This window comes from Arvicanthis niloticus, chromosome 2 (genome assembly GCF_011762505.2).
Source record: "Arvicanthis niloticus isolate mArvNil1 chromosome 2, mArvNil1.pat.X, whole genome shotgun sequence".
In the NCBI taxonomy this organism is placed as follows: Eukaryota; Metazoa; Chordata; class Mammalia; order Rodentia; family Muridae; genus Arvicanthis; species Arvicanthis niloticus.
Window position 1 is genome coordinate 127341470 of NC_047659.1, and position 135330 is coordinate 127476799.

General features: G+C 44.7%; 2 protein-coding genes across 4 annotated transcripts; one reads left to right on the top strand and one right to left on the bottom strand.

Annotated features, from left to right (window-relative positions):
* Nucleotides 1-5048: 5048 nt before the first annotated feature.
* Nucleotides 5049-50683, bottom strand: Tti1 (TELO2 interacting protein 1). The gene is made up of 8 exons (XM_034494101.2): nucleotides 50570-50683; nucleotides 31150-33489; nucleotides 25544-25732; nucleotides 22422-22570; nucleotides 18775-18915; nucleotides 16572-16776; nucleotides 16199-16286; nucleotides 5049-5703 (listed from the first exon to the last, which is right to left on the bottom strand). The coding sequence occupies exons 2-8, from the start codon at nucleotides 33446-33448 to the stop codon at nucleotides 5517-5519; spliced, it is 3258 nt and encodes a 1085-aa protein (XP_034349992.1). The 5' UTR covers nucleotides 33449-33489; nucleotides 50570-50683; the 3' UTR covers nucleotides 5049-5516.
* Nucleotides 50684-50738: 55 nt separating this feature from the next.
* On the top strand, nucleotides 50739-99630 carry Rprd1b (regulation of nuclear pre-mRNA domain containing 1B). 3 transcript variants are annotated; one of them, XM_034494105.2, is made up of 8 exons: nucleotides 50739-51248; nucleotides 57798-57927; nucleotides 65108-65241; nucleotides 69693-69805; nucleotides 71643-71769; nucleotides 76881-77056; nucleotides 92499-92594; nucleotides 97026-97166. In XM_034494105.2, exons 1-7 carry the CDS (start codon nucleotides 51098-51100, stop codon nucleotides 92550-92552), a joined length of 885 nt encoding a protein of 294 aa, XP_034349996.1. In that variant the 5' UTR covers nucleotides 50739-51097; the 3' UTR covers nucleotides 92553-92594; nucleotides 97026-97166. The 3 variants fall into 3 exon arrangements, with proteins under 3 accessions (XP_034349996.1, XP_034349993.1, XP_034349995.1); XM_034494102.2 differs by lacking the exon at nucleotides 92499-92594 and having other exon boundaries at nucleotides 97026-99630; XM_034494104.2 differs by lacking the exon at nucleotides 92499-92594 and having other exon boundaries at nucleotides 69696-69805; nucleotides 97026-99630.
* The last annotated feature ends 35700 nt before the right edge of the window (nucleotides 99631-135330 follow it).

The window sequence follows — 135330 nt, forward strand, 5'->3', positions numbered from 1 at the left end:
AGCTGTGCTTCCTAGGTGAGCTCCAGGCCAAGAGAGAGCTTGTTTGAGTGGTTGAGTGGCTCCTGAGGAAGAACACCATGGTTGACCTTCGGCCTCCCCACCACACACATGTATTTACATGTACACCTGCATGCATGTGCCTTCCTCTCACACATATGCACCCACACATGTGCACACAATTGACACACACACACACACACACACACACACACACACACACACACACACTTTTTTTTTTTTTTTAAATTGGGAGTGGTTAGAGACAGGGTTTCTCTATGTAGTAGTCCTGGCTGTCCTGGAACTCACTTTGTAGAGTAGGCTGGTCTCAAACTCAAGAGATTCACCTGCCTCTGCCTCCACTGCCCAGCACAAATTAACATTATAAAAGGCATTTTTTTTTTTTTTTTTTAAATCAGGCCTCCCAGGGATTGGGAGGTAGAGGCAGGCAGAGCTCTGTGAGATTGAAGCCAGCCTGCTCTACAGAGTGAGTTCCAGGACAGTCAAGGCTGTTACACAGAAACTGTGTGTGTGTGTGTGTGTGTGTGTGTGTGTGTGTGTGTCTGGGCAGTGGTGGCACACACCTTTAATCCCAGCACTCAGAACACTGATGGCTACTTTTGGGTATGACAGTGGACTAAACTGAACATCAGGAAACCTGGACTTCATCTGGCACTGTCTGAAGATGGATCTCCAAGAGTGTGAAAGACAAAGAATGTCCAACTAGAAAGGCTGCAGGAGAAAAAAAAGGCCACACCAAGGAAACTGGAGCCAAAGGCTGGAGGAGGCATGTGGAGTATTCTGGCCTCTGGGGGCTCATGCTAGCTTGAGGCTCTTAGCACTCTCACAGCAGGTAGCATGCATGTGTGTAGACACAGGTAGGAAGGCCTCTGCCTGCGAGCACAGCCTTCATCCCCCTTTTGAGAAGACACCCTATTTTCCCAGCCTTCCTGGATCTCTTCTCTGCAGAATGGAAAACAGCCGTCAGCAGCCTTCCCAGGCAAGCCCTTTCCCAGTTTAATGCACCCAAGATATTGTATGTCTCCTTCCTCCAGTTGAAGTCCTGGTGTTTACATTTTGTTTGTTTGTTTTGTTTTTTCAATACAGGCTTTCTCTGTATAGCCCGGTTATCCTGGAACTCACTCTGTAGACCAGGCTGACCTCGAACTCGGAAATTCGCCTGTCTCTGCCTCTCAAGTGCAGGGATTAAAGGCCTGCGCCACCACTGCCAGGGGTGTTTGCATTCTTTAGTCTTTGTCTAGCCCAACCTGCAGTCCCCTTCAGCTCAAAGGTTGGTCATGCTGAGGGCTAACCAGGGTCTGTCTCAGGCGGCACTATCCTGGAGGACTATGCAGTAGTCATGGGCAGCAGGTTAGAAAGCAGGAGCCCCTGGTGGAGGCCCAGTCACTGGGATTGATACTATTACAGAATGGATTCCTCCTCACACAGCTATTGGAAGAGGCTGAGGCAGAAGCTTCACGAGTGATGGGAAATGAGGCTCAGAAGTATAAGACAACCAGCCCAGAGCATAGTCACTCAAGAGGTAGGGGCAGGATCAGAGCTGGGGCAGCTCTGATGTTCTCTCCACAAGATGGCACCGCCAGCCACCTTCAGAGGATGCTCTAGATCAAGATGGATGTTCCCCTGCTTGACAATCTTCTACTGCCTACAGTAGCTCAGATACACTCAAAATGGTTTTGTTTCATTTTTCTTCATGTATGTTGGTGCACATGTAGAGGCCAGAGCTCAACTGCCAGTGTTTTGTTTTTCTTCAGGAGTCACCCACCATTATTTATTTATTTATTTATTTATTTATTTATTTGGCATTGCTATTTTGTCTGCATATGCCTGTTTTAAGGTGTCAGATCCCCTGGAACTGGAGTTATACACAGTTGTGAGCTGCCACATAGGTGCTAGGAATTAAACCCAGATCCTCCAGAAAAACAGCTAGTATTCTTAATCACTGAGCCATCTTTAGCTCTGGTTTTTAAATCTGCTATTCGCCTTTTCATAAAAATAATTTAGAAATTATGTGTATGAGTGTTTTGCTTACATGTATGTATGTGCACTATGTGAACCCTTTGGGGGTCAAAAGACGTGGGGTGCCCTGGAATTAGAGTTAGTGATGATTTTGAGCTACCACTTGGGTCTTCTGCAAGAGACTGGTGAGCCACCACTCTAGTCTCTACCTTGAGACAGACCTGGTGGAACTTACCAAGTAGGCAAAACTAGTTGGCCTGTCTCCAACTACACAGTGCCATCGTTCCCGGCTTTTCTATGTGGGTTCTGGGAATTGGACTTGGTTCCTTATGCTTAGAAGGCAAGCATTTTATTAACTCAACTGTCTACCCAATCCTTCATTTTCTTTCTTTTTTGAGACAGGGTTTCTCTGGGTAGCTCTGGCTGTCCTAGAACCCCATCTGTAGACCAGCTAGCGTCCAACTCAGCAGTCTGCCTGTTCTGCCCCTGAGTGCTGGAATTGAAGGTGTGCACCACCACTGCCTGGCATCGATTCCTCTTTCTTATCCTTTGGTTTATGTTGTGCGAGTGTATGAGTACGTGCCTATGCCTGTGTGTTGTTTTCTCCTTCTACCCTTACATGGGATCTGGGACAGAATTTAAATTGCCAGGCTTGTGTGGCAAGAGCCTCTAACAGCTGGGCCACATCACCAGTCCTTTTCCTGTTTTGAAGATGGGGTCTTACATTTCTCAGGCTGGCCTCAAATCTGAGCACAGCCAAGGATGACCTCGCTCTCCTGATCCTGCCTTTCTGCAGGCCTGGCATCACTCTGTCTGCCCACAGTGTATTGGTGCTATTGCATACTGAAAGAAAGGAGAAGCTCTTCTCGCATCAGCAAGCTGGAAGTGGGGGAAGGCCCACTGTGCGACTCCCATGCTAACAAGGGCTATCGGCGGTTAAAAATTAAACTTGTCTGAATATAATGACAGAGGCACACTAATTAGTTTTTTTTTTTTTTTTGTTTTTTTTTTTTTTTTAAATCAAGTATAACATTCTGCCTGCTGGACTCTGAAAGCAGCTTGGACTATTTTAACTATTTGTGGAGCAAGAGCAGGTTTAGAGCACAGTGACAATCCCTCCTGTACTCCCTGTCACCTGCCCCCACATCAAGTCACCCTGGGAACATAAGCCACACATCACACATCACAACAGGCTATGTGATGCTCCATAAGGTGTGCCACTTTGCTGACCTGTTTTCTCACTTGTCAGAGGCTAGAGGGTGAATTAGCCTATCACTTTGTCCTGGTCAACTCTAAGTTGGGAACAAAGCTATCCCAGAACTCAACCAGCAGAGAGCCAATGACAGCACGTGCTGCCATAGGCTCACAGTTTGGGGGCCCAGGTGAAGTCTTGGGAGTTGTCCAGAGTTCTGTAACATCAGCTAAAGGCGGCGTGTGAGAGAGGCAGTACTCTCCATGGAGGTAGAGGAGGGGCATATCTCTGGGGAGCCAGAACTCAGACTTAAAGAGCCTTCCTCTCTGGCCTGACCCCTGTCCTCTGACCCTTCCAGCCTTGTGATGGGCTGTTGAGGTCAGAGAGGGAGCCCAGGAGGACTCATCTGTGGAGTGGTGGCCACCAAGACCTGAGGGGGCCTGACGTCTCACTGCCCTAGCAGGTCAGACAGCAATCAGCTGAACTAGTCCAGTGTTCCCTCATGTCAATGAGGTGCTGAAGCTTGGGGGCCATCAACATCTGTCTTGTGACAGATCCTTCAGATGGGATTTTTTTTTTCCTGCCTCTCCTACATAAATGGTAGCTGCAAGCTTCACATGCTCAAGGAAAGGAAGATTTCTGGTACTCAGGTACCCAGGCAAAAGCAAGCCTGAATGGGGGACTTGGCAAAGCAGTATTTGGCAACCTAATGAGTGAGTGGTGGCAGCTGGGCACACCAATGGCTACTGATACAAGGAAAGCCACGGCTCCTGATGGAAGTGAACAACACACCTACCGGGGATGGTGCAAAGCCAGGGACAGCCCCACACACTCAAAAAAAGGGTCATGCCTGACTCAGCACTCTTGCTATTCCTCAGTTTACAAAGTCCTGGAAGGGTCTGAGCTGATGCAATTAGTAAATCCATTCAGCAGAAATAGGGGGGCACGGGGGAGACAGCAAACCCTCCAAGGAAAGAGAGGTGCAGAGGGAAACTGCAAAGTAAGAAGTATTTGGGGGCACAATAGTACCCCAGTGTATATGGCTTACCTTAATTTGATTGCTGGAGAAATGAAGACACTGAACATCTGATGTCACTAAAGGATTCCCCACTGGGCTTTTTAGATGCAGCCATAGTAGGCATTTAAAAGCTTGTGGAAGACATCAGGATCTGAGAATCATCCCCAGGTCAGTGAGCTCGGCAAGTGAGTAGGGCTGTGTGTGAAGCAAGACTGTGTGTGAGGACCCTGGCTCATGCAGGCGAGTACATTTTGTATGTGGTGCTAGAATCAAACCCAAGGCCTTGGGCACATTTTATTACTTAGCCACAGCCATCCCAGCCCTTAGTATGGGCTAGTCTGCTAGTACCAAGAGTAAAAAACAAAACAAAACAAAACAAAGCACCAAAACGCCTCACTGACAGGAGTAGAGAGACTGTGCAGCGGTTAAGAGCACTTGGCTGCTATTCCAGTGGAGCCACGTTTGGGTCTTAGTACCTACATGGTGGCTCGCAACCATCCATGCCTCTAGTTCCAGGGAGAGCTGACCTCTTCCAGCACCCAGTACACACATGGTATCCATACATACATCATACATGTAGGTAAAATGTTCACACCTGTTGTGAGTTCCAGAAGAGCCAAGGCTATAGAGTAACACTGCCTTAAAAAAGTGGGGTGTGAGGGAGCTGGAAAGATGGCTCAACAGGTAAAGGTGCTTCTGCCAAGCTTGCTGATCTGAGTTCAATTCCTGGGAACCACATGATGGAAGGAGAGGTGATTCCTGCAAGTTCATATAAGCAACATAGCATATCCCATACCCACAAAGCAAAGAATGCTAAGAAAAAAGCTTTCTCCTCCAAAAATGAAGAAATCAATCTCTCAAGACATTTTTGAAAAGATTTATTTATCTTAAATGTGTTTGGCTCATGGGTGTGTCTGTGCACCATGTGCAAGTCTAATGCTTGAGGTCAGAAGAGGGGGTTGGATCCCTTGAAACTGGAGTCATGGATGGTCATGAGCTACTAATGGGTGCTGAGAATCAAACTTGGACATGGAGCACAAGGGGTGTGTGTGTGTGTGGGGGGAGACTTGTGAGGCACAGGAACTTGTACTGACAGTAGGCTAAAGAGTTAAGTTCTTAGAGCCACCAGACAATGTCATCTGAAAACACAGAGTGAAATATAAATAACAGCAAGTTACTTTTCCTTCAGTCCAATGTCTAAGCAGTCATGTGATTGATCAATTTATACATTGATCGCTGTCTAATCCACCTTCACTGATTCTCTGTTGCCGCAACTGTATCCAGCAGGGGTGGCTCAGCTCAACTTCCGGCTGGCAGGGTCTGGCAGGATCACTGCAGTTGAAGAAGCAGGTGGCACACATTGGTGGCATAGGGGTTCTGTGCCTTGGTGGCCCCCTGCAGCTGCACTGGGTGAAGGCTGGGGTGTGGGGCTGTGAATGGCTGTGCAGGGCAGTACAGCTCATGCAGGAGGAGCCAGGTGGAGTCAGGGTCTACTTTTATCAGGTGGAGGAAGACACTGTGGAGAGAGGATTTCATGAGTAAGGGAGGCAGGAGGGGAAAGGTAGGAGGGTTACTGCTCATCCCAGGGCTGTTTACTGGGCTCTCTGAGAAGGAATGGATCAGTAAGATCAAGTCACTTCAAACAGCAGAGGGACCACACTTTAGATCCTAAGACAGGGCCATTAGAATGGTTCCAAAGCCTAAAAAACCAGGCAAACCAGCTTCTGCTCCACTGACCTGGAGTAAAACAGTAATTAGTCCAAAGAGAGTAGTATTGACACAAAGAAGCTCCTAACTGTAAAGCTGGAGTCTGAAGGAATGACAGGCCTAGCCCTGCATCAGCAGCTCTTAACTTTTCTTTAAGGTCCTCATGTGCCTCCGGGTAAACCCGTTCTGGTCACTCAGAGCCATGACTTTTTAGAGGTCTGGATACAGGGCCAACAGAATCTGTGCTCATCAGAGGCTGTCCAAGGCCTCTTGAGGCAGTACTGATGTTCTGTACAAACATAACTCAGAGCTCAAGGCCAGGGCCATGGTATGTTGCCAGAAATGAAATCCTTCATCCTGACCTGAACTTTTGGCTAATGTCTGTTCAACTCCTATTTCTGAACCAGGGCCACCAGAGTAGACAGCCTCCTGTAAACCCTACCCACCTGGCCGTTCACTCCCAGGATGAATGAAGCCCTCCTTATGCTGGCCCCATCAACTCACACATGGAATCACCTGCTGGAGGAGCTGCTTTCCCACCCTGTCCAGGTGATGCCCCATCCTTCACTCTCAGGTCTCTGTTTCTTAGTATCATGGATGTGGCTGCAGTGTTTCCCCTGGCTCAGCACTGCAAGCAGTCAGTGAATACCCACTGACTAACAGGCTCTCACTTGCCTGAGGACTGAGTGATTCATCTGGAGGCTGGCTAATGACATGAGGGATACTCCTTCCAGGAATCTTTACAGTCCGTGAAAGGTCCTGAAGTCACCAAGGAAGAACAGGCACAGACTTTGTTATCCTACGTCAAGCTATGTAGCCTTGGAGCATGTACACATGGTCCTGCCTCAGTTTCCCCATTGCTTTCCTTTTCCCAGACTGGCTTCAAATTTGCTAAGTAGCCAGTATTGACTGTGAACTTCTGATGTTCCTGCCTTCATATCCCAAGTGCTGGTGAGTAGTACAACCAGTCACATCCAGTTTTCAGTTTTCTCATTTTTGAGGTTTTGCTAAAGTTTAAAATACATTATCAGTCTCTACTAACTCCGTTTAAACATTATTTTTACACACTTCTATATTTTTTGTGTGTGCTTGAACATGTGCCTGCCATGACATCTGTGCGGACATCAGGGAACCTTGCAGGAATGGGTTCTCTTTCTACCACAGAGGTCCTGGGATGGAACTCAGGACATTGGCTCCACGACAAGTGCCTTTACAAGTTCTCTGCCCTCCAAGCATGTTTTAAATTAATTTTTGAAATCAGTATACACAGTAATGGGTTTTGTTATAAAGTTTTTACACATATATACCATTATGTTTGTTGTTTATGTCCATCTCCACGTGATCCCAATTTATCAGCTAAAAATATCATCAGCCCTCTGTATTAGTGACTCTGCCCCAGATTTAACTAGTGAATTAAAATACTAGAAAAACAAATTCTATTTGTACTGAACACACACAAGCTTTGTCCTTGTCCCCACTCCCTGAACACAATATACCAAGCATTTAGTGTTTACATTTTTCAGGTGATCACCACACGCTCAGGCTTTGCAGACATGCTGCCACTTCACAAAGGACTTGGTTCCCATGGGCCCTGGAGCTGATTCCTCCTGGGTACTGAGGAGAAACAACACAGCACCTATCTGACGAATCAGATCTCATTCCTGTACTGAGGAGAAACAACACAGCACCTATCTGACGAATCAGATCTCATTCCTGACAGTTATTTTCAGGACCATTAGTGCACTTTTGAGTGTCAAATGGGAATGAAATGATTGCTAAATAAAACTTAATTTTTGGTTTTTAATTTTATTAATCTGAAAAACCAGTGCTCTTGGAAGAGCTGGGCCTTATTCTTTGAAGGCAGTTTTGCTTTCTTCTTTGTGTGTGATGGACTTATGCTGGGGAGGGAGACACGTAGGGGGGTGTGCACGTGTGTGTGTGTGTGTGTGTGTGCGTGTGTGTGTGTGCGTGTAGGCAGGCTTTGAAAATGTCCTGGGCCTGAGCTGCTGTGCCTAAACTTTTTTAAGTTTCTTAGCTTGAATAATCTTGTGTTTATAACCTATGCAGTGGTTGCTGAAGAAGTGATTAGAATATTCTAATTCATCGTTTCCACTTCACTGCAGAAAAGCGATGGGGCCTGCGTGGGAGACAATTTTTGTTTAAAAACAAAAATATCTTTGATAATTAGAGTGGTGAGGGAAATGGTAAACCACCAAACCCAGGAAGCACACTTCTGTTTGCATGTGACACTGTTGACAGTTTTTCCTTGGTGCCAAAGACTGTTAGAATGCAAATGATTTCATTTGATTTTTTTTTCTCTACATCAAGAACTGGAACAATTTCTCCAGCTGCAGCTGTTCTTCCTTCAAGGAATACTTGTATCTGGGCAGCAGTCAGCAGAAGGTACCATGGCCCAGAGCTCTGCTTTGCCTACAGGCCAAGCATAGCAGGCTGAATAGGATTCTGTGTTCACCCCTGGAGATCTCCAAGTAAAATGTTAATGGAAGAAAGCAAGCCATGTGCACACAAGCCATGTGCACACAAGCCATGTGCACACAAGCCATGTGCACAGTTCACCGCTTTTATTAAGCAGAGTGAAACTCTCAGCAATTATTTTAGGTGTCTGTCAGTGCTTCACTCCTAAAAAGGTAGATACCCCAGCAAGGCAAACAGCAAGCAAGTTCCTTCTGTCTCAGCCGCTGGAAGTAAATCATCCTCCTGCCTCCTGAACCTGCTTCCACTTTCTCCCAAAGATGATCACAGGCAGCACAGCCTCCATACTGAGATTGTTCTGCGGTGGGGAGGGAATGGCAGGGAAGCATTCTCCCTGAGTGTTTAATGACAACCTTGTTCCAGAGACTGAGTGATATAGACAGAGAGGACACACACACACACACACACACACACAGAGAGAGAGAGAGAGAGAGAGAGAGAGAGAGAGAGAGAGAGAGAGAGAGAGAGCGCACCTGAGGAATAATTACTACCAACTCTAGCAGCATGATCCACTATGGACACGCTCAGTCTGAGAAGAACAAGACATTTGTCTTTTGTCTCACTCCACTCCACAGTGCCTCGATGGGGCCCAGTTCTCAGCCACAGGGTTCTATTTTTGGCTGTTTTATCAGGGACAAAATGCAGTGTATCTTACCTTCTGCATGCCTGCAGTGGGAAATGAACCCAGTGCCATGTAAACAGATGGCTGGCAGGCGCAGCTGCAGTCTTGCTGCGTGGGAGGCACGCGGTCTGCTGAACCCTAAACACTGACAAATTCTTAACCTGAGCCCTGTTGGCTTTGCCACCAGGAGCTGAGCCTGAGGCCTGGTAGGCTGTGTCTAAGGGCTCCAGAGACCTGGGCTTTGATCCCCAGCTCTGGAGCGCCTTGTGTGGAGCCACTTCCTACCCAGGCTTTCTACAAAATCAAGCCAGAAGACAAAGGCAAGCCTCTGCTTTGAGTGACCAAGGCAACTGTCTGGAACATGTTCCCAGTCTATCTTCAGATATGGCAGGGATGGTTGTTGAACACGCCAAATGGCCAGTTTCATCTTTTTTTCAAACCCAAAGAGAAACAATTTCTGAAAAATATACATACACTATATAACTCCTAAATGAAACTCCTTTCTCCTTCCCCTAGGCCCAAATTGGTGGCTCCAGGGAGCACAGTTATCAAGAGATTACCTGGTCCTCAGAGCGCAGGAGGCACTCAGCTGTGCCTCATGCCTCCACATGTCCCGAGGCAGGTGATTATCTCTCAATAACCTGTAGGGCTGTGTAGCTTAAATGATAACTTGACTTTAAAAAATTTAGAACTCGCCGTTAGGCAGTATCTAAGCAACCTCTGTTTCCATGGCAAAGAAGCCTGGTGTTTATACTGATTTTTCACTTAAAATGCGGTTTTATTGAATTTTACTTCATGCAGGCAGCCATTTCCCTGCACTTCAGCCCTATCTACAGTTGACGGTATCAGTAAGTACCTAATAAACTCCAGAGGCCAAACCAACAGAAGAAAAGCATCCTCAGGATCAGCACTGTGGGACTCCAGTGAGCCACCCGGGGTGTGGTGGCCCGGGGAGGCAGGAGGTGTGTGATTGGAATCTAGCTAGCTGAATCAGGGCCTTATCTTTGCGGTGAGACATTTACAAGTATCCCAGCAGCCCAGACACTGTGCTAGGTCTCTGGGATGCTGCAAAGGTGGTAGAGGAAGGCTGTAGTTTCAGGGTCTCATCTGCTGGGCTAGGTGGACTCTTTAAGGCGTACTCTAGTATGGCGAGGCCATCCTAGGGGCCCTCTGTGGATGCAGGCAGGGAAGGGTTCCTAAGGAGAGCACATGTCCAGTGGCGACTCCAGGGGCAGACAGACAGTTGTCATGTGCTGTCTGGCTTCCACAGGCCACCAGGGATCTGCAGCATGAGCATGGATTATCTACCCCCACCCCAGGAGCAAAAACTAAAAGAAATACCTGTGTCACAGCAACAGAGCATGTCTTCAGCATCTCTGTCTAGACAACATCTGCTCAAAGTAGACTCCAGAAAACCGTCAGCCAATCAGGGTCTGGCATAGCTAAATAAACTGTAGCTGAAGTGCAGGGCTCCCAGCTCTCCTAGTGACAAGCTAGTCTTTCTCTTGTCAATCATTTGCTTGAAGGACCTGATGTTCCTTTTCTCTTTCTGGGCTATAAAATGCTCTCAGGAGTTGTCAGAGGTAAAGAACTTGTGGCTTTGCGACCTGTCTGTTTATTTGGGACGTCTAAGGAAGTAGCTTTGAGATATCTCCTTAGTAGTATGTTACATACTCTTTTCACATGGGCCTGCACAAAGGTTACCAAAAAGCAAGCCTACTTTCTGGGAAGCAGGCCTGCTGTTGCCCCTCTGACAGAACAGGCTCCATACTCCTCTTTCTCTGGCCATCTCTTCTTCCATTACTCCGAGCATGCCAATACTGCAAATGAGGCTGTGTGCTGCCTCCTTTTAAACAAATGGATGCCAGCGTGTTGAATTGTCCCAGTCAGCAAGCAGTGGGGCTATGTTCCCATACTCAGTAATTTACTCTAATGGGTCTCGGTTCATTGGTTAACCAGTATTTCAAGCCTGTCCTTTCCTGCTATTCAATTCTGCTATCTTCCTCTGCACCGAGGCTGTTTTTTGTTTCTAAATGCTGGGAATGGGGGATTATGACTGGAAGCAACAATTTACTCTCCAAATACATGCTACCAATTACCTTTGCAGCTACACTTACTTGTTAGACCTAACTATATTTACCTGTTCAAAACTACTCATCCATCGATCGACCTCCAACACACACACTCAGAGACTCCTATTAAAAATATTTAAATGCAGCGAGAGAGGATTTAAAACCATAAACACTAGTAGCAGCGTTTGATGCTAATCATGCCCCCAACGTACCACAGGACAGAGTGTCATAAATGCAGTAGGATGCTTCCACTGCTTCATGCATATTTAAAAGGACCTGACATGGAGAGGCCCAATCTGTTAGAGACAATTCAAAAGGAAGCCAGAACCTAGCAGGGCTTAAGTCCTACAGGGTGGGTTTTAAATGCAGCCTTTCCATCTGGCTCCCTCTTCCACCTTCAGGCTAAGGTCCCATGACAGTGCTGCTGGCCACTGGCTTCAAAGCTGATCTGAGCCCTTGCCGGCATACTCAGAGGCCATGTGCAGTATTTCCTGCTCCCACCAGAAAGATGATATTTTTGTGACAATCTATGTGACTTGCCCTCTCCTAGTCACAAATTTTTCTATGACCCATGCTTTGGCACTAGGCCAGCAGCTCCCATTGATGGGCAACGTAAGAAATGACTCTTAGAAATGTGTTTCTGGTGGGGTATGATGGTACATGCCTGTGATCTTGGCACTTGGCCTCTGCATGCATACATACAGGCAAGCATCACACACAATGACAAACTAGCAGGTTAGCATCTCATGACATACTGCGGCGTCGGCGTCAGGGAAGTACAGGCAACACATGTTTCAGTAGTGCAGTATCTCTGCCTTCATTTCAGAAACCCAGAAACCTGCTTTGTAATCTGCATGGCAGATGTCTCTTATCTCTGACACCATAAAATCACACCTCTGTGTGCACAATGAACAGCTTCAGATCTGAATGTATTTTTAGAACAATGGGCCTTGAAAAGAAAAGCAGCAGTGGCTGTCAAAGATGGATAATAGGAAAGCTAACTACTTGGGTCTGGATTTGTCAACTATTAATCAAATGTCAAAAGGAAAAATATGAGAAGTGCCCTCATTTCCATGTCTGTGCAATCCAGGGGAAACAGCTTTGTAGGCAGGCCTCAAATGAGCTGCCCCTCATCCTCATTCAGGGGACCAGATATTCATTTTGAGCTAGCCTAACTAGTGGATCACCCCTGGCTCCTAATCCGTTCAGACAGACAGGCCTGTGTGTGGCATAGAGAGGAGTCGGGCTCTGGCAGGGATGAAATGAAGGAACCTGTGTTAGTCTGCATTGTCCAGGGTCTGAAGGCACCGGCTGGTTCTTTGATGGGCTGGGATCCTACTGCTAGAAAGAGAGCAGGGAAGTCAGTTGATAAATGAACCTTCAAACCTGCTCCTGACTTCCTTCACAAATGGAGGTGGGGAGGGGTGCCCCAATTAACATAAAAAAGACTCTTTTGAGAAGAAAGTCCTGTTCCAACATCAGTGACAAGTAGATTTAGAAGGAAGGATGCATCCAGGTGTATACATGTGACACGCACAGCACACATTTGGTCAGTGTATACACACATGCATCATGAGGGAAGAGGCCTCCTGTCTTCTCTCCTCCATTTTCAGTACCCAGACAGTTCTTGGCACACAGAGTTCACTGCATAATTTTCAGAGTTGACTTTCTGACTATATAAAAATAACTCATCTGTACAAAGATCCTGTGAGGAGGGTATCACCATCAACTGGTGCTACTGTACTCTCACACAGTGGCCAGGTGAAGGAGGGAATGAACACCGTGCTGCCCTCCCACCTCCCACCCCAGGACTAGGGAATAACAGCATCAACACTTGCATGGCCGGAAGGTATGCCAGCATCCCTAGCTAGGGGCTGGGGTTGGCAGAAGGGGGCAGGAGCTGATAGAGACCAAGCAGCCTGGGAGCTTTGTCTATCACGAAACTTATTGGGCATGGACTTCATGTTTTTACCAGTAGATGTTACCTAGTGTTATTTGCTTTTGGTCCAGAGTGAAGGTGCATATGATATAAGACTTCACTGCAGGACAGAGAGCCTCAGAGGCTAGGAGGAGACTGGCCCTCTGAGTATACAGACTGACTCAAGGGAAAACTGAAATTGGGATGGGGTGGTGAGCGGTGGGCAGGGGGTTGCTCTCCTCTGGAATTCTTTTCAGTATGAAATTGCAAAGTGGTCAAAAGGGCACAGAACTGCATGCTGGGAGATATCCTGGTGGCTTCTGGGCTACCTGGGAATTTAAATCAGTTAAGTTTGCCTCTGCTTTCTGCTTAGGTGGGGCCTGGCTGATCTAGGGCTTACTCTTGCTGACACTGTCTTCTTTACTGGTTTGTTGGCCACTTTTCCCCACACCCTTAAATATGATTTACTTATCTGTCATCTATTAAAGTTTCTTAACTGCATGGGATCTGAAGGAACTCCCCACCCCCATCACCAGTTAAGAGTGACACCTGGTGGTAATAAGCAGCAAGGTTATCTCCTGCCCCCACCCCTCCCCCAAGTCCTAAGATTTATGCCCCTCCTTACAAGGCACATTTGCCAGATAAAAGCATTAAACTGGAATGGCATCTCCACTCTTAGCATTTACAGCCTTGGTTATATCAACCATCCCCTGATCAATTTCCATTTCCAGAGTTTACAACCTAGATGTAAAAGCCTGCCACGAAGGCTATATTTAATATGACAAATTAAAATAGCAAACAGAGGCTTGGTCATTCTTTGAATGCAGGGAAAGCAAACAAGAGGAAGGAAGGAAGGAAAACCCAGCTGTGATGTGGATGAAGGAAATCTTCACCAGTTGCCAACTTGGTATTCCACATCACGATGGCTCTCAGGCCCACAGAAACACCTACTCCCGGCCAGCTGCTTACCATCTTGTAGAAGGCAGGGAGGGCCCGCAAAGCTTGCCTCACTAGCTCTCTGGCAGACAGGAGCAGGGTGGGAAGCTCACCTGTTCTGAAGGGAGCCAGGCCAACTGTGGACCCTTCTGACTTACTCTGTTCCTTCTAGAGTCTACACCGAGGTTTGTCTTTTTATAAAACCTGCTACAAGCTCCCTCAACACAACAGCTTCTCCTTCTCCCATGAGTGTGTGCTGTGTTGCTCTGATGCTATGGAGTGACTACTGAGGGCAGAGGTAGAGGCTTCTATGATGCCCTGACTACATTGGTACTTGGAGTAGAAGAGAAACAGTGAGTTTTCCAAGTGAGCAGATAGGCGTTCTCTTAGTAAGGGACACAGGGATTAAGGAACGAGAACAAGGACAAACCGGCTGGGGACCCCATCTTACTCTCTCCTCAGGCCCACCAGGACTGCTTCAGTAGTCAGCCCCACCAGGCCACTCACTCCACATGGTGTGTGGCTCAGGACACCAGGCCTGTCTATTGCCTTGGGTGACTCCTCCTATTTAGAAAGCTTATTAATTTCTGAATCAAGATGCCAAATCAGCCCCCGATGAAGCACAGCACTAATTCCCACTTCCCTCAATCCCTTCAAACTGAGTCTGCAGATGAACTGTGGGTGGGCAATCAGCCTTGTACTTCCTCTCCCTCCTGCGAGGCAGAGACAAGCCATCTGACTCAACCCAACCCCAGTGGAGAGAAGGTGCTGAAGCAAACAGGGAGTTACAGTGGTCTAGGGCATCCCCTCCTCCAGCCACTCTGAGCACCAGCTTAAGATTCAGCAAGGTCTGATTCTGGGTTTAATTGCTTTCAGTGGCAAAAAATGAGAAATGAAAAGATAAATGTATTATGAATATTAGCTTATTTGATGGCTCTAAACTTGAAGGATGGGATACAGTGAATGTAGCAGACTGGGATGGGAAGTGTGAAAATCAGATTTTTATAAGTCAAAAGAATTTATGCCAAGATAAAGCCATCATGTGCTAAGGTTACACCTTACATCACAGTGCAACCAGCTATGGCTCGGCCCAGGGAGAAGCACTCTCACCTCACGCTGGCTCCTTAAGAAAAAGGGGTGCCCGAGGATAAGAAGCTCCTTGGGATGCACCCCTATGCTCCAGAAGCTATGATTGATTCTGGGTCTAAGAGATTTGACGGGAAAGGGATAGAATGAAATAAAGCTACCAAGGAAATCAAAAGCAAAGAATTGCAAAGACAATAAATCAATTCCAAAAGGTATTCCCCTCATGTGTAGGGAGTGCAAGGTATATAACGGAGCAGGCTACTCTCCTACTCCACAGTCAGAGCGGCATCCCAGCTCCTTGGGTGGAATGGAGGAGTCATCTGATTCCCACCCCAGCAAGGATCACCAGACCTAACTACAGATACCTGGGGAGGCGGGGCTCTGCCCAGATGAAGTTGGCAGGCCAGGCAGTCCTGGCAGCAGATGTCCAGGGGCAGGTAGCTGCAGAGCACAGCCTGCTCCCAGTAGGCAGGAGTGCTGGGCAGAGGCGGCCAGGGTGCACTCTGGGTCTCAAGGTAAGGACACTGCTGTGCTTAGTTTCAACTTATAAGAAAAATCACTTAGGCTTCGAGGAACCAAAATAGCTTGCATTAGAGGCACTGTTATTCTCTATCAGGCATGGCCAAAACTCAGGGCAGTTAAGTTCATGTAATTTTGGAATCCAAAGGTCTTCCAAGTTGTTCTCTGGGTCAGCTTATTGCTAGAAGCAGTTGAGTGGTATGGGCTCTAGACAAAGGCATGCATCTGCCTGCACTACGCCCAGTTTTGCACATATAAGCCCTTCTCTAGTTAGCTACAGCACACCTAATGCTTTCCTTTGGCTTTGCTATGTAGAAAGCAGAGGCATAGTAAGGTGTTAGGTCACTGATCCCAAGGAACAGAGTAGAGAGCTGGAAGCTCTCCAGCCAGGAGGGTCTGTGTTCCCTCCAGCACCCAGCCTTTCAGCTTTGTGCCCCTCTAGAATTGTTGCTGACACTGCAGCACAGGAAAAGGTCTCCTGCAAAGAGAAAGCATCTAGTCAAAATACCATCTTTGGAGTTGGCACAGCTAAAGAAATCATCTTAACCTGGCAAGGAGAGAGAAAAGGAGCAGAGAATGCCTCAACTCTGCCCACCATTAGCAAATTATCATAATTTAGAACAGACGTAAAGAGATGCAGGTGATGAAGCAGACGTACCTCCTGGCAGCCTCTTGTAATTTCACGGGCTGTTTGGTGCTGAGGTAAATCAGGCAGGCATCAGCCACTTTATTCAGGTCACCCTCACCTGGAGGGTAGAAAAACAAAACAAGCCTCAGGCTCTCAGACTGCATTTGGAACAAGCAATAACCAATCACTGTCTAGGGACTTAAGATTAGGCATGCAAGGCCCTTTAGAACTCTTTACACTTCCCAGAAAACCAGGAATACCCTAAAGTAAAAGGCCAGGTTGGGGGCCAGGGTAGAATGAAGGCAATATCCAAGAAAGGACACAAGCTCTAGTTGTCAGAGGATGCAAAGAAGGGGCATCGAATCACATGCAGATTCTGTGGCTAGGAGACCATGGTACCTACCTAAGTCCAGACTTTCACACAGGGGGCCCAGACCCTGTAAAACAGCCAGCTGTAGCTTGAAGGCCAGTGTGTGAGAATAAACTGGTCCAGCCCTGGCACTGATGGGGGCCTGGGTGATTAAGGAGCTGGCCAATTTTGGCAGGACATCTTTGCAGAACCGGCTTCGGAGAAAATCGCCACATCTGCTTCCAAGTATCTGTAAAACCTGCAAAAACAGTTCCCAACCTGGTGATTACACACTGTTAAAGCAGCAAGAGGGCTGGAACATACTTGGTAATTCAATTCTATACAGGTCTCTACCTAGAAAAAAAAAATAGAACTACTGCTGTTAATTTCTTGCTCATGGTTTGTGATTCTGACAGTTATGAATTCGGAGGTCTCTGCTTCCAAGGCATAGATGCTCCTATCCATAAATACAGATTACACGGAGAGTAATTCCGAGGGAGCTTTGGTTGGATGAATAATATGATTAATACCTTGATTTCCTTTCCTTTTGGGGGGGAAGAGAGAGGAAAGAGGGAGGGAGAGGGAGAGGGAGAGGGGGAGGGGGAGGGGGAGGGGGAGGGGGAGGGGGAGGGGGAGGGGGAGAGAGGGAGAGAGGGAGAGAGGGAGAGAGGGAGAGAGGGAGAGAGGGGAGGGGGAGGGGGAGGGGGAGGGGGAGGGGGAGGGGGAGGGGGAGGGGGAGGGGGAGGGGGAGAGGGAGAGGGAGAGGGAGAGAGAGAGAGAGAGAGAGAGAGAGAGAGAGGATGTTGGGCTTTTTTCTAACTCTTGCTAGCTGTGCAAACACACTCAAGGCTCAGCATCTGCCTCGTGAAGGCATCAGGAGGATGGCTAAGCCAAGGCTGGTCCTTGTGGCTGGAGCCATGACTGTGTTCGGTGTGTCGACTGCATAATCTCTCATGTACATCAGCCTTTTTCTATCTTTCACAACAGGCAGTCTCTTTGCATGTGTCGTTTAAACTTTCTGTAGCAGAACATATTGAAATGTTTTGCCCCGCTGCACAAGACTGCGCAAACAGGAGGATAGGAATTTCTTTAAGAATCAGTAAGCAAGGCATAATAGGCACACAGCGCCCGTCCAGTCTGCAGAGTAAGGCCCTCTTCTCAGGGCCTTAGCTGTATCACATGACCTCAGGTAAAGCACTATTAATGTGTCTGCAGTGGGAAAAGCAACCTTGCTCACAGTGCACACAGCTTCCTATGCTTTCATTTTTCTACACTGCCTGTCATTTTAAATAACCTATTAATTTTCATAAAGGGAAACAGTACATCTGAATAAGATTTAGTAATACCTCCTTCCCGCTCTGCCTCCCCCAGGTTCTCTTCTCTCTCTCCTCCTTTCCTCTTAGCACACAGACAGAGATAGAGACAGACATATATACACACACCATTTCATGCATTTTGCTTTGGAATTAACATTATCAATTATGTCCTCCAACTGTAAGCTGGTATTCTGGCTGCTGGATGCCCGGCATATTGACTGTGTTCCAGCTCCTACCTGCCACCCCTCCACATCTCTTCCCTCTGCCTCATCTTGCTCATCCAAATTCCAATTTATGCTGTCTTGCATGGTGAACGTATCTCTGTAGGATGTCGTTTAGTGCTTTTTAGAACAAGGAAGGATATAAATAAGTGAAAATTCATGTGCTAATATAAGCCTAACTAACCAGGGAGAACGACATCTCTACAGGCTGTAGCTTTTCAAAGGCCTTCCCCAGAGTTCTAGTTCATCCTTGATAGAACTGTACCTAAGCCCCACCTGAAAATGGGTGACTATGAGCCTGGGCTGGGCAGATGGGCCCATCACCTTGACTCTCATGCAGTTCACAAAGCATGAGCCTAAGCTGGGTTCTATCCATTACTAGCTATACAGTCCCAAGGTATGTTACTGTCTCTGAACTTGGCCAAAACTAGAGGTAACAAGCACCTTACAGGCTACTATGAAGTAAGTGTCCATGAGGGTAATGCCAACCTTACTGCCTGGCACACAGAGATGTTCAGTGAACACTCGTGGCCTTCCCTTTATCAGTTCACTCATCTTTAAAGTCTAAAGACTTTTGTCGTGTAGTCTATCCTCTTCTTATTTTTCTGCACTTTCTTCAAGTTCTGTGTCCAGAGGTCAGAGAAATTAAAGTGATGCAGAAGATGGGGGCAGCCTCTGTGCTTCAGACCTGCATCCTGTGATAGACAGGGGTGTCAGTACCTTGAAGGCTCTGAGCACTGCCAGGGGGTCATCACTTGTGAGTCGGTGCACGAGTGAAGGCCAGGCACGATGAGCCAGGGGAAGGAGCTGATTCTTGTGGGTCTGTAGAACCTGTACACACAAACCCAGCACGTCCAAGACCTGAAAGAAAAGACAGGATTTTAACAGTCAGTAGAGCTTGAAACCAGATGCCTGGGACCAAGTCACAGTTCAACATAGTGAGCCTGAGAAATACATTAAGATAGTAATAGAAACTTGATACACCTTTTGGTCCCAAAATGAACCTAATTTCCCAGTTTTGGCTACTCCTGTTTACCTAAGTCCAGGCCAGGTATTAGGGGACACCCAGCATACAAGGACAAAATATATACACTTCCTTGCCTTCATAGAATTTAGGGTCACCTGGGAAAGACCTTAGATATCATTCCATAGAGAAAAAGCTGGCTGCTGTGCCAGGAAAGACTGTAAAAGGTGCAATGTAAAGAAACAAACAGAAACCTTTAAAGCACAAACTTGGGAAGGTGTCTCTAAGGAATGGCTTCTAAAAGGAGACACAAATGGTGATCGGGCAGGCACTAGTTCAGCTGAATCAAAACAAAGAAAACCCTGAGGCTGGGATGAACCTTAGGGATAAAGTGCTTACTGAGCATGTGCAGTGCTTTGGGTTCCATACATAGCACCAACCAAACAGCAACCCCAAAAAGACCCAGAGTGGGTCCTGCTTAATAAAGAGGGCAACCACAATAGGAGAAGAATGAGATGGAGTTGGACCATAAAGGGCATGTTAAGAATCTTTCATTTTGCTGGGCGGTGGTGGCGCATGCCTTTAATCCCAGCACTTGGGAGGCAGAGGGAGGCAGATTTCTGAGTTCGAGGCCAGCCTGGTCTACAGAGTGAGTTCCAGGACAGCCAGGACTACACAGAGAAACCCTGTCTCGAAAAACAAAACAAAACAAAACAAAACAAAACAACACAACCCCCCCCCCCCCAAAATAAAAGAATCTTTCATTTTGTGCTAAGTATACTGGGGCATTTCCAAGTGTCTTAGCAGAGAAATAACCCAACACAGCCATGTTTCTGAAGATCATCCTAGCTGCTGAATGAAGAAGGCATTTGAAGGGTGTTAGGGAGAAGTGATGAGGCCCTGAGGAGACCACAGCAAAGATGTGTGGTCACATGATCTTGGCAGAACCATGAAAAGACTTGAACCTGTTCTGGAAAAGATTTGAGCCATTTGACTTCAACAGTACTGTGAGACATGGACAGAGCTGCTCAGAGCCACTGAAGGAGACAGGAAGCAGGGAGGTAGAGCAGGCTGAGAAGCTGGTGGGGTTGAGTCTTGTTGCTGCTATCAGAAGTAGGCGGGAAGCTGAGGGCCAGCCAATCTTACTAGAGAGGTTTGGGTTAGCCTAAATGTACACTGACCTTTTAGTCTACTACTGAATACTGACAGCCAGCATCAACTGTAGGTAGTGGTCAGGACAGCAACAAACACAGGCTTTGCAAGGACAGGTGCCTTCAGACAGTGTAAGGCTGTGTGCCCTCGAGTCAGAAAGACAGAGTGAAGGTGGCCAATGGAGTCTTACGAGGAGCCTCCTACAACCAGCTGACTCCACAGCAAAGTCACAGAATAAGAGAGGCCATGCCCCTGGAGGAGACAGAGTTGGCAGGTTAAAGAGAAAGCTTAGCAGGACAGAAGAGAGCAAGAGTGTAGCACAAAAGGCTTTGGTTGAACTGGCTGCCTTTGTCACTGTCTGGACAAACTTCACATCTTTTTTCGTGGACTCAAAAATGTCCATTTTCTACCTCTGCCAGGAATGTTCTCCTTGCCTTTGTCCCTTTGCAGATAGCTCTTCAACCTTTAGAAATGTTTCTGCCTCAGAGGCCTGCTTGGCTGGGTAGCTGGACTCAGTAAGTAAGTTCTGTCTTATGGATAGATTACCTTCTCTACCACAGTGCCTGTTTATTACCTCCATAGCACCACCTACATTTGGATATGTATATGTATTGGCCCCTCCCCACAATAGGTACAGAAGTCTGTGTAAACAGGGCTCATATCTGTACCACTGTCTTCTGCATGCCCTCTGTATGACCTGCATAAGGGCTCAATAAGGGAGGGAATGAATGAATATACATGCCACACTCCAGGCTCTCGTATCTCCTATTAGATGAACAATCTTGGAAGAGTGACACCCTTGTCCTCATTTTCCCCATGCAGATGTGAAGGCTCACTCAAGGCCCTGCTGGTAAAGGGCAGAAGCATCATGTTAACTCAGCTATGTGAGTCTAACTCCCACACTCACAGGCTTTTAAAAGAATTTTCTTTTCTTTTCTTTTCTTTTCTTTTCTTTTCTTTTCTTTCCTTTCCTTTCCTTTCCTTTCCTTTCCTTTCCCTTTCTTTCTTTCTTTCTTTCTTTCTTTCTTTCTTTCTTTCTTTCTTTCTTTCTTTCTTTCTTTCTTTCTTTCTTTCTTTCTTTCTTTCTTTCTTTCTGGTGTGTATGTGTGTGTTGTCTATGTACCACAGTATGTGTGCCACATTATTGTAGAGGTCTTGGGAATTGGTTCTAATGTGTGGCTAGCCCAACTGATATTCATTCACTCATCTTTGAGACAGGGTTTCTCTGTGTAGTCTTAGTGGTCCCAGAAGTTGCTTTGTAAATGGTAGATAAGGTTGGCCTTGAACTTATGTAGATCTACCTGCTTCTGCCTCCCAAGTGCTGACACTAAAGGCATGTGCTACCACACCTGGCACCAACTAATACTGTTAATAAGTGTCCATATAGCTGTCTCAAAGATGAAGATTATTCAGAAGGCTCCAAAATAGTGCCTAGACACTAAAATTGAATCCTTGAAAGTCACAAGTACCCAGCTCCAAATGCTTGTGGAATGTGGAATGGGCAGATGTCTCATGAAGACTGAAAAGGCTCCGTAACACAGACTCCGACACTGGCCATAACATGCAGATCACGGTTCCCTGCCTGTACCCCATCATTTATCAAGGCCACTGATGCAGAACAATAAGATGGTTGTTTTCCCTCCTGTTTGAGGTCAGAAGAGGCCATGCTTTTCTTTGGCTTCAGAACTTTTCTGGAGTGATTATGCAGTTCCCCCTCCCCTTTGTCCTTTTACTGAGTCCCCGTGTGGCTCAGTCCTTGTGATGGGGGATTGCCTGGGAACTTCTGACACATGAGGAAGTCAAATTGCAGGAAGTGTTAGATTTTTTTTCCTATGATGAAAATAGAAATAGAAATAAGGGCCAGGCTTAGAACAACCACTTTAAGTTACTAGAAGCTGCATCCTGCATTAAGTTAGCACAGAGATGATAGCCTTTCGAAGCACATGCTATTCTTTGCCTTGGGGACTCAGTGAACCCACCAGGCTCCACAGTTTTCAAGGTAGGGGACTCAGCTCCCTCTTGGCATTTGAGCTGATAGACAAAGATGTTAAAACTGTCATCCCACAAAAAAAACAAAACAAAACAAAACAAAACAAAACAAAACAAAACAAAACACCTTCTCTTGATGCTTCTTAGAAACATCAAACATGGACCAGGAAATGAGGAAATCTGCTTGCTTGTCCAGTCACCACTGACCATAGCACATCTCAGACAGATATGCTCTACAGGAAGAGAAGGGCCACACACTGACCTTTAGGCGGATTTTCAGATTTGCATCTGATGACAAGTGTATGCAGCGCTCCATCACGTCCTTGGCTATCTGGATGTGCACTGGCAGTGGTGGCTCCACATCTGGAAGGGCGTCATTCTCATCCACTTTGGGAGGGGCTGACAGCTCCTCTGAAAGAACCGAATTGGTGAGAATGCTTTACAGAAAGGTGTTCCACACAGCATGATTGCCAGCTTCAGACTCCAGAATAGGACTTAAAAGGAAAAATGTCTGTAAGGAATTTAGGCTAAGTTACACAAGTCAAGAAGTTTGCCAGGTGTGGTGGCACACACCTACAATCCCAAGAGGCTAAGGGGCAGGTGGATATCAGAATCTAAGGTCAGCCAAGGCTGCTTGGTAAGTGGCACCTATCTCCCTGCCTGCCAGATACAACACAGGCTGTATGATATGAATTTCTGCATGGGAGGAAGAATAACAAAGTATTGGGAGGGACAGGAAACAGGATAATAGACTACTTAAAACTCTTTTTGGGGCACAGTTCTAATTTGAAGCGCCAGGCTGGGCAGTGTCTGGTGTGGCCTTTTCTCCGTTTTCTTCTTTCTTTTGATTCATCCTTTGACCATAGAGGGCCAAAGCTTATCATTTCTACTAGGATCTTTGGGTGGCCAACAGCAACACTTCCTTATCTTTATTTGAGAGCTGACATTACACGGCAGCCTGGTGCAATATTCAGATATGGGGCTTGGACCGGGGAGACTCTACAACCTGTTAACACCTCCGTCCACTGTGCATCACCCCACCTGCACCAAAGGGAAAAGGCAGATATCCACTTGCTGACAAAGACTGACTGAGGAAGATGTCTCATCATCTCTCTGCCTGAAACCCAGGCCCCATTTCCACCCTACAGGACTGTCCTGTCTACTTAAAGGCCCCACCCTGTTCCACTATCCCATCAGCAGCTGTAAGCATTCCCACTGGGCTGGGCACTGCTTCCGTAACTTTTTCTGGGTTCAGATTCCTCTACTGGAAAATTTGAAACTTATAATATAGCCTGTACTAGGCTCCATAGAAGCTGAGAAGATGAATGGAACTGTATCTCAGAGAAAGAGACTTTGGATGTATAAGGTGCCTTTATGTGGTTAAACAGAACATTCTTGTCAAACTTTTATCAAGACCAACAATCTTATGAAGTCAAGGAAATCAAATACCCATGAAGACTGGGAATTGCAAGAGTGACAGGGCTAGCCTGCTTTTCCTCAGGGGGTTGGTTGGATGGGAGGAGAGCTGCTGTTTGAAATTTACCTGTTGTGGAGTGCTGTGTCAGGGATGTGAGCTTCTCTTTTTGGAGGAAGGTTTGATTTATTCCAACTGATCACAGCAACTATCCACTAAAACCAGATCTTTGTGTGATCATGTGTATGTGTGTATGTGTGTGTGTATTCATATAAAGGCTGGAAGTCAAACTTGGACATTGTTCCTCAAGTTATCAACCTTGTTTTTGGAAACAGGATTTCTCATTTGGTCTGGAGCTCACTGACTAGACTAGGCCAAGTGGCCAGAGAGCTCAGGGACCTACCTATCTACACATCCTAAGTACTGGGATTACAAGCCCATGCCAGGCTTTTAATGTGAATTCTGAGGATCAAACCTTGGTCCTCATGCTTGCACAGCAAGCATTTTACTGACTGAATTATCTTACCAGCCCAAGAACCAGAGATCTTAGTCACAGAAGAACAGATTTATTGACAGATTTGAATTTTGGATCAAAATGACAACTTTGATCATGATAGACCCAGTCACTCCCCCTTCAGAGCTGTAGGTTTGGGTAAGGTTGGAGTGTGGTTCACAGAAAATTTTGGGCTGGCTCAGCAAAGAAACAGAAGACAAAGCCTGGCAGGCTACAGAGCGAGCGCTCTGTCCATGGGAGTCACACCAGCTCTACTCTAGATGAGACTCATTGGACCATCCCACTGCTCAGAAGGGAATCTGCTGCATTCACTGTGGCGAGCTCTGCTCTCCTGTTATCCTGAACAGCACACTTTCATGTTATCCTGGATGGATGTGTTGGCTCCAACTTACTAGAATCAGAGCACAGATGGGAAAATGAAAAAGAAAAAAAAGAAATCTGCTCACTTCCAACCTAACAAACTAATTTAGGACTCAGTTCGATTTAGGGTAGTCCTGGGACTACCAAGCTCATTATGACTTGGCATTTTATATTTGCAGAGGTGATTCTAATAATTTATTAATCCTTCCGTGACCTGAAGTTCCAGATTGAGTTTGTGAATAAAACAAGAGGCCAGAGCCGATACTGGCTTGAACTCTCTTTTTCCCTCCTCTCATATAAATAGGTAAGAAAAACACTGCAATCTTTCTCTACCAATATAGATGAAGCTTATGAATAGACAATGGACCTGTGGGAATAACAGGAAGAAGCATAAAGAAATATATCCAACTTGGGCAGTAATCAAAGGCATGCAAAGTGCAATAAGAAGCCATTTTTAACTTGTCAACATAGAAAAAAGTGAAACAAGTAATTTCTGCATCCTTGCCATTGTTGGGAAGATGTGGATTGCTCTGGCTGTCTGCAAGGCAATCTGGTCAGCATCAGATGATGTTCTTATCGTGGACTGAGAAACCCCATCATAGGACTTTATAGAGATGTATGCAGGTGGAAAACTCACACAGAAGCATCCCTTGTCACACTGTTGATCACAGCAAGGCTAGAGGCAACTTCAACTTCACATGGGAGATGGACGCTTGGTAGCTGCCACTCCAACACTGAGTATAAAAACCTGGAGTGTCCTTTTAATGAGACCCAGAAAGGATGTGGTCCATTTAGACTCTGGTGCAGTGGGCACATGGCAGAACCTGGTAGTAGTAAGTCCTAGGTTCAGTCCGAATTAGCACAAAACAAAAACTATTCACAACCATGTAAAAGAAAAGCAACTATGTAAAAAACTTCGTTTAAAAAAAAAGAAGGTAAACTGGAAACAGTTTAGTTTACACACACCTATGTATGCACAGCATGGGTTTTGGGGCAACTTTTCTTCTCTTCCACTTTCTGCAATGATTTTGTTGTTTCCACAATGATCTGTTTCACGAAAAAAAAAAACACTGAAAGCAAAACAAATAGCAATTACCTTCTTCAGCTTCAAGGTCAGAAACATTCCCCTCTGCCACATCCTTCTCTTGGAGGTAGCTCAGCACAAACTGCTCGATGTCCCCAGCCGTGGTGCTAGCCTCACTAGTTGCTGGTCTTTGCCTCCCTTCCTCTTCTAAACTGTGCTGTTGGAGGTGCCCAGCAGAATCCGAGTCTGGGAACCAAAGTGCTGAAAGAAAACATTATCATGATGACCCTGGTCATTGGTGACAGGCACTCCCACTTTATAAGGAGATTAAGCTCTTTGGCAAGACTGGCATGGCTCTGAATGATCCAGAAACTGACTACTTCCTGGAACCTGGCCCCACCACTCCAGACAGGTGCCTGACAACTTGCTGTTTTTCAATGGCTTTAGTAGGTGAGGCATTTTCCTGCCTCAGAACTCTTACATACATCGATACACATAGCTCTCGAATGGCCAGAACATGTTCTTTACATCTGGCTAATTCCAAATCACTTCACAATTTAGAACAACCACAGAATGTTCCCAGTAAAGCCATCCCTTGCACAGCACAATGCTCTTCCCCATGTATTTTGCACTGTATTTATTTTGTGTGTACTGTTTGGTATGTAAATCTTCACCATGGAACTCTTGACCCTAATATGTCCATAGCATAGGGTGGGACCTCAAACACTGCAGAATGAAAATCCATAAAACTGGAGAAGAAACACAAATGATGTAACTCTGAGGACAAGATATAATCCTTATTAGAAGACTTCTCTCTTCTCACTTGGGACTGTAACAGAAAATGCTCCAGTGCCTCTGACATGTCACCACAGAATAAACTTTAAGCCATTCCAGTGGTTTTCAGTTGTGCCCTGAGGGGCTGTAGGCCTCTGTAGAGATCATGATGGGAAAACCAGGAGGCAGCAGGTCAGGGTCAATGTGCAGTGTCCACGAGGGGCTACATTCCTTTATTTGACTATGGCAGTTCTAATCTCAACCATTCTTGGATACTGAGGCCCTTCAAAGTCTTTAATTAAACAAGATTCTGAATACTTGACCACACCTCCAATCTTACAGCTGCTGGTCAAGGCCCTCCCTTCTGCAGAGGACAGGACAAAGACCTGCCACTTTTAGCACCTGCTAATCTCCTTTTCATTAAGGAGCCATTGCCTAGAACCAGAATAGCAAAAGGGAGGTGACAGGTTCAGGCACTGGAGAGTCTCATGGAGCAGATGCTTGAGAGGCCAGTGTCCTGGCCACTAAGTGGAAGTTCTTACACAGAGTAAAGCATCCTTTTAAAATTTAATTTAATTTAATTTTGAAGACAAGGCAGAGACCATCGACCTTTACCTCCTGAGTGTGGGGTGTAGAACTGTGCTAAGTGTGCCATTTCTTCAGTGTCCCACTCCCAGGAATAAATTACACTGTCAGGTGCTGGTCCCAATAGCTGGAGTCCAGCACAGCACTTCTGCTGCTGCGGGTCCCCTCTGCAGACTACATCCAAAGCTGGTGGCAGACTGGAAAATGTCTTTGCTCACAAATAGGTTTTAAGCATATGAAAAGAAGCTCAACCTCATTCTTCATGCAAATTACAACTATAATAAGGTGCTATTTTTCTCCTATTGGATTAGCCGAGATCAAAAGCTCAGTAATAAGAAAGTATGGGTGAAGGTGTGGCAAAATTGGCACTTTTACATTGCTGAAGGAGCTCAAATTGGTACAACCTCTTAGGAGAACAATTTGATACTCTCAATCAAAAATTTAAATGTAAAACTCTTGAACAAGTATTTCTTTTAGGAATTTATACTACTGATATACTGAAGGCAAAAGACAGTGCAGCAAATGTAATTTGTGGCAAGGGCTGAGAAAGGACTGAAATGCCACCTGAGAAAGGGCTGGTCAGACTTAGTGCTGTGACACAGTGGGGTGTGATGCAGCCCTGTGTGCATGGGGTAACCCCGACCCCCAGTGCAGACTGTGACAGGAAGACTTCCTGGTTCACCCCTGCTGGGAGTGGTTCTGCTCTCACTGGGGCGCCTGATGCTTTTTAGTCAGTGCATAGAAAGCGTGCATGTTCAGAAACTCAATGCCCTAAAACATGTACCTGGTTCTTTCATGACTTTTCAGAAGTTCTTTTGAAAGCAACTTCCATTCTTATCTTACAAGAAAGGCCATCTGTTAGGCAATTTGATGACAAGCTGAAATGCTAGCTGCTGTAATCTGTGAGTGAGCATTAATTTTATGCCTTATTATTCAAAATGCAATTACATATTGAGTTGTTTCAAAACTTGTGGAAAACCCATCTTCAATTTTGTTTTACACCTCCACCCCAATACACAATGTCCCAGACACTTCAAATGTCTGTATTTTCTTTTCTGTAATGCGGATGCTACCCTTCTACTTCAATTTTAGAAAGTGTTATATAGGATGTTTCAACATTCCTCCTTCAGATTACTAAAAACATCAGAAATCTAAGAAAATTAAATTCCAAAATCCAAATGTGCTACCTTCTGAAAAAGACACATTTCCTATGCTTTAATTTTTTTTATATTACTTTATGTATATGAGTGTTTTGCTTGTGTGTATGTCTGTGCACCATCTGTGTTCTGGGTGCCTGCATGAGTAAGAGGAAGGCATCAGATAACTTGGGACTAGAGTTACAGATGTTTGTGACTCACCGTGTGAATGCTGGGAGTTGAACTTGGTCTTCTGCAAGAGTAAAAGTGCTCTTAGCCACTGAAAAACCCCTCCAGCTTCCTAAGCCTTTTTGTAAAATGTTTAAAATTTAAGGTGAAATATAATCTAGCTCCCCAATGTAGCAGAGACGGGACATCTGGGCCACAGAAGCTGGTCCCAGTCTGTAATGTCTAAGTAGTTAACTGCCTTAGTTGGAGGTCCAAGCCAGTCTAGACTTGTGTGGGTTTTGTTCATAGCTGCTTCGCTAGTGACTATTAGTGCAGATAGGAGTTATGGTTAGGATCTGAAATGCCCCCCAAAGGCCATGTCCCTTAGCTAGTGGTGCTGTTACTGTAAGATCTGGGACCTGGGTGGAAGAAGTAATGACTGTAGGTCTATCCAGAAGTCCCCAGTGCCATGACATGAACAGTTTTTCTCCACCATGGCCCTTGATCAAAATGCATCTACCTTACCACAGCTCTAAAAAGCAACAGAAAAGGCTGACTCTGGACTAAACTTCTGAAACCACAAGCCAGATAAACCTGCTCTCCTTTAGGGTATTTTAGCCTCAGCTACTTTGTCATGGTCTTTGAGTGACTATAGTCCAGATCAAACTTCTTCTCTTGGCCCATGTGCCCAGTAGGACCATCCTATTTCCTGTTGAACCCTGTATTAAACTCTCTACATTTTCTCCAAACACTTCATCCCACATGCAAATAGTATTCACACCACTCTGTGGAAAGTATTCTTAGAATCATAGAAAAAGTGCCACAGCCATGTCCAGCCTGGCAGCCTCCTCTGCCTTCAGGACACAACCTTAATGGTACTTCCCAGAGAGGCTCTCCCTGACCGTGCAACTTAGAGTAGCCTATCCCTGTTTCTCCCTTACATAACGTTTTCATTTCCTTCAAAGTGCTTATCAGTGGCTTCCTGAGTTTGCGTAATGCTTTCATTACTTGTTTATCATCTCTCTCAGTAGCAGGAAAGCACCATGTTTGTTTATCTTGTTCACTGCTGTATTCTCACTACTTAGTGTAGCATCTGACATATAGCAGGCATTCTTTATGAGTGAAGCAAGCATTCACGCTGCCTGTGAATGTTCATGAATGAACAAGCGAACACTGCAAAATGTCACCTCAGAGCAAAGCATAGTCCTTGTCCCAAATGCTTCTCTTGAGAAAGTTTCTCACATGATCTTGTCCTTTTAACCTGATAGAATGAGGTCAAGGATCTTTCTTCTGCCTCAGGGGCTATTAACAGCACTGGAGATAAGTTCTTTGGATAAAGGCACCAGAATATAGCTCAATGTTTTTCATTCAATGATTAACTGTCCAGCTGAGGGATTTATTTATTGATTAGACATGGTCTTGCTATATAGCTCAGGCTCGCCTTGAATTCATGATCCTCCTGCTTGAGTTTTCCTGGCAGCTGGGATTATAGGTATGATCCCTACCAACTTTGGCTTTTTTTTATGGTACAAATTGTGCCATGTTAATGGTGACACAACAGGATCAAAATAGAGAAGAGACAATTAAATCAACTTGTACAATTAAAAGGTTAAAAGGAAGGGCTGGAGAGATGGCTTAGTAGGTAAGAACACTGCCTACTCTTCCAAAGGACATGGGTTAGCACAACATGGTAGCTTACAGACACCTGTAACTCCAGTTCCAGGGGATCTGATGCCCTCTTCTGGACTCTGAGGACACTGCATGTATGTGATGCATATTCCCACTCCCACAAACAAACACCCCAAACAAATCTTTAAAAAAAAAAAAAAAAAAAAAAAAGTTAAGAATGGTCATAGTCACATTCAATCCCAGCACTTGGGAGGCAGAGATAGCACAGCAGTTAAGAACACTGGCTGTTCCTCTAGAAGGCCCGGGTCTAATTCTAGGCACTCATATGATGTCTCACAAGCTAACTTCAGTGCTAGGAGATATAGCGCCCTCTCCTGGCCTCTTCAGTTACCAAGTACACACGAGTAGGCATAAATACACATGCAGGCAGAACACTCACATATATAAAATAAAAATAAATGTTTTTTAAAGTTTTTAGATTACTGATGTCCAGCATGGTCCACATGGCTATAAAAACCAAACAGAATTAAAATTTCAATTCCCTACTGGATATAATGGTTCACACCTGTAATTTCAGCACTAGGGAGGCTGAGGAGGAGGAGGAGGAGGAATGCTGCAAGTTCCAAGTTTAGGCTATATACCGAGTTCCAGGGCAGCCTGAGTTGCAGAGTGAAACTCTGTCTTTAAAAAGGCACCAAACCAAAATATTCAATTCCCCAGTAGTTTTAGCCACACACGGCTACTGGCTATTTTGTACTGGGCAGAAGAGACAGAACAATACCAACACCAGAAAATTCTATTAGCGGGTTAGGGATAGAGCTCAGAGGTAGAATACCTGCTTAGCACACATAGGTCCTGAGTTCAATTCCCAAAGCCAACCACTACCCAAAGAAAAAAAGAGAAAAGAAAAAAAGAAAAGACAGGAAAGGAAAGGAAAGGAAAGGTTCTGCGTGCTGCCACGGCTCTGTGGTGGAGCACTTTCTGCAGCTCCTGGTCTCCACTAGCACAGACGCTGGCAGCTCTAAGCAGCACCAGTAGCAGCACAGTATAGTGAAAAGAATAAACTTGCCACAAATCCAACTTTATCCCCTATTAATAATGTGACCCTGGCTAAGCAGGTTCTCATTGAGCCTTGGTTTTTATTTGTAAAATAAAAAATGCTAGCCTATATGGTTTATATCCCTGCTATAGAGCAGGGCTCAATAAACGGTAGAGATATTCAAAGTATAAAAAAATAAACAATGGAGCCCAACAATCCCCTGTGGGGTTGGAGAGACAACCTTTCCAATGTGCTCCATGGTACATTCATGAACATGGAATGAAACAAGAATGGGAAACCAGGATCCTGGCTATCTCAATTGGCATCAAAAAGGGCTTTCAACGTACCTAATGCTGCCAGCAGAGCATACAGCACACCGACAAAGGAAGCAGCTCTCTTATCATGAAATTGGTCTAGGGTGGCCAAGACATCTTGAACCACATCTGCTACCAAAGGAAGTAGGCTAGCATCTGAGTTCCGAAGCATGACTTCTAGGACTTTTGGGGTATGAGGATGCAGAGTGAGGTGACGCAAATTTAAAGAGATTCCATTCACCAAATAGTCTGAATTTTGATTGATCAGGTGCTGTACAGAGTTGTAGCCACAAGCGTGGCAAATATCTACCATGGTGCTAGTAGCTACTTGACTAATGAGCAAGGTTTGGTCTCCAGCCTTCTCCAGTACTGGATAGAGAGCGGACATCAAAAGCAAACGAAAGTCTTTTCCTAATGCATAAGCAAACTGGCCAATCCCTTCCAACTGAATGCACATCTGCCAGATGTTACTGTTCATGGAGCAGATAGTGGGACTCGGCTTTGACAGGGCTGGAAAAGATACAACTTGGCAGGTGTGGATGCCAGATGTGACAGCCTGGAGGCCTTGCTGCTTCATCATCACCTCCTCCCCCTCCTCAGCTTCAATACAGGTAATCAAGTACCAGTTTTCTTGGCTTGTGTATTCCTCTAGTATAGATTTCACAATCTCTCTCAATTCTTCTGGGCCTGTGCTTGTACATTTGTTATGAATATCTTCTACATCCAGTCCAGCAGCCCCTATAACCAGTTCATTAAGGATCATGGCAGCTTGCTTCCGATAAACTACAGATGTATGGTACAGTTCCATAAAGTGATCCACAAGCAAATACAGGTCTCCATAATAACCCAGGAGCTGACAGATCTTCCGAAGGAGCAGGAAGACCCTCTCGTCTGTGAAGCATCGGAAGTATCGCCTCTGGACTCTGCTCCATGGCCGTGCAGCTGAGGCCTCTGCAGAAGTACTCAGGTTGTCAGAGTTCCAGCGCCGCTCTTCCACCATCTTGACATCAGCCACCTCTAGCTCCAGTACTTGGATGAGGGCCCTGGAAAGGCGCTGCACATGGGCCACAGAATTGAGAATCACATGTACTTTGGGGCCCAACAGTTTCAGATACCCGAGTAACAGGGAAAGGGTAGAGAATTTGCCCTGATCATCTTGTGTGTTCATCAGGCGGGGAAGAGACGTGGCCAGTGAATGCAGGCTTTCTGACAAGATGTCAGCCAAAGCTCTGCTGCCCACTACTACTTTCTGATCCGCAAGACACCTCAGCACTGTATTGCACTGGGCCTGAACTTCAGGACTTTCATCATTCACTAGGCCAACTAACACCTTCAAGAGGGGACCCGTGGATTCAACCAGGGACTGAGTGCACTTCAAAAGCAGGACCTCCACAAACTCTACCAGTTCCAGCCTCACCTTCCAGTGTGGGTGAACAGAGACACAGTCAATTATCTTTTTAATAAGGATGGTTAACTTGTCACCAGTGCTTTTTACCCAGTCTGCTTCTCTGTGAATCATCAGGGCTGCTACTCTGTGCTCAACTGCAGGCTTTGCTTGGGCCTTTGGGATCCTTGTGAGCTGTTCATCAGCCATGATGAAGCCCACTGTTTTGTAAAAGACCTTTAGGGAAGACACGACAATGCTGTGACCCTGTTTAAAGTCTCCTGTGATGATTCTGGTCAGTGTAGTTGAGATTCCAGGTAAGAAAGATGCCAACAAATCCCCCAGCTGCTGCTGCTCCAGTTCATCCAAGGGCCTTGGATGGTCCTGACAATCACACTGAAGGAGGAGAACCTGTAGACACTGTAAGGCAGCAATTTTAATCTGTTTTGACTTCTCCTGCTCTGCCAAGCCCAACAGTAAAGACACAGCAAATCCTAAACGAGGCAGAATGGAGGGCTCATAAAAAGTCAGAATGATGTCCCTGTAAGCTGAGTGCATTAAGGTGCTAAGTCCCTGGATCACAGCCAATTTCAATTCCTCTGACAAAGCTGCAGGTTTCTGGGAGTTGGGAGAGTACAGACAGGCTGAAAGTTCCGAGAAGAGCTCCTGGAGAAGCTCCTGCTCTCTCACACATGTTGAAGAGAGGACAAAGGTGAGGCATTCCACCACACTCTGCACCAGGCGTTCTCTTTTGGGCCCTGGGGTCTTCAGGGCAAATCGCAAGGGGAAGAGAATGTACTGCTGTAGTTCCTGAAGGGCAGTGTCACTTATGGCTTGTAACTGTGTCTGCAGATGCTCCACATTCTCCACTGTCTGGGTCTTTGTGAGCTGAACACAGACTGGACGTAAGACGCCAAAAGCCTCCTCAGGAGTGTCAAACACCGCCATTGTACAACTGCCTTCCCCTCACCGAGGAAACATCCTGCAGGCTAGAGGAGAGAAGCTTCTCAGTAAAAAGGGTCAAGCTCAAAGCAAATACAAAGTAAAGGTCCATCCATCCAACATTTATGGGGCCCGAGTGCTAGGCACTGCAACAGGAACAAGGAAACTGCAAAGAGCTGGCTCCTATTATTGGAGTAGCCCCAGCTTAGTGAGGGATGTAAGCATTTGCTACAGTCTCTCCGGCTTAGGAAAGACCTAAATTTAGGTTCTAAGTGAGCAGGGAGGAGTCATCTCCCAGGGAAAGCCAGAATTGAGTTTCACAATAGCGTGTCTGACCAATGACCTGGGTTCTAATTCCTGGGCTGCTGACAGAGGCATATACAGAGTAAAACAAGCTGTCTTAGTAAGTCAGTGTAAGTTTTCATGCGTGTACAGACCTACAGACAATGTTTCTATCACCTGAGAAGGCTTTCTCACGTCCTTTACAATAGATTCCTCTTTCCTCTCCCTCTCTGTCTGTCTGTCTGTCTCTCTCCCTCTCTCTCTGTCTCTGTCTCTCTCTGGAGATTCCTTTTGCCTGGTCTTGTCACTGAGAGATTTTAAGTGAGGTTGGGAGACTACAATCATCTTTATGTGGATGGATGGTCATATGGAGGAAGGATCAGAACTAGGTGAGGCTGACAGCAACACAAAAGGAAGAAGAGCATGTCCAGAGAGAAGGAAATCAGGAGTGTATACTGCCACAGACATCGTAGGGAAAGAGATTTCAGCGGCACAGAAAGCCAGATGCAATTCAGGAATGCGAAGGAGACGGGTTTAGAGGTAATGAAGAGGCTGAACAGCTTGACACCTGAAAGCTTTTCTTTGCTGTGAGGAGAGATTCAAATTCAGAGACTAATGGTGAACAAAAAAGAGTATAAACAAAGCTTGAAGAAGAAATAAAAGTCTCAAACATTCCCTTTGGGAAAACAGAGCAGTATGCTGGGAGGACACAAACCTGTGGCCCAAGGGTACAAAGGATTGAACCGAGGCTGGAGACTGTAAATGTATAACACTGTAAATTGCTGGCACTGATGAAGTGGTCACCTCTCACTGGATTAGGATCATCCAGTCTGGTAGGTGGGCTTGCACTTTTCTCCTTGGCTGTTCATCTCTATCTGCATGAGTGAGTGCTTCTAAATCCAGTGGCTACAGGGCTAGCAGGATAGAGGAGCATGGTGTGTGTATGGGCCAAGACTCAGCCATTTCAGAGCTGTGCTGGATGGCACTTGAGAACCAGGTAGGTCTCCCGAATACAATCAGACAGATACCTGGAGTGCTCAGAATGGCACCTGGAGTTCCACAGACCCTGTGAGGAAGGGTATTTCTAGCATCTGTGGCTCTCATGAAGCCAAAGAAAGGATTCTAAGCTTCATCTAGATCAGGAAAATGCCAAATGTGGATGCCACAAGCTTGGCTGAAGACCAATGACACTCCCCTGGGTACTGGCTTACCCACTATCTGTGGCATCTCCTGCCTGAGATACTCAACACTGGATTAATGAGTAGGAAAGGAAGCTGACTGCAGTCAGAGACAGGGAACACATTTCAGACTCTTGAAGGTGGTGAAGCTTACCTATAGAACTACTACCAAAGGCGGATGAGGATTTAAGTAAAGGACCAGTTAAAAAGCTCAAGTACACAAGAAAAGATTTCTTACCATTAAAACTATGATTTTCCATACCCTAAAAGTCCACTTGATGAATAATGACTAGAAAATGACTAATTCCTGAGACCCAGTAAGTGGCCTGGAAGATCAAGCAGAACTAGCTTAAACCTGAGCAAGTGGCTCTGCAGGTAAGGCGATTGCTGTGCAATACACCAACCTCAGCTCAACCTTCTCCGAGAACGACATGAGGAAAGCCAGGTGTGATGGCATGCATCTGGGGTAGAGAAAGAATTGGGACTGGCTGACCAGTCAGTCTAGCCTAATTGGCAAGCTCTAGGTCCTCATGAGAGCTTCTGTCTAAACAAACCAAACTTGTGCACCCACATGCATTAGCACCTCTCCCCTCATATAGAGAACCATAGACACAGACATACAAAAACAAACAATCACAATAGAGACCCGAGGAAAAGGGATGAAAAAATAAAACAATGGCATTTTTTGCTTTTAGTGCTGAAATTTTTCTTCAAATAAAATGCTCAAGTGGATATCTAGCATATAACACATGAAACTCAGAAAAGGCTGAGGTTAGGGCAATGGCCTAGGGGCTCTGTATCTCTTTAAATTCACCTTAGGAATTTCAGAAAAATAACTAGGGGGGTGGGAATCCCTCAGGGTAGCAGATCCAAGCTCAGACTGTGTATGGACACAGGCCTAATGAAACAGAAGGAATGGCATGCTCAGAATGGCTTCCTGTGTCATTTATGACCCTCACTCAAGCTAGAAGCCTTGAGATCTGCTTGCTTTTCATTTACCTTTTAATCCTACCATTCCTTCAATTTTACTACTTCTACTCTATCAATGCTTTCCCAAAGCAACTTCATGTTGGGTCAACTATAACAGCCCCACCTCACCCTTGCACCCCTGTCCTGTGTGCTGGCCCTTCTTGAATTCAACTGACAACTTCTCCCTTTTCCTACCACCTCTAGCCTATACCTCTAGATAGTACTGAGAGGCTACAGTTGAGCATGTGTGTCTTTCTACTCTAGACCAGGGCTCTGGGAGGATAAGGACAATCCTATAATCCCATACCTAGAAGTAATTAAAGGCTTTGGCAGACATTCAACATCTCTACAGATCCTTATAAATCCTGCTCTCAAGTAGGGTAGAGTAGGGTATGACAGACCAACAGTCATACTGATGGCTGAAAGTCAAATTACAAATTAAGTGTGTGTGTGTGTGTGTGTGTGTCCGTCTGCCCTCAAATTCATGGCAAACCTTCTGTCTCAGCCTCTGAGGTATTTGGATTAGAGGAGTCATTTCATCCACCCAAAAGTCATTTCTTAAAGCATTCAACACCTGAGGGAACAAAGAAGACAAGTGGATTAACAGTGCAGAGGAGGAGATACTCAAAGTGAGTGGGTGGATCTACAGCTCCCGGCCTGCACAGGTTAGAGCTGTCACTGGAGAGAAGAGAAAACACAATGGTCTAGAGACAAATCTAATCTAGAGAAACATCAAAATACAAGATCCTGGAAAGGCTGTTGCTGAGACAGAAACCAAAAGATATTTTTATGTTCTTTAAAGCTAGAGTAACAAAACTGGAGGTTTGCTCTCAAACTTTAGCTACGTGATTGGTAACTCAGTCCAGTCCCTCTTTGAGTTCAGTCTTGGCTCCTGTGTGCGATGAGTCTCTGAGAAGACAATACTATATGGAACCACTAATAGACTTCTTATATACTCTCTCATGTGTAAGACACCCCAGAACACGTGAAGAAGAAAGACCATAGAACTGACACTCCACAGGAAAGACAAGAAAAGCAGACCCACAGATAACCGAAACAGCCGAGGCTTTAAAAAAAAAATGAGATTAGCCAGGCAGTGGTGGCACACACCTTTAGTCCCAGCACTGGGGAGGCAGAGGCAGATTAGCCTGGTTTACATTGTGAGCTCCAGGCCATCAGGGCTACTCAGAGAAACTCTGTCTTGAAAAAAACCCCAAAATAAAAAATAATAGAATAAAAAAGATTGACAGTAAAGAAGCAAAAGAACGCTCCTTTTCGTTATCCCATTTTTAATTAAAAAAGATAGGTAGGTAGGTAGGTAGGTAAATGGATGGACAGACTATGAGTAGGAGAACCTGGGAGAGCTGTCTCTCTCCTACCTCTCAGGCAAGCACCTTTACCCACTAAGCTACCTTGCTATATCTATTTTTCTTGAGGTACTCTCTGTTTATCTGAAGATATTACTTACTTATTGCTGCCTTCTTTTTAATAAGTGATTTAAAAATATTAAAGCTAAAATTAGAATTAAGAATGGTCTATGAATTCAATAAAAGCTAAACTGAACTCATTTAATTATACTTAAAAGTTGATTGAACAGTTATAATAATCCCACAGTTATTATACTTTTCTTTATTTTAGGTAGCCTTGGGGGGGTGGGGAGAGGGCAAGGTTTCTCTATACAGCCTTGGCTGTCCTGAAACTCACTTTTAGACTAGGCTGGCCTCGAACTCAGAGATCCACCTGCCCTTGCTTCCCTAATGCTGAGATTAAAGGCCACCACCACCTGGCTAGGTAGACTTTTAAAATTTTTTTTTCTTTTTGTTTTTCATGATAGGGTTTCTCTGTATAGCCCTGGCTGTCTTGGAACTCACTCTGCAGATCAGGCTGGCCTCGAACTCAGAAATCTGCCTGCCTCTGCCTCCTAAGTGCTGGGATTAAAGGCGTGCACCATTATGCCTGGCTAAAATACTAATGTTTTCACCAAAAATAATTAACTGCTGGTAAATCCTTATAGAACTATAATCCTAGCACTTGGAACAATAAAGTAGGAACAATTATGAGTTAAGCCTGGGCTACACAGTGAGACCTTATAACCAACTTTACCTTAACCATATGAAATAGAACCAAAACTTGAAAATCTTTCTTTTTTGAGAAAATGTCCCCCTTCCCTTCAAATAGACACATAGAGCTAAGAAATACAGTATCTATCATTAAGAACACACTATAAGGTTTAGCAGCAAATGAATTTAGCAGCAGGTAGGATTGATGTGGAAGACAAATCAATAAAAACTGCCCAAACTCAAGCCAAAAAAGAATGGTAAGTCAGGTGACAAAGGAACCTGGGAGATACTGAAAGCTCTCATGTGCGAGTAAGGCCCAGAAGGAAGAACACTAAACAAAGCACAACAGAAAGGTTAGAAACAAAGCAGGCAACGCACAGATCAAGAAAATAGCACATCCCAAGTTTACTAGGGCAAGAACTTATAAAACGGAATATAGTTGTTCTGCTGCAAACCAAAGGGAAAGAAACAGAAACTTTTGCTTGCAGTGGCGTGGAGCTTCTTCTGGCTTCTTATCTTCCTCTTGCTTCTGCCTTAGTGCTAGAGTTATGTTGGGAGCTGACTTTTAGCAGAAAGCGGCTATCAGCTTTGCAGCCATCTTGAGCCATATACCTTGACATGAGACTTGGATTACAATAGCCAACAACAGCTGAGCACACTCTGATAACATCTTGCTTTAGATACCCAGGACTTTCCTTGGGTGTGTGAGATTAAAGGTGTGTGACTTAAAGGTGTGACTTAGAGATCAGATTTAGAGACAAGACCTAAGGGCATGATTAAAGGTGTGACTTAGAGGCATGGCTTAGAAGTGAGACATATAAAAGGCAGAGACAGACAGAACAATTGGAAGATCAGAGAATCAGACACTTTAGAGAGTACAATTTAGAGAGAACAATTTGGAGTAACAGAGATTCAGACACTAGGAGTAGGAGTAGACATTAGACACTTGGAAGAGAACAGGAGGAGTATAACTAGGAACTAGGAGGAGTACAACTAGGAACTAGGAACTAGGAACTAGGAACTCAAGACTTGGGACTTGGACTAGGAAGAGAGACTGAAGAATAAACGGGATTGAATCACACTCTGTCTGGTCTCCATTCTTCGAGTCCGTCCTCACTCTCTCTCTTGCTGAACCTTGACCCTCGGACCGGAGTGGCAGCTTGGGACGGGATACAGTGGCCCCCAAGCGTGGAGTGGAGAGGGCTGCAACATTTTTGGTGCCCGAACAGGGACTAGTGCAGTTCTCAACAGAGTTACAGGTGTGTACCACCATGCCTAGCCAACATGGAAAATCTTAAAAGCAGTAGAATAAGACTGGCAGATAGCTTCTCAACAGCATGACCCAAACCAGAAGTGATTAGGGCAATCTCTTTAATGGGCCAGCTAACAACTAACAAATGAAGACATGCCTTAGGGTATATCTCCATAGCAGAGTGTCTGCCTATTAGGCTGAAGGCCCTGGGTTTTAGACTAAAATCTGAGGGTTTATTGCTGTCAGGATGCACTATGGGAAAAAGCAGAGTGGGAAAATAAACCTAGACAAACGCATGGAAAGTAGGGAGAATGAAGGGATGGGAGCTGGTCAACGTAAACAATGTTAAATGGCACCAGTCATCATCTTGCAGTTTACATGGTATGAAACTAAACGGGAGTTCAGTGTTCTGGGAGTCTACAAGTGCCAGAAGTGGCAGATAATTTGTGTCAGATACATTGTATTGAGATATCAAACACATGTCAAAATCTAGAAGATGTGCTCTTAAAGGAATTGTAAACAAATACCCTCCTTACAAGGGCAGTAGAAATAGGGTAATATTTCTGATTAATCTGAAAGAAGGTGAAAATGGTCATGCGGTGGTGGCGCACGCCTATAATCCCAGCACGTAGGAGGCAGAGGCAGGCAGGTTTCTGTGAGTTTGAGGACAGCCTGGTCTACAAAGTGAGTTCCAGGACAGCCAGGGCTACACAGTAAAATCCTGTCTTGGAATAAGAAAAATGGGGGTTCGGGGTGAAAATGAAAAAATAAAACCAACAATGAGCCACATAGAAAACAAATAGTAAGATGGCAGACATGGCCCGACTAAAGCACATTAATTCAGAGCTTCTTACAGCAATGCTACTGACATTTTAGCTGGGTGATAATTTGCTAATGGAGGGCTGCCCTGAGAATTGCTGGATACTTAGCAGTTTTCTTGGCCTTTTGATTTTAGATGCTATTAACATTCTCACTGCTTTGACAACTAAAAATGTCTCCAGGTACTGCCAACTGTCCTACGGAGGCCAAAAATCACTCTGAGATAAGAACCACTGAGAAAGTCCACATGATCCCAATTAAAACCCCAGCAGGACTTTTCTGGAAAGTTAAGTCAGTCATGGTGGTATATGCCTAAACCTCAGTACTAGGGAGGCCGAGACAAAGTATTCTGAGTTTGAGACTACCTTTGATTATACTCTAAGACTCTGCCTCAAAACAAGTAAACAAGCACACACCAACAAACAAGAAAGGAATGTGCTTCTAAATGATTATGGGATAGTAAAAGACATAGACTATTAAAGACAACTCAGAAGAATGAAACTGAAGAACTCACCTTATCTGATTTTGAGAAAAATGTACCTGAAATAGTATACTCACTGCATACTGTCATAAAGAAAGACATATGTACTTCTGGAAATGAATAAGGTCTAGAGTTAGTATCTTATATAGAACACAGACCAATGCTGTACATACTTGGCAAAGGTGATAGTGAAATGTAGTGGAAAAGACCAGGTTTCTCCATGTAGCCCTGGCTGTCATGAACTTGCTTTGTAGACTAGACTAGCCTCAAACTCAAGAGACTGGCCTGTCTCTGCCTCCCTAGTACTTAAGAGTGTTGAGGTGCCATCACACCTGCTCAGGAATGACCTTTTCTACTAAAGATACCACATCACTTGGCACTCCATATGAAAAAAAATATAGTCATTCCTACTTATCCAAGGGAATGTCCTTTAAGATCCCAATAGGTTCCTAAGACCAAGAATATATTAAACTCCAGATATACTCTTCTTTTTCCTACAAATATTTACTCTGAAAAGGTTTAATTAATAAAGCAGGCCAAAACCAAAAAAACCCAGATTAACAACAGCAATAATAAAAATGTGTGAATGTAGTCTATAATAAGTGGATAAGTCTATGAATGTGCCCTCTATTAAGGACCACATTTGTGATCGCCAACTTAACACAACCTAGAATCAGCTGGGAAGAAAGTCTCAGTGAGGGATGTTTAGATGAACTTGGCCTGTAGTAATGTCTGTGGAGGACTGTCTTGGTTGTCCTAAGTGATGTGGGAAGCCAGCCTACAGGTGGGTAGGTAGCATTAGTCCCTGGTTTGGAGCCCTAGACGTTTTAAGAGCAAAGAGAGCTAGTTGAGCACTAAGCACGCAGGCATTCATTTCTACTTGTTCTTTGTAGCCTGGCTGTCCTGGAACTCACTCTGTAGACCAGGCTGTCCTCAGAAATCCGCCTGCCTCTGCCTCCCAAGCGCTGGGATTAAAGGCGTGCGCCACCACTGCCCGGCTCTACTTGTTCTTAACAAGGATGTGATGTGACTAGTTGCTTCAAGTTCCTGCCACTGTGACTTCTCTGCAGGGCTGTAACCTGCAACTGTGAGCGAAAATATACTCTTTCTTCCCTAAAGTGCTTTTTTTCCTCAGGGTATTTTATCATAGCAATGGAAATGAAACTAAGAATATTTTTGAACCATGAAAGTCTGAACTGTAGATTATGGGGGATTTCTTTCTGTCATAGAATATTTAAATGTAGAATACAAAGCAAAGAAAAATCCCTAAAGAAAACAAAGAACAATACTTCTGTGACTTTGAAGTGGGCAAACATTCCTCGGGGTCTTATGATGTAGCCTGAAGGGCCTTAGCCTTCCTGCTTTAGCTTTTAGGGCACTAGAATTCTAGGGGTAACACCCAGTCGGCAAACATCTCTTAAACAGTACCTGAAAGTCTAGCATAGTGCCTCACATTTATAATCCCAGTAGCTGGGAGACTGAGGCAGATCTGTCCCAAGCTCAATGCCACCATGGACCCTACAGTGAGTTAAAGGCTAGCCTGGGCTACAGAGTTAAGACTATCATAAAACAAAATGATTCCCCAAACACCAGAATATTTAAACAGGATCATAAACAAACAAACAAACAAACAAACAAACAACCCACCCTGATGTGTTAACTATTACAAATAAGAAATATTCATTAAGATATACTACTAAAAGCTGGGAGGATGGAGACATGGCATAGCAGTTGAGTAGTTATTGCTTTTACAAAGGACCTGGGTTTGGGTTCCCATATGTTGGTTCACACGTACCTGTAACTCCAGTTCTAGGGAACCCCATTCCTTCTTCTGGCCTCTTGGGCACCAGGCACATGTGTGGTGCACATATATACATGCATATATTTATGCACTTAGACACATAAAATAAAAAATAATAAAAACGGGGTAGAGTGGTGTACATCTTTAATCCCAGTAGTCAGGAGACAGAGGAAGATTCTCTAAGTTTGGAGGCCAGCCTGGTCTACAAAGCAAGTTCCAAAGTAGCTGGAACTATGTAGTGAGACACTGTCTTAAATAACCACAACCACCACCATTACTGTGTATACACCAGGGGAAAAAAAGGAAAGGAAAATAGTAGATGCTGTCAAGGATATGAAGCAACACAATCACTCAGGAAAGCTCTTTGGCACTAGCTAATTCTGCAGGGAAGCAGGTGTGCTCCATGTTCTAGCCACCCCACACTGATAACACACCCAGCAGAAACACCTATCAAAAGATGTGTTCAGGATGATACCACCCGCTGTCAACCTGGAATGGAAGCCACCAAATGTACACCTATGGATAAATGGTGTTATCATCTCTCAATGGACTGCCATCCAGATAAAGGTTTACCACAGCTAGACATCTAAAGAATGGGCTAAGGATCAGAAATATAAAGTTTTTTTTTTTTTAAAGGAAGATAGTATAACACATTGCTACTTTGATATGACTATAAAAGGCAATCATATAGCTTTATGGGGTGGCCATGAAATCGTGCTTGTGTGACAATATGTCAATTACAGAAGAAACTGTTTAGAGATTTAGAACCTTAGAGTCCTGGATTCTACTCCTTTAAACTACAGCTCTGATTATTTAACATGGGGCTACTGCAGTTTACAGTTTACTTAACAGAATAGGGGTATCTGGCCCAAAGTGACACTGGGATGGACAGACAAGCAGAACAAGCAAACAACTGGGAGTTCAGACAGTAGCGGAGTGAACAGAAGCAGGAGTGGACAGCCATGTCTGCTAGCCATCTAAAGCCTTCTTAGTTTAATGTGCCCTTTGTGGTCTTAGAAGTGCTACTGCAGAGGTAGCAGATGAGACCTGCCAGTGGAGAGCATGAATCATGTCCTCCCTCTGCAAGCTTTCCTGCCTCATCTCAGAGACGTGCCAAACCAAAGGCGCACTTTGTACAGGAAGCACAGTTGTCTTTTACAGACACTTTCTGTTCTTTTTTTTTTTTTTTTTGAGACAGTGTCTCTCTACATAGCCTTGGTTGCCCTGGAGCTCACTCTGTAGACAAGGCTGATCTTGAACTCAGAGATCCACTTGCCTCTGCCTCTCAGTGCTGGGATTAAAGGTGTGCCACCATGTCCAGCTTCTTTACTGACACACGAAAGAGAAGAAGGCAGATCTCACAAGGCACTCACCATATTATACAAGCAAACAATGAAAAGAAAGAAAGGCTGCTAACGGAGCTTGGAAGTCGAATGCCAACAGAGCCATGATCACAGAGGAGAGGACTCATGCTGAGGAGGAAGACCACACCTAAAATCCTGTCACAAGAACAGGCCAGATGGAAGAGGAGACACAGTGGTGTGTGCCAGGCTTCACCCTGTGGTGTCACTGATGAGATCACATGTCAGGCTTTCCACTTACTGTCTCTGAATAAGTCCATAGCATACTCCTTCCTGGCCTCTTCCAGATGCGACTTCAGAGTGAGACCTTCTCAACAACACACCTATAGGTGAGACTACAACTCACCTTATAGGATCACAGGTCATACCACTGTTCCTGGATTTTCATGTGGGTGATGGGGATTGGAACTCAGATCCTTCTTACTTACTTAGCTATTCCCCAGCCCCCATGATAGGTCTGTTTGAAACAGGGTCTAACTATGTAGTCATAGCAGGCCTAGAACTCACTAAGTAGATCAGGCTGGCTTCAAACTCACAGAAACCCAGCTGCCTCTGGAAGGGGCACAAATACTGGGATAAATGTATGCCCTTTGTATGTGGTCATGCTAGATATTTTATGCCCATAAATTCCTCATCCACGAACTGAGAAGCCCAAGCTTCAGAAAGAGAAATAAGGCCCACACAACAGGTATCAGACAAAGGATTTGTCTCAAGCCTGGCTCCAAAGAACATACCAATATTCTTTGTACTATACCAGGGGTTCCCAGTCTGACTGCTCATCAGAATTAAGGGGCTACAGTTAAGTTCAGCTTCCTAGGGTGCCATACTAGATCTACTGCAATCTATTCTGAGGAGGCCAGAATGCTTAGGATCTAAGGCTTTAAATGCAAGGTCAGCCAGGAAAAGGAAGGAACAATCCAACATGTAGTCTATGCAGAGTCTCCTTCTGAAAAACAGGAATTCTGCAATGAAAAAGGTTCAACATTCCATTGACAGTCATGTTCAGGTGTTTGGAGGAATATTTATATAAATATAAAACTATATATTTATTTAAAGAAGTAAATTTATAATACTGTTATGTATTAGAAAAAGGAAACAGTTGCAAACAAATCAAAACTCATTTCCCAAGATTCTAGGGGGAAAAGGGTAAACTAACCCTCAACAAGCAGAAGGAAGAAAATAACAAGAATCCAAAGCAAAGACTAATGAAAAGAAAACAAAGTCAATAAACAAAAACTGGGTCTTTGAAAAGATCAACAAAACAAACTTGTATCAAGACCAAAAGGGAAGAGAGAGAACAGGAGAGAGGAACATCACACATCAACAACAGCGATTAAACTGAATAGTAGGGCAGGTTTTGCAGACATCACAAGGACAACACAAGAACACCACAAATAACCTTTCAAATTAATCTGAAAACTCAGATGGTGTTTGTCTGATTTCTGTACTACATTAAAATCCCAGAAGGCAGAGAACTCCCCACTGCAGCTCCATTCTTGACGAGATGTGACTCTGCAGTGACTGCTGCTTCAAGATCACCCATGCTCCTTACCAGAGCCTGAGGGTGGCTTTCACCAGTACTGTTTACAAAAAGACCTTCTGGGGCCATTGCTGCAACTCATGCAGGTTTGCACACTGTGGGTCCTGTGCTGCCTGTGCTTAGACAAATGAATCCAGCTATCACTGGAGGTGTTTCTATCCTTGGACCTCCGTATCTTGCGCTCTCTCTCATTGTGGGCTTTCTAGAGTATACAGATACATCTCTGTATGACCTTCATATTGACAAAGAATTTTGTGCAGAGCTAAGGTAGGTAGGAATTCATGAGATGAGCACTGGAATGCATTTACCTTATCCATGGGTACTCATAGGATAAATTTACCATTACTTCTGTGCTAGCAGAGCTCTGAACATGGATTTGGAACTCTTACCACTATCTAGTGGATTCCAGTAATCTCTCCATGGTTTGTTTGTTTGTTTTTTTTTTTCTTCCATCCCTTTCTGGTTTCTGCCCCTGGGGTCCAAGATTTTATTACAGTTACTATGAAGAATCCTAGGGGGAGATTTACAGATCCCTGAACTTACCAAAGTGAAATGGAATATTATGAACAATTAGACTCTGAATCTTTTAGTAATTACCTGAAGAAATACCGTAATACTGTAGGAGGAAACAACTCATTGGGGCATTATTATTAAACACTTTCACGGAAGAATACATGAGTATGAGTCCAGCAGAGCCAAGCAGAAGGAAGGTTGCATAAAAACACTTTAATTAAAAAAAAAATTGGCAGCCGGGCAGTGGTGGCGCATACCTTTAATCCCAGCACTTGGGAGGCAGGCGGATTTCTGAGTTCGAGGCCAGCCTGGTCTATAGAGTGAGTTCCAAGATAGCCAGGGCTACACAGAGAAACCCTGTCTAAAAAAAAAAAAAAAAAAAAAGGCAATGGGGATAGAGATGGCTCAGCAGTTCAGAGAACCAAGTTCAGTTCCCAGTACCCATGATGTCAGGGTAGCTTACAAATATTTTTAACTTCAGCTCCAGGGAATCCAACACTTTCTTTTGGCTTCTGCAGACACTTGCACTCATGTGTGCATATTTCCCTCTCCCCAAACACACAGAATTTTTTTTAAAAAATCTTTTTTTAAAGATAACAATGTAAAAGTCCAGTCATGGCAGGCAGTTTTTTGATAGTAACTCAGAAAGCATTTACCACACTCTTTGGACTTGTGCACATAAACTCCACTCTCAGGAAAGTTGTGAAAAATTGTATACAAAAAAACTGGCAGAAGTTTTTTTTTGTGACACCTGACACCCAAATTCATACATAACACATGAACATGTACATACTACATATATACTGTACACAAAGATTAAAAATTACATTTATAAATAATCTGTTTTAGAATACAGCAAGTCTGCAGTTACAGAAGATTAACCATTCATGCTGTTCAAAAGACACCTGTATTTCAGTTTCTAATAAAAGGCTATACGACTAAAGCACATTCATAGGCAGACTCCCTAACTCTGGAGGTACAATGTGCTAGGTGATGATGGTCTTCTTGCTAGCAGAGTCCCTGAAGTGGCACAGGAGATCAGACAAGAGGCAGAGAGCGCATGCGTACACTTGTTTGGTATTCTCCTTATCATGAAGCTACTTCAGGGGAGCTCCACTTTACCTCTCTTCCCCAAAGCCGCACCTCTAACTGCCGAAGTGCACATTTGCTTAGTGCCCCACGACTGAGAATAACTTTTAGCACATGAAGCATCAGAGAATCCTCAACCCACATCCAAACCACAGCAGGGACAAACTGGCTTAAGTAAAATCACACAATAACTTATTAGGAAAGATTACTGGAAAAGCTTTGCAACTTTTGTGGAATACATGTTTGTTATTTGAAACATCATAAAAAAAGAGAAAAATAATTCACTGGCAAATTCTAGCCAACATTTAGAGAGGAACAAACACAAAATCTGCACAATATAGAAAGAGAAGATGAAGAAACACCTTCCATTTTTAAAAGTCAGTAGGATGCTGATACCCAAACCAAAGATAACACAAAACAGTACCAAAGCTAAACACTAAGGTCAGGACCAGGCTTGGTGGCATAACGTTTAATCTCAGCACTTGGAAGCAGAGGCAGGCAGATAGATCTCTGTGAGTCTGAGGCCAGCCTCACAAAAGCCTCTGAATCAACATGAGCATCCACACACGCACATGTGCACACAGATACCCAAGCACACACAAAGTGAACAAACATAAGCAAAAACACTCTAAGGAGTTGAAGTGGGGAGGGCTGCTGAAGATATGGCTCAGTAGGTAGAGGTGCTGACCACCAAGCCTGACAGCCTGAGTTCCATCCCCAGGATCCACGTGCTGGAAAGGAGAGAACCAACTTCTGCAAGTTGTCCTCTGACATTCATAGGAGTGCTAGGCACTCAAAATTAATTAATATAAACAGCAACAACAAAAAACTAAAGACTAATTTCCTTCATGTGTACAGACACTTAAGTCGTAAACTAAGTAATAGGACATACACACTAGCAGTACACAAGAAGTTACAGATTACAACAAAGTGAAGTTACTTCAGAGATTCAAGGCTAGCTCCATATTTGAAAACCAGCCACTAGAATTAATGCTGAAAGGGTGAAGAGGCTAAGTTGTATGACCACATCACCTCCATCTTCCAGACCTCTCAACTGTGACATGTCCTGAGCCTCAGCCTATCTCTGCACCTTTTCTCTTACGACTCCTACAAGTTCTGTAGCTCAGAACTTGCCCTTGAGCTCCAGACTGATAGCTCCAATTACCTATGTACCTGTATAGATGGCCTTCTGTACCTGTGAATCCCAAACCACCAATTCAACCAAGCACAGACCAAAATTATTTGCTTAAAAACAAAAAACAAAAATCCTGTGATTGTGCTGAACATGTAGTGTTACTTATTTCTTAAAAAGTAGTTACAGTGCTTACACATCATTTGCATACATAGTATATTATACTATATATAAGCTAGTCATAATGTGGCACCTGTGTGTGGTGGGTGCATGTGTCCCAGAACCAATTCCCCAGACATTGAGTGTGACTGGTGACTATTCCTAGATAAGCATTTTCAATCAAACATGTCCACCCTGCCATTTTCATTGCTTAAACCCATCTGTCTGTCTGTCTGTCCTCAGTAAACAGAAACTCCATTCTCCTAGTTGCTTAGGTCAGTATTCCTAGGGCCAACCCTTGTCTTCTTTCATATCTAAACCCAGTCTATCAGCGAATCCTGTTATCTCTTCCTTTAAAGTATCTCCATATTCTATCCTTTTCGTGCTTCCTCCACTGGCACAATCCTGGTCTCCAGCATCCTTTTACCTGGGTTATTACAACAGCTGACAACCTGATCTTCCAGTCTTTCTTGTACCACGCCTGTCTCCTACATAACAGCCTTTCTTATGTAAGCAAAGCCTGCATGCAAATGTCACAACAGTACAGTGCAATAAGAGTAAGTGCTCTGCCCTCACTTGCTATGCTCGTTCAGGGAACACTAAACCCTTACTTGTGCCTATCCGTGCCCATGTGGCACAGTCCCTCCATACTCTTCTGGCTTTATGTCTAACTATTCTTGTGGTTTCTATCTGGTATACCATCAAGTCCTCAAAATTGCAAACAAGGGTGTAAAGTTGGTTTTCTCACTACCTAGAAAGACAGCTTATGGCTTGTTCTCTAACTCCTTGCAAGCAACTAAACGTTACTTTATCCTCTCAGAAGGGCATATATAACATACTCCTATGTGAGCAACTTACACTTTCTCAAGTCCATGCATTCTCTACCCACTTGGCTTCATGGATTTTTATGCAAATCATTTTTGATTCTTTTTTTTTTTTTTTTAAATACTTGTATGCCTATTTTTCCTTTTCAATGGAAGGCAAGCTCCCAAGGACAGGAACAGTTTGTCTGTTTGCCCAGAACAGTGCTTCAGACACAGATGCTCAGAAATTATTCACTGAATGAAGGAACCTTTGGCTAATCTGTGAAGAATTTGGGATCAGGCGACTTGACTGATTCAGACCTTGAGTAAATTCTAGTTTTGCCATTTCCTCACTATGCCTGAGCAGCTCTAGATAGGTTACTCACTCACATTTCGTGTGTTCTCATTATCAAATGGTGATGGTAAGCCCCACGCCAGAGCACTGTTAAGGATTGAAATTTAGACATAGTAACATGCTGAATATAGACTCAGTACAAGGGTACTCAGAACATGACAGTTACTCAGTACTCACTACTGTTGAGGTCTCAAAAGCCCTAGCGGTTTTTTTTTTTTTTTTTTTTTTGTTGTTGTTGTTGTTGTTTTAAAGGCACCATTTTAAAAGCTGGTCTGGAACTTATTACAGAGACCAGGCTGGCCTGGAACTCTTATAGATCTACCTGCCTCTGCTTCCCAAGTGCTGGAATTAAAGGTGTGCACCATCACACCTATATCATTATGAGGTGTTGACTTGTGCGTGAATTCACTTAATCAGCTATGAACTCAGCTTTGATCCCAGATTCTGGGACACACTAACATACACTGTCTTCATTCAGATCTTAGCTATGTGAGCTTGAAACTTATGTGATCACTACACCTCTGTAACTTTCTGTTTCCTTAATTGTTAAACTGTGAGAATACCTACCGCATAGCTTTGAAAAGTGTCTAGCATACAGACACTTCTCACTACACTAGCTATGATCATGATGTACTCCAGGTGAAGGGTCAAAGCACGTATTTTAGGGACAGAGAAGAAAACCAGGCATCAACTATAGAAATGTCTTCTAGGCTGGGAGGGCCCACATCTAAGAAGTTCAACAACAATGGTAGGAAAGCTGTAGGTATGTTGTTAGGAGGGGGGATGCACACACAGAGGATGTCAGGTGTCCCACTCAACCACTCTCCAGCTTATTCTTTAGAGACTGAGTCTTTCACTGAACCTGGAGTTAAGCAAGCATATAGCAAGCTCCAGCGATCTTCCTGTCTCTCAGCCCCAGAGCACTGGAGTTGCAGACCTGGCCCACCAACTTGGACTTTTGAATGATGGGAACTCAGATCCTCATTCTTGAATGGTAAGTACTTGGAGCCATAACACCCCTAGAAAAAAAGGGGTTTTCAGTCGAGGTCAGTAGACGGCGCAGTTCCACCAGGTGTGAAAAGGGGCATCACTTCTGAAGACTGAACAGGAACCAAGGTGGGGAGGCTTGCAAAGGGTTCGTGTCTTTAAAGGAGCAAGAGGAGCGCGGGGGAGGGGGACCAAGCACGGAGGGAGGTGTGGCCTAGGCCAGCCATTAGAGCGACGCGGCCCTTCCCACACCCAGGTCCCGCGCTTTCTGCCTCAGTGTCCCCTAAAGATTCGCTTCTGGACGCTCCTAAACTGCTGAGCTCGCTCGCACTCCCCCAACTCTTACCTCGTCTTCCAGTCTTTCCCTCACTCTCCCGCCTCCTGCACCCTAGACGGAAATGACGAATAAGTAGTGCGCCACGCCGCGCCAGAAAGGTTCTGCCGGAGCGGGAAAAAGGGTTCCGGTGAGGCTTACTGCGCCGGCGCGCGGGCGCGAGCGGTTAAAGCGCTTTTCGGTGTTCGAGGACCTAGATTTGTTCCCTCGGCCTGCCGGGTTCGAAGTCCCCTCAGCAAGGACCAAGGAGACTACCTCCTCCTAAGGATTGTTTTCCTCCGGCTCCGAAGCCTCTCGGCGACCGTCTGTGGCCCTTGCCCTTTGACCCCGTGGCGGCGGGGTGAGAGGTCGGGTGGCCATCTTGTGGCGGCGGCGCGGGCGGCTGTTACTGCGGAGACCTGTCCCCTCCCCCCACCTGGTACCCCTAGCTGTCTGTCAGTCGGCAGAGAGCCCTGCAGCCTGTCAGCGGAGGCCTGGGCCGAGTGCAGTCGCTTTCCCCGTCTCATCGGGCGGCCCAGGCTGCTTCTCACCACCCCCACCATGTCCTCCTTCTCGGAGTCGGCGCTGGAAAAGAAGCTCTCAGAGCTGAGCAACTCTCAGCAGAGTGTGCAAACCCTATCCCTGTGGCTCATCCACCACCGCAAGCACGCAGGACCCATCGTCTCCGTGTGGCACCGCGAGCTCCGCAAAGGTGATCACCCCCACCCCTGGGCTCTCCCATGGGTGTGTTCTCTCATCCACTTTCCCACACCCCTCTAGCTTCTTAATTAAGCCTTGCTTTGCAGGCCTGGGTCTCTGAGGTTCTGAGATTGGAAACAGTATTATTTTATTTCTTGGAGAGGGAAACTGAGGCCCAGTAAGGTATGGGATATTCGCCTGAGGTTCCATGGGCGCAAATGCCCAGACTTGAAGTTATTAAGCTGCTTTCCTCTTCAGGCTCACACCTCACACCTTACGACAATTGTTTTTGTTTTGTTTTAAATCGTGGCTGTGCTTGGAGCTGGGATCCCTGTATTGGGCATTTGGAATAAGAACTAGCCGTCTCTGGTCAGACTGCTTGAAACCTTGTGCAAGCATGTTATAGCTAAGTGATACTGGGAACGTTTCTTTATATCCCTGTGCTTGTGTATTCTAATCTGTAAAACGGCCACAACCTGTATTTACAAAGCCTTGACTCCATGTTAGTTACTATCCATAGACTTCAGAACAGGCCGGTAAATTCGGTAGCCTTCTGCACTTGCCACTAAATTCAGACTCTGACATTCACTGAGTGCTACCTGTTTCTTGCCAGGCCCCGTGTTGGATGCAGGTTGTTTCTGGCCACTGTCTAGAAGTTAAGCCTGTCTTTGTCACTTATCCCAACAGCGTAACCTCTGTGTCCTTTATTCCTTGTATAGAAAACGGAGATGATGGTAGTTTATGTTACTATAACTTTATCATGTGTTGCTATCTTTATGCAGGTTGTTTTGTTTTTGTTTTAGGACAGAACCTTACTCTTTATATTTAGCCTTTACTGGCCTGGGACTCCCTATGTAGACCAGGCTGGCCTTGAACTCAGATCCATCTGCTTCTATCTCCCAAATGCTGGGATTAGCGGTTTATGCCACTATACTGGGTGATTCTTTTGTTTTGTTTTGTTTTTTTAATTTTTGGGACCTTTTGAAATAGGAATTTTACAGATGGGGAAAACACAGAGCTCACCAAAGCAGATTCTGGTAAGAAGCCAGGATAATCCAGTAAGCATTTTAATGTGCTGTGGGCACAGTGCAGGTTTTCAGTAGAAGTGGTAGGTTAAGACTGTTGAATGCCCAGTGTACACTTTGGTCTTTGCCTTCAGGTTGCTACATCCTGGTATGGAGCAGCGGCAGGTACAGTGCTAACTCACACTGTGCTGGGTTCCTTAGCAGAAGACTGAAGGGCTGAAGCTTAGTGGGAAGTAATTTCATGAGTGTGTAGACAAGAAGACTAAAGTGGAGAGTGACTGATTAGCCTCAAACTCCAGGGTTTTCAGGAGACTGGACTCTAGGGTTCTTGCAGAGCCTCCCAGTTATGATTTGCTCTCCCGATACAGGAATCACTTCAGCCCTCTGGGGCAGTTAGGTAGAATGTATCTACGGCGTCTGTAGAGACACGAGAAAACTGTTGGTAACCTTTGCTGGATTCCCTTAGGCAGAGCCTCTTGATCATCTGGAAATCATCAGCCCATCTCAGACTTCTGTTGAGAAGCTTTCCTTCTCAATTCCTCACCTTACCTTTGAGTTTCTGGAAAATAGCCATTTTGAGAAGATAATCTTGTCTGATGGGCCTTACACACGAACAGCAAGTAGGCTGGCATTCTTATCCCCATTTCATGGAAGCTAAAGATACAGCAAGACCAGTGGCTTGTTCAGGGGTCTAAACTGGGACATGGGCCCAGGGAGGATTGCTACTAAGACTTAATGCTTTTTCAAGTACCTAGTGCCTTAGTGATCTTAATTTGAGGCACTTTGCTCCACTGTATCCTCTCCTATCCCATCCCACCACTTGCCTTTACTTCATTTTAGTTATGTCTCCTTTTCTAGGTTTGTTTTGATCAGGGTCCTCTAATGCACTTAGAATTGTGTCTATCACGCAGTTAACAATTAGTTTAGTAGTTTAATTGTACCTCTGATAATGTTTTCATGTTTGATTAAAGAACGGACCTAAATGGCATTGGTTTAACTATCTGTGGCAATTTCAGAGCTGTGTCTCTGTTTTACACAAGGCAGCACATAGGTTATTTCTCCACTGGTGAAATGAGCCAATCCAAGCCAGATTAGGTTGTATTAAAGGCAGGTTTATTGGGAGGCTGCTCTAGGGCAATTTGGTTTTGGACCTGGGACAAGGGACTGAGGTGCATATTTTACATATCAAAACAGACCTGGCCTCCAGGTTCTCCCTCAGTCTCTACCTGGCATAACCTAACCCCAACTCTGAACTTTGCAGCCCAGGGTCTGGGCTGCCCTTCCCCTAAAGGCTCTTCCCTGTTGATCCAGACATTTTGGTCTCTCTTCTGTCTGCTTGAGCACCCTTTCTCCACCACACCCTCTGCACCCATAGTGACTTCCCTGGCCTTCCTTGGGGCCAGTGAATTTGTCCACTGGAGAACAGCTTCCCAATAAACCAGCCTTTAATATATTCTAGTCTGGCTTAAATTGGCTCATTTCACCTGCAGAAAAATAACCTATCCGCAGTCACTATCTACATGTGGCTATTGGACGTTTAAAGTGGTGACAAAGGAATAAATATAATTGAAGATTCAGTTCCTCAGTTTTATTAGCTCAATTAAGTGCTGACTGGCCACCATGGTTGATAGCTCCCAGATTGAATCTTGCAGAACTAGAGTTCTTTCCTAAGCATTGAGATGTGTATTCATCCTCCTATCCAGCTTCCCTTGTGAGCTGATAACATCCCTATGTTAAAATGGAAAAGGGTTTTGTACTCTGACACTGAAACTGACTTTCCCCTTTTGATCTAGCCTACCCTGAGTTTTTATTTTTATTTATTTATTTATTTATTTATTTAGGTTTTTTGAGACAGGGTTTCTCTGTATAGCCCTGGCTGTCCTGGAACTCACTCTGTAGACCAGGCTGGCCTCGAACTCAGAAATCTGCCTGCCTCTGCCTCCCAAGTGCTGGGATTAAAGGTGCGTGTGCCACCACTGCCCAGCCTACCCTGAGTTCTTAAAAATGGCCATCTGTGCCTAGAAAGAAGTTTTCCTTGTCTTAGACATTACCCTTGTCTTTGAGTTATTACTAAAGTACTTTAAAAAATTATTTCCTCTCATTTAGGAATCGCTTCTGTTTTTAATGTGTTATTTTCTTTCCATTTTCTAGGAATTAGTAATTAGTCCTTTAGAATGTAAGTAAAACTTCATTACAGTATGGAACAGTTGGGTATTACAGTGCTATTAGCTGTTTGCTTGCTCTATCCATCTATCTATTTTGAGGCAGGGTCATACTATGTAGCCTTGGCTGTTCTGGGACTTGACCATAATGGCTTCAAACTTCCTGTGGCCTACCTGTCTTAGCCTCCCAAATGCTAGGATTAAAGGTGTGTGTGTGGCTAAAATGAATTATTTTGAATGTTTGTTTGTTACTGTGGCCACAATATAGGTAAATAGTTCCTTTTTTCCAGAATACTTTCTAGTCTTTCTCTACACATCAACATTTTTTTGATTAAGCCAGTCTTTTAAACTACACTCAGCAAGGAGGTGGGAAGATACATTTTGTCATATTGTCACCCAGAGTTGCAGTAGTGGGAAGTGTATACTGTTTGTTGGCTGTGTCACAGTGCCTGTACACACAGGGTACTTGTATTTCTCTTTTAGGGTGCCCAATGTGATTTAGGCCAAAAGAAGGCATTGGATCCCTTGGAACTGTAGTTAATGGGTAATTGTGAGCTGCCATGTGGGTGCTGGGAACCAAATTTTGGTCCTCTGGAAAAGCAGCTAGTCTGTTCTTTTTCTGAGATAGGGTCTCACCATGTAGTCCTGGCTGGCTGGGAACTGACAAAGAAAGCTCTACCTTCCTCTGCCTCCCAAGTGCTGTGATCAAAGGCATATGTCAAGCCCAGCTGTAGGAGTGAGGGACTTTTTTTTTTTTTTTTTTTTTTTAAATCAAATAATAGTTTGTTATTATTTCTTTAAAAATTCTGAAAGAAAAAGCTGTACTAACCTTGAGTCACCACAGCTTACACCCTGAGTTTTGGGTTATGTAATCAGGTGCCTATGAGAACTAAGATCTTTTAATATGTTTAAATAGAGTGCTATGTTCCTCTTTTCTATTTTCACTCTTCATTTTATTTTAATTCATATGACATTTTAATTGCATCATTTTAAAAATTAGTTCCTTTATTTTTTGAGATCATAATATAATGATTTCCCCTTTTTCTTTCCTCAAACCTTCCATATACCCCTTCTTGCTCTCTTTCAAATTCATTCCCTCTTTTTTTATTAATTGTTGTTACATACCTATATGTATATACATATATATTTCTAAGTATAACCTGAACAATCTCTGTAATGTTACTCGTATGTGTGTTTTCAGAGCTGACCAGGCTGACCATTTGGTATTGGATAAATTGGTGTGTTCTTCACTGGGGAAACTTGTTGGGGGCCGACATTTGTTAGTTGCCTGTAGTTCTTTGTGTAGGGTTGACTTTCCTTTGTCCGTGTTAGCATATCTATTTTGTCCTTCAGCTCGTCATGTTGGTGAGTATAGTTTCCAACTCAAATCTTTCCACTCCTTCCTGATCCCTGAGCCTTGGGTGCAAGGGGTTATTTTATAGATGTATTCATTGAGACTGGACTCCATAACTACATTTTGATTGGTTGTGGTTTTGTGTAATGATCTCCATCTATTGTAAAGAAGAGTTTTTTTTGACAAGGGTGAGGATTGCACTTATCAGGCCCTAGAGAAAGATGTGCACCTATAAGAGTGTTCTTAACTGTGAATTATCTCTCCAGGCCTTTGCTGTAATTCACTATAACAGTAAGACACTGTTATCAACTATTGATACTTTTTTCTTGACTTTTTTTTTTTTTTGAGACAGTCTCAATATGTAGCTCTGACTGCCTTGGAACTTGGTAGCACTAGGTAGACCAGGCTGGCCTCAGACTCATAGAGATCTACCTGTACTTCCCAGTATTGGGATCAGAGGTATGCACCACTATGCCTGGCTTTGTTTTGCTTTTGAATAACCAGTAAGATAAGTATAGGTTTCTCACAGTCTTCTCAGTTACTAAATTAGATTATTACTAGATGGCGAATGAATGTAGTTTAATATCTCTCTGTCTAAATGCGCTGCCTGTCACATTAAGACCCTGTCTCAAAACAAAACAAAACCAAAAACTATAATGTGTTTTAAAAACTCTGTTTTTAATTTGGCTTCTTCTATAGCTTTAAAATATCAAATCTTCTGCCTGCTGTGCTTTTCAAAAGTGTTTTTTTTTTTCCTTTTTTTGAGAGCAGTGGAGCAAGGACTAGGTACACCGTTGTGTAAAAATTGGCATAAATACCGCTAGAGTTTTCTATATAGTGCTGAAGAAAACAGTGTTTTGAAACATTTTATGTTCATATTTGTTTCTTTTAAAAGAAAACTGGGACCAAAAATGATAGTGATATAACTTTAGGGTTGAGAAATTATGTGCATAGAGGCCAGAAAATTTAGTAATGTTTCCCCAAGCAACTGTAATTCAGGTGTATTACATGAAGCTTTTATGGTTTAATATATGATACCATATAGAGTAATAGAAAACAGTATATTTTGTATGTGTAACAAAGAAGAATTATGGGTTTTGTAGGAGCTGTAATTTTATATATTCTGATTTGAGATGTGTATAAATTTTCAACAATAATACAGCATTTCTTCATGTTTGTGTTTGAGATAAACATTCATTGGTATAGCTAGAGAATCTTCTGGACTGTAAAGTCAGTGTCACTGTCTGACTATGGTTATTGGCATCTCAAAGAAAGATTCTCAGTTGAGAGCATCGGTTGTAATATTATCCTTCAAAGTTGAATCCTAACTCCTGTGTTCACTCTAGAATGTTTGGTAATGAAGTAGACTTCCTCATAGTACAGTAAATGGTCACCTTGGTTTAGCATTAAGATTGCCGGCTTATCTTTTTGAACTACCTTTATTTTTGATGCCAATTAATTACCCTGGTTAAAGTAACAGAAATAAAGCTAATGTTTTTTTTTTTTCTTCCCAAAATTGTATTCCCAGATGTGCAAGTTAGACTTCAAAGGGCTCCTTTGTTCTATTCCACTGTTTTATTCAGATACCTACTTGACTCTCTGAGATACACTCACATTAGTGTTCTTTTTATGTGCAGGGACAGAGAGAGAGAGAAAGAGAGAGGATGTGAGAATATATGTCTGCATTTGTTTGCTGTGTGCAGGTCCATGTGTGTGTGGAGGCCGTAAGTTGGTGTTTAGTCACTATCCAACTTATATAACAGGGTAGGACCTCTCATGGAAGCCCAGAGCTCACCAATTAGATGAGCTAGCTGCCAGCTTGCTCCAGAGAACCCACCTCCACCTTGCATTTTACTTGGGTGCCAGGGACCCAAATTTCAGTCTTCATGTTTGTATGACAAGTGCCTACCTGCTAAGCCATCTTCTCATACCTAATGTTCTTTAGAAATATCTTAATGATCACTAATTAGAATTTTTTTTGCTATAAGTTAAATTGTCCTTTCTTTTTTTTTTTTCCCCAGCCAAATCAAATAGAAAACTTACTTTTCTATACTTAGCAAATGATGTCATCCAAAACAGTAAAAGGAAAGGACCTGAGTTCACAAGAGAATTTGAATCTGTCCTTGTGGATGCTTTTTCTCACGTTGCCAGGTATGTTTTCTATTCGGGGTGCTTACGGTTTTCACCTTTTTGTTCTGTTGTTTTCATGATATTCTTTGCAAATGGACAATGTTGTACAGTGTTGTTCAGACCAAATTATGCCTTTATGTTTCCTTGGCCCTTAATTATCATCTCAGACATGTAAACATTTTGAAACAGTAAAGAGACTCATTCTGATACCAGAAACACATCTTTCTCCTTTGAATTCACCCACTGGATTTCTTTCTAGAGTCTATTTTCTATGGCTGAGCTGTCTCATCAGTTTATGATCAGCTAGTAGTACGAAGGAGCATTTTAGTAATGTCTTTTCAATAGCAGAAATTGGTTACTGAGACTTTTTCCCTCTCAATTTCTAGTTTGCTAAAAATAGTAGTCATTACTGTCACTACAAAAATAGTCACATAATGTGTGGAAAAGTAGATGCTTGAGTCACATTGTTGTAAATCTGTAACTCGACCTGCAGAATGCTGTACTGCGGAGCACACACCTGCAGAGTGCTGCACTTCGGAGCACACAGGCAGCTGGGGAGAAAGCTGACGCCTGCTAAACTCCCATAGCACTTGGGCTTGTTTGCCCAGCTTGTTGTAGGTGTAAGTTAGGTTCCCAGGAGGAGAATTTAGGTGTTTGTTTGTTTGTTTGTTTGTTTGTGTAGACTGTTATGTTCATAAGGATGCACAAAAATATACAGATCTTTGTAAAAGAAACCATAAAGAGTGGAAACAAGACTAGTGTATTAAACAAAAATGTTCTGGAGTCTTAGAAGGCGTGAGTGAAAAGTCTTATGTGGGAATTGAAGTCATTATTCCTTGGAGGATTTGAAATGTTTAAAGAAATAAAATTAGAAGTCCAAAATGTTAAGAAAAAAAAAAAAAAAAGCCACACACACAGTGAGCTTTCTGAGGCTGGAGATTTCTGCTTGTACCTGTGGTACTGGCCTCTGATGAACATGAGCACTGAAGTAGCAGAATATATTAGGAACTTGAAGAAAATTACTGAATCTTCCAACAGCTGGTGAGCTGAGAGGAGCTATCTGAAATTGGAGTCTGGGATTTGTTGTTTTGATAAGGCTTAGGTGGGTGCCTCAGACACTGCTCTGTCTCCTGTGCCTTGGGAGTAGCCTTGGTTGGGTGTGTAAGTTAAGTTTTTGAGCCCAAGTTTTCCATCTAGTTAAAAGGCAGGGAACTTCTTAGAGACCTGCTTTGTGTTTTACTCATCCATTTTCATGTCCTACACTCCAGGCAGAGAAGGACTGCCTTTTCCTAGATCTCGGGCCATGTACCTTGTAGTGCTTACATACAGCCTCCAGGTCAAGGAGTGTGCTCATATAGTCTCTCACAGGATGCTCCAAGACGTAGCAGCATTGCATCTGTCCTGGTGCTGAGCAGGGGTTAGTAAATATTCTTTGATTCAATTAGGATAATCGTGACTAACTGGGGAAAAGATCTAGTTTAAGGATACTATCCCTGTCCTATGGGGATAATAAAGTAACACTTTTATAATCATCAGTGTTCTAAAGTAGAAAAGGATAAGTAGACTAGATTTAGAGGGCTTGCCTAGTGTGTGGGCACATCTTAGAACTATACAGGCACAGTAACACACTCCTGTGATTCCAGCACTCAGAGGCAAGCCCAGGCTATGTAATGAAACCATGTCACAAAGAAAACAAAGAAATGTAAACAGGAGACGTTGGGAAAACATCTGGGCACATTCTACCTGGTGTTTCCCAGCTCCTGTCTGTATCCCAGTCTGTTTAAGGTCCAGTTTGGACCATGTTTCTAGGTGGCTTCCCTTTGCCCTATCATTAGAACAGAAAGTGCAACAGCTACTTTAATACTTTTGTACCTCATCATCCAAAAGCAATTTAGTAAGTGTTCTTGATGTGCCTTTGCTGTGACCAGATAGTGAACAAAGGTAGCTGATCCATTAATTCCCCAATTGATTAGCAGTATTTTTATGATCCTTTTCTCCTTTCATCCCCAAGCAAAAAAAAATCTTTGAATTCAGAGAAAGCACAGTGTTCATAGGGTAGATTTGATTTGAGTAGTGGTTTACATAACTAGACTATGAACATGGTATGCTTACAAGTACCGTGTTTTCTTTAAGGTTTGGAGGTAGTTACACATTCATTATTCAGCATGTATCTGTTCTATGCCACACATTGATCCAGAGCTTGGGGAGCAGCAAGGAAGAAGGCAGATAAGAGCTGAGAAGAAAACAGAGCACTGTGAAACGGTATAGACACAGTGAAGTAGAATAGTGTTCTGGGGTGGGCTCTTCTCCAGGCATCATGGGTAAGGAGGTAACATTCAGGAACCTAAGAAAGAAATAATCATGACATCTTAAGAGGAACACAGAGTAAGATGTGGCCCCAAATGAGATCAGAGAGAGAGTTCCTTATTTCCTGGGAGTCTATTCTGATAGGATGTCAGTCAAATTCCCATAGACATTGTAAAAAGCTCAGGTAAGATGAGAGAAAACAAAACAAAAACGAAAACCTAACCATATAACTAGGATTTTCCCCCTCTTAATCCATTTGTTAATTGTGCTACCATTGACAGTGCATGAAAAGTTTAACCATTTGTAAAATCATGAGTAAGCACTTTGGGTAAAAATTGTACCTAAAAAAAAAGTTTACTGTGTTAGCAGATGTATCTCTTTAGTCAACTATTCTAATGTATGATAACGTGATATATATCATCTTTTTATTATATATCTTTTTATTATATTGTTGAGAACATTTTTATTTTTATTTATTTGTTTTGTTTGTTTGTGTTTTTTTGAGACAGGGTTTCTCTGTGTAGCCCTGGCTATTCTGGAATTCACTCTGTAGACCAGGCTGGCTTCGAACTCACAGAGATCTGCCTGCTTTTTTGCCTCCCAAGTACTGGAATTAAAGGTGTACACCACCACCACCTGGCAAATTAATATTTTTTAAAGGGTTCTCTATTAGGTTGACTTGGTGGCTAAAGGCCAGGCTAACTGAATCAGCAGTTTCTGGGTACAATTGAGAGACCCTGTCTCAATATGTAAGGTGGAGAACAACACACACATGTACATGCATGCACACATGAATTGTAAACCTTAGATGTGAAAGACTCATGTAGAGAATAGGTTGTGAAAGGCAGGGAAGCCCGAGTTCAGAAGGAGTGTTGTTGTGGTGTTGGCTAAGGTGAGATCAGTTAAGACCTGCAGTGGGAAGGTTCTCTCCATTGATTGAATGCTTATTTTATAGTCGGAGTCTTCTTCCTTGTAAAATATACATGATTCCTTGAAATGAAATGGGAGCTGGTGTTGAGTGAAGAGAGAAATTTTTGGTGTAGTAGATGGCTGACCTGAACTGAAGCCTGGGGAGAAGATTGATGGAGGAAATGATTTTTTTATTTGTTTTGGCCATATTAAGTTTGAGATGGCTGGTTAGATGTTCCAAGGGGTAATTATGGGTGGACATATGGGTAAACTAGTTTAAAGTTCATAGAAACTTTAATTTTTGTTATTTCATGTATATGGGCATTGTGTCTGCATGTGTGCTTACTATGACCACATGTGTGCCTGGTATCTACAGAGACCACACAGGGCATCACATCCCCTGGAACTGGAGTTAACAGCCAGTTGTGAGATGCCATGTGGACTCTCAGAATCAAATCTGGGTCCTCTGAAACAGCAGCAAGTGCTGTTAATTGCTGAGCTATTTCTCCAGGACCCCTCCCCCCTTAATTTCTTAAAAAAAAAAAAAAAAACAAACTAAAATTGCATTTGTGTGTATACACACTCATGTGTATGTATATACATGTATATACATGAGTGTGTATACACACAAATGAAATTTTACATGTACATGTGCTACAGCAGACACATAGAGGTCAGAAGACAATTTCCAGAAGTCAGTTCACGCCTTCCACCATGTGGGTCCCAGGGATTGAACTCAGGTTGTCTGGCTTGGTGGCCTTAATTTCTGATTCTAGACTTCGTTTCTTGAGAGGTAAATCAGGAGTCATTGCCAAATACAAATTCCTTGTTTGTGGGTCTTCATACTTCTCCCAGGTGGGTAACTTCCTAGGAGATCTCATGGCTGTTAGGATTTATTGCACCCAGGGATACAGAAAAATCAGCAAAGGAGAAAGGTGCATGCGTAAATTGTGACAGGAGGTGGGAAGAGACTCAGCACCCAGAGCCTTCTCTAAGATTTGTTGAGGGCACTTCTGCCACTGTTCCTGCAAAGTAGGCATTCACTTAGAGCCATGCTGTTCACACAGGTGAGACACCCAGATCATTAGAGAGTAGAGCAGTGTCCTGAACCCACTCCTGCCTTCACCCGCCTCTCCAGGTTCACTCCTGTCTTAGCTTTCTATCACTGTGGAAGAACGCCAGAGAGAGACAAGGGATTAAGGATCTATCTGGGCTCATGGTTGTAAAGGTTTTAGTTCATGCTGCCAGCTCCTCTTGGGCTGCAGGGAGGCAGAGCATCATAGCAGGGAGTGTGTGATGGAGCCCTCTTAATAGCAAATATTTTAAAAATACTTTTCCATTTAGACGGTTCTCATATACACATTATTTATTTTTTGTTTTGGAGACAGGTTTTCATGTAACCCAGGCTGGCCTTAAAAGAATTCGTGTGGTCAGGAACGGCTTTGAATGGATTCTCCAGCCTTCCCCCTTGAGTTCTGGGATTACTGGCATGTACTACCATGCCCAGTTTATGCAGTGCTTGGAATCATACTCAGGGCTTTGTACATGCTTGGCAAGCACATTGCCAAGTGATCTACATTCCCAGCCTCAAGAATTCTCAGTGTAGAATGGAAGCCATCCATGGGGCCTGAAAAGGTAGTGCCCCTTCTTTTGTCACCTGCTTTCCTGTTCTAGCCACATCTGATTTTAGGTGCCACAGTGACATCTACTTCACCAAAACCAGTTAGGTTAGTTAATTTGTGACTTGAATTACTTTGATTTGGAAAAGTTGGAAGTCAAGTATATTTATATAAAATTTTAAAAATTTATTTCAAAAAAGATTGCTTCAGCCAGTATGGTGTTTGTGGGGGTAAAAACAAGCCCCATTCTGTGGGGAAGTTTCATTCAGGTAGCAAGAGTCAACAGGTGTTCTGTGCATCAAGTGAGACATGGGTTGTGTGAGACCAGATGAAGGCAGAGCAAGAAGTGCCAGTCTGTGGGGCTGGAGAAGTGCTGCTGGAGAGGAGGGAAGGACAGGGCCACCTGAGGCATAGCTGACTTAGGCTCTAGGCCTGATGACCAGAGTGGATAGGTGAGGTCAGAAAGCCTTGAGAGTTTGTAAGGACTTTGTTCTCAGAAGAGTAGAAAGAAACAAGAGATGACCTTCCGAGGCGACTAGAATTACATTATTCAAACTGGAGAGTAGACAGTAGGCAGGTAGGGCTGGAAGCTGGGAGAGATGTAATGAGGCTATCAGAGAAGCCAGTGGAAATGGCTGCCCCTTGGACCAGGTTGTTGGCAGAGGAGAGGTTGGGAATAACTCATTTCTGTATACACTATGAAGAAAGAGTTAGTGTCAGCATAAACCCAAGTGCTTGCTTATAGCTGAGCTTTGTAAGATGTAGCAGAAGGGTTTCCATTTCCCTAGGACTTACCTCTGAGTTGAAAAAAAAGTTGTGCCGGGCGGTGGTGGCCCACGCCTTTAATCCCAGCACTTGGGAGGCAGAGGCAGGTGAATTTCTGAGTTCAAGGCCAGCCTGGTCTACAGAGTGAGTTCCAGGACAGCCAGGGCTATACAGAGAAACCCTGTCTCGAAAAACCAAAAAAAGAAAAAAAAGAAAAAAAAGTTAACTTAGACATTTCCTGGCTTAGTACTTTGATCTCAGTTTAGTGGACTTGCTACTAGTAATTTGTAAGTAGGACCAGGCTGAGTGTTAGCATAAGCTTCACAGAAGTCAGTGCTGAGGGTGGATAGAGTTTCTGTCTGTTTAATTTGGTATTCTTGATGTTGTTAGTAAAGATATTTGACTTCACCCCTAAGACGTGGAGGTCTTTTCCCCTCCCTTTTTGGCATACTCGAATATATCTGAGCCTGCCTCAAACTCACTGAAATGGAGGATATATGACTTTGACCTTCCCCAGTGCTGGGGTGCAGTGTTGGGGATTGAACCAGAGCCAGGTAAACATTTTTTCCAAGTGAGCTACAGCTCAGGTCTCTCTTTTTTGAAAGTTATGTTTTAATTAATTTATTTATTTGGGAAGAGGCATAGCCAACTTGCAGGGGTCATTGAAGACTTGGCGGGAATTAGTTCTCTTCTTTTACTGTGTGGTCCAGGTATGGAAATCGGGGCGTCAGGCTTGGGGGCAAGCTTATTTACTTGCTGAGCAATCTTGTGAGTCTCAAGGTGTCCCTTCTTAAGGTGCTCAGGGTTATGATGTTGGCTTTTATTCAGTCTCACTAAACAGACAGCGACTGGGAGCACACAGGTGGCAGGGGCCTCTCTTCAGAAAGTCTTGTCCTGCTCATCTGCTGCCTCTCAGGTATTACATACCAGAAAAAGATTACCTGACTTTTTTCTTTCAGATAAAAACGACAAAGGACTGCATTATTTCCAGAGCTTTTCAAGATTATCCATTAGATACATGAGTGTTAACACAGAACTCAGACTAAGGCCAGTGTTAAAGTCATTATAAAGTTGTTATGGTTGAGATACTTGGCACATACATGTTGTACGCACATATTTATGCATGTAGAGGTGTGGAATGTTAATGTAGTGAATTTAAACACTTGTGCTTTTAAAATCTTAAAGGTTTGACTAATTTTAATGTCTAGGACTGTATTTAAATTGATGTCTTCTAAAAAGCCAAGTGGTCAAAATCAATATGGTCAATTTTGTTTGGTTTGGTTTGGTTTGTTATATTTTCTGGCTGTTAAAACCAGTCATATAGGCTTTTCCCCTATTCCTTCCACCTTGCAAAGGGGAAAAAGATTCCTTGGGTTTTGGATGCCTCTTCCTGCTCACCACAGGGGGAATGTGGTTTCCCTCAAGACTGAGCAACCAAGTAGCACAGAGTGTACCACATTTTTGTTTTAAGTGTTTAAATCATTTTGGCAGTTGTTGATGATGTTCTTGTTATAAAGTAAATCTGTCCTAATTAAAAACAAAAAATTTAAGCTTATACATATATATATGTGTGTATCTATCTTTTCATCTTTTCTGGGCAGAGAGGCAGACGAAGGCTGTAAAAAACCTTTAGAAAGATTGCTGAACATCTGGCAAGAACGAAGTGTCTATGGCGGCGAGTTCATACAGCAGCTGAAGCTGTCTATGGAGGACTCCAAGAGCCCTCCCCCCAAAGGTAGAAGCATCACCACATGTTTACAGCTCTTGGTCTTTGCTCCTCCCAGCCCCCCGTGAAAAGCTGCAGTGGGGGCTGTGATTTCACTACTGTGGCTGCTGTGGCCCACCAGCCGCTTTATGACTTCCGAGGGATGCTCCTGAGGGATGGTGAGAACCTATGCAGTGTTCGAAGCGGGTTCATGACGTCATGCTCGCACTCTCTCACTTTCTGTGTGTTCTTCATGGCCCTCCTTGTGTTCTTTAAGGAACTGTCCTTGTACAGGGAAAGGAACAACCAAGTCTTTTAGAATTGTGGTTGACTAAAGAATACCTTGTCCTGGCCCTGACATTGACCACAGCAGGGCCTTGGATAACTCCCTTGCCCTTTTATAACTCAGCTTTATTAATACAGTCTGGTTTTATATACTTTGATAGCTATCAGATTATTGTCTATATTGATTTTCATCTTTACTGAACCCAGGTTATCTTTGTGAAGTAGTATATATGTGAATTTTAAAGTTCTTAAGTTAAGACTTCGTATTATTTATTTATTTAAAGAATAAGTTTAAATATTTGGTTTTCAGTGTCTGGTTAGTCATGGGTTACTTGTAGCTGCCATGAAATGCTTCTAAGCTGTCACCCTATTCTGACTCCGTTTATACATACTGCTAAGGAGCAAGTCCGAGTACCAAGTACTAACCATCTTGAGGTGCCTTTCTGATTTGAACTAGCCCACTTTGAGATTCTTCTTTCAGCCCATCCCCTGGTGATGCTCCTGGTTCTTTGGTCAGGCTGAGTTTTTGAATGTCACATGTAGATGCTTTGCTAGTCCTTTTTCTCTACACATGTGCATGTCTTCACAACCTGTCCTTTCCACTTATGGCAATACATTCTTAAAAGAATGCCAGTCTGGCTCCCAAGCCTTCCTTGCTGTGGGCCATGTAGCCATCCCCTCCTGCTCTCGGGTACTATGTACACACTTCTGCTGGCTGACCTCCCAGGACTAGCACAGGGGACCATAACATGCCTCAACCCTTTATTTGTACTTTTTCCAGTCTTTTCCACGTCTAAAGTTACATCTTTCCAGTAAACTGAAAGAGGCTTTCTAAGAAAGTGCTTTTGAGGCTTTGGGCCATTGTTTTACTTAAAGCTGCTAAAAATGCTCCTGAGAAGCAAGCTGTTTCCTGCTTTGGGTTACACTAGTGACAGCATTGTGGCCTTTGGGAATTTCACTCTATAGTTCTGAGAAAATATCCAAACACGTCATTCAGGAGTGCCTGGGGAAAGCAAGGGATCTCTTGCCTTAAAGGAAGCTTGAGACCTATGTTGGAATATTCGTTCAGGCATTACTTACTATACATGTATGTTGGGCTGTGCTAGGTGCTTTGGAAAAGAGCACAGAGGAGTAAAAAACAATTGTACTCCCCAGGGAGCTGTCACAGATGTGGCAGCGTTGGAAATGGCTCTTTTGGGGTTTGAATTTTGATTGCAGGCTAGTAGTGACACGTATTGGTGTCATTTGTCTAAAGATTGTTTTTCTTCCCCTTCATCTTTTAGTCACACTCAGTAGGCTCCCTGGGTATTCTGGTTTTGGCAGCTCACTCTTGTCTTCTCAGGGCCTGGATGATCAAAATCTTTTATACAGTTCCTTTAAATACCCATGACTTCCCAAAAGGTTCATTTACAAATCTGAATAGTTCTTTTATATTGTAGTATTGATTCATGGGTAATTAATTATCTTCAGTTAACTTGCAGTTTGCCTTTATAATAAAAGATTTTTTGAACTTTAAAAAATATTTCTATTTGTTTAATTTTATAAATTAAATTTGTAATTCTATATACATGAACTGGAGTTACAGATGGTTGTGAGCTGTGAAGGGGATGACAGGAGCGGAGCCCAGGTCCTCAGCAAGGGCAGCTAGTGCTTCTCCACTTTCCATCCTGCTCCCTGCCCCTCCTGGTCTCAGTGGGACAGCCACTTCTCTAAACCACTAAGTACCTCTTCAGTTCCACAACACTGTCAGTTTTATTTTGCTCTTATGTTCATATTCTGGTGAAGTCCTTTTGCTTGGCACTGTTAGGCTGTAGTGGCTAAGTGTGTGCAGGTTATACCACATGCCACCTTAAGTAGCTACTGTGCATACAGTTCTGTGAGGTTCATATGTAGACCAAATGCTAGTGGGCTTTCCACTTAACCATATATCAGTCTTAGATCTTTAAAACTATAAAAATGACCATGTAAATGGAAACTGCAGAAAAACTTAATCCATGAGAAAATCGAAGTTCTGTGTTTTGTTTTTTTGTCAGCTAAAATGCTGCCTACAAGTGTATACTGAACAGAAAAAAGAGTAAAACTAATGGTTGCTTTTACTATGCATGGTGGTACATTCCTGAAGTTCTAGGCCTCAGAAACAAAAGTAGGAGGATTGCTAGTTTGAGACTAACCTGAACCAGCTTGAGCTGCAGAGCAAAGGACCTCTCTCCATAAACCTTATCTAGGATGAAGCTGAATAATAGGGTCAGCCTGGAAGGGCAAGACCCTAAATTCCATTCTTAGCACTGGAGAAAAACAATAAATAGAAACATTGAAATAAAGTAACTTTCACTGTAACAAAATAATATGGAGAGTAGTTTGAGCTGTCTTCTTGCCTTCAGTGTTTTAAAATACTAAGAAAGTAATATTTTTTGCCAAGGGTTCTGCCAGTGAACTAACATCCTCTTTTTACTTTTATTTATTTATTTTTTACTTTATTTTGAGGCTTACTGTGTAGCCTGACTGGCTTCGAACTCTCAATTGTCTCAAAGTTCTGTCCAGCTGAGATTGCAAGTTTTTGTCACTAGATACACTCTGAAAGTTGCCACAGTGTCAAGTGTTTTGTGGGGTTACTTCTTCCACCTTCATCCTCTCTTCACTTTTGCTGCTAAGTTGGCGTCACCAGGCTCCTCTGCAGCATCTGCCTCTCAGGCACTTGATCCTCAGCTCCTCTTAGTGCCGTCAGCTTCAGGTCCACCGTGGTTCCATCAGAGCTGCTTTGTTGTGCTTTGGTGGTTATGGAATGTCAGGTGGCTTCTGTCACTGGCAGACATTGCAGAAAGGGAGTGATTGGTTATTGATTTGTGATTTGGGAATTGAAATATTAGAACAATCACTTCATCCCAGGACTCTGAGTCATAGAGCTGGCAGTGAGATCTGCCGTGTGCTGCTGAGGACACCCATTTCCCTAACCTCTGGGGTAGCGTTGTGTGTGAAGCAAAGCCTCCATCGTAGATGTGGCTGCCTAGTCTCTCCTTCTCTCCAGCAAGCAAAACTATAAGAAAAAAAGTAGTTCATGCTATTGCCTGCTCTTCTGTCACAACTTAGCTGATTAATGTGTAAGACAGAAGACAGGAGCTACATCCTTGTTCCAGAAGAGACTTAAGTGAACATGTGCACACCTTCCTGGGGAGTTACTCTGTACATGCAGCAAGTTCCAAGGTGGGTGCCTGGTACCCCCTTTTTGACAGATAAGGGTACTTGTACTTAGTTGCTTGTGTGCAGTAGAAAGAGTACTGGGGAGGCTGTCATGCCAGAGAGTTGTTTAACCTCCCTGGGTCTTTTTCCTCTTGTAATGTAATGTTCTGTCAAAATTGTTGGGAAGATGAAGGTAAAGAAAGCATTGTAATGCCCTGCACATACTTGGTGTCCGATATTTCTGTTAAATGCAGATTTATCATTTAGATTTATTTCCCTCAGTTGTTTGTGCTTGTTTTGTGTTGCCCAGTGTGATGTAATAGAAATGATTTTAGAATTAGCACATCTATCATAATCATGTAAAAGCACAGGGGACAGACAGATAATAAAGAATGCAGCTTGCCAGCTTCAAAAGTAGTTAATTCTAGAATGGAAATGTAAATAATTTCTTCTAGTAGTACAATCACATTGCTCAGTGATAGGTTTGTTTTTTTTTTTTTTTTATAGTAAAATTAGGTTGATTCTGGTTTTAGAGAAAGAGTTTAAAGGGTACTTGTACTTGAAATCTTTGACAGTTTAATTGATGAATCCCTCCCTCCTGTTTATTTTCTACAGTGATCCTTGGAAAGCATAAAGCTGTTTGATGTGCAGTGTGTTTTCTGTTACCCTCATCCATGTTGCTTGACTTCGTTGTGTTGTGCATCTTACCATTTTACTGTTTACTTCTTTTGAAGGGAGAAACGTTCTAATTACGATAATTGGGACATAACCACTTCCAGTAACATTTCCTTGGACTCAAAGAGTCGATCTGAGATGACAGACTGGGAACTTTCTTGTCTCTTCAGTAACATAAGGAGCTACACCAATTTAAAATAACTAGCAAGAAAGTTAGCATGAAGCCATTTCTGAAAATGAACACCCCCCTTCACCCCCCATTTTGCCTGTGGACTTTGTATAGAGCACTGGATGCTTATGTAGGTAGGACGTGCAGCTCACGCTTGTTCCTTTATTCTCCCTAGCAGCAGAAGAGAAGAAATCTCTAAAACGAACTTTTCAGCAGATACAAGAGGAGGAAGATGATGACTACCCTGGAAGCTACTCTCCCCAAGATCCTTCTGCAGGTCCTCTCTTGGTATGTGACCCCAGGCACAAAATGACTCCCAAGTGACCATTGACTGAAGATCATGGCCACAAGATGGCGCTGTTACCGGTAGCGTGGCTTGTCAAAGGCAGCAGCTGTAGTAGCACACTCAGGGCTTCCCAGACATCTGACTTCATCCTGCCTTTATACCTTGACTTTACAATGGGTTTATGTTTTATAAAATGTTTGGACTTGGTTTTATCTTCTAAAAGTTAAAAATACTCTAAAAGTAGATTTATAGGACATAATAAAGATGTTCTGAGGCGCTTTTCTGTGCCTGTTGCTAATAGCAGTCTTGTTTATAAGCAAATAACTTATTCTTATCTAAGGACAGTCTCATAGCCACCGATAGTGAGTTTACTGCACTCTGTTATAAGTATTGCAACAGCGAGTTAGTCTCTAAGGGATACATTTGCCTCACACAGTCCCTCATGAGACAAGCTTGATTTCGTTCATCTGTTTATTGTCAAAGAAAAAGAGCCACAAAACAAACAGATTAGTAGCATTTAAGTAATTCCCAAGTATCTTAACTTGAATTAAGATCTATCACAATTTAGAGTCATTGTCCTTTTTTTTGTTTTATTTTTAACCTTTTGAGATAAGAGTCTCACTATGTAATGCCAGCTAGCTTTAAACTTGAGATCTTCCTGCTATGGCCAGATTACACCTGTACTACTAGTACTAGGGAGTCTGAGGCCGGAGGATTATGAGTTCAAGATCACCTTGGCTATCTAGTGAGACCTCCTGCCTCAGCTTCCCATTTCTGGAATGACAGGTGTCTGCCGTCACACTTGGCTGTCCACACTCTGTTTGTTGGCTGAGACTGCCTTGTGTTGATCTTAACTGTATTCTACATGGTCTTGCATGGTCAGGACATAGGATAGGTAAATAGGTCACATGAGTACATGTGTGCATGCATGTGCACATGTGTGCTGTGTAGTGTTAAAAAGATGGATTAGACAGGATTAAGTAATAGCAATGTTAGGTCAGATCTTTGCATCTGAAACCTGTGAAGAGAAGAGCGAGGCTGACCAACGTTCAGGTAATCTGATTACTGCCTCCCAAGCCAGCTGTCCTGAGGTCACTGTGCTCTGCCTCCCATCAGCACCTTGTGCTTTCTCCTGGTTGGTAGAACCTCTCTGATAGATGTAGGATATGCTTTTCTTGTTTTTAACTCTTAATGAGTTAATTTATTTGACATTTTAATATTGGCAGGGATTTTTATGTTGTAAAACAAACTCTAGAAAGAACTTAATCACCCAACACACAGCTGTTTAGCATCTGGCATTTATGCCTTCTTTCTATATTAGAGACTTTTATACTGTAAGTAATGCTTCATTTCAAATTAAGCAGCATGAACTAGAATCCATATTCTTAAGTTGCCAAAAATATGCTCTTTTTTTTTTTAAAAAAAAAAAAAAAAAACAGAATTCTGTAGAGGTTTATTTATGTGTTTGTAGACTTAAAACAACTTTATGTCATTTAGAATCCACATCATTTCCATCCACAAAGTCCTGGGATTAACAACAGTTGTGTGACTTTCCACTTGTTTTTAATGCTAAGAATGATGACTTTTATCATTTGCTTCTGGCTGTTTTTCTTTAACCCCTTTTTGTCTTTTTTTTTTTTTTTTTTTTTTTTTGGTTTTTCGAGACAGGGTTTCTCTATGTAAGCCTGGCTGTCCTGGCACTCACTCTGTAGGCTGGCCTTGAACTCAGAAATTTGCCTGCCTCTGCCTCCCAAGTGCTGGAATCAAAGGTGTGCACCACCACTGCCTGGCCCCCTTTATGTCTTAATGAATAATATTATTTGTCTTTGCCTTTTATAGACTGAAGAGTTAATCAAAGCTTTGCAGGATCTGGAAAATGCAGCATCAGGGGATGCTACTGTTCGACAGAAGATTGCTTCCCTGCCCCAGGAAGTGCAAGATGTGTCCCTGCTGGAAAAAATTACAGGTGAGAAGGTAGTTTAGGTGAAAGTTAAGAAAGAAGGAGCTATCTGGAGTCAGGCTTATGTCTGTAGGTAGAGACTTTCTTTCTATGAGATGTTGGGTACTCTGCCATCTTGGTGTGTGAAGCCATTTACAGGCTAAACAAGAAAGCTCTCGGAGGGGCTGGGCAGGTAGCGCCACATTAGGAGCAGTTCCTGCTCTATTTCACACACCTATGTTGGGGAGCTAACAATACCTCTAACTACAGTTCAGGGTATTTGATGGACTCTTGACCTCCATGGACACTCACACCTGCAGCATACTTACATATACTCACACATATAAATACAAATAATACAGATAAATCTTGAGGCTGGAGAATGGCTAAGTGGTTAAGAGTTCTTACTGCCCTTTCATAGGACCTGGGTTTGGTTCCCAGCTCCCACATGGTGGCTTAACCACTTCTAACATCAGTTCCAGGGTGTCTGATGTTATCTTCTGGCCTCTTTCAGCACCAGACACAGCTGATATACTTACATCCATGCAGATAGACACTCATACAAATAAGAAACAAACAAAAAAATAAATAGATAAAAAATAAACCACAATGAAAAGAAGATTTTGAAACAAACTGAGTAATGATTTGAGTAGTTAGGGCAGACATGCTGGGTGCCATAGCCCATCATCACTCTCTGAATAAGATCATTTGGCACTCAGTGCAAATTGTGTATATGTGGAGCAGTGGAGGCCAGGAAGGGATAGACCATGAACTGCTAACAGAAATGTATGACACATGGCTGTGGCATTTAATGTATTGCACACTGGCAAGCTGGAAGGCGATTCAGTGTCAAGAGTTGTAGGTGTGTCATTGAGCTCATCACAGTCACTCCCAATTAAACAGCAGTTGAAGAAGGGGGTGCAGTATAAACCAGTCTTAAAGAACATGCTCTGTGCGGTGCTCTACGTGTGCCTCATGAATCTTTGAAGAATTGTATTCTCATGTGTAGGAAGGGATTGGTTGAGACTTTATAAAGTTAGATATCTTGGCCAAGATCACACAGTCTTCTCACTGTGAAAGCCCAATCCTTTCATCCCATCCTCTCCACAGGTCATTGCCTCCATCTCCTTGAGCTGGCTGCTTCTTTAGCTTCTTCCATGTTCACCTAGAGAAAGTTAAAGTTACTAAAGCAATAACTTCCTTCAGTTAGCATGTTTTTGAGGCTCACTGTATATATAGTAGGTGTCCCTGATGTCATGCCCATAGCCTTTCCAGTATTAATGTTAAGGAGGAAGCAGAGTTGGTGGGCAGGGAAATCTTTGTGCTGTAGGAGCCTCCAAGCCTCCCTTGCTTCAGGTTTGTAGTCTACCTCCTCTGTGAAGCCTGTTCCAACCCCCTTATTGAAATGCCAGTCTCACTCCCAGAGCCCCGCTTGTTCCGCTACTGATCTTCAGCTGATGAATAATCCAGCACTATGTATGACACCTTCCTACTAAGAATATAGACTTGGAGACCAAGGGTGATTCTTGTCTTATCTCCTGCTGTCTGAGAACCAGCAGGTGGGAAGAGCTAGGGGATTTTCTAGGTGATTGAAAGGCCATGCACTGAGAATTTGGAAGGCTCATTGGGGTGAACTTGTTGACATAGGAGAGAGGGGCTGGTAACAGGGACTGTAAGTGCCTCTTAAGATTGCTGTTACAGGGAGCAGAGAGATGAGTTAGTAGCTGGGGAGTGCTAGCTGGTAGGGAGGCAGGGAAAGCTTGGGGGGCTCTCAAACTGAGTGAGTCAGCCAAGTATGCAGAGTTCTCCAGCCCAAGTAGAGGACTGATCTCAGGAAGCTCACCAAGGGATGGGGAGGGCAGACCAAAGCACAGCCACGGTTGGCCCCAGGCAAGATCTGCTTCTACATTTGGACTGCACCTTTTTGTAGTGCCTGCCTCCCCCCCTTGTAATTGAAATGATTTTTTTCCTACAATATATTCTGATCACAGTTTTTCCTCCCTCATCTCCTCCAAGAGCCTCCCCAACTCCACACTTTCTTTCTCTATTTTGAAAGCAAACAGGTAAATAAAAGAACAAACACACCAGAATTTAAACAAAAAACAAAACAGATCGAGCAATGGTGGCACATGCCTTTAATCCCAGCATTTGGGAGGCAGAGGCAGAGGCAGCGCAGCTTTGTAGCCTGTGCTTGCTATTTCATGGGTTCTCCCATTTCAACTCCTGTCACTCGGTGGGAGAGAAAGGATAAAGGGAGACAGAGCTCTGGTCCTAATTTCTTTTTTCTTGTTTCTTCTTTGAGCACGACTACTAACAAACTGCAACTAACCTTCCTGAAAGCCAACAGCCACCCACCCCACTATCAGGGCTCCAGCGTTTATATACCGTCTGAAAAGTTCCCAGAATTCCAAATGTCACACAGTTATAGAAATTATCTGCAGCTAGCAAAAGTATGCTTCTGCTAGAGCATGAAGCAAATCATAGTCAGCTGCTGCAAAGTGGCCCTGTATCCCCACAGCCGAGATTAAACAAAAACATGTTTTTATAATATCTCTGGTTTTGTTTGTTTGTTTGTTTCATTTTTTTTTTTTTAAACCAAAAATTCCAGAATTTTCACTAGAGAGCTCTGATGTCAAAGCCATCCTGGTTTATGGAACTTATTCCAGGATAGCCAAGGCTACATAAAGAAACCCTATCTCAAAACCCAAAATAATAATAATAATAATAATAATAATAATAATAATAATAATAATATAACCAAAAAATGGAAAAAACATAAGAACACAGACACACAAAAACCTATAAAAACCAGAAAATCAGAAACCATAATATATAAGCAAAGACCAGTAAGATAGATAAAAGTTACCCAAACAAAGCATTTCAAGACAGAACATCTTCTAAAGTACCATTAAATATGTTTTGTGTTAGCCATCTACTGCTTGGCATTGGGCTTGCCCCTAAATGTGGTTTGGTTTGTATGTCCAGTGGGATTCCACTGGAGAAACTATTTTCTTTGCAAGCATTTGACTCTTGGAGGTAGTTAGGCATCAGGGCTCTTCTCTACGTCCTCTCTCAGCACTGGACCCCACCTGGCTTGGACCTGTGTAGGTCCAGTGCATGCTGTCTCAGTCTGAGTTCATATGTACATCAGTCCTGTTATGTTCGGAAGACACTATTTCATTGGTGTCCTCCATCTCCACTGGCTCTCTGAACCCTGAGGGAAAGGATTGGATGAGTTATCCCATTTAGACTTGGGTGTTCCAAAGTCTCTCGCTCTCAGCACATTGTCCAGTTGTGGGTCTGTATAAGTTCTCCTACAGGAGGAAGCTTCTTTGATGATGGCTGAGCAAGACTGATCTCATTTCCAGCCCAGTGCAGCTTTGTGTAATTCTTGAATGATAAAATCTATGTTTCTGGGTTGCAATTTATTGTATAAATGATCTGTTTCCTTCTACAAGTTCTTGAGGGTGAGAATTGACTTTTTAAAAATTTTTATCTCTTAAAAATTGGTGTTTCTTACCATTTTTTTAATCACAGATACTCTAACATCTTAATTACTGTTATAAAGAGACTGACCAAGCTGAAGCAGCCATACTCAAGCTTATTCACAGGCAGTACTGCCAGTCTGGAGCACTGGGTTGGTCCCCTGCCCTTTGGGACAGTCCCTTGTCCCACCTTGTCTTGCTCCCTCCCTCCCAAGTGTGTGTTGCTCTCTAACCCTGATGCCAAAGCTTGATCTTTGGCATAGGTCCCAGTTGAGCCATAAGCAGCTCCTTTCCTGGTGTTCATAGAGGCAAGAAAGGACCAGATGGCTGTTCTATGCTAGAATTCCTAAATTCCACTGCCTTGGAAAATGCTGAGGGCTCTCAGATTTGTGTCACTGACTTTGTGTAACTGCAGGCAGCTCTGGTGTCCTTTGTTTCAAAGCATCAACTTGCTATTTTCGCCCAAAAGACCTTTTTATTGTATTTATTTTTAATATTTATGTGTGTGTGTGTACCTGCATGAATATATATATACCACATACATGTAAGGAGGTGCTGAGATTACATTGGGCTCTCTGGATTGTGAGCTACTGATGTGGATGCTGGGAACCAAACCCATGTTCTCTACAATAGCAATAAGTGCTCTTAACCACTAAGCCATCTCTTCAGCACCCCCAAAGACCTTTTAAAGCAAGATGATTGTGTTTAGATGTCTGCCACCACCCACAGTACAGCGGTTCTTTATGGATCTAACTTCTTCTTTGTCTTCGCTCATTCGCTACACCAGCCTTTGTTCACCACCTCTTTCCAAGGATACCCTTTCTTACCTTCAGGGTTTGTTCTTTTTCTCTCCCCAACTTGTAGGTGAAGCCATTATTTAGACATGAAATCAGTTTGGTCCATGATGACCAACACTTTGAAAATATAAGACATAGTAAGAAAAGCTATTTTTTATATCCTTTCCATCTCTCTTTTCATCTTTCTATATAACCCAGGCTGACTGGAATTGCTGGCAGCCCTCCTATGAGTGTGAGCCACCATACATGGTACTGCTGCTCATTGTGTTTGTACAAACTGTTTCCACCAAGGGTCATGTTTACGTATATTTGAAAGGCCCTGCTTTTTGCAAGTGTGGGAGACAAGCTTGTTCCCAGGTATTAGGCTTAGGCTCTCTTTCTCTGGTGAACAGAGTCCTGCAGATCAGCTTCTGAGACCACATTCTGAACCTCTCACAAAACTTCTGTTTTCTCTGTTTCTGTTACACCTAAGATGTGAGTGCTTGCTCTGTTTCTTCAGAACAGTAGGGAAAGTATTCTTAATGTAGTAATATAAGCAAACATGCTTCATCTTCTCAGAGGCAAGAGAAATCATTTCACAGATGACTCTGAGTTCCTTTCTGCTGGTTTTGTTTGGAGAGCTTTTGCTGGAGGCTCCCGCCCGCCTGCTCTCCCACCCCATCCAGTTGCCTCACTGCAGGCCATTCAGAACTGCGCTTTCTGAGAGAGTTGGTGCCTTGGATTCTTGGCTAGCCAGCATTGTTTGTTCACAGGTTCTGCTTTATTCTTAGACTCTGAACCTTTTCTGAGGAATGTTTACAATCATACCTATGTGATTTGTATGTTGTCTCTGTTTTCTGCTCTTATTTGTATTCAGACAAAGAGGCAGCTGAACGTCTTTCAAAAACAGTAGATGAAGCATGTCTGTTACTAGCGGAATATAACGGGCGCCTGGCAGCAGAACTGGAAGACCGGCGCCAGCTGGCTCGAATGCTGGTGGAGTACACCCAGAACCAGAAAGAGGTTTTGTCAGAAAAAGAGAAAAAGCTAGAAGTGAGTACATTGCAGGGCAGATCTGACTGCCTGAACCCCCCTTTCCTACATCCTTTCTTATTCCTGGATCAACCTTTTTATCTTCTGAAAACAAATGAGACAGGAACATTTATCCAGTAACCGTAATTACCGGAGCCTCCTTAGAAGTCCAAGTCATGTTTTTATATGTCCAGGAAAGAAAAACTCAGATTGTGAAAACAGGGGCTTCTTAGTCATTGCATGTAGGATCTTAAAATTGCTTCAGTGTAGTGTTACAGTTAAGAAATTATAAATTGAGGTACAGAAGGGTCAGCAAAACCGAAGGGTACTTAATTGGTTGTATTTGGGAATCTCAATTGTTTTGAAGTTTATTTCTGGCATATACACATGTAAAGGTCAGTAAGTTACCTGCCTGCATGCCCTGCCTGTACATATTTTTAAAGTTTAGTCTTGCTTATGTAGCCTGACTCAAATGGTGGGCAGGAACCCAGTTTTTCTGAGTTGAGGCCATGTTCCTCAGTGTCTCCAGCAAAGAGGGGTTTAGAGTTGTCCCCTTACTGTCTGGCTTCTTAATTCAGTTTAGCTCCTTGTCCCTGAGGAACAGACCCAGCAGTATAGCTGTCTGGGGTTTCCTGTCCCACTTGTTAGACTGTATTTCTTAGCTTCTTTTTAGTTTTTTCTCTGTGTAAAAGATACATGGGAAAGAGCAGGAAGGGAGGACCGGGGCTGAGCTGGAGAGTGTCATAATGACCACTGGAGACACCTCCAAGAGCCCTCAGTAGGTAATGCAGTGGAAGACCCATGGGGAAGCTTGTGTGGCCCACAGGAGGGAAAACTGAGCTAGCTCCAGTGATGTGCATTCGCCATCTGCAGTCAGCTGACTGGAGAGGCAGTACCATATCCTTCCCTACAGTGATTATGGGAGTTGTAATGGCTAGAGGTGCCGGGGACTTCAAGCCTGGCCAGCTTGAGTGCGGCAGATAGGAGACTGCTGAACAGTAGTGTGGCTTTCGTGTAGATTCAGCGCTGACCACATGTCCTAAAGGGAACTTCCTCAGCAGGAGCAGACAGCCATTTATCTGCAGTGCTCATCTTTCACTGAGGAAGCATTTTCACTGTACCCTGGGACTAATAAGAGATTGTAATTAATGATTCTGGTTGTAAGTCATCGTGCCATCTGTTGGACTGCCCCTTGGCGACACATTAAGGGCTTTCTCTGATCTGTCAGACATTGATTATCACGAGCAGCTGTTGTTGGGTGGAACGTGGCAAACCATCATAGAGGACAGTCTTTGAAAAGGAGACTGTTGTAGAGCCAGTTTACTCTTTGTTCTGTTTCTTCCCCAGTTATAATTAGCTGTCTGTGGAAGGTTAGTCGGGTGGGGCTTTTGCAGAATAGGTAGCTTACTGGGTACACCAAGAAGTTACGAGGTACAGAAGACCAGAGGTCAGTCATTCTGTAGCTTTGGCAGCTCCAGTGTTGCTAGTTCACCAAATGGCATGCCATTGGAACCCAGTACTTGAGGATGGAGGAGGAAGATCCTGGCACCACAAGGCAGTCAGAGCTCAGGGTTTCTGTCCCAAACCATATCAACCAGCTGGCTGGGCTGGACCATTCATTGTAAAAATAAAATGAAGTTTGCTGCAATTTAAAAAGCAAATGACTAGATAAAATATAAAAGGGTGAGGGACTATATTAGCTCTTTATCCATGCAGACATGGACAGTCTGCTCTTCTGAATTTAAGATTGTCTCTCACCCCTTATACTAGACAGATGTTGCATTCTGTCCTGATGGTGATGATGATACCCAGTGTGCAGTCTGAGTGAAGGCCCAGTGCCGCATTTCCCTCTACCTTCCTTCCATAACACAGTCAATCCTTGACACTGCCAAATCAGAAGGCCAGTTAAATCTGTTTGGAAACCTTTTATTGCCTTTGGACATAGAGTTATTGGACTGTGGACATAGAGTTGTTTTCTTAGAAGTCTCTCTCCACAATTCTAATTAACTAACAGTCAAGTTTTTCTGTGTTTTATTCTTTTAGCTTTGTATTTTCCTTCAGATAGCAAGCATCTCTCTCTTCCATTGAGAACTTTATGTTGGGTTTCTAGTGCTTCTGAACCTTAAGGGCTTGGGGGGGGGGCGGTGGGAGAGGGATGCTAGATGAGAATCCAGAGGGAAGGGGGACCCGTTCTGGCTCACAGAAGGAGATTTCACAGTCTGTGTCAACACCGTAGATGAACATAAAACCAGACAGCTAATGGAGTTAAGACAATCCACTATTCTGGTTGTGGTTTAAGATAATCCCTGCTGAGAGTAAAGCCTTTCTGTAAAAGGAACTGGTGATTGAAGAAGAGAAATTATATGTGAAAGGGGAGCAGCCAGAGGCCGGGACTGTTTGTGAAGAGACATAATGTGTAAGGACCTAGGCACTGGAGAACCTGTGGGGAACCAGGGGTCTGCAGGGAATAACCAGTTCACCTGTTCATCCATTGACACGTGTGCAAAGATGGGTAAGATGTACCTCTCAGCTGGAGGTGCTGCTCAGGAGCGAGGCTTTCCCTGAAGGACAGAAGCCTGCTTCCTTTCATCCATGACTTGCCCTCCAGAGAGAGAACTGCAGCAAGGACTTAATGGAGAGCGTGGGTAGGCTTAGAGGAAGGAGAATCTTATAGCCCACCATGTTTACATTGAAACTGACCAAGAACTTATTAATAACATTAATTTGACCATATGTTTACTAGTGATGTATGCATAGTGTCAAATGCACGAGTTCTTTGAACACCAGAAGCCTCTTGAAGTCTGTTGGGCACTGTGCGCTTTGACTGTGGTCATAGCGTTAAGGACATATTGTTCCTCAGAAAATGCTTGCTCTTGACTCAGATTCCTTAGGGGAAGTCATCTTTTCCTATAAAGAGAGCTGTTTCTATGACCATTAAGAGGTATGAGAGGTTTGATTTTTATATCTGGTTGTAGAGAAGGTATTAGTAAAGGTGACTGTGGCAGAAAATCGTATGGTTTCCAGTCTGTGCGCCCTTTCCTATTTCCTTTAGGTAGAATTAGGATTCACTTAGAAATGACGCCTTTTTAAAACCATTTTTATGCTTCGGAGTGTCATGGTTGCCACTACTATACCACTCTTTCCCTAAAATACAAGCAAGGTCAAAGGGAAAGCTGATGAAAACCTGTAATGCTTTGTGTTGTAAATAGAGAAAACCTAGAAATGGAAAAGAAGACTGGAAGGGACCGGTGTTACTAACACCTTAGAGGTCAAGCTACAGTGTGGGGCCTAAGGCGAGGTGTACTGAAAAGGGTAAAAGCCAAAGGTACCAGAAGAGCTTTCAGATATTACTGTCAGAACAAGGGGACTTTGTTTCTTGCTGACAGAGGTGACTCCTAGGCCAAGCAGCTGCTTAAAGCTCACAAGTCTTAGTCTGAACAAGTTGATCAGAGTTCCTGTCCTGTCATTTTGGATGAAACGTGATGTGCATAAGTTCATCAGAGCTATCAGGATGGAGTAGGGGAAAGGTGGAAGAGAGAAGCTGCTTGTACAAGCCTTGAAGTAAAACAAAACAGGAGGTCAAGTGCCTGCAGTCTCACCTGCTAGCACAGCACCTGCACATTAAATCATGCTATGTGTCCATAATCTAGACTGGAAGGGAAGAAGACCTTGACATAGGAAACCGCAAGTTGTTAAGAGCTCTCATAGCCGGGGAATAGTGTAGTTTAATGGTAAATCTGCCCAATCTAGGCATGCAGCATTCATTTGATATTTATTGACTTGTGTCTTTATTCTATGGACTCCCTATGGGCAGGAGATTTACCGCAACAAATTGGCGCCCAACGTATTATTTAGAACTCAACTAACTTGAGATAAAAGTGTATTGAAAGCTGAATAGGTCTGAGGACCTACAAAGTTACAAAGTACAAAAACTTCCCCAACGGCCAAGGTCAGGAGCAGCACTCAGCTTACAGCTGGGCTTGCTCACTGCCCTGTGAAAACTGAAAGAAGGGTCTTCCGAAAATTCAACAGTGAAACAAAAGTTATTGTAGCCAGACCAGTAGGTCATTTAAATTAAAAAAATTAAAAAATTAAATTAAAAAAAAAGTGAATAGACACAGATAAATAGATGTAAAAGGTTTTAAAGTTGTGAGGAGTAAATTGCAGGCTGCTCTGAGTCAAGAGAGCCAAACAGATAAATAGAAAGGTTATAGTAACAAATTGTAACGAGGGACTGCTGATCCTAGAACACAACTGCCTGCGAGGTAGTTTTCAGGTAGAAACAGTGAATTGAGGGCTCCAGACCAGATAATTTTTTTAATATAAAAAAAAAAAACATATTTTGATACTTAAAGATGACAAAAACAATGGATATCTTTTGGGCTTTATATGGTGATATTTCAAATGGTTTGACAGAAATCAACTTAGGGAACACTTTATTATTTATCAGTATTGCTATATTTATTTTTTTGATATTCTATGTCTTCTCAAAAGACAGAGCTCTAGATAAAAAATTCTTTGCCTTAGAAAAGATGATCGAACAGAGCATGCAACAGCTCACAGATCAGATGGATAAACAGTCAGAAAATAATAAGGAATGGAAGCAGGGCTTAGAACAGAAGTTACAGGAGCTAGAAAAGATGATCAAACAGAGCATACAACAGCTCACAGATCAGATGGAGAAACAGAAAATAATGAGGAATGGAAACAATTACAATATAAAGAAACATATGAAGCATGTATACAAACCTTAAGGGAGGAATTTAAATTTTCAGCTGAGGAAAATACTGAGGTTAAGACAGAAGCAAATAGAGAAAGTCAACCAAGAGTTATTAGAAAACACACCTTGGTCTATCCAGTTACTGTACAACAAAGACCTCCAAACGTTGTTTACCCACAGGGTTATGAGGAATTTGAATGGCAACCTGTGGATGTGTTAGATCTGAGAAAATTTAAGGAAAGTGTCACTAATTTTGGTATGCACTCACCATTTGTTAAACAAATTCTGACTTCTTGGGCTATTAAAAATAGAATAATCCCCCAAGACTGGAAAGATATGGCAAGAGCTATATTAGAACCTGCCGCAAATTTACAATGGGTTGCATGGTGGAGAGATGAGGCGAGGGAGATAGCATGACAAAATAGAGCCAGAGGAAGAGAGATTTCCATAGACCAACTGCTTGGTGAAGGTCGTTTTGCTGAAATAGAGGTGCAGGCTGTATATGATGAAGAAACTCTAGCATTGTGTAGATTGTCAGCTTTAAATGCCTGGGACAAAGTTGCAGAATCCGGGAAGAGACTTGAACCATTTACTCGAGTCATACAAGGGCCAAAAGAAACCTTCCCTGACTTTTTACAAAGGCTAACCTCAGCTGTCGAAAGGAGTATATCAGATTCAGTAGCAAGAAAGGCAATAATTGAGTCTTTAGCCTTTGAAAATGCAACTGCTGAGTGCAAGGAAGTAATCAGACCATTGAGGGCAAGGTCAGCATCAATAGATGAATGGATTAGATACACAGCTGATGTTGGATTTCACTCAGCTGATATGTCAGTAATAGGAAAAGCTGCAACTAGTAATCTAGAGTTCACCCAGGGTTTCAAATGTTTTAATTGTGGTAAATGGGGTCATCTCAGAAATGACTACAGGACAAATCAAAATGATATGAAATGGGGGCCTAGGCCTTCTGGAATATGTCAAAGATGTGGCAAAGGCCGACATCTGACCAGGGAATGTAGAGCAACAACAGACAAATGGGGCAATACCCTGCCAAAAAGCTTCTAGGGGGCCCTCCCACGGGCCCCAATGCCAGAAAGGGAGAATTCTCTTCCTCAGGACAATTAAATGTCACTGCTTCAAAAACAGATGTTCTGAGACCAGTTATGACTGAGGAGAAGGGCACACAAAATGGAGAGATACACGACCTCAAGGACATGCTGGACGTGAAGGAGTGGATGGTCAATGTTCTCCAGACGAAGATAGAAAATCTTCAGGAACAACTAAGAGATAAAGAGAAGCAGATGAGCAGCTTGAAAGAGCAAGTCAAGTCTCTGCAGGTGGACACAACTAACATGGACACAGCTCTGACAATGCTGAAGGAGGCTCTTGCAGACAAAGAGCGGACAATTGAATGTTTAAAAGAGAGGCAGGGAAAGAGGAGAAGATGAGGAGAGCCGTTGGAGGGAGGAGTAGCAGTTGGTGGAAGCAGATGGTAGTTGGTGGAGAGAGAGAGACGAAGACGAAGAAGACCTTGACCTAGGAAACCGAAAGTTGTTAAGAGCTCTCATAGCCGGGGAAATAGTGTAGTTTAATGGTAAATCTGCCCAATCTAGGCATGCAGCATTCATTTGATATTTATTGACTTGTGTCTTTATTCTATGGACTCCCTATGGGCAGGAGATTTACCGCAACAGTCAGGTGCCTGCAGTCTCACCTGCTAGCACAGCACCTGCACATTAAATCATGCTATGTGTCCATAATCTAGACTGGAAGGGGCTGGCTATGGAACACAAAGACTGCCATAAAGACAGAGCTCTAAATGAATTCCTGGCTACAGATTTGTTTGTAGGTTGAGGCGAAATTACATAACATAAAGTAAACCATTTGCAAGAATGTACATTTCAGAGACATTTAGTACTTCCTATACAAAGCAGCTATCTTCTGTAAAGGCTCAAACATTTTCATCAGTGCAGAGGGAAACCCATCCTTGTGCCCTCACCCTCCTGCTCCTGGAAACCACTAATATGCTTTCTGTCTGGACAGTGCTTCTGGGGACTTTACATACTTGTGTCTCTTCTTTCACTTAGGTAATAATTTGAAGCTTATCTACAGAGTTCCATGTACCAGTACTTTGTTCCTACTAAGGATAAATGTTAGTGCAAATACTGATAATTATTGCAATAGTAGCTAATATCTATTATATGGATCTGCCACAATTTATCATTATTCCTGGATGGCATTTGAGTTATGTCTACTTTTTGGTTACTGTGAACAATGAAGAATGCTGCTGTAGATAGTCACATACAAGTTTTTGTAGATGTTTTTTCATTTCTCTTGGGTGTGTATTATACTAGGGTTGAGGTTGCTAGATCAAATAGTCATTCTGTGTTTAACCTTTTGACACCCACATGCCAAACTGTTGCCCACGATGGCTGCCTGATTTTCTGCATCAGTTCTTTACATTCCTGCCAGTACTTAGCACTTCTTTCCCCTGACCAGCCTGGGACTGTGAATTTGTACCTGTGGTGACTGATTGTGTTTCTCAGAATAGCAGTAGTGATAAGCATCGTTGCCTAATCCGAAACCTTAGCTGTCCTTGTTGGAAGCATGTCTGTTCAGGTACCTTTGTACACTCTCAAGTTGGGTTGTTTGCAGTTTGGGTCTATGTGTTCTTTATGTATTTAGATAGTTATGTTCTTACCAGACACAATTTGCATACATTTTTTTCCTACTGTGAAAGTTATTTTTATTTTAATGAGTTCCAATTTTACTCTGATTTTTCCTGTTGCTCTTGTTTTGGGTGGTGCATCTAAGAAACCATTGGCTAATTCCAAGACATGAAGATTCCTCATTGTGCTTTTTAGGAGCTCTGATGTCTGAGCTCCTACATTTGTCATCAATTCTGAGTTAGTTTTGTATATGGTGTGAGGAAGAGAGTCAACTCCTGTGGAGTGAAGCTGTTCACTTGCCCAGCAGGGTTTGTGGAAGTGACTGTTTTTTCCTGTAACTGAATGTGTGACACTGTGACACCCTTGTCAGAAAATAATTAGCTGTAGATGTATGCATTCTCAGGTGTGTACCACTCATGTCACTGATGGCACCTCACTTTTGTGTCCAGCTCTGTAGGAAGTTTGAAAGTGAGAAGCACACATCTTCAGTCTGTTTTTTTCCCCCTGTGTTGTTTTGTGTAAGAGCTCTTAAAATTCCATATGAATTTAAGAATTTGCCATCACCTTTTCAATTTCTGCAAAAGGGAAAAAAAAAAAAGCCATTTGAGTTTTACTAGTAGTTCCATTTAATCCATATTGGTGGTAGGATCTTGTTTCTTAGTCTGTGATTAAAAGCTAGATGGCCTTATACTAAGCCTGCTTTAATCTCTGCAGCAGAATTTTAATAAACTTACTGGTGTGTTTGGCATTGTGGAAGCCCTGTTTAGGCACCATAAGTCTCCTTGGCCACAGATTGGGAGTACAAATGTCACTTTTCGGTAGTCAGTGGTGCTCCTCATCTCTAGAAGTCATGCATATGTACCCTCTGTGATGTTACCACGGTGACATTACAAAGCAGAGTGACATAGATGCCTGGATATTCATGTAACAATTATTGAGATAAAGGAATTTTAGAGCCGGGCAGTGGTGGCGCACACCTTTAATCCCAGCACTTGGGAGGCAGAGGCAGGTGAATTTCTGAGTTTGAGGCCAGCCTGGTCTACAGAGCGAGTGCCAGGACAGCCAGGACAGCCAGGACTATACAGAGAAACCCTGTCTCGAAAAACCAAAAAAAAAAAAAAAAAAAAAAAAAAAAAAAGGAATTTTAGAGGTTATGTGGTTTGATTTTGAATTGGTGAAGGAACTCAGACCCAGAGGAGGAAGCTAGCCACAGGGCAGGAATAGAATATAGGACATGCATCTGGTTTTGTAAGGTTTTATTCTTGAAACTTGATTCTATAAGACAAACAGCAGGAAGACATCTTATTCTTCTCTGGGAGTAGCCAGAGTTGAGTCATTTCGACAGTTCCCAAAGCATCTTGTAGAACAATGATACCTTATGCAGGGAGGTAGCAGTGACTGCAGGCAAGCATTCCAGAATGACTTGTGAGTGTTTGAGAATCTGCTCTGCTCCTTGCTGCCCTCTGTTGCCTATGCACATGCTCTGGTGGCCATGGAGAAATGACTGATGAACTCAAGGCTGTTGTTGTTTCTCTGCACTTGTCACCTCTTCCTGGCCTGTAATGAATCCTTAAGAAGTTTACTTCAGACAACACAGCTGGGAGGGCAGAATGATGCAGAATCCAGCATTGCTGTCCGAGTGATACTTTATATTTCTGTGCACTGCAGGTTTTAACAACTCGAGAAATTCTTTGGCTCCAGTCAAGGGACTTCTAAACCACAATGATGGCCTGTTGGTTTTGGCAACATCTCTTCTTCTTCGGGGTGCAGATGCTTAGAAATGGTTGTTTCAACAATGGGACAGACAGCAGGTGGAGATAGAGAGTTCCTTTGTCAGCTTTGGAATACATTCTTCCTTTTTCCACACATGATCAAACCCAGTATCTTATCTCACTGTCCCTTACAGTAAATGCAGGCAATCATAAAAGATTGTCTTTTATAAAAGAATTAATCTCTAGGTTTATATGAGGAGCTCAAGGTCATAGTGTCAGTTCGAGACCTCCTGACCTTAGTGAATATGACTAGACCTGCCTCCTATGGAGCTCGTCAGGATAGTCAAGTGACCCGAGATAACACAAGCTGGCCTTGCATATCTGCCCTTGCAGTCAGTGCACAGCTCTGACTTCACTAAACTAGCTAGTGTTATCAGCACTAAGGACAGTTAGAACAGTTACTGAAGCAGGCAATCTGCTTATTCCTGCCAGGTGATCATGGGGTCTGGTACTTGGATCCTTTTCATAGCAGGCCATGGCTTGCTCCCTGCCTTGTCATCCCTGCTTTGTTAGGGAAACATCCCCCATCCACACCCCCTTCATGTTTTCCTCCAATCTGTGAGGACTCCTTGTTGAGTTGGTATTTGAGGTTCCATGAGTGGCATGTGGCTGGACGTTGGGTATTGGATTCCTCTTGATTCTTTCTCTTGGCTAATTCTAAGAGTTTAGGCCAGATTTACATCTAGCAAGATGTGAGTGGTGTGTATGAGTGCAAGTGCATGTGGTGCTCAGGGTTAGTGCTCACTCATTCTTGGCAAGTGCTGTGCCATTGAACTGCACCGCAACCCATTAGCGGCAGCCTTGAACCCTCTCTGAGCAGCCATCCGGAAGTTCTGCCAGAGTAGGTAGCACATGTAGTGTATAGAGGTTTCAAACCAGCTCTGCCTCTCCCCAGTTCTTGCCTGCTATTTAGCCACTCTTACTCTCTGAATATTGTTCTTTCTTTTTTCCTATTTATAAAAATAAGCCAAAGGAAACCCAGTTAATATATAAAGAAAAAATCATAATCTCATTAGTTTATAACATACCAAGAATTGGTTTTAATTTTGATCTATTTCTTTCTGTTAAATTTAAAACAGAGAGCCAAGCATGGTGGGACAGACCTGTAATCCCAACAGTGAGAAGGTTGAGACCAGTGCCAGCCTGGGCTGTATGTGGTGGGACACATTTCTCCCCACAAAAAGAAATTTGTGAAATAAGGAGTGATGTGTAGAGTTTTTAAATCTTGGGTTTGTTTGTTTGTTTACTTTGCATAATGACTTTCCTTGCTAAGAGAAGCTGTGAGCAGATTGGATTCCTCTGGTCCCTGTGAGTGTTTCTCTTCATTCCGCCTCTACATTTTATACTGTACCTCCTCTGCTAACTTCTGGGGGTTTGAATGGTTTCCTTGTAGATTTCTAGAGCTGTCTCTTGAGTCTTTCTACATACTGAAGGGTGTTTGTCTCGGTGTCTTCCCCCTACTCTGCACTCTTGTCTTAGAAGCTTTTGTTCTCTTCTGAAACTTAGAGATGCAGCCCCCCACCCCCAGCTTACAGAGTGTTTGTTTTGTTAAGGAGTTAATAATGAAGAGTTAATTAGGCAGAGTGGGCTGGCTTCTGGCTTTTAAGTGATCTTGTTTGCATTAGTGACAGCTGTGGGAAATGGCAGATATTTGGAACACGGATTTGAGTGAGCATAATTTTAAGAGCAGGGTTCAGATGACAGACATTTGAGCTTTGCTAGCTAGCTCTGTTTGCCCCAGTGTGTGCTATTTTAGTCTGTATGAACGCCCTGCTGTAAAGCTGGGCCTCTACCCTCACTTCAAGCTGGTGCTTTGGGAAAGGGGAATTGCAGGATGGTTGTATGCTTTGCAGTCTAGAAGTTACATCTCTGTTTCTTTCTTTAATGCCAGGTGTACACAGCTGTAATCCCTGAATTCAGAAGTCTGAGGCAGGAAGATTGTGATATGAGCTCAAGGCTAGCCTTAAGCCTTAAGATGAGACTACCTTAAAAAAAAAAAAGTAAGGAGTGTGGCAGATGGCTCCATGGTCACAAGTGTGCACTGCTCTTGCAGAGCACCCATTTCATGACCCAGCACCTACATGGGGTTCACAACCACCTCCTGTTCTTTGAGAGGACCCAAATTCAGTTCCCAGAATCCATGGTTAGGCAGCTCATAACTGCCTGTGATGCTAGCTCCAACAGATACCCAGTCTGCCTTCCTGGGATACCTGCACTCATGTGTACTCCTCCTGGCTCCACCATATATATAATTTAAAACAATAATTAAATTTTAAATTAAATAAAACCTGCCTGTAACTCCTGCTCTGGGGATCTGACCTCCTCTTCTGGCTTCCTTGGGCAACTACACTCATACACCTCCACCACCCAGACACATAATTTTAAAACTAAATGAAATAGTTCAACAGAAGGGAGGGCTTAAAACAAGGCCAGAACTAGTCTTTTTGTGTAGGACAACTTTCTGGTTACTACAAGGGGTAAAAATGAAACTTAAGATGGCTCCATGTACCATCAGGTACTAGCAAGATCATCGTGGCTCCACCCACCTCCTTGTTTATTTGTTTCATGTTTTGGGTCCTTTATCTTGAAGTATTATTTGGAGAAAAGTGTGGTTAAGTTTCATTTTTAAATTTAGCATACACAGTAACTTTGTAAATTTCAACACAGCAAAATTACCCATCAGGGAAGGCCTCTGAATACTCTTGAGACCAGCATAGTGGTCATGAGTGAACTGGTCCACACTGTCCCTGGTGGTTGCTTTGTTCAGAGTGTTTACTTCTAATGGGCATAGCCTGGCTGGGAGTTATTTCCATAGAGTTGGGCCTGCCCCACTGTGATACCTTGGGGAGCTGCATAGCTGCATGGCCTCTTCCAGACTTTCCAGGGCTGTTGTTAAAATTTATTTTTTATTTGTGTCTATGTTTATGTATATATATGTATATATGTATGTGTGTTTGTTTGTGAGTTTATGTGCATTATGTGGGTATGCAGTAGTCCTTGGAAGCCAAAAAGAGGGCATCAGATCTTAAGAGCTGGAGTTGTAGGTGGTTGTGAGGCACCTGATGTTGGTGCTGGGAACCAAATCTATGTCCTGGAAGAGCAGCAATTCCTCTCACCTGCTGAGCTGCTTCTCCAGTTATTTGATTTTTGTCATTTGTAAAGTAACAGTTTTAGTTCTGGGGTAGTTGTCAGTCTGTCTCATGACTCCACCCTCTCTGTAGCATTCTGTGTCTTTACAGAACCTTTTCTTGCCACAACCTTCTAGTTTCTCTGTTACATCTCTTGGTTTCTCAGATTGACCTGTGATGGTTTGAATATGCTTGGCCCAGGGAGTGGCACTATTAGGAGGTGTGGCCTTTTGGGAGTAGGTGTGTCACTGTGGATGTGGACTTTAAGACCCTCATCCTAGCTGCCTGAAAGCCAATCGTCTAGCTGCCTTCAGAACAAGATGTATAACTCTCAGTTCCTCCTGCACCATGTCTGTTGGGACGCTGCCATGCTTCCTGCCATGATCACAATGGACTAAAACTCTGAACCTGTAAGCCAGCCCCAGTTAAATATTATCCTTTATAAGAGTTGCCTTGGTCATGTCTCTTCACAGCAGTAAAACCCTAACTAAGACAACCTTCCAACCCTGTTCAGTGTGTCTCTGTTCTTGAATCTGCCCCACTCTGCTGCCTGCCTCCACCTCTGCCATCACCTCCTCTCTGTAGCCTTGCTTGCCCATTACTTGCCTTTGCCAGCAATCCATTCTTCACACAGCAACCCTCTCAAGTTTCAAAATAGCTCTGGGCACCGTTACCCTGCCTGAAAATTTAAGTGACTTTTCATTGCCCCTAAAATGGTCTAAATCCCTCTTTCCCCCAACCCCTGCCATGTCTTGCCTTCCCCATACCTCCTGCCTCATCACCCAGAGCTTACCTCCTCCAGCGGTGGGTTGCCTCCCCCACATCCCTACCACTCTCACACAGCCAGCCCTCTGTGGTGGTTTGAATATGCTTGGCCTAGGGAGGCACTATTAGGAGATGTGACCTTGTTTGAGTGGATGTGGCCTTGTTGGAGGAAGTTGGTCACTGTAGGGGGTGGGCTTTTACACCCGTATCCTAGCTGCCTGGAAAGAGTCCTGGCTTCCTTTGGATGAAGATGGAGAACTCTGAGCTCCTTCAGCAGCATGTCTGCCTCCACACTGCCATGCTTTCTGCCTTGATGATAATGAACTGGACCCCTGAACCTGTAAGCCAGCCCCAGTTAAATGTTGTCCTTTATAAGAATTGGCTTGGTCATGGTGTCTCTTCACATAATGGAAACCCTGGCTAAGACACCCTCTTTAGATCAGCAATCAGGGCTGGTCATAACCTGATGGAGTTCTGAGTATGGTTGAGTCTTATCTTTAGCAGGGAACTTCCTTCAGTCTGAGGCTGTTCCCATGTAGTCTGGGCTCACTTTGTAGACCTCTGACCAGGCATATGGAGGGATGATTTGGAATGTGGTACCATTTAGTTGAAAAAAATCTGCTTTTGTTTTTGTTTTTGCTTTCCCTCCTAGTTTTAGAGGAATGCTTTTGAGAAAAAAGGATGCCTCTAGTCAAAGGGCCTTTTTACACTCAAGACAGTGTCTGATAAATTTGTTTGACTTTAAGGACAGTCGAATAGTTTATGAGAAGAGGATTTTGTGTTTCATTAATAATTCTTTTTCTTCAAATTGACATGTCTCTTAACATATAAATCAGAAAGATTAAATGGTGCTCATAACATAATAGTAACTAGGAGGGTTGGGTGTTCTTTTTGCCTCAGATCTGTTCATTCACACCAGTTCTCTCCAGGCTTCTTAGTCAGCCACAGTACAACCATGGTGTCTATTCCTGTGACAGGCCTATAATTTCAGGGGAAGATGGAGGCTAGCCTGAGCTACATAAAACCCTGTCTTTAAAAACAAAAATTTGCATTTCGATTTTCCTGGTAGTCTATATTGTGAGAGGTCCCATTGCACAAGTATTTGAGTTTTGAAGGACACAGGAGTCAGTGCATTTTATAGATTTCTATTAAACTGTTGATGTTTGTTTGCTTTTGTTTTTGTTTTTACCTCTGAGGAACTGGAGATTAAATGTGGGACCTTGGACATGACACTCTACCACCAAGCTCTGTCTCCAGCTCTTCTTTTCTTCTTTTAATTTTGAAGCAGGGTTTTACTAAGTTACTCAGGCTGGCCTTGAATTCCCTCTGGTGTTAAGACCAGCCTTAAACTCCGTTGTAGTTCAAACTGGCCTTGGACTTAGGATCCTATTGTTTCAGTCTCCCTGGCAGCTGGGATTACAGGCCTGCTACCACCAAGTGTGACTTCAAATTGCAAATGTCTTGGTTTTTATTCACCACAAATTATCAGGAGTTGTGGGGTGGTGGTGGCGGTGCACGCCTTTAATCCTAGCACTTGGGAGGCAGAGGCAGTGGATTTCTGAGTTTGAGGCCAGCCTGGTCTACAGAGTGAGTTCCAGGACAGGCAGGGCTATACAGAGAAACCCTGTCTCAAAAAAACAAAAAAACAAAACAAAACAAACAAAAAAAAAATCAGGAGTTGCCTAGTCTTAAAAATAATTTTGTTTTTATTCCTCACAGTGTTCTCGGTGTATGTATAGACATGTAACTTTGTATCCTTGCCTTGTTTATTCCTTACGTAACTTTGTATCCTTGCCTTGTTTATTCCTTACAGTGTTCTCGGTGTATGTATAGACATGTAACTTTGTATCCTTGCCTTGTTTGTGAAAAAATCCCTATCAGATTTGTTTGTTGGGCTTTTAAATTTTTTTTCTTTTTATGGGTATGCATGTTTTGTTTCCATATACATCTGTGCATCATGTTCATGCCTGGTCCCCACAGTGGCCAGAAAAGTGTGTCAGATTCCCTGGAATTGAAGTTATAGATGGTTGTGAGCCACTCTGTTGGTGCTAGGAATTGAACCCAGATCCTCAGAAAAAATAGCAGGTGTTCTTCCAAGCCATCTCTTGAGCCCCAAGACTGGGGTTTTTGTCGTTGCAGTAGAAATACTTGAGGGTCCCCAGAGGAAAAAGAAACACTTAGAAAAAGTTTGTGTATGTTCCAGTGTTTAAGAAGCCTGCTGCCGTGTGACAGGTGGATGGCGTCTGGTGGATGGATGGGTGTTCAGAGGACATTCCTCTGTGCTTATTTGCCATTTGTCGTTTTGGAAGGTTCTGTGAGCACGCTTATCAATGGCTTTCGTGATGAAGCTGACCGGTCCTCAAACTTGAGGGATGCAGCCACAGTTGTTTCTTTTCCTTGTATCTTCCCCAGCATCTTACTCAGCAGCTCCAGCCCTGCTCTGGTACCCAGAATGTATCGGTTTGAAATGTGGTAGCTGCCTTGGAGCTGGCAGGGAGAGAGGGACAGGTTAGTGATGCTTTTTGTTCTACATGAATCTGTGACAGAAAATTTAAAGCAGCATTCTTATTTCCAGTATGAAGATATAAGTGCTGTTCTTTCAGCCAGATGATGGTTGAACAGATGTGCTTGCTGAGGTTCTGATTGTAAGTGCAGGTCCTGTGAGTAATGGAGGATGGACTTGCTGGAGGCATGAGACCAGAGGGCTTGGGCTAGGTTAAACCATATCCAGGTAAAAGTTTACTTCCTTTTTTTTTTCTTTTTCCACTTCCTGGTGCTGGCATTGGAACTGAGGCCTTGTGCACGCTAGGTAAGTGCTTTACTACAGAGGCACAAAAGCCAGCTTCTCCATGTTACAAAGTAGCTCTCTGAGTTACTTTCAGTGTGGTACCACCATTATTTAAAGCAAAGCCCTTCATGAACTATGTTGTGCATGGTAGTCCTTCATGATTCTCACCTAGAAGGAACTGTGCCCTGTGTCCCATAGCACAGCAAAATGTGATAAAGGAGACAGCCATGGTGCCCCATAGCTGCTGTTCAGCATGCAGACCACCCCAGTGTTAGTGCTTATGTAAATACTCTAGCCAAGGGGGAGAATGGGTTTGAGAAGGTGTATTTATATTTGGGTCAGCATTTCTTAACGTGAGTTGCTAGAGGAAATACAATTTTGTTTGTTTCAAAAATGAAATTGCTGTAGAAAGGTCACTGTACTGTCAGCCCCTGTCATTTTTAACCTTCCTATCCCAGAGCTCCTCTGCAGCATGTCAGGTCTGGCTCACTGCCCTGTCCATAAAAGGCAAAGAATGTGGAAGGCCCTGCTCCCTCAGCGCTTTGTTCCATGTGCCATGGTGCCTGAATTCACAGTGTTAGCCAGCGCTGGCTGTGAGTGCACTTTCTCCTGAAGTTTGGGACTGTGATTCAAGACTCCAAAGCTTTGCCAAGAACATAAATCCTCAGAACACACCTTAGGCTATCTCAGAACACACCTTAGGCTATCTCAGAACACACCTTAGGCTGTCTACATTTGAAACATTACTTGGCAGCCACAGAGACTCTAGAAGCTCATCACAGCCCCTGGATCTTGACTCTGGTGGCGGCAGGTCAGATGTGACTTGACCTGTTGCAGGTTTCTGCACTGATGCTCAGGGGCAGACTGTCGGCTGCAACTAGGGGCTGAAGTATGCCCAAGAGGGAAGTGAAGGGGTGAGGCTGTTGGGTGAAGGCACCAGTGAGGAAAGAGCAGCAAAGGCCTTGTGTTGTGGCTGGGAGGATGGCTACCAGAGACCATGGCCAGCAAAGCACTGCAGCAACAGCAGTTTGGGTGTCCATGGTGTGACTCCTGATCTCTTAAATGTGTGAGTAGAAGATTCGATGCTTGGGTCAGGATCACACACAGATGTAGGAGACTCTAAGCAAATAGCCTGTGGGTTCTGTCCTTGCCCTGTTTGAGTGGCTTTTGGTGTGCTAACAAGACAGGAAAGCTGCATCCTTTGGGAATCGAAGTTCCTCTAGTGGGCCCCTTCACAGGAAGCTGGTCTGGGTGATCTTAGTCTCTGTTCTATCACGTCATGACCAAGGCAATGCTTACAAGAGAAAGCGTATAACTGGGGGTTTGGCTACAGTTTCAGAGGCTTAGTCCATTATGGCAGCGAATGTGGCGGCACACATGACACTAGAGCAATAGCTAAGAGCTATATCCTAATCCACACAGGCAGAAAGAGAACTGGGCCTAGCATGGGCTTTTAAAACCTCACAGTCCACCCTGCAGTGAGACATTTCCCAGCGAAGGTCACACCTACAGTGAAGCTACACCTCCTAACCCTCCTCTAGTAGTGCCGCTCTAGTGACTGGGGTTCTGGGTATGCGGACCTGAGAGGGCCATTTTTATTCACCACAGGTAGCATTGTGGAGGGGGCAAGAGTTGGGAAGAGCACTGTTCTCCAAGGGAGCCTTTCAGCAACCACTTGGACCACACACTGCCAAGAGGAAAGGCCTGATAGCCTTTGATTTCCCTGAGCTCTTATTGCCCTGCTTAGAACCATAAAACTGGGATGTTCCCTGGGGGCTGGAGTGGAGAGTACACTCCCTACCTTGGGGAGTGTCAACACAGGAAGAATTAGAAATGGGAGCTGAAGTTACACTCAGGGTAGTTTTGCTTGAATGTTTTCTTAGACTGTGACAACATTTATAAATGATTTCATTTGGAAACTTGACTCTTGAGCACAGGAAGAGGTGGAGTCTGCTCAGTGCTTTTGAGACAGGATCTCTCTGTGTAGCCCAGGTTGGCCTTGAATTCGTGATCTTCCTGCTTCAGCCCTCCAAGTGCTGTGATTAGTAATTCGTTATATCTAGAAAGAGACTGTTGGCCTGACGCCTTAGACAAGTGCCACTGAGTGTTGGTACAGGCAGAGGTAGGGGACCTTGGCCTTGTAGAACCCAGGCTTAAATGTGGCTTCCATTGCAGGAATGAAAGTGTTGCCTGAGGTCCAAGTTTGAGGAAGATTTCTATACCTATGTTTGTTGTCTGTGTTGTTAATTTATCCCGCTGCTGTGCTGGGCACTGTGGGGTGTGGTGGATGTGGACTGAGGCCTGTGTGTCCAGAGCTTCCTGGTGTGATGGAAGAGTCCTCAGTAATAGTTTTCCATACATCTTCAAGCTTGTCTCCTTGTGTGCAAGGTATTTTGCATTGAACAACTGAGAAATTCTGCTGAGTGTAGTGGTGCACACCTTTAATTCCAATACTTGGGAGGCAGAGGCATGTGGGTCTCTTATGAGTTCAAGGACAGCCTGGTTTACATAGTGAGTTCCAGGACAGCCAGGGCTACGTAGTGAGATTGTATCTCAGATCTCCCTAGTCCCCCAAAAGAACTGAGAACTAAAGAAAGGTCTTCATGCCAGGTGATGATAGTGGCAAATGACTGTAATCTCAGCACTCAGAAGGCAGAGGCAGGCAGATCTCTATGAGTTCAAGGCCAGCCTAGTTTGCAGAGTTCCAGGACAGACAAGGTTATACAGAGAAAATGTCTAGAAGAACCAAAAAGGAAGGGAGGGAGGGAGGGAGGGAGGGAGGGAGGGAGGGAGGGAGGGAGGGAGGGAGGGAGGACGGACGGACAGACAGACAGACAGATAGATAGATAGATAGATAGATAGATATAAATAGATCTGTCTGTGTGTCTTCATTGTAAAGGCTGTTTCTGCACTTCAGGCAGGGAAGGAGGAAATGTGTCTCAAATAGGATGGAAGAGGCAGAAACATTGCTAACCCCTGGCCTCTGAGTTTTCCCAGTGCTTTGGGTGCACTCCTGTAAGAAAGTTTCCGCAGCATGGGTCCAACCTTGAGAATTTCCTTATCCTTACAGAATGCCTTGTTGGGGAAAAATAAGCCTCTAGCTGTTTCTGAGCCTCAGGCCTCACATAGCTCAGCTCAGTGTTTTCTCATACAGATTTATTAGACGAGTTTGTGAACTAAGGGCAGAAAAACCTGCCCCACTTCTATCATTGGGAGTCATAAGTCCAATGTGACTGTGGTTGACATAGAGCAGCTACTGGGATCTGCAGTCAACCAGGAAGAGGGGCTGTAGAGCGACAGTGTGGGTGGCACCTGCTCTTTGGGCGCTAAGTGGATTTTCTCACCCAGTAGGTCAAGGGGCAGAGGCAGCCTTTACTAGGACCCAGAGAAGCAAGAGACCTTCCAGTGCTTTGGGCTCTGACGCATGGTGACAACAGGGCACATTGTACCTTCTCAGTGGAGATGGTACAAAGAGAGTAGATTCTAGGTAAGGCTGGAAGCATTCCTAGAAAGATGAGCACAGAGGCTTCAAGGTGATGTGGCAGGTGGGTGACCATGTGGAGAACTTGCTTGTGAGTGATTGACCTGAGGTGGTCTGTAAGCTTTAACACAGAAAGTGTGCTTTCAACCCTCCTGGCACTGCGACCCTTAGTACAGCGTCTCATGTACTGACCCCAACCATAAAGGTATTTTTGTTCCTACTTTTATAACTGTAATTTTCATACTGTTATGAATTATAATGTAAATATTTTTAGAGATCGAGGTTTGCCAAGGGGCTCACAACCCACAGGTTGAAAACGTTTGGTCTAGATAAAGCTCTCAAAAATCTCAACAGCGCGTGAGCACCTATATATTTATACAGCTGGTGAGGACCAGTTAAAGGCATACAACAAATCCGTCACTGCTTTTTACTTCCCAGCTTCCTGTGCTGAGCTGCATGTCCTTCCACAGGCTCTCAGCACTAGGGCAAACTGATTGTTTCTTTGATAAAGCTTGGACCTTTGCATGCTTGGCAACTGCAGTGTGGTGCTGGTCCTGAAGAGCTCTGCCAGTCTGGTTGGGGAATGTGGAACAAGTGGGTGGGACTAGCTGATTGGCATGGGGCAGCCTAGCAGTGTAACCCAAGGTCTCTTTTTCCTTTGTCCTTCTAGGAGTATAAACAGAAGCTTGCTCGAGTAACCCAGGTCCGCAAGGAACTCAAGTCCCACATTCAGAGCTTGCCGGACCTCTCACTGCTGCCTAATGTCACAGGGGGTCTGGCACCTCTGCCCTCTGCTGGTGATCTCTTTTCAACTGACTAGGACAGGAATCATGTCCCAGGTTTCTATGTGTGCCAGAGAAAAGAAGCAAGTCACTGTTGGAGACAGTCCCCTGGCCCTAGCTCCATCTCTTCAGCCAGCATCTGCCTCAGTAATGAAGCAGGGAACTCTGACTTCTCACTCTCCTCCGGCTCCCTCCTGAGCATGGTTCAGAACCGTGCAGATGGACTCAGTGTTGATTCGTACTTGCTAAGAAGACACTCTCCCTCCCACTCATGTCTCTTACCACTGCTGCGTTTCCATCCTTAGCTCTCTTACACCCATAAGCCATGAAAATCATGTGTACTTCTGGAAGCTTTGGAGAAGCTTGCCTCAATGACATCACATGTCATGGAAGTCTGAGCTGGCCTTGATCAGGTTCAGAACAGGCTCCCAGTGAGGACTCCGGCTGCAGAGACTGGCTTTCCTGGCCACCATCTCCTCACAAGGTCGGCAGCCCAGCTTTGCCACAGAGTTTGCCAAATTGTCGACATTTCCCAACCTAAACACTTCTATTAGAGAAGTGTTGTCATGGTTAGGTATGCTTGTTTTACGAGTATTCTAGAGAATCCAACAATAAGATTCAAAGCTGATCTGAGATATAAAGTTATAGTGCAAGCACAGAGGGCAGGGATCCCAAGCCGTTTCCCTGCCACACTTCGCAAGGGTCCCCAGTTTCAGAGCGCCTTCCTAAAGCAGGACTCTCTGCCCCCTGGTGCTGGGAAGAAAGCTGTTGGGACAGCACACCCAGGCTGACAAATGCTCCACAGCTTGAGTCTGGGCTCTTGTGCATGTTGCTCTCACCTTCCCTTCCGTTAGGGCTGGAGCTTACAGTAACGCACCATGCGGACACACATCCGCAGTATGGTAACTAAACTTGAACTTCTCTACAGGTAGGACACTGAGCACGCCAGGCAGTTCATGCCACTCTGTCTCCATGCTCCCATGCAAAGGGAGGAGTGCTCATACAGAGAACTCACCTCCAGCAGAGGAAGGGAAGGGAAGGAAACTAATTTGGGGTTTTAATTCCATTATCATGCCAGCTGACATTATGACTGAATGATGTAGTTAAGATTTTTACGTCTTAAAAAAAAAAAAAAAAAAAAGAGCCGGGCGGTGGTGGCGCATGCCTTTAATCCCAGCGCTTGGGAGGCAGAGGCAGGCAGATTTCTGAGTTCGAGGCCAGCCTGGTCTACAGAGTAAGTTCCAGGACAGCCAGGGCTACACAGAGAAACCCTGTCTCAAAAAACCAAAAAAGAAAAAAAAGAAAAGAAAAGATTTTTACGTCTAGTAAAGATTGGGCCTGAGCCTGGACCTGGAAATAATTGTAATCTGACAGGCTTATTTTTGACATTGGAAAGGGCAGAAACCATTTTGTCCTACTAGTGTAATAGGAATTGTCGCCTGGAGCTGAAGTCCAAAAACCATAAGAAGGAATTCAGTAAAGGGGCCTTGAGAAGCTTCATTACTTTAACTTGCTGTTTTCAGGATCACCAAAAAAAAAAAAAAAAGCACACATCGTTTTTACATGTTAAAGCAAACCTATGTGCCACCAGGCAGGCAGGCTTTGGTCTGAGAAGCCGCCCCACCTGCTATGAGGTGAGATTCAGTTTCGCTATGTCCAGCCTGGTCTGGTCTTTGTGGAAGCTGTTATTCACATTGAATGCAGGCTGCTGTTTGCTTGTTCACGCTGCCTTTTTTGTCAGCATCGTTTTCTCCAGAGGCTACAGAACAGCAGTGACTCAGGTGAAATCCCAGTCTCTGCTGTGGAACACCTCCCCACACAGCGTGCCACTTTACTGTCACATGTACACACCGCTCTGAACATCTCCCCCAGACACTGCTTTCCGGAAATAGACCAAAAGACTGTAGCAGCTCTGCTCTGATGACAACTTAGTGGAGTCAGCTCAGTGCTATGCTTTATTCTTTGGAGTCTCTGACCAGCAATCAGGATCAAGACGTGAACCAGTAACTATTATGTAATGAATGTGTTGGCCTCTTAACACCAGTTGCTAGCGACTTCCTGTGAGGAAGTTAGTTTCGTTTTAATGAAATGCTTCAGTTTTTTTAATCTTCCTTGTTGTGTGCCTCCTCCTTCCTCTCCCCCCCCCCCGCCCCCCCAAGTCTCCCAACTGTGTGCTTACTTCCCTTGTTTAACTTAAGTGAAACTTTTGTTCCTGAGAGTTGATCGGCGGGTGGGGTGGGTGGCTTCTGGTTTTGTGTTTCTTTAGGGCATCATAGGCCTCAAGGATCTTTCCCTTAGGGTCATATTCCTCAGAAAGTCTAAAGTCTTTCTTTGTTTTTGTTTGTTTTTCTTAAAGGATATTTTTAAAGCTTAAATTTGTATATTAATTTAGGACTTTATTTAGAAGTATAGGCTGTCATTGGTGGCAGCAGTATATTCTGAAATGTCTCATAGATATATATTTTTGAATAAAGATGGTGTTGTTGAACAACATTATGTGATGTCTCTTTCCCTACCTTGTGCAGTGATTAGAGATCATCTGTGGAGAGCGCTGTCTGCACAGAATCTTCCCCTTGGGACTGAGAGTGGTACACACTTAAGACAAGAGGAGGAACTTACTCTCCAAGTCTTTCTTGGAGCTTGATTGGCCAGTTAGCCGTTCACACTGTGGCAGAGAGTGCCAACTGGGTTTCATCCTTCTGCAGGATTGAAGACTGGCTGGGGTTGGGGTGGGAACTGGTGACATCCCCCAGACACACAGGGTAGCTTGGGAGGTCTTTGGTTGCAGTGTTTTCAGTCACTCCCAGGCCTCGTGGGAACTGATTCGCTGTATGGTGAAGCTGCTCTTGGAAAAATGGAAAATAATCCAACACCATCTTTTTAAAGTGTTTTCATGGATTTCTGTTTTGGTGTTGACATCCAATGGAAGACCCCTTGACTGAGTATTACTGGTTAAAACTCAAAGTAATAGAGAAGCCCTGGAGACGGGGTCCTCTGAAGCAACTGATGTGTTTGGGAATGGTTGTGATTTTCCCACTAAGTTATGGTGGTGTTACATCCCAGGTGTGATTACCTATTTCTCGTGATGCAGGGGACTTCCTTTTTAGTAATGGTGGTCCATCAAGACCACCTGCACCCAAAGTCCAAGTTCACTGTCAGGAAAGTGTGTGAGTTTTGCCTGCTTGTATGTATGTGCACCATGTACATGCCTGGTGCCTGCAGAGGCCGGAAGGTAGCATCGGATCCCTTGGGACTGGAGTTACAGATGGTTGTGTGCTGGGGCTCAAACCTGGGTCTTCTGCAAGAATCACAAATACTCTTTACTGCTGAGCCATCTCTCCGGCCTTCTCCCAACCCCCACCCAGTGTTCTGCTTTAGTAAAGGTTGAGTGTAAAGTGTGAATCTCAGTAAACAAGATCTCCTGTGTCCCAGCTTTCAGTGACCTTGTTAATTCCCTCCTGCCTATAAATAGTATGTCCATAATTCTCCCTTGATTTCCAATAGTATGGCTCTGAGGTCCTCACAGTTGGAAATGGAGCAACCCACAAGTTGACAAATCTGCCAAAACACTACCTTGTATGATTAGAGCCTTTAACTCTATGTGACCTTTCTGGAGCAGGTACCTCCCGCTCTGGGCCTCAGTTTTCTTGTCTTTGAGAAGTATGGTACGAGATTATTCCCAGGCTCTCTGCCATCCCTGAAAGCTGAGGGTGGTCACTGCCTCCATACCCTTTGAGAACTGGGTAGCATGTCCTGGGATGCCAGTAATGTGGTAAGTGAGTAAGGTCCTGAACTGCTGTTCAGGCTTCAGTGATACCTTGGAGATTCAGATTTGCAGGGATGAGGACCAGTCGACATTGCTGAAGCCAGGAAGGTGGGTGAGCACTGTGGCTTGCCGGCTGTCAGCTGTACAGGGTTTATTTGGGGTCTTTCAGAAAAAGCCATTTTCTGGGCCTGGTTTCACTCTTTCTCCTGGAATAATTTATCTGACTGAACTTACTTCTCACCACCACTGTGAGGTTTCCCATTTAAAAATCAGTCTTCCACTCTCAGGCACAGATTCAATTAAGAATCCATTATTCTGTTGCACAGTAGGTTGGGATTCATACAGCTTTATGTAGTGTTGAAAATCCAGTTTGTTCAATTTTTTTAGACCAAAATAGTTATTTTGCATTAAAAATTCATTCCCACCACTGGTTTGATAAATATTAAAATTAGCATCATGTATCAATTCCTCTTTTTTTTAAAAAACAAGTAAACAATGGCTTTGGGAAGTGCTGTCTCATCTCCTGTGATGACCTTGGGCAGGTCTCCCAGCGATCACTTAGGTGCTTAGCTGATTTTCATTAGGTTGGCCAAGTTACTACTAATGTCCTTTCAAGGTCTAAAGTTCAAGGCCTGGACTTCCAGAAGATTTCTGCCTAGTGAGGATCTCACTGGTGAATTCAGTGCCTGCATAGCGCCCTCCACGGATTTTAAATGCTGGCTCTTTGTGTGAGTCTCAGTTAGGAAACAGATAAGGCAGTTACAGACATCTCTATTGATAACTTTAAGCACAAGGTCTGTCCTAGTGGGACTGGTACCAGCTCTTAGACAAATTAGGCCTCAGTGATGGCTGTGACTATGTTAAATAATGTGTGTAGGTATTTACATGCACATGTGATAAGAAGTTAAAAGTGAGATCGGTTGGAAGGCTGTATACCATACGTGATATTTATAGTAAAGGGGGTCAAAACCCCATATCTAACCCTCTCACCTCAGGGTGATGCATCGGAACCAAAGGAAGATATCTGGGGCAAGAATTCTTTCAAAGAGTACCACTACTCAGTGTGTGGGGTCTCCCAACAGGGAGCGGTGGGTACCAGCAGCCTCTTACCCCAAGCCTCCATGAGCTCAGAGTAGGCTCTGTAGGGTGGCAGTCCAGTGGGCTATGATGTTCTCTGCCTGGCAAAAGCTAAATGACGCTATGCCAGTAGCTACTACTCAGACGAGGGATCAAGAAAAGGTGTGTCCCAGCCTGGTGAGGCCTTCACTCCTTGGGACTGTGAGGGCAAATTGGGTGAGAGTAATGCCCACATTCTGGCATGCTCTGTCGGGACATACTGGGGAAGGACCATAAGTGAGCTAAGAGCCAGGGAGACTCTGGGATGGGGTAAGATTAAGGGACTGGGAGAAAAAGGTGAGCACACCCCAGAGGAAGTTGTGGAGCATTGGTCAGGCAGGCTGTGTCACAACCCTTCAGAAAGGGCTGCTTCTCGCTTTTCCCTTCCCTAGCACCACTCAGTCCCTGGAGGGGTTAGAGCCTTAAACAAGGTCTTCCTAAGCTATGTTAGTTAGTGTCTTACCTGCAATGGACCAGGAGCAGCCTTGTCAACTTGCACTGCAGCTTAGCTTTTTGCGTGCAAATAGCTGAGTTGGAACGGCCTGTGCCTTCGTTAATACTCTGCAGGGAAATGTGGGGGCCTGAGTTTTCCTTTGGTTGGAGGCACTTGGCCACTCAGTGACTCTGAGTGCTGCTGAGACTGGAGTCCCACCAACCGTCTGTGTATAGAGTTAGGGGTTTAAGACCTTCAATTCTCCATTTGCTGCTGTATTTCTGTTACCCAGATTCCTTTCCATAGCCCTAAGCTGTTAGTAAGCTCTGCGTGTATGCCAATTTCGCTTTTAATTGTGGTAAGATACACAAAATATGATTAATAACCTGGCCCATTTTTGATGCTATTTGCTGTGTGCATGACCGTTGTATGGCCAGCACCACTATCCAGTTCCAGAACATTCTTACCCACCTTTAGGAAACCAGATACCCACAAAGCAGTCACTCCCGAGATCCCTCACTCCCCTGGCAAACAGCTTGTTTTCTATTTCTTTGAATCCCTTAATCTAGATATCTAAAGTAAATAGATTTGTACAAATGTGACCTTTTGGACCTGGCTCTTTGCACTTGGCACAATGCTTCCTGGTTCTTCTACCTGCCTTTGTGCCAGGTGTCAGATGTCATTCCTTTCTAGAGTGGAGTGACAGTCTGCTGTATGGGCATGCCACATTATGTTTACCAGCTAACTTGTGGACCTTTGGGTTTGTTTGTTTTGTTTCCCCTCTCGGCTTTGTTGATGAAGCTGCTGTGGACTCATGTTTTGGTTTGCACACCTGTTCTCAATTCCTTAAGGTATGTGCCTCAGAGTAGAATGGCCAGGTCACAGGGTAACTGATTGCTTAACTCCTCATGGAATGTGTTAGTTGAGTTCTCTGAGGATTAGAACCTGCAGAGAGAAGTTGTATTGTAAAAAGGAACCTATGGCCAGGCAGTGGTGGCTCACGCCTTTAATCCCAGCACTTGGGAGGCAGAGGCAGGCGTATTTCTGAGTTCAAGGCCAGCCTGGTCTACAGAGTGAGTTTCAGGACAGCCAGGGCTATACAGAGAAACCCTGTCTCAAAAAACAAAACAAACAAACAAAAAAAAAGGAACCTATTGAATTGGCTTACACAGTAGGAGGCTGGCTGCTCCTTGGCTATAAGCATTCTAGAAAGCCAGAAGACCCAGGATCTGATCACCCCAAGAAGCTAGAAGCCTCAGAAAAAGAGGGACTGAGCTGATACAGTCCCAGTTGGAGGCTGAAGACCTGGAGGCTCCCCAGAGTCACAGGTTTGAATCACGTCCAAAGCAGCCATTCGATCATGGGTGAAGGTAGCAAGCGTGGTGTGCACATGTGCTGCTTCCTTCTCTTTGGTTCCGTTTGGGGGTCTGTTGTGTGGGACCAGCCACAGTCAAGCTGTCCCTTTACCCTTCACTCACTCTCATACAAACCATCATTCTCTTGAGAGGCCCTCTCCCAGAATCTAGAATGCAGGCTGCTTTCCAGCCAGTCAGAGTGACAAGATTAGCCGTCATGAGCAGCTTTCCACAGCATCTGACCGTTCCCGTCTGTGCCAGCGACGGAGCAGAATTCCAGTTTCTCGACATTCTCCCTGTTAACAGGAAGGCTAAGAGCATGGGGACTTACTGTGGTCTTCTCAGATTCAAAGTAATCTTTATAAAGAGTGGTCATTACCACTATAAATGTGCATGTATCATATATATATATATATATATATATATATATATATATATATATATATATGAATGATAGAGGAGATGGAAGAGGTTGCTGTTGTTTTTTAATAGTTGGTTCCTTCTTGTGTGTAGAAGTCATCAGTCTTACACAAAGGCCACTGTTGAGTGCATGAGGCCCACACCTGTTATGGAAGGCAACCAGCCCTACTTGCTCCAGCGCTGATTTCCAGTCTAATTTTAACGAAAAATACCTTCACAGAACTATCAGGAACAGTGTCTAAGTATCAGAGCCTGTGACCTAACCAAGTTGATATGGGTATACAGTATTTTTTAAGTCTTTTAAGTGTGAATGTATGTATGTGTGTATGTATGCATGCATGCATGCATGTATGTTTATGGGTGTCTTGCTTGCATTCATGTCTGTGTATAACATGTGTGCCTGGTGCCCTCTGAGGTCAGAAAAGGACATCACATCTCCTGGAATCAGAGTTACAGGTCACTGTGAGCTGCTATATGGGTGCCTCTACTCCTGAGTGCTGCTATTAAAGACGTCTGCCACCACTCCCAGGGAGCATATCCGTGACCTCAAATATTTATTTTGTGTGTGAGTGTTTGTTATAAACATTAAAATATCCACTTCTAGCTACTTTGAGGCATAGAATTAAATGTCGCCCACCACAGTCATCGTACTGTGTCATGGAACATGAGCTGCCATCCTCTTCTAGCTGAGCTCCCATCAGCCATCTGTCCCCCACCCCTCCCGTCACGACTTTGTTTCCTGCATCTGTGAGATCAGTTGTTTGCCTTCTACATATGAATGAGAACATGCAATAGAACATGTGGACACATCACGTGCGCGCGCGTGCGTGTGTGTGTGTGTGTGTGTGTGTGTGTGTGACAGTTGTAAGCCACCATGTGGATGCTGGGAATTGGGCCTAAGTCCTTTCGAAGAGTAGCCATTGCACTTAGCCACTAAGACATCTCTCTAGTCCTTTAGTTGTTTATATAATTACATTTATTATAGTGTGTATATTTGTGTTGTGAGGGGTAGGGTGCACCATGGCATGCTTGTGGAGGTCAGAAGATGATTCTGGTGGAGTTGGTTCTCTGTGGGTTCTGGGACTTAAACTTGGGTCTCCAGGCCTGAGTGGCAAGCACTCTTACGTGCTGAGCTGTCGAGCCAGCCTTATATTGAGAAGCCTCCAAGGTGTTTTCTATTTTTTTGTTTGTTTGTTTCCAGGCTGTCCTGGAACTCACTCTGTAGACCAGGCTGGCCTTGAACTCAGAAATCTGCCTGCCTCTGCCTCCCAAGTGCGCCACCACTGCCCAGCTAAGGTGTTTCCTATTATGGATGGACTAATTTCTGTGTTCCCATCCACTGTGCATGAGGGCTTTCTTTCCCTCACATTCTTGTCAGCATGTATTATTTTTTCTTCTGTAAGAGCCATTCTAACTGTAAAGTGGCATCTCATGGGTTTGATCTATATTTCTGTGATGATATGTGATGTTGAATATTTTTTCATATACTTGTTAAATACTTTGCTGTCCTTTTGTTTGAGGAATGTCTATTCAGAGCACTTGTCAGTTTTTAATTGGATTATTACGTTTTGCTGTTGAACTTCTGTTTGTTCTGGACACTAATCCTTTGCTGGAAGAATAGTTTGCAAATATTTTGTGCCATTTTCCAAGTTGTCTTTTGTTGCTTGCTTTTAAATTTGATATAATCCCATTGGTCAATTTTTGATTTTGTTTCCTGGTACTAGCAGTACTTGTGGAAGAAATTACTCTTTCCATTTGAATGGTTTGGGTTTCTTCTCAAAATTTTGAATTTTTTTTTTTTCTCAGAGCTATCCGCTCCCTACTATTGGATCCTGTAGACAAGGTCTTACTATCTAGCCCAGGCTGGCCTTTAATTCTCTTATCTCTGAGTTCTAGGATTACAGATGCACGTCACCACATCTGGTGCTAAACACTTTAAAATGGGAATTTAAAAGTTCATTTGGTCATGTGATGACTTAGTCAACCTCAAGGATTTTCTTTCCAGCTCAACACTTAAGAATGCCCATAGACCGTCGCTTCCTGGTAGATTTGTAAAACTCAAGACTATTCATGAGAGCTAACTCTAGACTCACTAAAAAAAAAATCTCTACCAATCTTCAGTAAGGGCATCATCTATTAGTTAAATGGCATTTTGAATAAGAGATAATAACGAAAAATAACTAACCAATGAAGAATTAGCTGCTATGAGAGACCCATGTCATGTCAGTCATGTCAGCAATCACAAAAAAATGCAAGTAGCTTGAACATCTCAGATGACAGAAGCAAGACCCAACTATGTGCTGCCTGGAAGAAACAAACTAACTATAAAGGACACAATATAGATCAGTTGGTAGAAGGCTTACCGAGCATTCGTGAAGCCATGAGTTCAAGTCCCACGTGTCTAGTCCCAGTACTGGGAAGACAGAGGTTGGAGAATCAGAAATGTAACATCATTCTCAGCTGAGGTTTTTGTTTGTTTTGTTTTACTGAGTTCAAGGGCAGCCTGAGTTACAGGAGACTGTCTCTTTTTGGTTGAGAGGAGTAAAGATGACAAATATATGTCATGCTTATACAGAGCCAATCTGGGTAATATAACATTGGAAAAATGACATCAAAGAAAAGAATGTCACTATTGGTGGAACGGTTCATTTTGTAATGGTAAAAGGCTAAGGTAATACAAAGGTGTGTTCCTCAGCAATTGTGCATTTAATAACAGCTCGAAAATGCAGAATGCAAAAGCAGATGAAGTTGAAAGGAAAATAGGCAAACATACTATTGTAATAGAGATGTCAATACCTCCTCTCAATGATTGACGGGACGAGGAGTTCAGACTGCACGTTTGTGTACTCATCCATCCCATATGTTAGAACCCTGGTCCCTAGAGTGATATCTGAAAATAAGGTTTGAGGCCTCGGTGGGAGGTCTCTACCCGGAGCAGTGTCAAACTGTAAACACCCAGGACAGGGAAGCTGCGGTTGCCAGTCTTTGCACACACAGATCAATTATTCATAAACACTCAGACCCAGACCCCCAAAGAAAGCTTTGCCATACCTCTTGAGCGTGGGCAAACTGGGAACCCATGGGGCCGAGGCCTTGGGCATGGCCGTGACCACACCAACAATATACATTTACTCAGGACTTTATTCCCCCTGGCACCCCCTAACCCAGCTCCCTACAGAGGAGATTAGCTTACTGGCAACAGTGTAGTAAAGAATTTAGGGAGAAACACCCTGGCCTCTGGGTCACTGAGCTCAGTCACTTGGGAATCCCTCTGATTTATCAGCCAGTGTTTCAGAGTTAAAGGCCAAGCAATACTTCCGGCTGCCCTGTAGTTTTCCAAGCGCTCACTGTGCACGCTTCAAAGACCCTATAAAAACTTGCCCGTCTGCCCAGTGCTCTGCTGTCTCTCTTCCCAGTCACAGCCATTCTGTTTTCCCCGAATAAATCTCTTGTGTGAGTTTTGTTGCCTGTTGTGACTTTGTGGTATTCCTTGGCTGTGCTTGGGGTCTGAGGCGCACCAAGACCCCATCCCTCCCTCATCTCCAGTCTACCTACAGTGAACTCACCTTTCAACTCACCTATCACTCAGGATCCCCCAGCAGTAATTCAGGAAGTTTCCCCATCAGTCAACATTAACAATTTCCTGAGTCCAAGGAAGTAACTGTTGAAGTGGAGGTACCTCCAGCCATCCCCCACCCTCCACCATAGCTGCAATCCTACAGCTTCCTTAGGCCTCAGTCTATTTTCGTCTCCCCCTCGAAGCTGCCTGTATTCTCACAGCCTCCCCATAGTCTCATGGCTTTTATGATACTATTCCATCCCATTCCCTGTCCCTTTCCTATGGATTAGATCTGGTTCCTGAGCTGAGTTTTTGTTGCCTTCTGGCAAGGTTTTGGAACTTGTCAAAAGCCCTGGTCCTCATCCTTCCTGAAACCTGGGGATGCTCTCAACTACAGGCTTCTATGACCCTTTTTCCTACACCTCCCCCCAATCCATGGGAACAGTGACACCCACAACCTCTCATTCTCCCTTGGGGTGCCTCCTAGAAAACGTCCTACTGCTCCACCTGGCACCCGGCTGGAAGAGCCTAAATTTGGCCTCAATAACCCTTAGCTTACCAACCCCAATGGCTACCCAATGGCACCCTAGGTGCCAGTACTGTTCAGGACCCTCATAACTAACTGCAAGCAAGCAGGGAAATGGGGAGGAGAATCCCTGCGTCCAGGCTTTCTCTTCTCACCTCTCCAAGTCCTCTCTCCGTTCCTCCTGTTCCTCCGCCAGCTCCTCCTAGCCTTGAAGCCTGAAGCAGATGATTCTCCACCACTTTTACCCAGCTAATGAGCCTCTCCCTATCTGCGTCAACCCACAGCTCCTCCTCCTGCTCTGGCCCCTCTGGTCTCCCCTTCTTTGTCTTCAGCAACAGGCCACACTGAGCAAATCTCCCTGGCACTCACCTTCTGCTCACCTTCAGCTCTTAGTCCTCCCACAGCTGGTTCCCTCTGTGCCATGGGATACCCTCTCCCTTCCCCTCTCCCTCTCCCCCTCCCTCCCCCTCTCCCTCCCCCTCCCCTCCCTGGCCTAATCTGGCCGTGGTTCTCCTTTTGCTGGAAGTCTCTCAGATGAACGACTTCATCAGGGTACGTTTCCTCTTCTCACTAAGCAAACCTTCTCAGATAGAAAAAAGAATTGGGCCGGGCGGTGGTGGCACACGCCTTTAATCCCAGCGCTTGGGAGGCAGAGGCAGGCGGATTTCTGAGTTCGAGGCCAGCCTGGTCTACAGAGTGAGTTCCAGGACAGCCAGGACTACACAGAGAAATCCTGTCTTGAAAAACCAAAAAAAAAAAAAAAAAAAAAAAATTGGGGTCCTACATCACTATTCCTCCACCTTTATTAGAGAATTCCAGTATATACCCAATCTTACAACCTCACCTTCCAGGAGGTTTATATGATTCTCACCAACAACTCTTTCCCTGAGAGCTCAAATGAGTCTGGGAATAGGCTGGGGCACAGGCAGAGTCCACAAAATTAATGCTGCCCACTCCATAGGGATAAAGGCAGTCCCTGACCTGGATTCCTAATGGAACAATACCTTGGGGACATTTTAGCTAGAGACCAACTCATAGCCTGCCTCCTGGCCAGTCTCTGTAAGGCTGCACCAAATGAAGTAAATTATGAAAAAAATCTAAGAGGTCATCCAGGACAACCACAAAACCCCATCTAGATTCCTGGACCACCTTACGAAGGCCCCACTACAATAAACCAATCTGGATGCCAAGACCCCAGAAGGGAAACAACTCTTTATGGTCTCCTTTTTCTTCCAGAGTTTCCCTGACATTAGGGCCAAATTTAAATGCCTGGAGAGGGCCGCCCTGACTCCACAGGCAGGAAGTCTAGCAGTGGCCTTCAAGGTGTATGATGGGAGAGATGAAAAAGCCCCCAAACTAAAATCCTGATCCTAGCTAAAGCCTCTCAGTTGGCCATAGCAACTGCCCAGGCCCCCTTGCCTCCCCGAAACCTGAGAATACCCAGGTTCCTGCTTCAGATATGGTCAGGAGTTCACTGGGCCCAGGCCTGCCTGAGCCCTCGTAAACCACTTCACCCATGTTCAAAGTGCCATCGTGTTGTCTTCCCCTATGTCTCTCAGAGTGTCAGGGCATCAGGCCCAGATCATCCTCTAGCCGACCTCTTAGGCCTGGTCATATGACTGAAGGAGCCTGGATATCCTAGGCCCAACCATCAGCAACTCCAACAGGTAGCAGGTAGATATTATGGTATCAAAGTGACCATCAGACTCCCATTCTTATTCCTCTATTATTGGGATGGGGGGGGGCAGTCTTACCAACCTCACCAAACCACACCACTCAGCTGTATCTTTAGGGTATTCTGCTTACCACCTCCTGGTGGTACCAACCTATCCTATCCCCTTGCTGGGGGGAAAGAGACCTCCTAGCCATAGTGGGAGCCTCTATTTCCTTTGTTCCCTTCACCTGCTTGACCCCAGGCTCACCGGCCATTCCCCTCCACTTTTTCCTCCAAATCACAGGATCTGACATATCCCTTTCCTTGCTGGACTGACTTCCAAGTGCACCCCTGAGTCTGGGACACTCAAACCCTTCTATAGCCAAACATGGCCTACTTCTCACCCAACTACAAACCCCTTTCCCTCCTGTTCATGGCAAAAAGCAAGATGTCACCCTCCCACCTGTCCACCTTGTTCTGGTTGTTTGGAAAGTTCTGTCTGTCTGTCTCGTGTGTGCAGACTGCTCTGTGCTTTCCGGTGTGTCCATCAGTCTTGTGGCAAACATGGGAGCCGAGAGGAAAATAGGTCAGGCTCAGCTGAATGTATGAATGATAGTGGCCACCACATGTTTTGTTTCTGACTGGTCTCCTTGGAGTTTGTGAGCTTTCTGTGTTCAGTGTTTACCGTTTATTTCTTTCCTCTCTCTGCCGCTGCCAGCCACCATCACTAATGCTGCTTACTATGGCTGCTTTGATGGCCAGGGCTTAGAATTTATCTCTGAGCTTTCTGGTCACAGTATAGCTGGGATTCAACTGTCTTTTGAGGATGCAGATCCTCAAATTCTGTGGATAATCTTAAGGTTGTTTTATGCTGTTCTGCCTTGTTGAAAAGCTGGCTCTGGAGTTGGGGTATGGCTCCTCCCCTCCAGACCCCATCAAGTTTATCTAAGGGTTTCCTCCAAAATCTCTGTCCTGTGTCAGGCGAGCCACCTGACTGCAACAGAGAAAGGAGATGAAAACAAGACCAAAGGATTCAAAGGAACCTGCCTTGCAATGACAGCTCCCAGCAATGACTCACATCTCTGGTGAATGTTAGATGGGAAATGGAAAAGCTTAAATAGGTTCCGAAGTTCTAAGGTCTGAGGACGGGAAAGCTGGTGTTTTAAGGTATGAAAATGCAAGTTGTAAAGGTTATAAGAAACTAATCTAAGGTATGAAAAAATGTTTCAGTTTTCTTTCTCCCTCTGTGATGGTTTGTATGTTTGGCCCAGGGAGTAGCACTATCTGGTGGTGTGGCCTTGTTGGAGGGGGTGTATCACTGTGAGCATGGGCGTAAGACCCTCATCCTAGCTGCCTGGAATCGAGTCTTCCATTAGCAGCCTTCAGATGGAAATATAGAACTCTCAGCTCCTCCTGCACCATGCTTGCATGGATGCTGCCGTGTGCCCACCTTGATGATAATGGACTGAACCTCTGAACCTGTAAGCCAGCCCCAATTAAATGTTATCCTTATAAGAGTTGCCTTGGTCATGGTGTCTGTTCACAGCAGTAAAATCCTAACAAAGACACCCTCTATTTGAAGGTTTAATATTTGAGTTTTAATATTGATCAATGGAGTTCTGGTAAGCTGATAAAATATTGACTACCAATGCCCTAATGGCTGTGAGCCCTGGACTTGCTGAAAGCTGATATGAACCAGTCCAGCCGATACGACTGCCCCATCTCTTCAGCTGGGCCAGTGAACCAGATGAATGTCCCATTTCATAGTCCTCTCCTGCCTTTTGACTAGCATTCCAGCCTTCCTGGGCCCTGACAACTAGTTTCAGCAGCAAGTGGTTACAGAAGGGAGTATGTTGCCCTTCTAATAGGCTGGATTAGGTCAAAAGGAAACTCCCTGGCATAGGAGACAAAATGGCTACCTCTAGTACCTGTTGGCATACCAGGAGAGATACCTGTTAGAACTGAATTGACCCAAATCTATCAACAGGTAGATTCTTTAGCTGAAATAGTTCTACAATATGACAGGGCACTCCACCAGCTTTATGCAGAACAAGGAAGGTTATTGTGTGGCTCTAAGAAAAAAAAGACTCTTGTTCTATACAAACCACTTGATAACCATTAGAGAAAATCAGCTAGGATTAGATCCACTGACAGTGGGAAAGGGTGGCCTTTGCCTCTTCCCCAGGGAGAAATGCTGCTTCTAGGCCAACCAGTCAGGGAGAGTAAAAGACAAGATCTGAAAACTCCAGACAGATCTCCAGAAACGTATGGAGCAGCTCAATGCCTCTGGCCATCGGATCCTTGACAATCCAGTATGGAGTTGATATTGTTCTTCGTCCCTTCTCTTCCTTTTCCTAATCCTGATTGTTTCCTGCCTTATACACTTTTTGTCTAGACTTTGTTCAATAAACTTGAAAGATTTCTAACCAGACCTTAAATCAGTTGTTATTATAGAATTATTAGCCCCCTACCTATGGGATCAGAGGCCTATAACCCCGATTATGTCCTACTGGTGAAGATCAAACTTGCCAAGGTCTTTCATGTCGCCATACAGCAGGAAGCAGTCTAATGATAATGTTACTCCTGTTCTGGTTAGTTAACAAAAGTAAACAAAAAGGGGGAAGGCCAAGAGAAAAATGCCTTGCCCCTGCCTTGACTCTAGAGACTTAGAAATCCCTGCCCCCGCAACTCAGCACCAACAGCCAAATGTTTCAGAGTTACCAACCCAGGGATACTTCCCACCCCACTGAGCTTTCCCATGTGTTCACTGCGCATGCTCCAAAGAGCCTATAAAGCCCCTCCCCCCGGCCTTCTGCCCCTTGGTGCCCCATTGCCAAGATACCCTTGTACTAGAAAAACACATTTTAAACAGAACTCGTGTCCTCTCTCTGGCCTCCCAGTGAGGGCACAGCACGAAAAGGCTGTCTACAAGCCTAGCGGTGAGCTTTCTCCAGAACCCGATCACACTGCTTCCTCCATCTTGGATTTTCAGCCTCTAAAATTAAGAGTAAGACATTTCTGTTGTTCAAACCACACTGCCTATGCTGTTTGCTACGGCACCCTGAGTGGGCCAACACAAGGAAGCTGACTGGAACATCGACTGTTCTGACCCAGGGATGTTTCTCCAGCCCTGTTGCCCAACTACTTGCAGAATACAAACTTCTCCAGGTCAGAGGTAGCAATAAAGACCATAAAATAAATACAATCATTTTGTTCGTTCAGTTGGCTTTTTTTTTTCCACACAGTAGACCTCGAACTCAGAGATCCACCTGCCTCTACTTCCAGAATGCACAACTGTGCCCCACAAATCTAGTAAAATTTAAAAGCCCTAGGAAGTATGTTCTCTTACCATTGGGGAGCTAAATTAGAAACGAACACCCAAAAGGAATCCCCCTCCAATATCTGAAAATACACATAAATTAAAAAAGAAATCAAGCCGGGCAGTGGTGGCGCACGCCTTTAATCCCAGCACTTGGGAGGCAGAGGCAGGCAGATTTCTGAGTTTGAGACCAGCCTGGTCTACAGAGTGAGTTCCAGGACAGCCAGAGCTACACAGAGAAACCCTGTCTCGAGAAAAAAAAAAAAAAAAAAAAAAGAAAGAAAGAAAAAGAAAAAGAAAGAAAGAAATCAAAGGGAAGTTCATTGTCCAGCCCCATCAAAATGCCCAACTACTGGAGCTATGGAGATAGTCAGAAAAGGGCTTCCTGTGTAAGCATGAGGACCTAAGTTTGGACTCTCAGCACCATGTAAAAGCCAGATGTGATAGTGTATACCTATAGCCCTCGCCCTGGGGGACAGTCAGGCTCCAGAGGCAAAACAGTGAGGTCCAGGTGAAAGGCCCTATCTCACAACCCAGGAGAGTGACTGGAGAGATGGCTCAGTGGATGAGCTTCTGCTGCAGGATGTGAGCCCCCTCCTCAGAAACGGCGCGGTGGAAGGAGAGAACTGACTTCCTCACACATGCAATGGCATGGCCACACATGCCCATGAATAAACAAAAATGTAAAAAAGAAAATGTAAAGGTGGAGCGTAATAGAGGAAGTCACCCAGCATTGACCTCTGGCCTGGATATGCCCATATGTAGTCAAGCACACTGCACACATCCACACATCCCTATACACATACGCACCTTCATGTACACACATACACACACACAATGTCAACTATAAATTTTTCAAAAGAGAAACCGTGTCCTCAACATACACATATATGGGCAAGCATACTACACACACACACACACACACACACACATACCCTGACTATAAATTTTTCAAGAGACACCTGAAAGAAAGTCTGGCCTTGACATGCCCATATATGGTCAAGCACACTGAATATACACACATACACACACACACACTCCCCACACATACACATACATGCACACACGCACACACACATACACCTTTACACACAAACACATGCACCCACACAAATTGCAACAGTAAATTATTCAAGAGACACCTGTAAGAAAGTGAAGCTACAATCACAGATCAGGGTGAAACGAAGGTTCAGATGAGCGGTGTTCGCCTCCGCACTAGGGAGATGAGTGTCTCCCCTTCCTTTCTCACAGCATCTCAGTGACTGCACAACACTCCCATCTTACAGATAGGGAAACAGAAGATCCAAGAGGTCACCGCTCAGCCACAAGTGTGAAGGCTGGAATGCAACCCCCAGCTCTGCCTGGCTCCAGCTTCCCTTTGCCGTGCTCCATAGATGGAGGCTAGACTTGGAAAACACACAGCCTTTTGTTTTACACAAGGAAGAAACTAAGGTCCAAAGGAAAAACTCTCTCTCTGAGTTCCCGCAGCTGTTTCTTGCCTCCCGATTTATTGCTTTGTTGTTACAGCCAACGGGAGCGGTGAGACAAAACCCGCCTTATCTAGTGTAATGTTAACATGACACAGATAACTGCTGTTCTCAGATAACCATATTTCTATTAGCATTGTGAGGGAAGAGCTAGCTGCTGAGCAACAGAGTGTGTGTGCTTGCACGAGGGTACGTACGTGTATGTGTGTGTAGGAATGTGTACATAGGTATATTTTGTGTGTAGGTGTATATGTATGCAGGGGTGTGTATGTGTGTGTAGATATGTATGTGTGTGTTTGCATGTGTATGTATGCATAGAAAGGTGTGTATGTGGGTGTATTGGGTGTGAAAGGGTATGTGGGGGTGGAGCATGTGTGGATGTATGTGTGTGTGTGTGCACATGTGTGAAACGTTGGGCATAGAACTCAGGGCCACCGAGACACATCTCCAGCCCAGCTGACAGTTACCAATCAATCTTGGGCCTGGGTTATGTCTGTGCCCCAGAGCCATTACCTCTCGCATGAAAGGACTGTGCTCTGTGCACTTCTCAGAGCAGGGCCAGAGAATCCAAGATATTTTCAGAATGATGGAATAAAGAAATATGCAGACACAGTTTTATGGTAAGAGGACTCAGGTTGTAATCTTTTTGGTGCTATGGTTTGTGGTATGGTGTTTGTGCAGTGTGTGTGTATGTGTGTGTTTGTGCTGTTTGTATGTGTGTTGTATGTGCTGTGTGTATTGTACATGTGCGTTGTGTATGCATGTATGTATATGTATGTGTTATGTGTATGTATATGTGTGGTATATGTGTATATATGTATGTGTGTGTTCTGTGTGTGTGTACATGTGTGTGTATGTATGTATATTATGTAGTATGTGTATGTGTGTATATGTGTGTGTGCGCACATGTGTGTATGTATGTGGTATATGTATATGTGTATATGTGGTGTGTGTGTGTGCGTGTGCATGTGCGTGTGCGCGCGTGTGTGTTTGATGACTCCTTTAGCTTTGTGGCAGTTCTGGGTGCTGCCATGGTGCTTGCAGAATTACTTGGAGGAGACCCAGCCACTGTGTGACCTGACTTGCATAGTCATGCCTTTCCCATAGCTTAGCACGGGGACGAACCTGTTCTCACCTGCCTCCAGAAGTGTGCTTTTCCAAGAACACAAGCCCGCCTATGCACTACAGCTGCTTTGCCCGATGGCCTAGCTGGACCCTTTAGGCAGATACATGTCCCACATACCTTAAAATACTTTGTCCCGTTCATGCATCCTGTTACCACATCCCAGGGTGGATGACAGCAGTTAGCACAGTTGTCTGTCATGAAGAGCAGTGATCTGAGCATGTCAGCCTCTGCATGTCTGCCAACAAACACGCCTCGTGCAGGCACTGATGAAACAGTATTTTACACAAGAGCAGTCAGCTCTGAGTCTATGATGAACACTGCTCCCCAAGGACCCTCTGCCTGGAACCAGTTCTGGGCAATGAATTACAGCATGGCACAGCCCCCTCCGCAGGGCCCTTTACAGGGCAGGCTTTGCAGAGCTCTGGCTTCAAGTGACATGCTCTTCAGGCCAGCCGAGACTGTGACGGCCCTGAATTATCTTGCTATTAATTAATGAAGTCTTCATGTGTTTCCAACACGTGCACTTTCAGACTCTAGGTACTTACAGTGGGTATATCTCTGTACTCTGGCCTAGGGACCTACTGTGCAATATAGTGGCCTAGGGACCTACTGTGTAACACAGCCTCTAGATATGCACTAGGCTGAAAGCCAGGTTCAAATGTGTTTTGTTTCCCTCAAAAGGATCTCAGTAATGTCACCTCCCTGCGGGATTTGTTTCCATTTTACTGAAATCAGATTAGTCCACTCAGAAGGCTTCAGGTTAAGGCAAAGAGTCTTGCCCTTGGACTTCTTGGAAGCCCTAACCGGATGACTGCAGATATGATACTAAGTACTTTCAGACCTCCCTGTAAGCTTCTCTAGAGGTGAGCACTGCCTGCTGGGCAGAGAGGAAGTATACAGGAAGTCACAAGCAAGCATTCATTCACTACAGACCTCGGTGGGTTCAAATTTCAGCCTCATCATTTAATTGACTTTTATGTGGGCTTCATTATTCAAGCGATACATAGGAGTACGCCGCAAGGGCTTGAGTTCATACTGCTCACCTAAGCCAAGCTACATGTTTCTTGAGGAAACTGTTAGCGATGCAGAATGCAGGCAGGGCGGGGCGGGGCGGGGCGGGGGATAGCCCCAAGATGAGCTCCAGCTGGATGCTGCCTTTCTCCTCTGGAGAGACTGCTGCAAGGGCTCCATGCTTTTAAGGTCACAGCTGTTCTGACAAGATGCTGAAAGGGACACCAGCCAGTCACAGGAGGGTGGACAGACCTCCAAGGAAGGGCTGGAGGACCTGGAAGACCATAGCTTGTAGAGAAAGAGAAAGCAAGTCGGGTGTGCTCAGGGGCTATGCATGTGCGTGGGTCATGGAAGGCGGATAGATAGCTCTTACGTGGAGGATAAAACTGGGACCAAGAGCTTGAAGTTCAAGGAGGAAGAGCGGTTGAGACAGCTGGCCCTTCTCAGCCAGGAGCCCTAACAGAGCCCCTTCTTTACAAAGAGAATTAAATAGCCGACAACACACCAGACCCCCCTCACAGATCCAATAGTCTAGACTCCTGACATTTTTGTTGGCCTTGAGATGGGGTTAATTGGGAATCATGGCAGGGACAAGACCACTTCTATTTTAAAGCTGGATGCTCACCCAGAACGTGATAAATGGTGTCCTTACAGATCTCCCAGGCTGCTTCCTGATGAAGTGCTCAGTGCCCTGACACAGCTTAGGATCTGCCCGTCTCTGACAAAACTGGGAGTCAACCCAGATCAGCACCATATGGGATACTTGGTCACTGCTCAAGAATCCAGAGGAGGTCCTCCAAACACTTTTGATATTTGCCAAGGTTGCCTGCGGAACTTCAGAAGGACCGAGCAGATGTGGCCCTGGTGTACCCAGAGCACAACTGCATCTGGACTTCATTGTCATGACCTAAGTCATTCCCAGCATTGGCTTTCTTATCTGCCTCAGCCTACAAGAACAAAAGAAACTGGCGGTGAAGCAATCAAGGTTTATGTGGCCTGGAATGACATTCTGCCATGACCTGTTTCTGATAAGCCATGGCTTAAACCAGGTTCTCTCTCACCTCCCTAACCCTCTCCCACAAGGGGACAACTAGTAGTTACCGCCCTGTTGCTAGAAGAATCCTCTTAAGGCAATCGAACTCAGCTGGGAGAAGATTGAGAGGAAAACATGTCTCAGCTGTGATGGAAGAGAGGCTGTAAATGCCCTAGGGCTGGGGAGGCAACGAGAGGATAAAGAATGGATAAATGGATAAATGGATAAAACTGTGGTACTCCCCCACAATGGAGTTTATTCTGCCATAAAGAAGAATGAGATTATGGAACTTGCAGGGGAGTGGGTGTGATCTTTGGGTAAAACATGCCCAATCCAAAAAGAAAAATAGAGTGTTTTCTCTTATATGCAGAATCTAGATGTGCATGTATATGCGTGTACGTGTGTGTGTGTGTGTGTGTGTGTGTGTGTGTGTGTGCTGAGAAAACATGAAAGCAGACGAGGGTCTGTTGCTGAAAGAAGACAAACAGGGGTTGAGCAAGAATGGGTAGTGGGGGTGAGTGCGAGCCAGGGAGGGGATGTGCCTGTGTGAGGATGTCCTAACAAGACCCTTATTTTGTATGCGCATAACAAAAATCCATCTTCTCCATGACAATAAACAGATGAAGAAGCAAGGCTGGAGAAGAGGATATCGTGAGGCTGCTGGACAGCCAGCCACGCTCAGTTCAGCCAAGTGTTGGCATGCTGGATCGCATCAAAAGAGAGTCTGATTTTCCTAAGGGAAGCTGGACCCTGGGTTTCCATGTGAAAGCGCTTGACTTCAGTTTGCCACTCTTGTCAGAAGTGGTCCCCTCCTCTGGAGGTCAGTGGCAGAGGTTCACACAGTGGGCTGTGGTCTGGGGAGGACTCTGTTCTAGGAACAAACTGATCAGAGCTGAGTCCCATCCTACCTGAGTGCCAGGGGCCAGGCTTGGAGCTTAACCCTGCTTTCCAGACTCATATCCCCCTTTGGAGTTGGCCTAGAATATCCCAGGCCCCAACTAGCTCTAAAGGTCTAGAACCTTCCTGGAGGGAACTCAAAGAGGTGGAGTTTTAGAAATGTGGAGGCGGTTCTTGATTTGGGGTAAAGCAACTGTGTCCTGATTGGTTGCATGTCTTTAGGGACTGCTCAAATCTGAAGAGTTTGCCAAGAGGAGGCTCTGTCGGTGGCTTTCAGAGACTGTGTGCCAGACGCTTTAGGCTGAGAGAGTGATCTGCTGGCATTTGTCCGATGCCCATGATGATGGCTGGGCAGTGATGGATGGAGGCAGGGACTTGTGACATGGAAACTGGCAGGGAAGCCAGTCATACCAGTGGCATGGCCTCTTGACAGAAGTCTTACTGACTACAGCACTGGTGGCCCCGTCCTGTCTCTGGGTCTCAGTTTCCTCTCCTGAATGTGAGGCTGATTTTCTGAGTTCCCTCTTGACCCCAGAGTTGGGTCATTCTAATGAGCTTATCTTTTCCAAACCGTTCTTTATCATCAGAAGGGCTTTGACTGTGGCCATGTGTAAGAGGCCTACTGTGTGAGTGTGCTTGTGTGCCTGGGCACACGGGCACCTGCGTGTGGGTGTACATGAAGGCCACGGGGAAGCCTCGGATGTCATACCTCAGCTTCAATGCACCAGTTTTCTTTCAGGCAGGGTCTCTCACTGGCTGGAGGTTTCCTAGAAGGCTGAGCTGGGTGGCCTTCGTGCTGCCGAGATTTGCCCACTTCTGCCGCCCTAGAGCTGGGATTACAAGTGACATACCAGCCTAGGAGTTAGATTCAAGTCACCATGGTTGGAATACAAGAGTTTTAGCAACTGGGCTATCCTCCCAGGCCTGTTTGGGTTGTTTGTTTTTCTATCTGTCTGAGTCAGGGTCTCCCTATGGATCCCACGTGGCCTGGACTTTGCAATCTTAATCAGCCACTAGGCATGAGGCATGATGGGTACAGTTAGCAAAACTAAACACAGTTGGAGTTGAGATGGACTGCTGTTAGCAGAGTGTTGCCTAACACCCCATAATTTGCAAATTGGTGGTACATGCCTAGAACCCCAGCACTCAGGATACAGTGGCAGAAGGATCAGAAGTTGAAGGTCATCCTTGGCTACATGGCAACTTTGAGGCCAGCCTGGGCTACATGAAATCCCATCTCAAAAACCAAACCAACCCAAACCCACAGTCCATGTTGGTCTGGCATAAGCAGTCTTGAGGCAGACGTGATGACTAGTCCCCCAAAGAATGGGTGTTCACAAGACGTACTGTGACAAGAGAGATGAGTGTTCACAGGTAACCTGGCCAGGGTCAGCTTCTCTGAGGAAGTGACTCACACTCAGGGTCAAAGGGCAACTAGGGGTTTGTCAGAAGAAAAAAAAACTCAACCTAGAAAAGGAACAACAATGCAGGCAAGCCTGGATCAGGAGGGTACAAGGTTAAGTCTGAAAGGCCGTATAGTCTTACATGGTATGGCCAGCAAGGTCTGGGAAGAGCTTGGCCTGTAGATGTTAGGGACCAATGACTGGCTCTCCGGAGAGTGTCGTGAAGGTGAATCTACCTCCCATCTCTGTTCGTCCAGGGGTGCCAGGTCCCAGCAGCAGTTCCCATGGATAGGCAGCATCTGAGATGGCCCTCCTCCGCCAGACTGTTGCCTTTTCCTGAGCATGGGTTCACTTGTTGACCAGAATCTAACCAAGCAGAGGCACCATGTGGAGAGGTCAGTGCTGCGGTGACATGTGACAGGCTTGGACGTGGATCTTCTGAGACCAGTCAGCAGCTAGTGAGGAATTGTGGAACATGATCTTGCCCCAGGCAAGCCTTGAAGTAACTGCCGGTAAGGCCTTGAGTGCAGCTTCTCAGAACCTGGGCGAGTCAGAATCACTCAGCTAAGCCCGGTTCAGATCCAACTTTCAGAAACAGATGGAATTAGTTTCATGGTTCTGGCTGCTACCACCTGGGTGACTGATTATGCAGCAATAATAGAAGACCATCATAGCTCATCCTCCTCGGGCTTTGCCTGGCTTCAGGCTGGAGATGAAAGGGGTAACCCTAGAGCCTGCACTTCAAGGGAGGCTGTGAGATGTTATTCAGAGGCTAGGTCCCAGGTCCAGGTCCCCAACAGGCATCAGCTCCAGCCCAAGGTCTTCTGTCTTAAGAGTCAGGAGAGGAACTTATGGGCTACCCCTGTTACCAAGGACATCAGAGAAGGAAGCCTGTGTGGTGGGGAACCTGTATACTGGCCAGCTCCATCGGTTTTCCTTGGTGAAGCAGGTACAGCCATAACTCATTTTACAGGGGAGAACATGGGCCATGGGTTTTGAGGCTGCAAAGTTCAGGGGTCAGTCTGGCCCTGAAGCTCCTCCCTAGTGAGGAGCAGTGCTTTAGCAATTTAGGAGAGCTACTTTGGGGTAAGGTCGGAGAGCTGTTAGAGGCAGGATTCCTCATCCACACCTGCTCTTATGAAACCAACTGGGCCATGCCACGTCATGGAAACTTCCATTTGAAACAGCTACAAAACCCCAAACCAAACCAGGCCATTTTTTTTTCTTCAGAGTGTGTGGTCTGATCTGAGAATGTTCCAAGTCTCGGGTCTCCATGTACTGTGTGACGTGGGAGCTAACGTGTTCCCCAACTCCTGGAGATGTGTGATGGTGGGGACTCGGAGGTCAAGCACAAAAAGCTCTGAGCACAAAGCGAGGCACGGGGCAACTGCTTGGAGGGGTGCTGCTGTTTGTAAAGCCCCGTGACAGGGTATGATATGGAGAGTCTTGGCTCTGGGCGGCAGCCACTTTGACAGAGACCTGCCTGGTCTTACACTTGTGAAGAGGTCTCCAGCTCAAGGGCCACCTCCAATGACACACACCTGACTAGGAGGCAGCCCTCGTGGGTGGGAGTTGGGAGACAGTGGAGGAATGATCTTCTGGGGGTTTCCCTGAAACAAACAAACAAAAAAAAGCAGATTAGAGAGAGGCAAGATGAAGGGTTGCTGCCTCTGCTTCCCGGAGCCATAAATCTTGGCTCATTTTGCTGGCAGCATCAGGGAGATTAAGTGGACTCTGAGAGGAGCCAGAGGCGAGCTGAGGCTGCCTCCCACAGCCTCTGAAGAAGAGCGAAGGGCCTGCTTGGGGAAGGACCAACTTCTCACTCAGTGGCCCCCCAATTCCATATCTACCAGCTCTGGAGGCAGCTGGTCCTTTCCCCGCCTGAACTCTTCCAGTAACGGTTTCTTGTCTGTGTGTAGAGTCATCTGTTTCCACAGGGTTCACCTCTAAATGTTCATAAGAGCTTCTTGGCTACGCCACACAAATGCTTCACTGGTAGTTTCCTTGAATACCTACCACATATAAAAGGCAAAGGACTGGCCACTAAATAGGAAGAAGTCTTTACTCTCAGGAGGTAAAACAGATGCATTCAGTCTCCTGTCTACGGTGGCTGGACTTGGAATCTTCTGGCCTTGTGTTGGTGTGAAAACAGAACACGGTAGACTATGCTTTGGCCTTTGAAATTTGTTATTTTGTGGACTAGTTGATGTGAGATACAATTTTCTCCTGAGATCCTGGGCAGTGACTGGATGGGTCAAAGCTCTGAAAGAGCCACACCATCACAAAGGAGACAACGACCCAGTAAGCTTCTGTGGGTTAAGGACTGTCTTAGTTACTCTTCTATTGCTGGGATGAAATGCAATGACTAAAGCAACTTCTTTTTTTTTTTTTTTTTTTTGGTTTTTCGAGACAGGGTTTCTCTGTGTAGCCCTATCCTGGAACTCACTCTGTAGACCAGGCTGGCCTCGAACTCAGAAATCCGCCTGCCTCTGCCTCCCAAGTGCTGGGATTAAAGGTGTGTGCCACCACCGCCTGGCCTAAAACAACTTCTAAACAGAGAGTATTTAATTTGGGGCTTACAGTTCGAGAGGGTTAGAGTCCAGGACCATCACAGCAGGGAGCATGGCAGCTGACAAGAAAGCCTGGTGCTAGAGTAATAGCTAAGGGTTTACATCCTGATCCACGAGCATGAGGCAGAGAGCTAACTAGACATGACACAGGCTTTTGAAACCTCCACACATCCCCTAATCCTTCCCAAGACAGTTCCACTTACTGGGAATCCAAGCATTCAAATATATGAGCTTATGAGCTTATTCAAACCCCCACAGGAATATTCAGTACATCTTACTTAAGATATTTTCAGCCGGGCAGTGGTGGCACACACCTTTAGTCCCAGCACTTGGGAAGCAGAGGCAGGCAGATTTCTGAGTTCGAAGCCAGCCTGGTCTACAGAGTGAGGGAAAGTGAATGGGTGAGGACTGTAGATGTGGCTTGGCTGGCAAAGATGGCTGCAGACATGCAGGGATGTGAATTCAGTCCTCAGCACCCATGAAAAAGCTAGGCACCAGGCACAAATCCCAGTGTCGGGGAGGCAGAGACAGGGGATCCCTGAGGCTTTCTGGCAAGATAGTCTAGCTGAATCTGTGAATTCCAGCATCAGTGATAGACCACGGCTCAATAAGTAAGACTGGAAAGCAGGTAAGGAAGACATAAAGCGACCTTTGGCTACCACATGTACACATATAAACATTTGTACACAATACATGAAAATGCATAGACACACACACATACATACTCAGACACACACACATACATACTCAGACACACACACATACATACTCAGACACACACACATACATACTCAGACACACACACATACATACTCAGACACACATACACACACACACACACACACACACACACACACACACACACACACACACGGACCGTGGTAGCAATGGCTGACGTTGCCCTTGTATTCTTGAAAGCTTGTTTTTTAGGTCACTTTGTTTTGGAAGCAGACACTAGGAGAGGCTGAAGCTACATGGAGTGTCCCTGTGTGGACGCTGTAGCATCAATGCCAGCCTTGTGAAGGAGAGGTCTGAGCATCCTGCAGCACAGGGAGCCTTCAGGCGACAGACACTCTGGAATGCTGGTACTCTAGATGGAATAGCTTTGAGCATAGGCTTTGGAGAAGGAAAGGTCTTTATATTAGTAGGAGCTGGAGTGAGAGTGTGGGCCAGACTAGAAGGATTGTTGAATGATTTGGGCAAAGGCGAGGAATGACGGATTCTGTCTGAGAGGAGAGTGGGTGAAGAAGGAAGGGCACAGCACCTGGGGTGCCAGTGGGCTTATGCTCACAGGTGATGCTTGTGAGTTGGAGCTAAAGACTCAGTGGCTTGGGAATAAAAATCATCAGGTCTTGAGGGGTAGGATAAAGGTTGAGGGCAGTTTGTAGGTTTTGGTTCTGAGTGACTGAATGCAATGCCCGTTACTAAGAAGGGCAGGTCTAAAGAGGGGCAGGTTAGAGAGGAGGAGTCTTTTTTTTTTTTTTGATCCATGGGAAGCCTGGGGTCCTTGGCAGCAGCCTCGCAGGGATGGAAGTGGATACATGTGCCAGTGTAGTGTTTGGAGAAGAGTCCTGGGCTGGTTAAACACAAGCTTAAGCTAAATGAGTTGAGCAAGTGGTGTCAGATCAAGCAGGGGAGTGGACTCTCAGGGGCCCTGCCATCTGGGGTCAGGAGGAGGAAGAGGAGGCAGTGTGAAGGAAACCAGGAAAAAGCAGCCAGTGAGCTCCGAAGAACAGGGAGTGTTGAGCCCTGGCAGTCAAAAGAGGGGACTATTTTGAGAGAGCATATGGTCAGTTAAGTGCTGCAGGCAGGGTCCACCTCAACAAGAGTGAGACATGGTAGTACTTAGGGAAACATTTGACTTTAACTCTTTCACCCCCATGATAAAGGCTGGACCACACCCCTTCCTTTAGCTAATGAACCATGCATAGAGGTTTTATGAGTGATTGATATATATGATATATATACATATACATACACGTGTGTGTGTGTGTGTGTGTGTGTGTGTATGTATGTATGTATGTATAACAGCTTATAGGGCCAAGGAGATGGCCTTGTGGGTAAAGTGCTCACCGCATAAGCCGGAAGATCGGAGTAAAAGCCAGGCACTCACATAAAAGCCCAGGCATGGTAGCACATGCCTGTAACCCCAGCACCTCGGGGTGAAGGTAGAGACAGGAGGAGCCAGGGACATGCTGGCCAACACTCTAGCTGGAATGTCAAGGTCTAGGCTCAGTGAGAGATTCAGTTTCATAAACTCAGGAGGAGGGCAATTGAGGATGTGGTGCAAAGTGTCCCGGGCTGCCGGAGCACACGGGAAGCTGTTTCCAGAAGAGGGGTTGAGTTTAGTGCCCGTGATGGCGGTTCCAGAGAGAGTTAGCTAAAGAGGCAAGAGCGTTGTAAAATGCAGACGAGCCAAGAGCCCGGTGGCACAGACAAGCTCTCTCTGTTTCCTGAACACCTAGAGCTAAGTCCTCTGCTCACTCTGACATCCCTGCTAAAGTGGACCCCAAACCTCTGGTGCTGTAAACCACCATGAACCCTCTTCTTTAATGTTGCAGTCAGATAATTTCTCACAGCATTGAAATGTTTGGCTGACACACACTCACATTTTAAACAATTATCTTCTTCTGTAAGATGTAGGTCTCCCTTGTCTGAGTTAGTGATCCTTGCCTACATCTACCTACCCCTAATCCTGGAGGCAAGCCCCACGTCCTTGAAACAACTGTCTGGCCAATCACACTGGAAAACATCTGTCTTTATCATTTGATGATTTTGTGTTTACTTTTTAAAAAGGGGTATTTCCACAGTGCAGGAGCTGGTGAATCATTTCTCGAATGGAGGTTGATGTGAGAAAATGGACATCAACAGTGAAACCTCCACACATTTTAAAAGATACCACTGAGAGCTGGGCCACACTGAGGTGTGGGTACCACACGCCTTTAATCCCAACACTGGGGAGGCAAAGGCAGGCTGGATCTCTGAGTTATAGGCCAGCCTGATCTCTAGATTGAGTCCCAGGACAGCTAGGGCTGCACAGAGAAACCCTGTATCTGAATAAATAAATAAATAAATAAATAAATAAATAAATAAAATTTTAAAACATTAGAAAACAAAGACCACATCGTTGATATTGTTTGAATGTGAACTTTCCTCTGCAGCATCATGAACCTGAACATTTGTTTCTCAGCTTATGGTACTGTCTTGTCAGGAGGCTGTAGAACTTTTACTGGAGGCTCGTGAGTTATCGCCACCCTTGCCTGGTTTTAGCCGGAGCGCACTTCTGCTCCCTGGCCCCTCCTGATCCACTGAGGTTTGAGCAAGCAGCCTACTGCTCTTGCCAGCACGGACCCAGCAACTTCGAAGGGCTTCTGTGGCTTCCTTGCCATGATGGACTGTACCTTTTCAAACTGTGGGCCAAAATAAATGCTTCCTCTTTAAAGTACAGATAGCCCAGAGGCGAGAACAGTAGTTAACATGGACGCCTGTTCCATGCCAGTCCCTGTGCTGGGCTCTGCGTACTCAGAAGGCTACTGTGCTCAGGCTAAAACGGTCTTCTGTCTCCAAAATTTCATAATAACGTAGCAGAGGCAAGGCAAGTCCTTAAATCATGTCAACTCTAATAGATGTCATCAACCCTAGAGGTGCCCTTTAAATCATCACTTAGCGAGTGCTGAGCCAGAAGTTTAGAGGGCAGACATGTGCTTCTGACTGGAGTCTACTGAGGAAGTCTTTGTAATGAATGGTCTTTGAGCTGGGTCTTGGAAATCAACAACTTCTGATCACTCAGAGGAACAGAAGAAGGGAGGGTGGACTTAGGCAAGACAACAGCCTGACCAAAAACCCAAGTACCTTCTTAACTCAAGATTTTATTTTTTTAATCATGTGTATTTATGTGCCTAGTATAGGTGTCATGACTGCAGTGCCCACGGAGGCCAGAGGACCAGAGCCCCAGGAGCTGTTAGTCTGTTTGGGGACATTTCACATAAATGGAGTCATACAATGTGTGGTCTGTTATGAACAGCTTCTTCCAGGTAGCACAATGTTTTCAAACCACATCTGTACTGTGTTCATATCAATACTTCCTTTTCACTGCAGAATAATATTCCTCGGTGTAGACTCCCGTGTTTCCTATCAATGAGTGCAAGTTAGGGTTTTGCCCACTCCGGCTGCTGTGAACATTCACGTACTTTTTGTGTAGATGTGTTTTTCACTTTCTGGTTTCACCCTGGGAAGAATCAGAAGGTCCAGTGTTTGCTCCATGCCTAACTTGTTGTCATATGGGATCGTGTCCCCAAACAGCTGCACCACGGTGTCTCCAGCAGAGCTCTGAGAGTGGTCCAGGCTTTCCACATTCTACCCTCGCCTGTCATTATCTGCTTCCGTGTCACAGGCCCCGTGTGGGTGTGATGTAATCTCCTTGTGGTTTGGAAGGGAAAACTTCTCAGTGATGCCAAGTATCTTCTCGTGTGGTCAGTAAGCCATCTGTATACAACCTCTCCCTCTCCTGTGTGTGTGTGTGTGTGCGCACGCACGCGTGAACGTGCGTGCATCCATGTATGGGGGAGGGTGGGTGGGTGTGCATTTTCTGCAATGAAGGACTTCAATAGCATTTGAAGAGTTTGTAAGAACAATTCATTCCAGCTGGGCATGGTGGTACACACCTTTAATCCCAGCATTTGGGAGGCAGAGACTGGTGACTCTCTGAGTTCAAGGCCAGCCTGGCCTACTATAGAGAAACCCTATCTTGAAAACAAAACAAAACAGGACAATCAATGCCTCCTCTGGGTCACCGTGAGAGACTACTGGTTAATGTCCTCACAATGCCTAAATCTGTGTCTCCCACCGCTAAGAGCCAGCACATGGTTACTGTTATTGTGGTTGTTATTAAAATCTAGCTCTGGGCCTGGGAAGATGGCTCAGTGGTTAAGAGCTGGGTTCATTTCTTAACACCCCCATTAAGCAGTTCACAATCATCTGTAACTGTGGTCCTAGGGAATCTGACACCTTTTTGTCTGACCTCCACAGACACCTGCATGCATGCAGAGCCCATATATACTCTTAGGCACATGTACATACACATAAAATAAAATAAAATAAAATAAAATAAAATAAAATAAAATAAAAAAGTCTTTAAAAAACAATGTTGGCCGGGCGGTGGTGGCGCACGCCTTTAATCCCAGCACTTGGGAGGCAGAGGCAGGCGGATTTCTGAGTTCGAGGCCAGCCTGGTTTACAGAGTGAGTTCCAGGACAGCCAGGGCTACACAGAGAAACCCTGTCTCGAAAAACAAACAAACAAACAAACAAACAAAAAAAAAAAAACCAATGTTATATTAAAAAAAATAATCTATCTCTGACTGATTGGGGGTGACTCTGGCCTCAGGTTGCTTTGCTGGGCTTCATGTCTCTCAGGACCATTAGGGGTCTCAGCAACTCAGACTGCAGCCACACCAAGTCCAAGCCCTCCCCCTACCGAAGCAGCGTGCCAATGAAATAGGAGATAGGAAGAAGGAGGAGGGGTCTCTGTGATGCATGAGAGACAAACCGCTAGGGCTGTTAAGATTTGGCACAGCCAAGCAATGGGTGTAGATGACTTGTCAGCCCTGAGCAGGGCTGGCCAGGCCTGGGAAAGAATGGAGGGGGAGTTGGCAGAGAAAATCTTTTCAGGGGGCATGGGGCCTGGTGGTGCCTGGTGGGGTATGGGCTGTCAGCAAGCATCTTCAGCCATCCCTGTAGCACAGGGCCACTGTAGCTCAGGAAAGCATCAGAGACCAGGTGCCCTCCTCTTCAGTCCTTATCACAGGTCCCTACATAATTCTCTCTTCCTGGCTTCTCCCCAAACTCCCTGTCTGCCTCTCTTCTGGGAGACCACCATGGAAAGCTTCTCTGCTCTCTCCCCAAGGGTCACTTGGCAGCTGTCCCTCTCAGATCCTCCCACTTCTGCCCTGCCCCAGCATTTCCTTGCTGGACCTAGCTTTCTAGAGCAACAAGATTGGCTGCCAGTGCTGTCAACCCACAGCCCTCCAGGGGGCACCAGTTATGACATCCCAACTAGTCTCTGTGCTGAGGGTAGGTGCAACTGCCACTGCAGGACAGCATTCCCATTCAGGGTTGACATCAAAATAGAAAAGGCACAATCAGCAGCCTATGTGGGCTCCTAGCTGTAATCCCAGTACTAGGGGCATGAGGCAGGAGAATTACTGAGAGTTTGAGGCCTGGGCTATGTAGTAAGTGAAACTATCTCAAAAGAACAAGAAAAGCAGGGCAGTGGTGGCGCACGCCTTTAATCCCAGCACTTGGGAGGCAGAGGCAGGTGGATTTCTGAGTTTGAGGCCAGCCTGGTCTACAGAGTGAGTTCCAGGGCTACACAGAGAAACCCTGTCTCGAAAAACAAAAAAACAAAACAAAAAACAAACAAACAAAAAACAAACAAACAAAAAGAACAAGAAGGGGGAGGGGTGGGGAAATGGGTTAGTGGATAAAGGTGCTAGCCTCACAGTTATGAGGACTGGTTCATGTCCCTTCATGCAAAAGCCAGGCGGGCCTGGTGGTCACCTAGAATTCCAGCCCTATGGAAACAGGGACAAGAGATTCCCAGAGCAAGCTGGCTAGCTGAACTAGCAGGAATTGGTGAGCTCCAGGCTCAAGGAATACCCTCAGCCCAACAAATAAGTGGCAGTTAATGGAGGAAGACACCCAACATCAACTTGAGCCCCACCCCCACATGCACGCCCGTGCATGTGTGTACTCTATCACACATGCAAACATACACATAGACAGGCACAGGATGTAGCGTTGTTGATACAGAGCCTGCCTGCCCGACTGCATGCGTACTAAGGAGTTGGAGGCAGGAGAATGAGAAGTTTGGGGTCATCCTCTCCACCAGGGCAGTCTGAAGCAAGCCTGAGACACACGAGACACCGTCTCAACTATGACTTTTCTGTTGTTGTGATAAAATGCAGTGATAAAGCAACATAAGAGGAAAGGGTTCATTTCAGCTTACGGCTCCAGAGGGATACAGTCCACCATCGAGGGAAGACATGGCACTGTCAGGTGAGATGCAGCCTGCTATCCCATGGCGCCATGTTGGCTATTTCTTCTTCCTGTGGCAAGACCACTGATTCTCTGATTCTATGCTATAATATGACCATGATATCTATGCTATAAGCACTGGACCCTACAGTGTTTCCAGCTTTGGAATATCTGGGGAGAAAAATTCCCTGAGAATTCTTGCTAGTGTCTTTTGCGGGGTGGGTTAGCTCCCACCTGTCTTCTCTCTGTCCATCAGGGCTTGCTGGCCTTCAGGGAGAGATGAGTGTGCCTCTATTTAAGTTTCTGCCTAAAATCCCTCAGGGTGATGTGCCAACTCTACCCCCAGGCTGCTCCACATCCTCAGTGACACTGTGTGTGTGTGTGTGTCAGTGTGATTGTGTGTGCCTGTGTGAGTATATGAGTGTCTGTGTGTGCATGTGTGAGTATGAGTATGTATATACATGAGTGTGAGTGTATGTGCATGCTTATGTGCATGTGTGTGAGAGTGTGAATGTGCATGTGTGTGTGTGTGTGCCCATGTGTGTATGTGTGAGTGTGCTTATATGACTGTGTGCATGTGTTTGTGCATGTGACTGTGTGTGAGTATGCTTGTGTGAGTGTGCTTGTGTGTATGCATGTGTGAGTGTGTGTGTGCTTGTGTGCGTATGTGAGTGTGTGCATATGTGTATTACAACTTACAGATAGACCGACTGCTATTTAAACTTCACTGTGGTGTGACAATATTCTCACATGACTGTTTTCCGCTTGTTAGGCCACATTAAAAAAAAAAAAAAACAACAATAATAATGGCCGGTGGTGGAGCACACCTTTAATTCCAACATTTGGGAGGCAGAGGCAGGAGGATCTCTGTGAGTTCAAGGGCAGCCTGATCTACCAAGTGAGTTCCAGGACAGTAAGGGCTACACAGAGAAACACTGTCTTGAAAAAACAAGAAATAAAAATAAGTAGGTAGATAGGTAGATAGATAGATGGATGGATGAATGGGTGGGTGGATGGATGGATAGATAGATGGGTGGGTGGGTGGATGGATGGATGAATAGATAGATAGATAGATAGATAGATAGATAGATAGATAGATAGATAACATAGAAGAGCATGGTGTGGAGGTGAAAGAGTAACTTTAGCACTTAGAGGGTGGAGATAAGATCAAGAGTTCAAGGTCGTCCTTGGGCTACACAGTGAGTTCAGAACCAGGAGAGCATGTGTCAAAACGAATGAATAAACAACTTCAATCCCAAACCAAACCCAGGTAAGCTAACCAAGCCTTTGTCATAAAGTAAAAGAAAAAGTTTGCTGATAGTAAACCCATCAGTCAGTTGTAATATACGTTGGGCTTTGGCTGGAGCACCTGGGGGAGGCTGGGCTGAGCAGGTGTTTGGCTCGATGTGCAGTAAATCATTGTTGGAAGGCAGTGAGGAGGTTGTGGGCGCACGCACAGGGGGAGGGGGTGCTCACGTGGAGGCCAGAGCTGATGTCCAGGTTCTTTCCTCAATCACTTCTCCGTTTTAGTTTTTGTGACAGGGGTCTCACAGAACTGGGAGCTTGATGTTTCATCTAGACTGCTGGCCAGGGAGTTCTGGGGGTCCTCTTGTCTTAGCACCTCATTCTCTGTGTCTGTCTGTCTGTCTGTCTGTCTCTTTCTCTCTTTCCTCTCCCCTCCCTTCCCCTCTTCTCCTCCTTCTCCTTCTCTTTCTTTCTCCTTCTTCCTCTCTCTCCCCCTCCTCTCCTTCCTCTCTCCTCTGTCTTGTTCTCCTCTTTCTCCTTTCCTTCCTCTCTCTCACTCCTCTTTCTTCTCTCTTCTCTCTCTCTGTCTCTTTCTCTTTTTCCTCTCCCCCTTCCCCTCTTCTCTTCCTCCTCCTTCTTCTTTCTCCTTCCTCTCCTCCTTCTCTCCTGTCTCTCTTTCTCCTCTCTCTCCTCTCTTTCCTTCCTCTCTCACCTCTCCCCACCCCCCATGGGTTCTGGGATCCAAACCCAGGTCCGTCCACTTGTGCAGCAAAGCCCTTCACCTTCTGAGGCATCTCCCCAGCCCATAAATACATTTTGCTATAAAGTCTTAAACGTATGTTATGACTCATTGTAATTGGACAAGTACATATTTTTTTAATTTCTTAATTTTATTTCCTCTGGCAAAGCAACCGTAGGTTTACTTTTTATTTTGACAGATCGGATTTAAGGAGAATACAAAGGAAAATGATGAATATCGATTTGGACACAAAAGTAAATATTTAGAAAGACTGTGAAAAGAAACCACAGCAAATTGGTGGAGACTTCTAAGCTGCGGATTCCTTTCTTCTGAAGTCTCTGAGGCCATTTCCCAGAAAAACTTTCCCTCATACACTTCCTGAGGTGGCGGGGCCCTGCCTGCAACACAGCACACACAACTTCCAAAGCTGGGAACACACAGATGTGCATGCCAGCTGAGGTAGCTGCTTCCCCTACCCAGGTCACAGGCTGCTGCCCCTCTGGCACACTTCCTGCTTGTCTCTGAGCCTCCTCAGTATCCACAGTAGCTTCCCTGCCTCTGCCTGAGTCTAGCTTGTGTGTGTAATATATATTATATTGTTAACTGTCATGTGCTGTTGGAGCTCACCGAGAAACTGCCTCTAGACGTGAGGTTCACTCCCCATCCCCATTTCACACCCAAACACATATGTCTCAAAATGTCCTCTAAGGCCCTTTTGACAGGGGATGGGATCACCATCCTAACTCTGAGAAGGGAAACAGCAAAACAGCCAGAGAGTAAAAACATTGTGTCTTTAAAAACAGCTAGAAGGTAACCATTCCCAAGCAGACATTGCTACATTCATCCCAGGATACAAGAGCTTAATTGAGAAGCCATCTTCAGTCAACCTCTGCCAGATCTTGTAACCATTGGTGTTGTACTTAGGTTTGGTTTGGTTTGGTTTGGTTATGAGACAGGGTCTCACTGTGTAGCCGAGGCTGTCCTGGAACTCACTATGTAGACCAGGCTGGCCTTGAACTCTCAGAGATCTGCCTTTCGTTCCTGGGATTAAATGTGTTTGCTCTTTTACCTGGAAGCGGCCTCTGAGAGGACCCTCTGCTCTGCCCATGACTATTGGGAAATTCAGCTGGCGGCTAAGGCAACCTGAGTCCACTTCCGCTGGGGGGTTTTTGTTGTTTAGTTTGTTTTTGGTGTTTAGTTCTGGTTTTTGATGTTTTGTTTGTTTGGTTGGTTGTTTTTTTGTTTTGTTTTGTTTTGTTTTCCCTGGAGACAGATTTTAGCCTGTGTAGTCCTGGCTGGCCTGGAACTCGCTCTGTACAATAGGCTGATCTTAAACTCAGAGACCCACCTGCCTCTACCTCCAGAGTGCTGGGATTAAAGGCATTTGCCATCACAACCCAGGTCTGCTGGATGTTTTGAACATCCAATTTGATGTTATTTTGATCTCTCTCTCTCTCTCTCTCTCTCTCTCTCTCTCTCTCTCTTTCTCTCTGGCTTGCTATATACTTGATAAATTCACTCATTCAAAACCAAAAAATCTGACCATCATAGATCATTTTTAGAACCATGTACATCAGGGTGACGGGTGGTGACAGCGTGACAGGTGGTGACAGCGCGGGGAGTTGGGAACGGTGACTGGGGGCCTCATTGTCTGCTTGGGACTCTCGCTCTACCATTTATTTCCAAGGATGTGACCCCTGGCCTGTGCAGTGAGCTCTCAGGTCACTCTTCCACCTGCTATACTGCAGAATGGGGATGTCAGGACCCAGGACCCCTGTGTATTCAAGGCACTTAAGGAAGCTTGGCACTTAGGCCAACTAGCCAGTGGGCTCTTGGAATCCATCTGCCTCCACACCCAATGCTATGGTTGTATAGGTGCTGGGGATTCAAACTCAGGTCCTCATACCTACAGAGTAAAACACTCTTACCCGCTGAGCCATTTTGTCAGCTTCAGCTTGGATCTTAGAGTTGATACCACAGCCCTCTTGACTCCTCTTGTTTCTCCCTGGAGTTTGCTCACACAATCTATAGGTCGGTCTTGCCATGGTGACCTTGTGTCCCTAAAATCTAGTATAGCACCTGATCCATATGAACTTTGACCCATCTGATGTCTTCAAGCTATCGTTCCCAAGTGGCTCTACACCACTGCCTCCTTTTAGCTGGGCTCAGAAGCCACCTCTCCATCCCAAGCTGTGAGAGATGACTAAATAAATGATCCCTGTCCTGGTCACCTACTCAGATCCCACCATTGTCTTGCAGCCAGAGTTCCTGTTGCCCTTGGTGTCCTTAGTCCTCAGTGATTTGTAAGGCTCCACACTTCTGTAGTCTCAGTCCAAGGTTGGGTAATAGGCAGTGTCCAGGTACTCCATTATGACCAAGACCCAGAGAGGGCAAGTTACTTCCTCATAGTCACACAGCCAGAGAGTGCTGGGATGAAACATCAATCACCCAGAACTCCTTGGTTCATCTCACCCTAGGTCCCAGGGCCACTGCTATTCCTTCAGGGGACCTCTGCCAGCTGGCCATGTGGCCACTCATCTCTTCCAAGAAGAGTGGAAACAGGGTGGGCTCCGCTTTTGCCCTTATTCTTTGTTATGAGCACACCTTGCTCCCACCCGTGCCTCAGTTTCCCTGACATGAAAAGAGTAATCTTAGCAAGTGGAGTTAAATCTCTGCTCTAGCTGACCTTGGTCTGTCTGTCTGTCTGTCTGCTTCAGAATGACTCTGGAGATTGGATGTAGACGTGACAAGGCTGGACTTCTGCCTTTGATTATCCTCACTTTCTTTCTCAGAGAAAGGGCCTCACCATGTAGCATAGGCTGGTCTCAAACTCACAACCCTCCTGCTGCAACCTCAGTGCTGAGATGACAGGCATGTACTAAGATACTTTATAGTTCTTGCTATAGGACAGCGGCTGAGGACACTGCCTAGAGTCAGCTCTTTAGCCATCTGTGAAGCGTGTCAACAAGTGTGACCTGCAGCTGGCTAGAGTGGACATGGAAATGAGTGACTAGGGGTTTATGAAGGCCCCAGGAACCCTCTGACTTTACCCAGGGGGCAGGAGTACAGGTAATCATGGACAACTGTCTACAAAATGTACCACACTCCCAAACTGATGGCATCACCTCCCCTCTGCTCCCTCATTTCACAAAACAAAGAAGCAGGAAGGAGATGAGGTTTTTTTTTTTTTTTTTTTTTTTTAACTGAGCATGCCCAAGCAAAACCCAGGCCTCAGCTCTGAGCGCAGCCTTCTCCCTCCCCCTGCTCATATTAATTATTTAGACAGCTTTATTGAGATAGAACTCACATGCTGTGCAAGTTAGACAGTTCAACGGCCTCCAGTCCAGACAACTGCATCCATCAAAACAGTTTACAGAATTCCCATAATCCCCTTAGTTCCAACTCCCCATCCTTCCACATCTGAAGGCCCAGGCAACCACCTGTCTCCTTCCTCTCTATAGGTGGATCATACATTCTGATTTGTTTCTGTTTTCTTCCAC

What these genes read in the sequence shown, in the direction of transcription:
- Tti1 (XM_034494101.2), bottom strand. Translation starts at nt 33,448, where the DNA reads ATGGCGGTGTTTGACACTCCTGAGGAGGCTTTTGGCGTCTTACGTCCA. An exon ending in CAGTGCTCAGAGCCTTCAAG is followed by an intron (nt 16,777 to 18,774) that starts GTACTGACACCC and finishes CTGTTTTTGCAG; the next exon opens with GTTTTACAGATACTTGGAAG. An exon ending in GTGTGAAAGTCTGGACTTAG is followed by an intron (nt 16,287 to 16,571) that starts GTAGGTACCATG and finishes TCTACCCTCCAG; the next exon opens with GTGAGGGTGACCTGAATAAA.
- Rprd1b (XM_034494102.2), top strand. Translation starts at nt 51,098, where the DNA reads ATGTCCTCCTTCTCGGAGTCGGCGCTGGAAAAGAAGCTCTCAGAGCTG. An exon ending in GCACCGCGAGCTCCGCAAAG is followed by an intron (nt 51,249 to 57,797) that starts GTGATCACCCCC and finishes TTTTTTCCCCAG; the next exon opens with CCAAATCAAATAGAAAACTT. An exon ending in CTTCTGCAGGTCCTCTCTTG is followed by an intron (nt 69,806 to 71,642) that starts GTATGTGACCCC and finishes TGCCTTTTATAG; the next exon opens with ACTGAAGAGTTAATCAAAGC.